This window comes from Pleurodeles waltl, chromosome 2_1, assembly GCF_031143425.1.
Source record: "Pleurodeles waltl isolate 20211129_DDA chromosome 2_1, aPleWal1.hap1.20221129, whole genome shotgun sequence".
NCBI lineage: Eukaryota > Metazoa > Chordata > Amphibia > Caudata > Salamandridae > Pleurodeles > Pleurodeles waltl.
In genome coordinates this window covers 258,061,737-258,205,915 of record NC_090438.1, presented here as the reverse complement: position 1 = coordinate 258,205,915, position 144,179 = coordinate 258,061,737, and positions in this window count along the sequence as shown.

Genomic DNA, 144,179 nt, shown 5'->3' with positions numbered 1-144,179 from the left:
GCCTTTTCGTCTTGAATATTTGTATTGTCCACTGGCAGTTCAAACCCATCCACATGCCAGTGACTGTAGTTCGGGCATTGCCCATGGGGGCTGAGGTCATTTGTTGCTTGTGAGTTTGATATACCCGCCTATAATCGATTAGAGGCCTTGGGGGCAGATTTTCTAAATGTACTGTGTAGCCTTAATCATACATGGATGTTTGACAGTGAGAGAACGGGGCATGGGGTTCTCGGAATGTCAAATCAGTTACAGATATGGGGGGCCCACAGATTGGAGCTTATATCATCACAGAGGTGGATCTTAGTATAATTTTGTCTGACTCTCCCTGATGATCAAATACATATAGGGGACAATGTTGCAAGTCAGCTAGTGCTACATGTTAGAAAGGGGACACAGGCCAAGGCACTTCTTACTGGGGACTCAGAAAAGCCATTGGACAAAGGGAGATACACAGAATGAAGTGATTATCTCAGCATTCCAAACACCTTTGATGACTGCATGAGGAAAGGGGACACTATTGCCAGCCACCCCCACTTTAGCCTCCTGAAATGTAGCAGGCATAAATACCAAAAGACATTACCATGACTGGCTGATTTATTTAAGATAATTTACCATAATATATATGCAGGAGACATGTGATGTAGAGGGTTCCTTTTTCACAGAAGGGTTCAAAACTTATTCTAACCCTGCCTTGCCTTCACGAAGGCGACACCCAAGGGGAGGATTGCTGATTTTGGTTTCCCTTTTCCTGAACTGTAAAATCAGGGACCTGGTAACAAGCTATGCTAAGACGCAGGCAATTAGCTTACCTATGGTTGGTAACTTTTTGTTCAATTTTTATAATGCTACCACTGGCCCCACATTCTGTGGTACTCTTTCTACCCCTATGTTTACTAGTCAGGGACAATGCTCCACAATAGATTACATAGTTGTTTCAGTCTTCTTGCAGAACTTTTTACACCTTTTTCAGATAAATGCCTCTGGCTTTAGTGACCAAACTGCATTACTATTAACATTGCTGAACTGCCCACATGGGCCCCAGCTCGGGATAGGTCTCTCCATAAAGGTGGTGTAGCAACTGACCAGAGTAGAAGATTAAGGTGGTCGAAGGTAATCCCTGAGGACATTTTAAGATCTCTTGCAGTGACCAAATGTGGAGAATTTGAAACTTGTCTGGAGGGTTTCTGTGCTGATATTGTCTTTCTAAATGCATACTCATTGATTGGGAAGAAAATTAAGTTAAAATTATCGCTTTCTCCTAAATCAATAATGAATAGTAATCCATAAGGACTGCTCGAGGGCTAATGCTAAAGCTAATGTATGCCCGCCCTTAAAAGACAGCTGCTTAATCGCTAGTATACGAATTGCATTTAAGAAGGTGCTGGATACGAGAAAGAGGGGACTCAAAGAGGAAGCTTAGGAAGAATTGATTGAGGCTACTTCTAGGGATGACTAGTAAATTCTGGGAGGTGGTTAACTGCCCATTATTTAATGATAATGGGACCCATACTATTGCATTGCATATCCTCCATGAGAAATCGATAGAGTAGTTTGAGGGCATTTATAATGCCGCACTCTGTGAGGGTCAATATGAGTCTATCTCATTAGCCACTCACCAATGGAATCTAATTTTCACTGTTGAGGAGGTTCTATAGCCATAGGGCAAATGACTACCCATAACTGTCCTGGTCCTGATGGAATTCTTGTAAATCTACTTAAGGTGACACCAGAACTGCGGGCACCAAACTTAACCCACATGTTTAACCTGGCAATACGAACAGTCCTCCCACATTCATGGTCTCAGTTGATTATCATCTCTGTATATAAAAAGAGTTCAAGAGATTTACTGATTTGCTGCAGACCTAGCTCTTTAATAGGCTCCTGTAGTCAAGGTGATGGGGAAGGTCATCCTGGAGAGGGCCATGTCCTGGGCAATGGATGGTTCCATTCTTTCAGGCCTCCGATTTGGGTTCTGCCTGAGCCTCGGCACGTGTGACCAGTGTTTAAATATTTTCCTGTTAATTAACAAGTACACTGTGGTGAGGCCCGGGTCTCTGTTCATTGCATTTATGGACTTGTCCTCTGCCTTTGGAAGGGTGAACAGGTCCAACCTCTGGCCTAGTGTATTGGACTTGGGAATGGACATAGAGATTGTAGCTTTCCTTAGTGAGGTGCACAGGGATATGACAACAGTTGTATAGTATATTCTGGATAGGTCCTTTGCTAGTGCCTTCTATTTAAAAAGCAGAGTAATGCAGGGATGTACATTGGTTTGATATTTGTTCACTTTGAATGTGAACAACCTGGGTGCTAGGTTATTAGATAAGCAGGTGGATTGTCAGTGAGTAGGTAGTCATCAGACACTGCACTGTTATAAGCATACAAAACTGTTTTGTTTGTGGGAACTGTTCTGGGCCTCCAAACACTGCTTGATGGTTTTGATACCTACATTAATAGCTTTGATCTGTCAATTAACCACAGTAAATCCCAAGTGATGGTTTTGGGCCCAAGGGGAACTGAGTCTAGATTCTTTCAGGTCCAGGACCACAAGTTCTCTCAGGTTCAGACTTACACATATTTACGCTTGGAATTTGAGAATCACTCTTCTTGGAGTCCGCTGAGGAAATCTAAAAGGCTGTCCTTGTCTTGCTCTATAGGGGCCGTTGTTTTCTCTAGAATTGGTAGCAAACCATTGGGCGCTTTGACCAAGCTACATTTAAGCTAAGTCGGTCTCTCTAGCCACATATGTCAGTGATGTTTGGGGCTATATAGACACCTCAGACCTCCAGGTCTACACACTCCTTATTTTGGTTCCAGCATTTACTCCTGCATGTATGGTTCATAAAGAGCTGGGATTGCACTATCTCTTGGACCTCATTGCATTGTGCCGCCTGATCAGGTGGCTCTCTATCTGGGTGCACCCTGAGAGTCATTTTATCAGGGAGATAATCGTGGATAGTATGTAGTTCCATGCGTGGAGGTCAATTAAATGGTTATTGTACATTAGGGATACTTTTGCTAAATTTGTAAGAATATCTCTGTTTGACTCACCAGGGAATATGGTGAATGCAGATATTCCTTGTATGCAGAAGAATTTCTTGTTATGGTGGGAGGCAATGAGAGAGGGTCATGAACTCGAGAAACCTTTAGTGCTTACCCTCATGCATATTTTAAAAGGGTCTGTTATTGAACCCTATCCACTTAATATACAGATGGCCACCATCGATTTCCCATTACCAGATTCTGATTCAAGAGAACAAGAAAGGGAGCACCCTGCCTCACACTCCAGCATGCAGTCAGTCCCAGTGCATCATGGTAAATGCAGTACAAGTTTGTTTTATATCCATAAAGTAAACTGCAGTTTTTCACCTTAGTCGGTGCAGCGAGTGCTGTAAATCTCTGGACATGTTTTTCTGGGTTCAGCTCTTCATCCGTAGAGAGCAGCTTTGTCTGTGGGGTTGCTGGAAATGCTGCCAAAAGTCCTCTCAGGTTTATGACCCACTCAATGACATGCAGATACTCAACCAGAGCTCATCAGCTTGTTGGCTCCATGGAGCCTTCTCAAACAGGAAAACCAGAAAGAGAGCACCCTGCCTCACACTCCAGTATGCATTGAGCCCCAATGCATCATGTTAAATGCAGTACAAGTTTGTTTGATATCCATAAAGTAAACTGTAGTTTTTCACCTTAGTAAGTGCAGCAAGTGTTGTAAATCTCTGGACACGTGTTTCTGGGTTCAGCCCTTCATCAGCAGCAAGCAGCTTTTTCTGTGGGGTTGCTGGAAATGCTGCCAAAAGTCCTATCAGGTTTATGTACCACTCACTGGCTCGCAGGCGCTCAACCAGAGCCCGTCAGCTTGTTGGCTCAAGGGAGCCTCCTTAAACAGGAAAACCAGGAGGGAAGCACCCTGCTAGATTCTGGTTCAACCAAATACAACAGTTGTTGGCCTTACCAAGGCACAATAAGGGGAACAGTCAGTACATGTGATTATTTCTCCGCCCAGGATCTTGTCCATTTTATGTTTTTCTGTGGCTTCTATGATGCCCCTGTAAGACTTTTTTGCTACCCTTATTGAAATACCTGAAATTTACCCAGATCTAGACTGTTCTTGGGTATCTGCAGCTACTCCCTGATGGCAAAGTAACATGCTCTCACTTGTTTCTTGACATCATGTTTGAAGTTGAAAAATATGTTTGATGAGGACAATGGATGAGAATTCTTTGACCGTGGGCCAGGCTCTTAAACAAATCATTGTAGTTGGCTCTGGAGCTGGAGGTTCAACATAGTACAATGGTTCAGTGGTATGAGATTGCTTCTTTTACTGCTTATTATTCTTTTATTGTAGAGTCTGTTTGCCCAAAGTGAGGCTAGACTGACTTTGTATGCCATGCACTGTATTGTTGTTTTGTATTCTCTTTTTCATTTATTTACTATATGTTATGTCAGGTTAGTTGACAAGACCAATCAGACGGCAATTACATTCAGTCCTGCAGGACTAGTTCAGAGGGGCCACATGATTTTCACAAATATGTTGCTGGCACAATTTCAGGACACAGGGACTCAGCCGGATGTCCTCAATTTAAATACAAAAAATCTACATGCTGACAGGGTAGGAGGGACTCTGATCCTCTGGCCCTTATGAGTAGGTTCCCCACCCCAGGGCCAAAAGAACAAAAATTCATGCCACAGGTCCTGTAGTCCAAGCTTTTTTAACATTTATATGTTCCCATTGGCTAAGATTATTGAACAGCATGGGTTTACAGTAATCACCTATGTGGAGGACACTCAGCTGATCATTAGCCTCTCTCAAGAAGCGGCAATTACGGCCACTTCATTCAGATCAGATCATGGCCGTCATTATGAACACAGAGGTAACAACCGCTGTGTTCATGCTGGTGGTCAAAACACTGACCCAGTGTCCCCGGATCCTCGCCGGTCACATAAAGAACCTTCCTGTGGGCCGGCGGGTTGAAAAATAAAATACGCCCGCCGGCCCACAGGAAGGCCTGGCCGAGACATTGTCGGCGGCTCCACATGGAGCCGCCGCCAATGCCTCTGTGCGGCGGGTGCAGCTGCACCCATCGTGCAGATCACTGCCCGAAAATCGGGCAGTGATCTGCGCGATGGGGCACTGCACTGGGGCCCCAGCACTGCCCGTGCCAAGTGCATGGGCAGTGCAGGGGCCCCCAGGGGTGCCCCAGTGCACCCCTTCCGCCAGCCTTTCCGTGGCGGGGAAACCCACCAGGGAAAGGCTGGAGGCTGAGGAAACATTATCTGAGGGGTAGTACTGCTGCCCTGTCAGAAATTTTTTTTGCCCGCCGCCAGGCTGCCTGACGGAGGAAGCCTTGCGGTGAGTGAGGGCTGCCAATGGCCACCCTCACCGGGTTCATTATGTGGCGGTTTGGCCCACCATACTGGCAGGCATTTTCACCCGCCAACGCCGGCATGGCGGGCCAAACCGCCAAGTTCATAATGACCACCCATGTCTGGAGGAGGTTGCCAGATGAATGGAGCTTAATTGTTTAAAACTAAATGCAGGGAAGACTAAGGTGTTATTCCTGGGCTATCAACCTAATATATGGTCAGCCTCTTGGTGGCTCTTGGTGGCCAGATACTCTTGGTCCCTTACCCAACCCTAAACCCAAACTTAAAAACCTGGTTATTTGATTTGATCAGAAGCTGTCCTTTGACAGCTAAATTGCAACATTGGCAGGGAAGTGTTGTTGAATCCTTAAGATCTGGAAAAAGATCCTGGACCTGATCCTAGAGACAGCAAGGAAAGCAGTGGTACAGGTCCTAATTATTTCAAGGCTGGTAACACCCCCCACTAGGCCCCTCAACTTACCTGCAGAGCAACTCAGAGAACGATCCTTCTTCTCTGGAGTGGCAGACGGATCTGGTATGAGAAACAGAAAATTGACCATCAGGAGGGGTGCAGGTGGAACCACAAACCAACAACACTGAAGAAGGACTTCTCTCATTCTGTTCAGGAGCAGAGATACTGTTGAAAGATGCTTTAGAGAATAGGGATCCAGCACGCAACAGGAAAACACCAAGGTGAGAACAGTAAGAAGAGAGGAGAGCCAAAAGGATCAAAGCTGAATGGAATCTGGTGGAATTACTGAGAGTGAAGAGGGTGAACCGGGAGCCCAGACAAGCTACGCTGACAGGTCTGAAGAGACTCCAGAGCATGGTCTGAGGCTTGGTGGATGCCACCGGAGAATGTGACTTGCCGGCCACAACTTAGGAGAGTTGTGGCGTTGGAGTGAGTGATTCGGGAGGAAGGAGTTGAGACTGTGGAGATGAGAGGCAGGCAGGCATTAAAAGTATATTGAAGAGAGTGTTCTTTATTTTATCACACTGTAATTTTTGGGTTATACTTCCTGGTAGACAGCTGGGGTCACTTGTGCTTATGCCTAGGATCACCGTGTTTGTGTCTTCATTTTAAAACTCATGAATATTGCAGTAACAGCATCACCTTTCTTTGAATGCACTAGCTGTAGATCTTATATTCCACACAGCGAACCTTTTTCCATAGCAAAAGCTTACCTGGAAAGAAAGACCTCTTTTAGTGCTCCTAACTGATGTAGTCCTCATTGACCTTCTTCTCTCACTCATTGCTAAGAAAACCTCTTCTCGCCAGATTTTTCACACAGGTGATGGTGAAGGTTGAACAAACTCAATATTGCTGATTGAATACTTACTGCACTTTCTTTCCTTGAGGGTGCAGGCCATGATTCCCTCTTGGAAAAGCCTGAAAGAGGAAAAGACAAATCCTACATCAAAAAGAATTATGCTTATCGGCCACTCAGGAAAAAAGACATGCAACATCAGTCCATTCGATTTTCATACTGTGAACCCAAATAAATCCTCATAATTAGTAAAGCAACCCAACATCCACGTTCATATATCTGCCCATCCCTCCTACATGGGACTACTGCTTCGTGTTGTATCTGAGAGTGTCCTAGGTGCAGATAATGTGAATTCAACATTTGCAGAACGCGGCAGCTCATCTACTACTTAATATTCCTAACTGCCCCACCATGGGATCTTCTCTAGCCAAGCTACACTGGTTTCTGGTGAAGCGGATGATCTCTTTCAAGGCTCTGTGCTGCAAGGCCTTGGCAAACAGTTGTCCTTGGTATTTACAGCCTTTTATTCAACCCTTTGGAGTCTCAGATCTTCTGGACCTAGTAGTGTTTGTGTCCCTAAAGTCAGAAGCGTGTGCTTTGGTGGCAGATTTTTTTGTTTTCTGGCTTCAAAGCTTTGGAATTCACTGCCGCTCTCTGTTTGACAGGCTCCTTTGGAGCTGATTTATAGGTAAAAATTTAAAACTTGGTTGTTCAGACACAACTGACTGGTATTTCCTGCAAGTATGTAGCATTTGAGACCTGGGTCTGCAGAGATGGGGCATTTCATTTGAAGTGGCTATGCACTGTACATGTTCCATTATTATTAATATCATTATTATTATTATTAAATCAAAATACAGGTGTGCATGCAAAACAAACCCAAACCAGGCTTACCTACAATCGTCTGGTGTGGTTCCTTTACTCAGGGGTTCTTGTGTGTGGCTCAGGGTACTCTCTATCCTAAAGAGAAATACAGGAGACAGTAGGAAGTAGAGAATACAAGAAAAAAAGCCATGAGGTACTTCAAGAGCTCAAAAAAGAAGAGAAAGCTGCCTTACAGGCAAATGACATGGACAGCATGTCACAACAGAGGTCATAGACATGCTTCTGTATGTATCCAGATACTGAGGTTTATACCAGGCTCAAAAGCCCATTATGAGCAGAATCATAATGGTCACCAAATGTGAGCAATTGAATTGCTCATAACAGTGTTAGTCATTCAGGGGCTGATAATGAGTTTGAACAGGGAGGTTGATGCCATGGTGGCTACCTCCCTGCTGGCCATAAAGAGTTTCCTGCTAGGTCAGCAGGTGGAAACCTGAGTTTCTGTCCGCTGCCCTAGTGGGAATGAGCGTACAGCATTGTCTCCGGCTCATAATTGAGCCAGCAGCAATGCTGTAAAGCGCAGGGTACACCAGAATCCTCTCAATTTTCACTGTCTGCAAAGCCAAGTGCTTGGGCAGTGCAGTGACCCCCTTGGGGCCCCCTGCATCTGTTCTCTGCCAGCATTTTCATGGCCGTGCTACTATCATGAAGCCAGAGGTGGAGAAGGGGGTCGAAATACCCAGGGCAGCGCTGCTTGCAACACTACTGTGGTGGATTAGGACAGTTGCAACAGCCAGACAGCCAAGATCTCTGATCCTGGTGGAGTTGGCATTTCCCTGGTGGCCCAACCACCAGGGTTGTAATGTGGCAGATGGTTTGACTGCCATTTGCGAGTCTTGCAGTCTAGTGACCCCCAGACTCATAATGAGGGCCTCAGTGTACCATACATGTATCCCAAATTACATTGGAGATAACATCTTAGGGAAATGGTATTTCAAACAAATTATATCAAGCTAAAAGCAGAGCCCCACACCTGGAGCTCGAAACACAAAAAACAAAAGTCATGTCACTTAAATAATAGGACAGGGTATGATGGCAGAAACATGCTGACCTTCTTCGGTGACACAATTCGGTAGGTTTAAACTACACCTACAGTGTCCTTTGTTTTTATCCTAACCCAGGGATGCATGAATAAAGGTGGACCCATTCCCTGTAGCCAGTTTTCAACCACCACAACACTTGTAGCATGCTCTGCTTACCTCACCACCCTTCAGCTCATTGTAGGGTTTCAACCATATCTCTGAAAACATCCATTGAGCTCCTCCTTTTTACTAAAGAAGTTGTAGCCTGCAAGGTGACTAGATATAATGGTGCAAGGAGGTTCCCAGTGATAAAGCATGCCACCTTTGGTGGGTGAGGGAAATCATCCTTAAAAAGTAAATTCCATCCCAGCTAGGTTACTCTTGTTCCTTGTATTTGTTTTCTTCTTCTTCTTGAAGACCCAGGTGTTTGTGTGTTATAGTATCTAAATTGGGTAGCTAACACTTGCTTGGTCTATAAATTTCCATTGGCCCTCCTTTGTTGTGCCTTCCATGACCCTAACACCTGGTGCAAGGTGCTAGAAGCTTGGGCTCGACCAACAAAGTAAATGTAAATGGTCAGGGAAGTATGGCTTGGAGCCGATTGAAGATGGCCACCTCTGTGAGAGCTCAGTGATGGAGGCGGGAGAAGAGGAGACCAGGCCATTTCTCTGCGTTTTTTTTCTTCAAAAGAAAACAAGTAAAGTTTGAGGGAATGGTTGAGGACCAGAGTGACCTCCCCTAAAACTGATAGGCAAGTCTCTAATGCCATTTTTTCTTTGAACAATGGAAGTTGCCTGAGATTTCAATTGCAGCCGCCATTTTGTTTTTTCCTCTTTTTCTCCTCACACTTATTTTTGACGATTTTATTATATATTTGATCAAATGCCAGGGAGATTTCTACATGGTTTTATCAGTTCTCAAGTTTTTTGGCATATTTTCTTCCTATTTGCATTGTGACTCTTCAATATTAATTATTTTTTTACTTTTACCTTTTCCTGAGGTAACAACATCTTGGATGTTCATCTAATTCTTCTCACATCCTCCAAAATTTAATTATTTGCTTATGGGGAGATCTAAGAATCTTCATTTGACTAATTGTCAAGGACAAACTAATAAAAGCTATTTATTTATTCAATTCCTCCTGATCAAATATGGATAACATGAGTGAATCCAGCCAGGATAATGTTTCTTTTGCACCTATAGCACCTTCCTCTACATCATCTGTGATTAATAAATTGTCATCCAAACTGCTGTTAACATCATCTGCATCAGCTAATAAAAGAGCTAAAAAAAGATCCTCCATCTCCTATTAAAGCAATTGATAGCATCTCTACGGAATTACTTCTTGAAAAAATTAGAGCTCTTAAGCCATACATGGAAGACACCAAGAAACAACTACAACCTCTGGATGATAAATGGTCGCGTGTGGAAAATAGAGTTTCTCATATCGAACAGAAGGTGGAGGTGATGGAGGATTCATGTGCGGCTTTTACATTTTAACATTCTAAAGTGGCTGTGCTGAAAAAAACATGCTGAAGACGTAGAAAATCAAAATAGAAGAAGTAATCTTCGCATTTATGGTCTCCCTGCGGGTATTGAAGGTTCAGATCCAATGTCTTTCTTCCAATCGCTTTTGCCCAAATTCCTAGATCTGCCCATGACTCCATGTTTAAATTTACAAAAAGCACAAAGGCTTGGACACCATTCTCATATTACTTCTGCTTCTAAGAAACCAAGATGAATATTTCTATAGTTTTTGGAAAGTCTGGATCTGCTAAAGGTTCTCAAAGCAGTGAAGGCTAAAGGTCGTATCATATGGTCAGATTCCAATCTCTTTTTTTGTGCAAGATTATGCTAAATCAACAGTGGACAAATGGAAAACATTCTTAGACATGCATCCAGCGCTTAAAGCTCTTAATGCTCATTATGGTCTTTTTCACCCCCGTTTGTTCAAGGTGACTTGCAACAATGGACCCCCAAGATATGAAGATCCAGCTTTGCTTCAGAAGTTTATTGATTCCTGCAGGAGTGAAAAAATGGATATTTCCAAAATAGCTGAGTCTTAACTAATGTACTATTCTTTGAAATATAGTTGTGCATCTTTTGATTCTTCTGCTATTGAATTGAACCTCATTTTTAAAGGAACTGGTTGTTACTTATCTTCCTCATTTTCTTCTCCTTGTTTTCTTTGATAGATTATGCCTTTTCAACGTACATGTGTCTATGCTCGCATTTTGTGAATCCCGGCCTTCCTCCCCTTTCGTGTTTGCAGTTATGGAGTTGAGGTTGTGTCATCTTCCTTTTGTGGTTTCACCAAACTCACTTTGTTTTGTCTTGTAGTTATGTTCTTGTTACTTTTTATGTTTATTTGTATTTTTGTTTTCTCTATATATAAAGGTCTTTTTTCTCTTTTTCTTTCACTACTTTTCTCTCTGATCCTTTTTTCTTACTGTTTCCTGCTCATATGCATTCTCTCTCTGTTATATACTTTGTGATAGTTTTGTGTGTTCAGATTTTTAAATTACATGGTTGGTTTATATTTTGTGCTTGCTGGTTACATTATCTAATTTTTCATTCTAAATGACAACTAGATTTATTTTCTGGAATGTTAAAGATTTGGGATCTCCTATAAAGTGTCAAAGAGCCTTAACACATGTGTTGAAGTTAAAAGCTGATGTTGCCTTATTACAAGAAACTCCTATTTCTGATAATGAAGCGTCTAAGCTTAAAAGACAAAGGGTGGGACATGTTTTTTCCTCTCCTTGTACTGGGGAAAAAATGGTGTGATTATCTTATGTCATAAGTCTTTAGATACCTCAGTTAGATCCCAAGCCCAATAAGTTGATGCTATGGGCAGATGGCTTATTGTTTAGATGTTTATTAACAAAGTTCAGTTAACTATATTTAATGTTTATGCACCCACTCAACCAGATAAATTATTTTGGAAGAATATCCTCACAAAGCTAAGGAATATTTCTGATGAGTATTTCATTTTTGGAGGAGACTGTAATATGATTATACATCCTTTCATTGATCGTAACTCTAATGCTAAATTTATACCATCCACCATCTTTTCACTATTTACAGATAAGATTAACCAAAGAGTCTTAATGGATGCTTGGAGATTGTGTCACCCTACATCACAGGAGTACTCTTTTTTCTCTCCTATACATTCCTCTCAATCGAGGATTGATTACTTGTTTGTCTCATAATATTTGGTATAACATGTGTCAGATTCGGAAATTGGATTTATATGAATTTCTGGCGATGCTTATGTAAGTATGGTCCTTGATCTTCCACCACATGTTCAAGCAAATAAAAGATGAAGATTTAATCATTCTTTAGTCCTTGATACTAATTTCTCTCAACTTCTTGAAAAATTTGCAATACAATTCTTTTTAGATAATGATACTCCTCTGTTATCAAATGGGATGCTTTCAAAGCTGCTTCTAGAGACTTTATTATTTATTTTGCTGCCAATAAAAAGAAATTTGCTAATAAACATTTACTACATCCTTTGACTTGCATTAAACGATTACAAAATATGTATTACTCTTCCAAGTCTACAAAGTATCTTAATGAGTTATTTCAGGCTAATTTTGCCTTTAATAAGAATTCCACAAACATTCTTACCGTCTTAAGTGTAGTGCTAAATATTATGGAGGATAGAATAAGTCAGGAAAACGTTTAGCTAAAACTTAAACTTAAAAAAGATAAAGTAAAGATAGAATCTATTTACAATGCCTCTAATTATTTGTTACATGAAAATGACAACATTTTAAATGGATTTGAAAATTTTTACACACAATTATATACTCCTGAATCACAACCTTCGCAGGAATGCATTTCCCAATGTTTATCTCCTATTAATCCACCAACACTCTCACAATCTGAATTCTCTGCACTAGATACATAAATTTCCTTTCAGGAGATTATCAATGTAATGAAACTTATTAAAAAAGGTAAAGTCCCAGGACAGGATGGTTTCACTATAGAATTCTATTTGCACTTCTCTAAATTATTAGCCCCAAGATTATATCAATTTTTTTCATATTTCATCACATCTAATTTGACTGCAGGCTCTTTTCAACAGGCTTTAATTTGCCTTATTCCAAAAAATAACAAGGATCCAAAATTCTATAAGAATTATAGACCAATTTCCCTGGTTAATTTAGATTATACATTTTTTTCTAAAATTTTGGCTCCTCGGGTTGGAACCACTTTTACACAAATTGATTGGTCAGTAGCAATTGGGATGTATTAAGGGACACCTACTATCGGACAATATAAGATTGTTTTTTTAATATTCTATGTAAATCAGCTATGTATAAATAGTCTCTCTCAGCAATTGCTCTAGATGCTGAGAATGCTTTGATCGACTCAATTGGAGCTTAATTTTTTCAAATCTTTAGTGGTTTGGAATTTGGAAATAATTTTATAAAACTAGTATCATTATATTATATTTTTCCCCTGAAGCATCCATTTTGTAAAATGTTTTCATTTCCCCTTCTTTTTCACTGTATAGAGGAGTTCATCAGGGATGTCCACTATCGCTACTTTTATTCAATATTGTTTTAGAACCCTTTCTCCTAAAACTTAGAGCTAATCCAAATTTGTATGGGTTTCAGTTTGGGGGAAGTCAAGTAAAATATTCAGCTTATGCTGATGACATTTTACTTTTTATATCAAAACCACAATTTTCACTTCCAGCTTTTTTGTTGGAAGTTGAAAAGTATGCTTATATATCAGGTTATAAATTAGATAAAATTGAATGTGAAAAATTTCCTTTGAATCACATTTGTTTTTCTGAAGATTTTAAATTATCCAATTTCCGTTGGAATAATAATGAAATTAAATATCTAGGTATTTGGTTTAAGCCTACGTTTAAGGACACCATCTCTTGCAATGTTTCACAACTCTTTTCTAATCCTAATTCAATCATACCTAAATAGAATCCCCTTTTTTGTATCCTGGTGGGGTAGGTTAGATTCTCTTAAGAAGTTGCTAATCCCTATGATCCTTTTTTACTTGTCAAATATCCCAATCATTATCCTGTGTCATTATTTTAAGAAGATGAACTCCATTTTATCTAAATTTATATGGAATAATAACACATCCTGAATGTCTCTTCAAAAATTAATGAGACCCAAGTTTCTGGGAGGCGTTAATTTTCTAGATTTTCGTTCTTATCACATGGCTTCTTCCCTTTATCAAGCTTCTTTTTTGCTAAATGAAAACGATTCTATGGTCCGGCCACTATGGGTTGAGGTTGAGAAATATTTTTTGCTCCTTTCTCTGATCCAGAAGTTTTATCTTTTACACATAAACTAGCCTCCATGTCTTTACCCATTTAAAAGAACCTTGCAGAATCTTACAACTCATTGATAATTCACATAATGATAATAAAGATCACTTTCTCAATTCATCAATTTGGTACAAAAAATATGTTAAATTGAATATTAGAACAATTTTTTGGAAATCTTGGCATATAAAAGGTTTTAGATGGGTGCACCAACTCTTTGAATATGGTTTTCCTATTTCTTTTGAACAAGCACAACATCTTTTTTCTTTTCTGATTTCTTTTGCCAAGAAATATCATATTTTAATAAATATTGTAAATGTTTCTTTCATTCATCTAATGTTCACCTTTCTCCAATTATAGATGATCTCCTGTTAGAAACCCCATCAGCTTCTCGCATTTATCACCTAATTACTGCCTCTCCTGTGGAAAGATCTAAATCTACAAGTGGGAAAGAGATTTAGAATCATCCTTTTCTATTTCTTTATGGAATAAAATTTGGATTAAAATATGGAAATCCTCCAGAGCAGCTAATGGAGTTCAAACTTTGTTCTTTAAATACAATAGATTATTAATGACATCAGTTTCTTTGCAGAGAATGAATCCTAATTTTTGGCCCTCTTGTTGTCTCTGTACTGCGCCAACTCAGATCTTAAGTATTTCAGTTTTGGTTAAGAGTATGGCACCAGATAAATATTATATTTAATACTAGGATTACTTTAAGTTTTTCAAATATAATTTTAGGAAGTCTTGTGGAAGAATGGCCTCAATATCAAAATAACATTATTTTAATTTTGGGCTTACTAATAACTGTTGCTTTTCAACAAATTACTAAATCTTGGAAGGATTCTTCAAAGTTATCTTCTCAAGCTTGGCGGTATGGTGTATATTATAATTATAGACTTGATAGAGCTTATGTTTCCCCAATATCCCTTGCCATTAAAAGAGATATATTATGGATTCCCATTACAAACTACTTGAACTTTTTGGCTTACACTTCATGCAATCACTTTCTTGAATTGAGGAAGTCTCTTAACCTCAATGAATTGTCTTTTGATACAGTCTTATTTGCTATCATTTTTCTTTTTAATTTCACATATATGTATAATGGTTATATAGTTGTCATATTTTCCATCATTACACAAGCTGTTTTCTTCTCTTGAGAGAGGATTTTTTATTGTAACTGAGCTGTTACTATTTTATCCATTCAAACTTCAACACAGCTGTAGTATTTCTGTGAGGCAGAAGCCTGACTCAATGGTTAAAAACAGTCTATCATAGAAAATTGCCTTTTTTAAATTGTACTTTTCCACTCTTCCATCCATTCCTGGAGCTCCTTCATTCCCTGTTCTACGCATTATTAGAGTTTTGTGCAAGGATCAAAAAGACGGGCCTGAGAGAAGATAAAATATTTAAAAGTACTTAGATATTTTCCTCAAAAAATATACTACTGTTGGCTATTCCCATAGAACACAAATCCAGGCCATTAATATGAACATACTGTCTTCTAAATGTGGGCTTTCAAAGATGTGCTTTATATGTTACACCCACTAGCACTAAATATGTAATACAACATGCATAGATCATTGAATACCTTCCAGTGTGAAAAACTCTCACATTCATTAAATAATGTCATTGGTTTGCAATGATTTAATTTGAGATGTCATCAGTGATGTCATCAATGATATAATTTAACATGTCATGAATTATGTAATGCATGAGGTCATAATCAGTTCATGGCCCGGGTGGAGGTTCTAGTTAGCTCAGTGAACTTTAACTTTTAAATTTAATATTTTCTGTTTTGAAAGGTTGGCTGTTGTGTTATTTGAACTTTTGGAACAGGGCTTACGTGCACACGAAGTGCTGAGGTGGAGCCTAGGAACCAGCCACAAGCTGCAAATCGCAAGTCAAGACCTTTCTTCTCTCTGTCCTTTTACCTTTTGCCACAGTTGCTGAAGCCACACTAGTGGCGTGCGGATTATTACAGCCCATCAATTTATGACTCCTTACCCTCCGTATAGCCCAGAGTCATAGTCGGGCTGGAGCCTGCTTTTGAACCACTGTCAGTGACATTGGAGTGCTGTTTTACTTTGTGGCCTACTACTCACTCGTGGTTGTTGCAGCCCGTGGTCCACTGCCTGTATGCCTGCTTCCTGGAGTGGAGTACAGGGTGCTTGGAAGCAACTGATCAAGGCAGGGAGTGCCAGTGCAGAGCAGAGGATGTAGAAAGTTTCCAGAGGAGTGGGGGAGGTGAGCTGCCCTACCTCTGCCTCCCTCCGAGAGTAAAGTTGCAAAATTCTGAGGCAGCTCAGAGGTGGTTGCCCGAGGTTTCTCGGAGGAGGAGGAGAAGATTTAAGGGGGAAAATCAGGCTTGGGCGTGGAGATCATAGAAGATACAGAGGACCCCTCTGTGAGAGCAGGATTTTCTTAATATAAATGTTTAGTCTTTACGTAATTATACTTACAGAATAATGTGTGAATTCATTTGATTATAATATTGTGTTTACAAAAATTAAGATCAACTAAATGGCCACCATCATATGTAAGGCCTATATTTTGTTTCCCATGCTAACCTAAGCTGATGAAACTATTTTGTCTTTTCAAAAGAGTGTGTTTCTTCGCTAAAATAAATGTCACAATTAAACTTGTTTTTAGTGGCCTCTGCGGGACTGAAGTAAAAGCAGATGCAAGGTCACTGTGTAAAGCTAGTTGTATAAAATGTTTTAGTGTGTTCTGTTACCTGATTGTATTTCCTCAGTGTAACTGATACCATTCATTATATTTGTATATTTGTCTGTAGTTATTTTTCTAACTCATGTGTTTTTCCCTCGAGTAAATGGTATGACAAATTTTTTTACCATATTTTGTAATCACTTTCCTATGACATCGTATTCCATTGGCCTGAAACAAAGGGTCCATAAATGAAGCCGGAGAAGAGAATGTGCAAGATACAATTGTATTTGTTTTGATTTCGTCAATGAAATAACAGCAAATAGAAGAGCTTAGAGCTAACATTTTATATAATTTTGATATCTGTTACTGTTCTGATTGGTCATAACGTTCTACTTTATCCAATCATTTTCATTTAACAAGTTTAATTTAATGTTCAGTCACTGTGGTCATTATATCAATTCCTTATTCTGATGTTCTCGTACTTGTATCCTGATTTCCAGAGACTTACTTATGATCTGTCACTTTGACATTTAATGCTTTGCCAGACAGTCTATTGACATTCTGGTACATTATCAGTTTATGTCTGTTCAATGCTGAATATATGCTTACATGGTTTAGTGTATCTTATAGTCCAAATTCCAAACCATCTCTCCTACCCTTTATTACTGATGCTGCCTGTTCCTATCTTGATGCTGATGTCTGATGTTGCTGTCCCCCTGACGAAGTAGACATTGTTGCTGATTACCATAGTGATTGGGTAAATGTATTTGCTGTGAATTGGTATTTGTCTTTTGTTTTTTCAGGAACCAACTGCAAATGTTTATTTACTGCTGCTTATTTTTGAGGTGTTACTCTCATGCTCATGAACAGTCATTGATACTTTTGTCTTATAGTTATCAGATGTATTCAATTTCTTTTGCTCAGATTCTATTGCTATGGTTTTGTGTAATAACCATTGAGATAATCTGTCATTTTGCATTGATTAAACCTAGATATATCCGTCGTTTGAATCAGCCTTTATTGTTTCTCTACATGTATAATTTGAGTTTGAGAATTATTTTCATGACCTTAGCGTTGTTAATATAGGAAAATAAATCATTAACTTCTTAATAAACTGTTGTGGTTAATGATGTTGAATTAATTATGATATGTTTATGTGAATGTCTATGACGTAATTCAGATGACGTTTTCGGTAAAGCAGATTCGGTTCAGCTCATCGACCTACTGTGGAAGTCCCCTACCTAGTCCCTTGTGACTAAAATATAGCTAGGGTTTCTCCGCATCTACAGTTTTGGTAGCAGAGTTCGGTTAGTATCTCTTTCAATTACATCACTGCTTGCATCATAGGTAGCAAAAATTAATTGGTGTGTTTTGATTATTATTTTTGAAAGTGTTGTTCAACTGTGATAAAATGAATTGCTAAATGCCCAAAGTGACTTTCCCCGGTTCTTGGAAACTGCATAGGTTAATAGGCTATGTCCTCAGTGTATTGTGGTTAGATTAAAGAAGTAGAATATGCGCTTCCATAGCTTTAGCTAATTTGCAGATTATTGAGTTGTTTGTGAATTTTGAGGGGAGTTTGCATACTCCAGAAGAAAATAATGTTAAAGAGAGAGTTTGCTTACTCTGAAGTATGTGAGTAGGGAAGTTGGTGAACTTCACATGTGTGTGGCGCTTGGTGCTTTGAAAAATTGTCCACATGATTGTTAATGAGACAGACGTGACAGGATAGGTCTAAGACTCTGGAGTATGTTGAAAAGTGTAATGAAACACTTAGGGGCTCATTATGAACCCGGCGGGTCAGACCGCCATGCCAGTGGCGGCAGAAAAGACCGCCACCGGCATGGTGGTCTGAACTGCCATGTAATAAACACAGGGCGGCCCGCCTGTTGCAGCCCTCTGCCACCACCAGGCTACCGCCGACAGGCAGCCTGACAATGGCGGATTACATTATCCAACAGGGCAGCACTGCCGGATAATAAAACCCTGTTTCCCCCAGCCTTTCCCTGGTGGGGAAAGGCTGGCAGAAGGGGTGCTCCAGGGCCCCTCTGGGGGCCCCTGCACTGCCCATGCACTTGGCATGGGCAGTGCAGGGGCCCCAGTGCAGTTCCCCATCACGCAGGTCACTGCCCGATTTACAGGCAGTGATCTGCGCGGCCGGTGCTGCTGCACCCACCACACTGAGGCATTGACGACGGCTCAATGTCCCGACCCTGCATTCTGCTGGGCCGGCGGGCGTAAACAATGTTTCCGCCCACCGGCCCAGCAGTATGTTCATAATGCGGTCGGCGGGATCTCAAGGGGGCTGGTGGTCTATGGAAAGACCACCAGCATGAACACGGCGGTGTTTACCGCCTTGTTCATAATGACCTCCTTAGTTTTTGTTGTAATTTGTCTATTTAGTAGATCAATTGGGCGTGGTTGGTAAGTCGAGTTTGCTAGTTAAATTGAGTGTTTGGAATTTTCGACTGAGATTTGGCGAGTTCTAAGTGCACCAGGATAGTATCCATTGATCAGTTGTGAGTGAAATTTGCATGTCGAATTTTGCTTGCTAATCTGGGGAACTGAGAAAAGAGAATAGCTGCAAGAGGAAAAGCCAACAGTGAAATTTAAAAGGTTCCTGAAGTGAATGTGTCACCCTACCTATAGTAAATAGACAAATTTGTTTTTTTGGGTTTTGAAGAAGTGCTTGCAATAGATTTTTGCATTACGTTTGAGTGTTTCTGAGTTTAGGAGGACAAGCTGCACGACTTTGTCAGCCTCTGTGTGTAAGTGTGACAACCGTTTTTGTGCCGCACAGGGATAAGTTGGTTAGTGAGAAGGGTGACGCACGGATTGGTGGACAAATCTGAAGTGCAATTGGACGAAAAGGGAGATGAAAAGGATTGTGGGATTATAGTCACTTACTGATTCTTGATTTTTTAAATAAAATTTGTGAAAAATTAAGTTTTTCATAGCTTTTAAAAGTGTTCTTAGAAGAGATGAGTATTTTCCAGCTAGAGAAGGAGAAATTTGTCTGCCAGAAGGTACTCCGGCAAATATCGTGATTGAGGAGAAAGCCACAGGAGCATGTCTTTGGTTAAAACATTGGATTAAGATCACAAAGAAGGAAGGTTGATTAGCTTTTCCTGAAAATGGTACATTTAATTTAAGGATTTTGGATAATTTGAGACAGAAGATGCATGGTCTAAGACCTCCACCAAGACCAGCTCAGTTCGAAGCCTTAGTGATCTGGAAGCTAGTAGCTAGACAGCAGCAATCATTGAAATCTGAGAGAATAATGGAGAAGGGCAGAGAAGTCACTAACGGAAGCTAGATGGGACAGTGAGCAGAGACAGTGGGGACACGTTACCTTAGAAGGTGTTAAATTGTTTCCGGCAATGTCAAAAGACAATGAGAAAAAGACAAATAAGATTTCAAAGAAGTCTAAAAATAGTTCTTCAGCAGTCAAAGAGCAGACATCAAAAGAGCCTAGAAGGGTTTTGTTTAATGATGATGAATCAGACGATGATGTGTTTATTACACGCATATGGCTCAAGAAGGATCAAGTACCACTTGTATAAAACCAACTGGACTTATACCAATTGTAGTGACACAGAGTTCAGTACAGAGAGACCACAACACAACTGAGAGTTCCGTACAGGTTAATCCTAACGTGAACCATAGTACAGGACAGAGTTCAGGGCATACTAGTCCTTTAGTGCAAATACCAATGCAAAGTAGCTTTAATTAGTCAACAGATAATAGACAGCTACCAGAGATTAATGTTCCTGCATTTTTTTTCCAGATGCACCCATTGCGAATACAACTACTAATTTAGTAGTATCTTTGGGTCAGAATCCACAGGAGCTGAGATTGATTAAGAAAGAGCCTACTCTGATATTATTAGCACAAATGCAGAATACAGGAATAATGCATTCTCATAATAATATAGAAACCAGGAACCCAGATGCAATTTCAGTACCAATTACATTTGGTCCACTTATGCCTTTATGTGCTCAGGGCAAAAAGAGTGCAGTGAATCACGGAGTTCAAAGTCAGAATGGAAACATTGTATTTATGTTGCCTATAAGACAGACTCTAAATAGGTCAAGATCTTTAATAGACTTGACTCCTGTTAGAAATTCTGAAATAACTGGATCATGCAGTGGCCAGGAGATAAGATTATGGACTCCTCAATGTTTGAGCCCAATGCAGCAGCAGCCACCCAGTGTTCAGCCTGATAATATTTTATTAAAGGGTCTGACTGCAGAATAATTAACAAAATGGTTAGAAGATTTGAGTGTTTCAAAAGTCCCAGAGAATCAAAATAAAGGAAATGAAGTTTTAAACAAAACAAGATTGTCAATGGAAGCAGGTGAGCTTCTTAAAGGGGCAATGGGAGTAAGCAGACTTGAATTATATACTGAAGCCCAGTTGAGATATTTGTGTCCATTAGTTACAGAGGGGGCAGCTGAAGTGCATCAGCAATTACAAGAATTAGCAGATAAATACAAAATAGATCTTACAAAAACAAAGAACCTGAAGAGAAGTTATAGATTACATTTTGAGATTGAAGATTTTGAACACATGAAGTCTGCAGGGATGAAAACACATCTTAGAGAATTATTTGAAAGAGTGCAAATCTGGAGAGCATTACAAAAAATAGGAAGGCAGTTGGGTCAAGAAAAGAGAAAAGCTGAGGAAAGGTTCAGATGTTTCACCTGTAGATGTAACGCAAACTAAAGAACCAGTAAACATTTTGCCAATGAGAGAGATTCCAGGAGGGAGTTTTGTACATGTCCCTTGGAGCAGAAGTGGCATTTTGTCATTTACAAATGACTACCCCAGGTTGAGGGAGAAACCAGTGGAATGGTGTCAGCAGACAGATAGGTTTGTGAAACTTGTGAAATGCCTATGGGAGTATTTGAATACTCTTTTAGAGATAGTTGTTCCAGCAGATCTCTAGGTCGAATGCAAGAGGAGTGTAGATTGGCCTACAGGTGAACCGCAAAGACATCAGAAAAAAGGTGCACCATCTCCTGGAGTAATTAAATATTACTATAAGGTATTTGAGCTCCTGAAAACAAGAATTTCACAGAAAAACATTGATTGGCAGCGCATAGATAGAACAGCTCAGGAAGGGAAATAATTAATTCATCAACTATGAAAAGTTGTTAAAAGTGTTTAAACATTACAGTGGTAACAGAAAGAATTGAGCCGAAAGGCATGATTCATTTTGTGTTCAGGTTTGTTGAAGAATTGAGACCAGAGATTAGCCAGATGATTAAGAGTACTTGATTTGTTGGCAAGCAAAACCGATGGATGAGGTGTTGCAGTATGTGAAATACTGTAGTGATGAGATTGAATTGAAACAAAGAAAGTTGAAAGAGAAAGCAATGGTAATGCAGATTAAGGCTGCACAGACAGGGATTCAAGGAAATATTCAGAAGCCGCAGGGAAATGGTATGTTTCAGAATCAAGGCAGAGGTAGAGGTCGTGGTGGAATGACACTTCCAGTTGTTAATCGAAATGTGGATTTGAATTTTGTGATGATGCAAGGAGAGAAGCAGGTAAAAAGAATGTTACCTTGTCATGTTTGTGGAGCAATTGTACATTGGAAATGGCAGTGCCCAATGCTTAATCAGGGAGGGAGGTGTTGTTCAACAAATGTTGTCAATGATTTTCAGAGTATGAGAGGACCAAGAATGAGAGGTCAAATTCAAAATTTCGAGAATGATGTAAATCCGATGCAGGGTTTCCAACCCTTAGAAACAATGCAGCATGTGCAAAATGTAGAACCACAGGTACAACAGGTACAAATGCCTTAAGTACAGCAGATACAGCCACAAGTGCAGGTGGTGCCTGCACAACGAATTCAAATGCCTAGACAATTGCAAATACCACAGAGCCCTATCGATCAGCAACAGGTGATGCCTTCTCAGGTGGCCACAAGTCAGAAATGAAACCAGAGTGACAATGCAGTATGTCAATTTCCTTCACATAGTGAGAATGAAATAAATAATGTATGGCTGTCGGATAGTTCAGTTGAGGAGGAGTATGTGATGGCTGCATCATTAGAAGTGGATCAGAAAGGTCCTTATGTTAAAGGAAAGGTAGATGGTCACAAAGTTTTTTTTCTGGTTGATACTGGAGCTACACGCTCAGCAGTGAGATCTGCAGATGTTCCAGATTTGCCCTTGTCAGCAAATACAGTTCAGATTGTGGGAGTTGCAAATAAACATTTGACAAATCGTATTACAGAACCAGTTATGGTTAAGATTGGCAATTTTAAAGGTTTGCATAAGTTTGTGGTTTGTGACTCAAGTCCAGTGTCTCTCCTGGGAAGAGATCTATTGTGCCAAACGAGATGTTCAATTAATTGCACAGATGAGATTCAGACAAACAGTGATGACGAAGATCCGACACTTACCGTCAGCAATGAGTTGGTTTCTGAGGAATTTCCTTGGATTAGTTTCAATTAGTTTCAATGAGCCAGAGATTGAAGAAGCACCTTTAATTAGTTTATTTCCAGTTTTTGAAGTAAGAGATCTTCCGGTTGATTTACAGAACACTGTTAGATCTAAAGTTTGGGATCTTTCAGGAAAGGATATTGGATTGGTCAAAGGACTAGAAGCAGTCAGAGTAGCAGTGAAGCCTAATGTGGTTTTCCCTCAGACTCCACAATATCCAATGACAATCGAAGCAATCAAGGATGAAAGACCTTTGATAGAGCAGTTTGTGGAGAAAGGAATTTTGAAGGAGGTGCTGAGTAGCCCATGTAATTCACCAATAATGGGTTTGCGGAAACCATGTGGGAAAATTCATCTTGTACAGGATCTGAGAAAAATAAATGACATTGTGATCAAGGGCCAGGTGTACCAAAGGATTTTACCCATTCTGTGTCTATGGGAAAAAGCTTTCGCACATATGGCCCCAAGTGTTGTCCAGTTGTGCTATATCCAGCTGTGATTATGTTTCAGATCCCATGTGATAATGAATGGTTTACTATGTTAGACCTATGTCAAGCATTTTTCTCTGTGCCTCTTCGTGAGGATAGCAGATATCTCTCTTTTTTAGATTTGTGAGCAAAGTCTACTGTTGGTGTAGAATTCCACAGGGGTTTTCAGAGTCACCATCTATTTTCAACGAGATCTTGAAAAAGAATCTAGAATCACTGGAAATGCCTTACCAATGGATATTGGTGCAATACATTGATGATCTACTGATCTCATTAAAGACAATGAACATAAAGTGTCCCCTACTAAACTGCAGTATTGTCAGAGAGAGATGAAATATTTGGGTCATCTGATTGAGAAAGGAACTAGAAGAATTTCAAGAGAGAAAGTTGCAACAATTTCGTAGATGAAAGTACCAAGTATACAAAAGGATGTGACAATGTTTTGGGAATGGTTGGTTGTTGTCACCAGTGGATTCCAAATTTTTCAGTTCTTTCAAAGCCCATACAGAGATTGACTCATAAAGAAGTTTCCGATCCTATATTATTGGATGCAACTTGTATGAAAGCGTTCTCTGAAGTAAAAGAGAGTTTGTGTCTAGCTCCAGCTTTAGGTATGCCTGACTACACAAAGAGTTTCCTTTTGTTTTGTCATGAACGTAATACATGTTCTTTGTCTGTTTTGACTTGGACACATGGTGGTGTCAATTGTCCAGTAGCATATTTTTCAGCTACTTTGGATCCAGTCGCAGCAGCTTTACCAGGATGCTTTCAGTCTGTTGCAGTAGTAGAGCAGAGTTTTGCTTAAAATGAAAGCATTGTAATGCGTTACCCTCTTACTGTGATGGTTCCCCATTCAATAGAAATCTTACTCACTCGTTCAAAAACTCAGTATCTGACCAGTCCTAGACTGACCAGATATGAGAACGCAATCTTAGGGTCTCCAAATGTAATAATGGAGAGATGTACAGTGTTTAGCCCAGCAACTTTACTTCCAATTGAAAATGTTGTTGCAGACAAATTGGATTATACAGAACATGATTGTTTGGAAATTGCAGAGTTATGCATAGAAGCCACAGCAGATATTACAGACACCTGCCTGGAAGACAATGATCAAATTATTTTTGTTGATGGTTCCTGCTTGAGAGATAATGTGGGCACTTTGAGAGCAGGATATGCAGTATGTACTATCACTGGCATACTGGAAGCTTCATGCCTTCGGTAGTGTTTTCTGCACAAGTAGCAGAATTGGTAGCTCTTACTAGAGCATGCCATATTTTGAGTCAGATGAAAGTGACAATCTACACAGATAATCAATATTGATTCGGCATTGTGCATGATTTTGGCCAAATATGGTCACAGAGGGGTTTCTTAACTTCTTTGGGTTCACCAGTAAGAAATGGTGAGAAAATTTGTGAGATGTTACAAGCTGTTCAAACACCTGAGAAAATTGCTGTGGTGAAATACATTGCACATCAGAGTTCACAAGAATACGTGTCATTGGGAAATGCATATGCAGATCAAGTTACAAACGTTTGTGTCTTGAATCGCATAGCCTTCAAAGGAAACAGGGAATTTTTACCTGAAAATGATGAAGTGTATATGCATTTTACCAAGCATATTATTGATACTTTGGTGGAGCTAAAGGCTCTTTAAGATAACGTTTCTAAAGAAGAATGTAGGAATTGGATCAAGCTTAAATGTGTCCAGAGGGATGATGACATTTGGGTGACAGGAGAAGGGAAGGAAGTTCTGACAAATAGTCTACTGACTCAGATGCCCAGATAGTATCGTGGACAGGCACACATAGGGAGAGGTGCAATGGTTCGGTGTTTTAAACAACACTGGTTTGATCCAAAGTTTAGACAGGTTGCTGAAGCAGTTTGCCATAGATGCATTATTTGTCAACAGATGAATGTTGGCAAAGTGACAGTGGTCAATATGGGACATATTGGCATGACTGTGGGACCATTTAGCAGATTGCAAATGGATTTCATTGAGTTGCCTGCATGTGTGCATTTTCAGTCACTGGATCGAGGCTTACCCTAGAAGGAGAAATGATAGTCTCACAGTAGCAAAAGTACTGCTTAGAGAGTTAATTCCACGTTTTGGTTTTCCGGTCTCTTTGGAGTCAGATAGAGGAAGCCACTTCAACAATGAAGTGATTAAGTTGTTAGGTTCGGCTTTAAACATTGAGCAGAAACTTCATTGTAGTTATTGCCCAAAAGCTTCAGGACTCGTAGAGCAGATGAATGGAACTCTGAAGTCCAGATTGGCGAAAATGTGTGCATCCACGAACTTGAAATAGCCAGATGCTTTGCCGTTGGAGATTGAGAAGTACCCATGACAAGAAAACAGGATTGTCGCTCCATGAAATCATCATGGGTAGAGCTGTAAGACCAACAGCAGTACCTACTGCAAAGGTTTAGCTGATGTGGTCTGATCTTTTACTCATCAGGTGGAAGCAACCACACCTCAACAGTCTCAAGGCCAAGGACACAACCTGACGACTGGTGAATGGGTCGTCATTCATAAGCACGTGAGGAAGTTGTGCTTGGAGCCAAAGTGGAAAGGACCCTACCAGGTGATATTAATCACAACTACAGCTGTGAAGTGTGCAGGACGTGCGAGCTGGACCCATGCAAGCCATACTTGGAAAGTGGACAATCCAACAGAGCAAGAAAAAGAGCTGTTGAGATTACCTGCATCTAAACGTATTCAAGGTCAAGAGAGAGAAAGAGCAGAACTGGAGACCGTACCTGGAAACGTTCAAATCAACCTACTCACTCCTGTATCAGACGAAGTGGAGAGTATCCTGGATGAGGAGGGTGAATCATCCTCAAATTAAGTAGTAAAAGAACTGGTTCAAGTAGAACAAGACAGAGTACAAGTCCTCGGAAGCAGGTGGTCTGACAAACCAGACTGAATAAATGACTGACCCCAATGGAAAGGGAGTTGATACAGATCCAAGCCAAAAGGGTTTGACTCTTCCTGAACCAGTTGCAGGATCGTCAAAGAAGAGCTCGAGTTCAATCCTGCAAAGAGTATTAACTAGAACTTTGAAAGGTGGCAACTGGCCAGAGAAAAGCTCAGAAACAGGGAAGATAAGCATGGTTCCACCAATTCAGAAAGAAAACGAGTTAAACAAAGGAGAAGATCTCAATGAAGAAGAAGCTGGTAGTAGTCAAAAAGTGAAAAGAAAGAGAGTTGCCAATCGAAGATACTCTGGTCCCAAATGGGATTATGTAACTACAAGTGAATGACAAGGAGAATTATTGAATTTTTATTTTGACAGAGGCATTCTGAGTTTATATTTTGGTACGTGAAGAGAAAAGAAAAAGAATGATGAACATTTGTTGTGAAGCTTAATTTTGAAAACTAAATGAAAAGACTTTGATGAGTCATACCTAAAGAGACTTTGATAACCTAACTTGACAAGCTGCTAAACTGATTTGACAATTTTACCAAACTTTGACAAAGAATCCTGATAGTGTGAATGAACTTTTGAAGAGAAAAAGAAATAGGAGGGATTGAAGTTTGAAGAGATTGAAAATTGAAGATTTTTGAAATTTTTGTCTTTTGTTTTTGTTTTTTTGTTTTTGAATTTTGCTGCATAGCCATACGTTTTGTTTACTTCTACTTTTGATTCTCTACAGACCAAGGGAAACTTTAGTATTCAACACACTAAGAATGGTTGCTGTAAATGTATAGGTATTGGTTTGGCAATTGTTTGTGCAATTGTATGTTTGTTATTGATTGTGAGTGTGATTGTCTTTGAGACAAATGTAGCCAACCATACTACAGAAATACTTACAACTGTTAGTCATTCAGAGTCAACTACTGCTTTTTCAGCAATAGATAGGTCTAAAATAGATGAGAAATATGTACAGGAAGAGATAGAACTTTTGTCTAATGTCTTCTATCGCTTATTGCATGAGTATGTTGATGTAATGGATGCGAAAAATTGTTATGTTTGTACGCAGACTCCAGCCTCTGTTGAGGAGGAAATTGCTTATCGTACTCAACCGTTCACTTATGCTATAAGTAGTCTTTTACTAACAAGATTCTATAATCAGGAATATATTCTGTTTTTTAATTCCAATTATGATGAAGTATTTTCCTATGTACTTATAGTTAGATATTTAAGTAGAGTAGCAAAGGATAATGACATAGTTTTAGTAAGAGGTTTCTTTAAAACTACATCAACTTTTAAAACATTTTTTTCTCATCAGGATAACCTTACCTGTTTACTTATACCTGTAGAAAAGAAGTTTCTTGATAACACAGAAGACAGGAGAAGAGCAATCAAAGCTAAGATAGATAAGGGAGTACTTCACCATGGTATTGATCATACTTCCACTGACATCACTAAACAAGGGAAGCTGACACTAGATGCATTACATGTAGGAAAGCTTTGTATATATAGACCGCAAAGTTACTTTGACAGAATATATGGCAGTGCCTGGGGTATACTATATTTGTGGAAAGAATGCTTATTACCGTCTTCCTAGAGGATGGTCTGGCAAATGTTATTTGGGACTAGTCTTTATGCAAATGTACCAGCTGGAAGACTTAAGTAAGTTTCCTAAATTTACTGAAATATAACTGAGACACAAGCGAGAATCCGTTTCTAGCATTGTGGGAGACATATTTGGAGCAATAATTCCTTCAGTGGGAGTTGTTCTAAATTCAATAAAAATACAGAAGTTGTCTACAGTTGTGGATAACATGTCATTGGATTATTCAGGAGCTATTCTCCTCTTAGATACTGAAATGCTTGCTATAAGAGCTGTGACTCTTCATAACAGCCTTGTGTTAGACATTCTTTTAGCAAAAGAAGGCAGACTTTGCTAATTACTTGGTACACGACACTGTTGTTGTTAGACTTGGCATCCTTGGTACACGACACTGTTGTTGTTAGACTTGGCATACTTGGTGTGGTCTCCCCTAACTTTTTGCCTCTGTTTCCCAGGTTATTGATGTATGCTGAACTCTGTTTTTGCTGTTTTTGTCAGTCTGGGCACTTTGCCACTGCTATCCAGTGCTAAAGTACAAGTGCTCCTATGTCAAATGTATGTGTAAGTGGCTTTCCATGATTGGCATATTTACTGGTAAGTCCCTAGTACAGTGCCCCAGAGGTGCCCAGTGCCTGTAAATCAAATGCTACTAATGGGCCTGCAGCACTGGTTGTGCCACCCACATTAGTAGCTCTGTAAACATTGCTCAGACCTGCCCCTGCAGTATCTGTGTGTGCAGTTTTAAAACTGCCATTTCAACTTGGCAAGTGTACCCACTTGCCAGGCCTAAACCTTCCCTTTTTATACATGTAAAGCACCGCTAAGGTAGGCCCTAGGTAGCCCCATGGGCAGCGTGCAGTGTATGTTAAAGGTGGGACATGTACGTATGTTTTTTACATGTCCTGACAGTGAAATACTATCAAATTTGTTTTTCACTGTTGGAAGGCCTATCTCTCTCATAGGTTAACATGTGAGCTGCCTTTAAATATGATTAAAGCATAGATTCCTGTTGGGAGCACATGTGGAGTTTGGGGTCTCTGAACTCACAATTTGAAAAAATATATCTTTTAGTGAAGTTGGTTTTGAGATTGTCTGTTTGAAAATGCAACTTTTAGAAAGTAGGCATTTTCTTGTTTAAACTATTTAGCGACTCTGCCTGTTTATGGATTCCCTGCCTGGGTTAGTTTGACAGTTGGGCTGATTGCACCTCTCTCTAGACAGTGACAGAAAGGAGCTTGGGTGTAGCCTGCATATCCTGATGAGCCATCTGTGCAAGGAGGGAGGGGAGGACTGGTCACTTACACCTGAAAGGGCTGTGCCTGCCCTCACGCAATGCAGTCTCTGACCCTCTGGTGTGTGTCTGGGGCCTGGCCTGGGCAAGGCAGAGTCTTACAAACAAGAGAGTAGGCCTACTTCAAAGGCAAAAAAGGGTAGAAGAAGAGCCCCCAAAACCCCTGAAAATTAGATCACTTCTGGAATCAAGAGGAACCTTTACCAAGGAGAAGAGCTGAAGAGTTGAGGAGACTGTGCTTTGCGGAGCGATCCTACAGTTGCTGCTTCTGCCTGTGCAAGGGGACAAAGACTGGACTTTGTGGTATATTCCTGCTTGAGAAGACTCTCCAAAGGCTTGGACTGAGCTTGCCCCCTGTTCTGAAGTCTCAGGGCCGTCAAAGACTTCCCCCACCAGCACCTGGAATCCCTGCTTGGACTTCTGCCCTGACATATGGTTCCCTATCCAGTCCCTGGGCTCTTGAAAGGAGAAGCTGGTGAAAATCCAATAAAACTGACTTTGAAAACTCCAGACCGCTGCCGAATCCCGTGATGCCACCTGCACCGACTCCGTGGTCCTTGCTGGAGTGCGACGACCCTCACAGGCCTAACACTGCTGCAGCCTCACCGAAGTCCGCGACTCCGTGGAAGTCACCACACCACGTCGTGACCGCCGTATATCGACTCTGCCCGAAATGCGCAGATTCAACGTTTTGCACCGACGCCGCCTCACCTCCACCGCTCTGCAGCAAGGCCATGACGCCTCCTTGTGACACCTCAGCTCCTTCACCCCGCAGCACCAGAACCGCTGCCACCGCAGATCCCACGACGCCGCGATCCCCGACTTTGCGCACCAGCTTGCTTTCACAGTTTACTAAGGTACTGTTCTTGGGGGTCTGCGTGACTCCATGCCTAGCACCGTTGGTGACGGATTGTTGGGAACGACTCCGTCATGATGCCATGTTAACACCTCATCGAAGCATTTTGTGTTTCTAAGCACTATTTTTAAGTTTAAACTTTAAAAATTCATAACTTGACTTGTGTATGTCAGATTTCTGTCGTGTTGGTCTTGTTTTGTTTAGATAAATAGTGGCTATATTTCTGAACCTGTGTTGAGTCATTTTGTGGTGTTTTTACTATATTTCTGTGTGTGTTGGTACAAATACTTTACACTTTGTCTCTGAAGTTAAGCCTACCTTCTCGTGCCAAGCTACCAAGGGTGTGAGCGGGTGTTAACTGAGTGTGATTCTCCTTTACCTTGTCTAGAGTGAGGGTCCTTGCTTGGACAGGGGGTAACCTGACTGCCAGCCAAAGACCCCATTCCTAACAGTTGTTCATACAATCCGGACAATAGTAAATTAGTTAGGGGTTTGATTAACAATTTAACAAAAGATAAAACAGAACTAAAATAATTAACTGAAACTACTATTTGGAAGAAAGCTGGCAAGGGAATTGCTTCAGTAGGGAATTGGCTTGGCAACGTCGGAGAAGGTATTATATTAAAATTAGTCGAATGGATTTTGATTATTGTGTTTTGTTTAATTGGAATTTGGGGAATATATAAAATATTTCAAGCGAATAAAAGAAGAAGATTTGAAAAGAAAGAGGGGAGATTAGATGTGCAAATGGAAAGATTTTATGGGAAAAATTCAAGAAGAAAGAAAATGTATAAAAAGGTGAAGGAATCAAGATTCTGAATTATGAAATGAAGTCAATTTATTTTGGGTTTTTGTGTGCTGAGATATATAGTCATCAGAGGCGGGATTGTGAGAGCAGGATTTTCTTAATATAAATATTTAGGCCCTCATTTCAACCTCAGAGGTTCCGCCGGGCTGAAGACCGCCAGTGTAGACGGTCTTCCGCCAACTATATTATGACTGCTGGCAACCCTCCGCACTTTTTTGGTCGGAGAGCTGCCAGCAGCCATACTGGCGGTCAGCGGTGAAGTAGAGGCTGCTCCACCGTCACTGCCACGTCATCAGAGCACCGCCCACTGTAATACGACCCAGTATTCGGCGTGGAGGTATTCTGGTGACGGGGTGCTGGCGGCTGTGCAGCCCACGTGGATCCCTTTCTCTTCCGGAGGATCACCGGAGCAGGTAAGGTGATCGTCCGTTAGCGGAGGGGGTTGAGTGGGTGTTGTGTGTGTGCATGGGGGTGTGCGCGTGAGTGTGTAGAGGGGTTGTGTGAGTGCGTTTATGCATGCGGGGGGTGTAATGTGTGTATGGGAAATATAACGTGTATGTATGTGTGCATGTGTGCATGTATGTGCACGTGTATGTGTGTGAGTGTGCGTGTATGGGGGTGTGGGGGTTTGTGTGTGGGTTTCCAATAGGGGTGGGGGGCAGGGGTGGGGGTGGGGAGGGGGTCTTACCACCTTTGGGGGATGTTAGGGGGGTCGTGGTTGTTGGGGGAGGACTCAGGGGAGACCCCAATCAGTGCCAGGAAATAAATTCCCTGGCACTGATGGTACATACCGCCATGGATTTTGTGGCGGTAGAATATTTGTCTGCAGTTATGTTTCTAACTCGTATGTTTTTCACTCGAGGAAATGGTACAACAAGAATTGTTAACATATTTTGTAATCACTTTCCTGTGACATCGTATTCCATTGGCCTGAAACAAAGGATCCACAGATGAAGCCGGAGAAGAGGATGTGCAAGATACAATTGTATTTGTTTTTATTTTGTTAATGAAATAACAGCAATTTGAAGCGCTTAGAGCTACATTTTTATATAATTTTGATATCTGTTAATGTTTTGATTGGTCATAACTTTCTCACCTCATACTTTAGCCAATAATTTTAATTTACCAGGTTTAATTTAATGTTCAGTCACTGTGGTCATTTTATCATTTCCTTATTCTAATGTTGTACTTGTACCCTGAGTTGCAGAGTTTACTTATGATCTGTCACTTTGACATTTTATGCTTTGCCAGACAGTCTATGGACATTCTGGTACTTTATCAGTTTCTGTCTGTTCAATACTGAACATATGCTTAGATGGTTTAGTGTATCTTGTAGTCCAAATTCTAAACCATCTCCCCTACCATTTATTCATGATTCTACCTCTTCCTGTCCTGATGCTGGTCTCTGATGTTGCTGTCCCCCTGATGAAGTAGACATTGTTTCTGATTATCGTAATGATTGGGTAAATGTATGAGCTGTGAATTGTTAATTGTCTTTTGTTTTTCAGGTACCAACTGCTAATGTTTGTTTACTGCTGCTTATTTTTGATTGTGCCATAGTTAGATGTTTTCCAAATTGATGTTACTAAATATTTGACATGAAGTTCAACATGTTGATGTTAATTAGTGATTAGTAAGGTGTTACTCTCATGCTCAGGAACAGTCATTGATACTTTTGTCTCATTGTTATCAGATGTATTCAATTTCTCTTGCTCAGATCCTATTCCTATGGTTTTGTGTAGTAATCATTGAGATAATCTGTCTGTTTGTATTGATTAAACTTAGATATATCTGTCGTTTGAATCAGCCTTCATTGTTTCTCTACATGTACGATTTGAGTTTGAGAATTATTTTTGTGACCTTAGCATTGTTAGTACAGTGAAATAAAACATTAACTTCTTAATAAAATGGTGTGGTTATTGATGTTGAATTGATTATCATACGTTTATGTGAATGTCTATGACGTAATTCAGATGACGTTTTCTTTAAAGCAGATTTGGTTCGGTTCATCGACCTAGTGTGTAAAATCCACTATCTAGTCCCTTGTGACTAAAATTTAGCTAAAGTTTCTCTGCGTCAACACCTTACCTCCATCACAAATTGCTTTTTTCTTCTTCACTCTGTTCACTACGCACCACATATGTTAAAGGCCAGCTGAATGCCAAGTGGAGTGAGTTGCAGGCCCAGAGGTCACAGAGGCCCATGGAAGTGTCCGGGGTGCATGTGCTGCGACCTTCTGAAGCATTTCTCACTTTTTTATCACACACCCTTGTTCTCTCCTGTTGGATGTGGTATGCTAGGTGTGCTCTTTAGTTCTGACCTGCTGCAGTGGTGCCCTCAATCTCATGCTGCAGAGGCAGGTTGAGTTGGTTTGTGTTGGGATGCTGCAGCATTATGATTGGGAGGGGTGAGGGCTAATTGGTATATGGGTGGTGTGGTGCACATGTAGACAGGGGAGTTGAGAAGAGGTTGAGGCTGAGTTTGCTAGTGGGTGTTGTCTGGCATCCCAGGTGAGGCTTGTGGGTAACAATTCGGGCCCAAAGGCAGCTGAGTGAAGTTGGGTGAAGTTTGCAGCTATTCGGCTTTTCTACAACTGCACCAGGAATGGTGCTGGCATTAGAGACAAGTATTGTAGTTTGCATAGGCATGTATAAATCTTTTCATTAATACCTGCATAGTAGCTTTTTTGACTCTTCTATTTTAATACTCCCTACTTACCAATTTGCTCATACACCCACCTTGGTTGTCTTCTTGCTGCTTGTGGAATTAAAACTTGTAGGCAAGGCATTCTTTAGGTGATAGCACTGATAGCCTTGATAAAATGAAATTAAGGAGACTATATTCGGATTCTTTGATTATTACAGGTAATTCTTCTAATATCCTTTTAAAGTTAAGAAAAGCCATCTACTGAAAGAAATCTCAGTTGCCTGACATAGGGATAAAAACTCAAAAAGGTGAAATCACAGGTCACTTAAGTTGATTTGGTGGTTAATGGTGGGCTAAAAGATTCTAGGTGGTAAGTCTTGTGGACCTAGGGTGCTCTCCCTTCCCTCAAGGGCAATACATTGAGCAATTAAGACCAAATAGAACTAGGACAATGTGTATTCCCTAGTATTCACTTAAATATTTGTTCCAGGGGAGCAATCAGGATGATCAAGGGGGCCAAGAAAGAGAGAAACCACTACCCATTTTTCCTTTTTTTAATAAAGGAGCAACACTTTTGGGTGGTGCCCTTTCACCTCATGCTCGATCTTCTGTTTTCCTTTCTAAAGTGCCCCCGAATGGGGACCCCCCGGGGGTGGGAGCCATTGTAGGTGTTTCCAGGGAAAAAGCCCTAGGGAGAGAAAGAAAAAGAAATGCTGTATCATAAAATGCATGTCAAACATATTAAGGTTTGCAAGCTTTCTGGTAGACTCCGCATCTTTTGATCAGTTAACAGACATTGAAATATTGAATAATATGTCTCTGGACCAGACAACAAAAACTGAAATATTGAAGAATGTTCCTTTATGTTCAAGTCTGGAGTCTGATTGTACAGAATTCTCTATCCCTCTCCATCCTACTAACTCATCAGAGGTGTGAGGTCCTAATGCTTCCGGCCAGGAAAAGGGGCCTGCTCCAACTAATGGGGCAATGAGTGACTCATAAGACCTATGATGGCACGTATGAGGTCTGTCAAAAGGGTAGGTCCTATGGGTTCCCAAGTGGAGGGGTGGAATTTAGAGATCCCATCACTAGTCTCCCCATCTGGGGTAATGCCTAGTCAGCATTATTTAAATTATGTTAGAACTTTTAATGGGGAGGCTCAACCATTTTTCCACCATCACTGCCCCCTTAGTTTGGGCCTAGGACAAAGTCTGGTAATCATATAAAGGGTTCTGAAACTGGGTTTATTCCAAATGTATTGGAGTTTGCCACTCTGTTTGGCTGCAAATTTGGTCCTTTCAAAAAACAATTTATTTTACATCTATAACTGGAAGTTGAGGCCATAAGATTGGTAACAAGTAAAGACGTTAATAATGTCAATATAAACTCCTCTGCTCATTTTCCACTTACAAGGGTAACGTTTAGCTTCAGGATTGTCATAATGGTGATCTTAGACAATGTGGATTATTTTCGGAAAAGAGTAATTAATGTCCTTACAGTCACAGTCTATTACTGTCTTTAACTGTAATAGTCCAATGATAGACTCACATAATGCCTTACTGGTTGGGAAACGGAGGAAGGGGTCTGTTAGTCTAAGGGACATCACCATATCTGTAGTAGAAGGTTTGGGGAGGAGAGTTATAAGCAATGTGGGAAAGGAGGTTCAAGTACCTGGGAACGGTGAATGAAGGTGGGTTATCTAGTTGGAGTTGGGTGGCTGGCACAATGAATGGGGCTAAAAACACTGTAAAGCTTCCACTGTGGAGGATTACACTCCAGGTAAATTAGTCTCCTGGAACATTGCACGCCTAGGTCAATACAATTTGAAATGTAATTTTGTAGCACATTTTAAGTCCTTAATTATTTCCCTGCAGGAAACCTAGGCCTGTTCTGATTTTAAGTATGATAATTATTTTGTTTATTCTTATGAGGCAAAACCTTCTGTGGAATGCCATGCCACTGGATGAATAGCTATCTTACTTTGCAATTATATCAATTGGAACCCAAAGGTATTTGATCATCCTTCAAATCTTTGCCTTTGCTTTGATTAATTGGAATTGTGGGTTATCATCCATTTTGCTTGTAAAAATATATGTTCCTTTTGGAAAATCTCAAGATATCCTTGATGAGTCTATGCTTCCATTCATTTGTAGGATTAGTCTCCTGAAGGAATGTCCTTTGGTTATTATTGTAGGGGACTTTAATGCTAAAGTATCAAATGCTGATTTGTATGATTATTAATAGCACCAAAATGTGGGAGGCATGGTGTATTTCTGAGTCAGTTTTACCTAAACAATTTAGATCAGATAGGCTTGCCCTATAGTTTTTGGATTTTTTAGTAAAGTTTGAGATTTAATGATGCAATCTTCTTAAACGGCAGGTTCCTCCAAGATTCCTGTGCTTTTTATACTATTCACTCCCCTCGTGGTCAATCTTTAATTGATTATATGGTGGTGTACCATCAAATGTTTAGAGCCTGTTCGCAACTGGAGATTTTGGGGACTGATTTAAGTAACCATAGCATTCTTTCAGCGTTCCTTGATTTAGAGCTTAACACCTTAGCTGCTGGACTTCCCCCCCTCCCAGTGCTGAGCCCTTTTTGGCTATTTAGGTTAGTTCTTGCTCTCATGGTTAGGACTCCATAACTTTTTTTCCACATAAAGTATTGATGCCAAATTTCTGTACTTTTTTCAACATCCTTGGGATTCCAAAAGTACCCAGCTTTTCTAGGTTTCCCTTGAGGGGACTGCAAAAATATGCAAAATATAGCAAACTTTTGACTTTCTTTTGGAAAAATAGGGATAAAATGCTGTAGGTAAAAGTGCCTGTTTTTTTCCATAAGAGTGTCATCCACAAGCGGTTTGCTGTACTAAAGTCACCATCTTCCCACCTTTCAGGAACATGCTGAGCTGAATCTAAAAACCTAATTTTGTACCACAATGTTGGTATTTTTCTAAGAAGTAGCCTATTTTCCCTATATTTTGTGCTCTCAATGTACTTCCAGTTTCTAGTGAAAACTAGCTTGAAACCCATGGGTGATCCAGAAAGGTTATACATTTCTAAAAAGTAGACACAATTCTGCATTCAGCAAGGTGTCATATGTTATAGATCCAACAATGTTTTGCCAAGGAAAAGAACTGTTGAAACAAAGAAATGTAGAAAATGTGTATATAAAAACAGGCATTTGTGACAACATTTCTTTCTGTAACGTTTTGTTGCGATCGTCAATTGACATTAGTAGTATGGCATTAGTTGTGTTAGACAGTTCTGGTTGCAAGGATATATAGGGATTGTAGGTTCTCCAAGAACCCAAGGTACCAAGATCCAACAACTGAGATACACCTTAAAATGTTTTTTTATTGAGTACAGAGTATCGACTAATTCTCAATGCAAAATAGGGAGAGCAAAAAAAGGGTAGCAATGAAACTTATGTATTTCTGAAATGGGCTCAAGATATAGAGTTTAGGAGCAGTAGGTATTTCTACATCTCTGAATTTGTGGGCACCCTTACTAACGTATGATTTGGGGCATGTTTTTTAAAATGTCATCTTCATTATTCACTGACGTACATTTGAAAGGCACAAATGAAGTGAAAACCAATGGGTAATAGCAAATATTCTGCTATTCGATGCTCCCACAAATATCATCATAAAAATGGTACCTCACTTATGTGGATTAGCCTAGTGCCTGCAACAGGAAACAGCCTAAAACACAACACAGATGCAGTGCACTTTTCACCGGAAACTGTCCCTATTTTTCTAATGTGAGTAGCTCGAGATTTTGGGCCCTAGCTCAGATGACACCTGGAGAAACCTAACCAACCTGTACATTTTTTTAAACTAGACACCTAGGGGTATGCAAGGTGGGCTGACTTGCATGGTTTTTTACCTCGTGTCTTTACTCCCTTGCAAACCTCAAACTTTGACTAAAGAGACACATTTTCCTCACATTTCTGTGATGGGGAATTCTGGAATCTGTGGAGAGCCACCAACTTTTTTCCTCCTGACATTTCCCCAGGTCTCCTGTTAAAAATAGTACCTTACTTGTGTGGATAGGCTAAGTGTTTGTGATAGAGGACACAGCACAAATTTCAACTGAAAACTGAACCTCTTTTCCAAAGTGGGTAGCTCGAGATTTTGGACCTTAGCTCAGCGGGGACCTAGGGAAACCTAGCCAACCTGTACATTCTTAAAAACTAGAGACTTCGGGGTATGCAGGGTGAGCTGATTTGCATGGCTTTCACCAGGTTTTCTAACCCAGAATCCCTTGCACACCTCAAACATTGACTAAAAAACACATTTTCCTCATATTTCTGTGACGGAAAGTTCTGGACTCTGAGGGGGAACCACAAACTTCCTTCCACACTGCATTCCCCCAGGTCTCCCAATGCTACCTCACTTATGTGCGTAGGCCAAGTGCCTGTGACAGGAAATGGCCCAAAACGCAACATGGACACAACACATTTTTGCACCAAACACTGACCATTTGTTCCAAAATGGGTAACTTGAGATTTAGGGAAACGTAAACAACCTGTTCATTGTTGTTAGCTAGACACCTAGGGATATGCAGGATGTCCTAACCTGCTTGGCTTTCACCACATATTCTAGCCTAGAATCCCTGGCAAACCTCAAAGTTTGACTAAAAGAACACATTTTCCTCATATTTCTGTGATGGAAAGCTCTGGAATATGTGGGGAGTCCCAAACTTCCTTCCACCCAGAGTTTCCCCAGGCCTCCCGATACAAATGATCCCTCACTTGTGTGGGTAGGCCAAGTATCTGCCACAGGAAATGGCCCAAAATTCAACATGGACACAGCACATATTTCCACTGAAAACTGAACCTTTTTTCCAAAGCGGTAGCTCTCTATTATGGACCTTAGTTCTGCTGGCACCTATGGAAACCTACCCAGTCTGTACATTTTTTTTAAACTAAACAGCTAAGGGCATGCAGGGTGGGCTGACTTGTTTTGCTTTCACCATGTTTATTTACTCAGAATCCCTTGGAAACCTCAAACTTTGACAAAAAAAACTATTTTCCCTGAGATTTCAGTGATGGAAAGCTCTGGAATCTGTGGGGAGCCACAAACTTCCTTCCACTTGGCATTCCCCCAGGTCTCCCAATAAAAATGATACCTCAGTTGTGTGGGCAGGCCAAGTGTGTGAAACAAGGAAGGGCCCAAAACATGTGGCGATAATGATTACTAAAGTGGGTGTACTAATTAGTCCTGGGATCGGGAACCTTTTAGGAAAACCTATCAATCCCAGACATTTATGGAAAGTAGACCTAAAAGGAAGTTCAGGGCGGTATCGCCTGTGTGAATTCCCCAAAGTTTTTTCACTCAGAATACCCTGTAAAGTGTAATGTTGAACAAGTCACTATTTTTCCTTGCATTTCTATGACGTAAACTACATGTAAATGCAGGTATCAACAAACTTCTTTCCACCTAGCGTTTCCCAACTTGTCCCGATAAAAACACTTCCCTACTGGTGTGCCTGGGCCTAGTGTCCTTGACAGGAATGAATCCCACACGGATCAATGCTAGTCCTTGCATGAGGACTACTGTTGACCCTGGGGTGATCCATTCCCGACGTGGGTACTAGGCACATACACACAAGTGGGGTCGTTTTTTCATCAGGACAAGTGGGGAAATACTGGGTGGTAGGAATTGTGTGGAACCCTGCGCTTCCTGTAGTTTACGTGACAAATGCAAGGAAAAATGCTGTTTTTAATCAATCTTTCACCTTTGCAGGATATTCTTGGTAAGAAAACTTTAGGGAATTCACACAAACCACACCTCCGTGGAATAACAGGGTGTCTAGTTTTCAGAAATGCCTGGGTATGGTAGGTTTCTCTATATAATCACCCAGCCCTGGAACAGAAATGCAGGTTCCGCTTTACAAGACCAGGTTGTTTTGTGATAGGTAACTTTGATGTATCCACAATACCTTTTGGGCAATTCCCTGATGTGGCCAATTGCCCACCCACACAAGTGAGGCACTGATTTTTCTCGGGAGACATGGGGAATGCTGGGTGGTATACATTTGTGGCTGCCTGCAATTTGAAGGACTTTTCCTCAAGGGAATGCTAGACAAATGTGTTTTTTAGCAAAGTTTGTGCTTTGCAGAGGATTGTGGGTGAAAAAAAACTGGTGTGAGCGACACAAGTCATGCACCCCTGGACTCCTGTGGTACTAATATGTTAAAGCCAATCCACCACTCACTCTGGTTGGTTTTAGCACCTCCAGAAATTCTGGCTTCAAAGCATAAACACCAAAACTAAGCCTTCTGAAGGTGAGCCATACCAGCACCAACCGATTTATGGTCCAGTCACATACCATTCACGGATAACATACACTTTCATACTATTGGCCAAGGGCCCAATCCAACCGGTCATTGCACTCACATCAACTTACCGCCACCAGACAAGGGCCTATCACATTCATACGCCACAGGAAAGAATACGTTTGCTTACATTTTACCACCTGTTAATTAACCGCCTCATTTCTCCGGAACATTACTGACTGTATGCATAGTGAAACTGTAGTAATGGCTCTCATGACAGCCATGTGAAGCTCAGGAAGACATGTCTTTAATGTGCCTTTAGAACACTCACTGTGATAAATCCAACTCCTTCCAGTTTGAGGATGCAAGATGGGGGTATCTGAAGATGCCTTGCAAGGCCTATTCCTCAAACTGAGTGAACATATCTATCTTTTAAAATAAGGTAGATATGCCGAGGAAATTTCACTAAGTTCCCTAAAGACAATTTCATAAACTATGAAGAAGGATAGTTTTTGGCACACAGGGTAGTCCATGAGAACGCAGCATATGTCCCATCCACCGTTATGTTCAGTGCTGTGACTGTAATGCACTTATCATACAGCAAACCGAACATCTACTAAGTTCTGCCAAAGGATGAACGTGGCAAGCCGGTCAAACATTGACCCATTCATGTCATAGTAATTCAGTGCAAGCACATCACCAATGTGTTTGAATCCATAGGTGTAGATGATGTTTTCATGGCGTGCATAGCTTTACTACCTTTACTACCTGCCTTCTGCCTATGCAATATCCCTGGGAATGCATACCTACTGTAAGCTTTTCTTACCCGTTCATGTCTCTCTCCTCATCAAAGTTCTGAATGATCCTGTATAATTGCTAAGTAAACCTATACTAATGCCTTCCGTCCCTAGCTACTTGAAGCTCAAGAAAACATCTCTTTCATGCACCATTAGTGCACTCACTGTGCTAAATCCAACTCCTTCCAGTTTGTGGCTGCAAGTTGGTGGTATACGAGTATGCCTTGTGAAGGCCCATTCCCCAAACTGAGAAAGCAAATCTACTGTTGAAATTAATACAGACATGCTGGTGAATACTCCATAAGATCTTTAAAGTAAAAAGGCAAATAAATATTCTGCGGGACTCATTCACCGACACTTCTGCTTTTGCTTTGAATGCAAAGGTACAAATTGAGTTTGCACACTTTCAAAGCAAGTAGAAATGTTGGTGAATGTGTCAAACAGGACATTTGTTTGATTTATTACACTTCCTCTGGTTCTCCTTGGCAATCGGGCTTGTCCTTGTGTAGCATATTTAAGTTCCCTAACAAGCACTTTAAAATTCAGTAACATCCTTAACATTTTGCCACACTGGGTACTCTGTGACTATGTGCCAAATGTTCTGTCCATTAGTATGTGCAGCGTGGGGACTATAATACATGTTAACTGTCAAACAGAACACCTACCATGTTTTGACAGTGTATAAAAGTGTCAGGCAGGCCATAAGGAAGTCCATGATTTCCTAAAATAGATGAACTGAAAATTCTGTGGCTGCTTGCCTAACAAAGTAGTGGCGCATGGACTTAAGTATTCAAACACAGCCATTGAAAGGTTCACCCAATGGCAGCTCCACCTCAGTCAATTTCCCAGAAGTTTGCTTTAGTATCATGCAACATTAAGCAAGTAGGAAAACACAGGCATGACTGTGATGGGCACTGGGGACAGTAAACATGACTCTCCTGCCTCTTTCCCTGCTTCGAGCACACTTTACAACAACAACGTGGTCAATCTTTTTTGGGTGTTTTAGGTATGCCATCACAAAGTGTTGCTCCTGAAGCCTAGCCACATCCTCCAGAACATGTGAAGTGGAGGCTGCTGCTTCTGTAGCAGCAGTGAGGCTTTCAATCACAGACAACTGAAAGTCAAGTAAATAAATTAGTCTTCCTGTGGTTGTCTGAAGATAAACATCATATGCATTGTATGTTGCCATTTGGATCAGGTGGGCAAACAGTTTATTTTATCAAGTGTGAGGTTTATGACTTGCATTGTATGGTTGAAGAACCTAGTCATTCTTGCCCATTCAGCCCATGTATATATTGTAATCAAGTATACAAGTAGGCTTAAGATATAACCATTGTGAAGAAGTAGCTGGACAAGCTCTCATACAGTCTTTCCAGTGATCCCTAACGTGGGAACAAAAAAGCAAAAAGAACTCTGTGAACCCTGCCCAGGCCTACTCACCACAACTGTGCAAAAGTGCCCTTCATTTCTACATAGACCCTCTCGCACACACATTTAATTTGTTTTAAAGCTAAGGTAATGACTGGGTTTATTAATCCACTCAGCTATTCACATAAAATACAGATCTGTTCTTTGCATCAGACATATGAACCATCTCTGCTACTTTTATGGCATCAAAACTGCCACTAGACAAACGTTCAATCTGTTTCTCTAGCAAGAACATAATCATAAGAGTTATCTTGACATTTTTATTCCTGCCTGAAAGCTATATATGCCTGAAAGATATATACATAGATATATAGATATAGAAATATAGATATAGCTATCTCTTATAGAGGTATCTCTCTCTCACTCTCTCTATGCATATATATATATATATATATATATATATATATATATATATATATATATATACATAGAGAGAGAGAGAGAAAGAGATCTCTATATATACATGTATCTACATCACTTTTTTAATATATGCGTGGTTTCCCTGAGGGCCGATCGTGGCCCCAGGAAAACCACACGTGTAAAATAAAGTGATATATATATATATATATACACATTATCAGCAGCCACAGGAGTAACTGAAAGACACACACTTAGGTGCCATGTGTGCATCAAAGAAAGTAAAGAAAGTTTATTGCAAAAAGCTTTTAGACTAAACAGTCTTGTTTGCTTGAGTGAACAAGACTGTTAAGTTGAAACGCATCTTGCAATAAACTTTCTTTGATACACACAGTACGCCTGAGTGTGTGTCTTTCAGTTACTCCTGTGGCTGCTGCTATTGGTTACTTATGGTTTTCTCCACTGTACGACACACCACCCTTCTTTATGCGCAGGTTTGGAGCTGTTGGTTTAACACATATATATATATATATATATATATATATATATATATATATATATATTTACATATATATATACAGAGAGATTTCTCTCTCTCTCTCTCTCTCTTTATATATATATATATATATATATATATATATATATACCACTTTTTTATGCATGTGTGGTTTTCCCAGGGGTCCACACATGTATAAAAAAAATGTTATGTCAAGACCGGAGGCTCTATTATGCATTTTTTTCTTACTTTATTTTAAATAGCAGCAGTCAAGAACTACAGCTCCCAGATGGACTAGCATCAGGCTAGCCAATGGGAGTTAAAAGAAGTCAAACGTAGGACCAATAAGGGAACACCATGAACCATAGAGTCTACCCTTGACTGCAAGCAGCCCTCTTTTCTTGATGCTCGAAGTCAAGATAAGTACTCTTTATTTAAGTTGGTAGTTTAATACTGCTCCGTTTTGCAGCATTTCGTGCTTTTCTTGTCCCCCCACCCTCCCTTCCAGGTCGCCTCGCGCGCGCTTACCGTTTGGTAACCGCCGCGCGTTTCGAATTCTGGCCGCGTTCTCTTCTGTCAGCGCGCTTCCCTTTTATCACGCGTCTGACTTCGTGAGATACATTCTTCTTCAGCCGACGTCCCGGCTTCTCAACTTGCTTCCATTTATTATCGCGTCTACCCGGTGGGAGGTCCGCTCTCTTCACGGGCGACTCCCTTCCTTCCTTAAAGGCTCCTTTTCAGCTCGGCGCGTGGTTTCCACTGCGGTCCGAACACGAAATTGGAGGGCACGGCTCTCTGTTGTTCCTCTTCCTGCTTCTGCTCCGCCCTCAGGGAGCGTTTTTGCACCGGAGACACTACTCTTTATTTCTTTAACCCTTACCATCCCAGGATTTTTTTGTTAAAGAGTTCAGCTTTTTTCTCTGTGGGTTTTAGCACACTGTTACACATTTATTGATTTTAAAAGTGCTTTTCTTTCTTCAATGGATTCTGATAATTCCCCAGTCATGCCAGATATTAACGAGGATGAGGAAGTTTTCACACAGGATTTAAATATATTCATCCAATCCTCAGTGAAACATGCCTTACAGGCATCCATGGAGAAAATGTCTAAAAACATAGAAAACACAGTAAAGTCCATGGTGTCCAATTCTCTGGCCCATTCTGCGGGGGAAGGCAAAAAACATAAGCAGGCTTCGGTCAAACCTGCTAAAGGCGCTCAATTGGACAGTGAGGCTGCCTCACACCAGACTGAGGACTTGATTCCTCTCAGGCCTCCTGTGAAGGAGGGGAATATTGCAAAGAAGTTTTCTTCTTCGCAGTTAAAACGCAAATTTAAATCAGAACATATTGAGGTGCCAAAAAAGATTGTTGTTTAAAAAAAATTGTACACTGATGATGAGGATATGGACGAATTGTCCCAGTCTGACAATCCTGATTACACTTTTCCTCCATCCTCGCTCCCTCTAAATGCCCTAAACTTTCTCTGAGTAATTCTTTGCCCAACATAGTCGATTCAGAGGGCGTTCCTATGTTTGATCCCTCTCTGATACAACATCCTAACTCTACAGAATGGCTTCCCTCTGACCACATAGGAGATTACATTTCATCCCGACTGCGTCTCTCTCTGGATAAACAAACACGGGGAAATTGAAATCAGAATGCCCTAGGCCCTCCTTGGATTCCAACATAACCGCCACTCCTACTATCGATCAGTCCCTCATTACTTTTTTTGCAAAATTTGGCAAGGACCCTCGCAAGGGGGTCGACAAACCCTGGACGACTTGCCAGGACAAACTCCTGGACGTGGTGGGTCCCCTGGCTCACATTTTTAATTTAGCGGAAGCAGCTAGACTGGAGGATACTCCAATTGATCCGTCGGACCTCTCTCTTTGGACCCAAAGAGCTTTCTGCCTTTTAGGTAACGCCAATTCAGCGATTATCCATGAGAGACGCAAGGGTCTTCTGCTAAAAATGGATCCCAAACTGGCTAACATGGCCACTTTGGATCCCGGTATCCAGGCAGACGGCAAGTTATTTGGGGACACTTTATCAAAGATCTCAGCCGCTATGTATCTACCTTTTCATCTTTAGACAAGGCCCAACAATCCATAAAAAAGGTGTTTAATCAGCGTGTTTTTGCACAGGCCGGTAGAGGCAGGAGCCGCTTTACCGGCCGTGCGTACCGAAACCAGGGCGCAAGAGACTCCTTTAATTCCTACAATTATTACACACAGGAGTTTAAGCCACAGTTCTATCCGCAACGATGAAGAGGCTTCCGTAACCATGGACAACGCTACGTCAAACCAGCCAATACACAAGGTAAGCCTAATTTCTGGCCTTCCCGTAGGCGGCCGGTTACGTTATTTCCTACCAAAATGGAGGTCAATTTCTTCAGACCCGTGGGTTTTAAGCACAGTGCAAGGTTATTACATTGAACTCTTCTCCCCTCCTTTTCAGTCCCATCTTCCCCCTCCTCCAAGATTCTCTCTTGCAATGTCCTCTCATTTCTTCAGAGATTCAATTGCTCTTGGACAAAAACGCGATCCAGCCTTGCCTTCCCGATTCCTCCGGTTTCATCAGTTCCCTCTTCCTCGTTCACAAAAAGAACAAAAAACTCAGACCGGTTATCAATCTCAAATCTTTCAATCAATATGTGGTGTATCGGCACTTCAAGATGGAAACCATTCTCCATCTCAGGGATATTCTTCTTCAATATGACTGGATGGTCAGATTAGATCTCCAGGACGCTTATCTCACCATACCTATTCATCCTGCTCACAGGAAATTCTTGCAGTTCCAATGGAGGTCAAAAACTTATCAGTTTTCCTCTCTTCCTTTTGGCCTTTCTTCGGCACCTTGGTGTTTCACAAAACTGTTGAAACCTGTCGTTGCGTATCACAGATCCCTAGGTAACAGACTTATAATTTATCTCAACGACATCCTTATTTTGCATCAGAATGCGTCTACCCTTCTCTCTCACCTCCAAACAACGACTTCTCTCTTCACCGACCTAGGTTTCCTTATAAACCAAGAAAAATCGATGGTCGTACCTTCCCAACAAATAGAATTTCTTGGGTTCCAAATAGATTCGGTCTCAGCCACCCTTCTCCTTCCTCCTGCCAAGGTTTCCGCAATCAGAAGAGAACTTTCTCTCACGCTTCAAAAAGATCAAATCTCTCTCAGGTCTTTAGCGAGGGTCGTTGGTCTTCTCTCCTCTTCAATTCAGGCCATTTTTCCAGGGCCCGCTCCACTACAGCGCTCTACAACAACTGAAAATTCTTCATCTTCGCAGAGGTTTGGCATTTTCCGACCTCGTTTCGATAGACGACGAATCTCAAATGGAAATTCTGTGGTGGATATCCCATTTAGAGGCCTGGAACGGCAGGTCCATCTTCCCCTCTGTGCCCGATCTTGAGTTAGAATCAGATGCAAGTCTCATGGGCTGGGGTGCCCGTTGTGGTTCGATCTCGACTGGCGGTATATGGTCCATAGGGGAGTCAAAATTGCACATAAACTGTTTAGAGCTTCTTGCAGGCTCCTTTGCAATCAAAAGTTTTACAAAAAACAGGGCCCGGTGCTCCATCCTTCTCCGCATGGACAACATATCCGCTGTACGATACATCAACCATCTGGGGGGCACCAGATCCAGACCCCTTGCTCTTCTAGCCAAGAGCCTTTGGGAATTTTGTCTGTCCCACAAATTCTCCCTTCTGGCCGAATACCTCCCAGGCGCTTTGAATTTCACAGCAGATTGGCATTCCCGTCATCTCAAGGATACAAGCGATTGGAAACTGCATCCGTCAGTTTTCCAACAGCTCGTGGACAAATGGGGTCCCTTTCACATCGATCTCTTTGCGTCACGACTCAATTCGCAACTTCCACTTTTCTTCAGCTGGCGCCCCGATCCCTTGGCCACCGCTGCGGACGCTTTCCTCCAAGATTGCTCTCAATCTCTCAATTACGCCTTCCCTCCTTTCATCTTAATCAACAGGGTGCTCGCCCAGGTCAGATGTCAAAAGGTATTTCTGGTCCTTGTAGGCCCCTTCTGGCAATCTCAGGTCTGGTTTCCCCCTCTACTCGAACTAACTATGGACTTCCCCTTTCTCCTCCCGGTGTTCCCCTCTCTCCACCTAGACTCATTCGGATCTCCCCACAATCTAGTCCTCAACGGTTCATTAACCCTTTCAGCTTGGAAGATATCCGGTTGCCCCAACATATCTTCCCTATTTCGGCAGAGGCTTCAGAACTCATTTGCAATGCCTGGGCTCCTGGCACAAGACGAGCCTACAGATCAGCATGGGCTCTTTGGTCAGGCTGGTGTGTGGGAAAATGTTCCAATCCCTTTTCAGCGGATCTAAATCTAATTATTAATTTTTTAGCCGCGCAAGCTAGTGCAGGTAAGTCTTATCGAACTATAAACCTCTATAGATCTGCCATTTCTATGCACCACTGTTATTTCGACGGTAGACCAGTAGGGGAACATCCTTTAATCTGTTGACTCTTAAAGGGAGTCAAATTGTCCAAACCTCCGTCCTACAAGTATTCCCAGCTTACCAACTTCCTTGAAGACAACAACCTTCTCGACCCCTCTCAGTCCGGATTCCGAGCCAACCACAGCACAGAAACCGCCCTCATCTCAGTCACAGACGACATCAGAACCCTGATGGACAACGGAGAAACAGTCGCCCTCATCCTCCTCGACCTCTCGGCTGCCTTCGACACCGTCTGCCACCGCACCCTAATATCCCGCCTCCGCTCCACCGGGATCCAAGGACAGGCCCTAGACTGGATCACCTCCTTCCTTTCCAACCACTCCCAAATAGTCTACCTCCCACCTTTCCACTCAAACCCCACCAAGATCATCTGCGGCGTCCCACAGGGCTCCTCGCTCAGCCCGACTCTCTTCAATGTCTACATGAGCCCCCTCGCCGACATCGTACGCAAACACAGCATCATCATCACCTCCTACGCCGACGACACCCAGCTGATACTTTCCCTCACCAAGGACCCCACCAGCGCCAAGACCAACCTGCAAGACGGAATGAAAGACGTCGCAGACTGGATGAAACTAAGCCGTCTGAAACTGAACTCAGACAAAACGGAAGTCCTCATCCTCGGAAACACCCCGACCTCCTGGGACGACTCCTGGTGGCCCACGGCCCTTGGCACCGCACCGACCCCCTCAGACCACGCAGGCAACCTCGTTTCATCCTGGACCCACTTCTCACCATGACCAAACAAGTCAACGCCGTATCATCCTCCTGCTTCCTCACCCTCCGCATGCTCCGGAAGATCTTCCGTTGGATCCCCGCCGACACCAGAAAGACCGTGACCCACACCCTCGTCACGAGCCGCCTGGACTACGGCAAAACCCTATACGCAGGAACCACTGCTAAACTCCAGAAACGTCTGCAACGAATTCAAAACGCCTCCGCCCGCCTCATCCTCAACATACCCCGCAACAGCCACATCTCCGCACACCTGAGACACCTGCACTGGCTTCCCGTCAGCAAAAGGATCACCTTCCGACTCCTCACCCACGCACACAAAGCCCTCCACAACAAGGGACCCGAATACCTCAACCGCCGCCTCAGCTTCTACGCTCCCACCCGTCTTCTCCGCTCCACCAGCCTCGCTCTCGCCGCCGTCCCTCGAATCCGCCGCTCCACAGTGGGTGGGAGGTCCTTCTCCTACCTGGCGGCCAAGACTTGGAACACCCTCCCCACCATCCTCAGGACCACCCAGGACCACTCCGCATTCCGGAGACTACTCAAGACCTGGCTTTTCGAGCAGCAGTAACCCCTTCCCCCTAGCGCCTTGAGACCCGCACGGGTGAGTAGCGCGCTTTATAAATGTTTATGATTTGATTTGATTTGATACTTGGGATGTTTCTTTAGTGTTGAATTTGTTCCTTAATTGGTCAGACAATTCAGTCCTTTCTCTAAAAATGCTTTCTGCCAAACTCACTATGTTGTTGTGCTTGATTTCCATAAAACGAGTTTCCGATGTTAAGTCTCTGGACGTGTCTTCCCGCCAGTTTTTACCTACAGGTGTGCTATTTCATATTTCCAAACGTACTAAAACCAATCTTCATTCTGTTTTCTAACCTTTTTTCCCTGACAAACCAAAACTCTGTGTGGGTCTTTGTTTAAAGGAGTATGAAAAAAGAACCTATAACCTGGGAATGTCCTCGTCCAATCAATTGTTATCGTCCTTCCGTAAGCCCCAAAAACCAGTTTCTTCAGCCGTCTTGACCCGTTAGGTTAAATGGGTTATGTCCCTTGCGGGTATTGATGTTTCCACTTTCGGAGCCCATTACACTAGGGGAGCCATGGCTTCCAAGGCCTTCTCACTTGGTTCCAGTTTGGAGGACATTCTCAGGTCGGCCGATTGGTCTAACAATACTGTTTTTAGGACTTTTTACTGTAAACCTGTTAGAACTGCAACTTCTTTGGTTATTGACATGCTTTAAACTTGTATAATAGAGCCTCCGGTCTTGACATAAAATGTAGATTTTCCTAGTAATTTATAACGGAAAGTCTTAATTTTATTAAAGACACGGAGGCGAATATTATCCCACCGCTGTTTTTCTACTAACATGTATTTTTCTTTCCCTCCCAGTGACTCCTGCATTACCTCCGTCATCGGAATAGTTCCAGCTACTCCAATTCCACTCTTGTCAGAACAGGACTTCAGGATTCATCTATCCGGGATCGTCACGACCCTCATATTACTCCGTCATTTTCTGCGTTGGTTGCCTGCGTTCAGGACTTCTTCTCCGTATCTCTCGCCTTGGCAATTTTAGGACTTATTTACCCTTTGTTTCATGACTCTGTTTATATGCTCGCTCAAGAAAAGAGGGCTGCTTGCAGTCAAGGGTAGACTCTATGGTTCATGGTGTTCCCTTATTGGTCCTACGTTTGACTTCTTTGAACTCCCATTGGCTAGCCTGTTTCTAGTCCATCTGGGAGCTGTAGTTCTTGACTGCTGCTATTTAAAATAAAGTAAGAAAAGAATGCATAATATTTGCCTCTGTGTATTTAATAAAATTAAGACTTTCCATCATAAATTACTAGGACAATCTACATTATGCCCCCATAGGGGGTCATCCGTGTCAGGAGGGCTGATCCCATCATTTTAAGTTAAACATTTTTTTTTTTTTTTTTGATTTTTTTTCACACCCGGGGGGGGGGGGGGGCAATCGCCCACCTAGGGGAAAACCATTCTTTATATTAAAAAAACAATACCCACACGGGAGGGGGCAGCCACACTTACGCAGGGGTCGAGCCCCTCCAAACAAGATCCCTGGTTCCTAGGCCATAGATGACAGCTGCGCTGTGATCCACGGCCAGGAAACTGTGCCAGGTAGGAGTTGATGGAAAGGGGAGGATGTGCCTGTTCCATCGATGCCTCCCTGGCATCTGGGGAAGACGTTTGGCCTTTTTTCCCCATAGGCGTGTGGAGAGGACTCTCACCTTCTTCTCTGATGGGGACAACCTTGACCTCAGCGTGACTCACGGCACGCTGACATCACAAATGGGCAGGAGGGGGCGGGGGAGATGTTGAAGCTATTCTGCATCTCCCCAGGTTTTTTTTTTTTTTTAAAGGAGTTTTCAAAGGCCTCCCTGTTGACGGCCAGTGGTCGTGACTTGTACCAGTGAGGGTGTGCATGTGACAGCCTTGGCCGTCACACGCACTAAAAGGGTCCTTGGCTTCTGGAATTCTGGGAAAGATACTGTTGTTTCGATTCAATTTAATGGGAGCACTTTTTGTCCCAGAATAACATAAAGAATTTGGGCTACAGTAAAAAACATCACAAGTCTTGGCCCTCCTGGTCATTCTTTAGAGAAGCCTGTTTCCTGGTTTGAAAAGCAGTTTACATTCTTTCAGATTTTTGGGAGTAAAGATAGAGGTGAAAGTTTGAAATCTCCTTTTAAAACTCTTGGGCTGTATAAAAGATGAATCAGGAAATAAACTCCCTTGTTAGAAAGCAATTTAAATCATCTTCAATCATGACACAGAGGGGTACTAACCGCCGTATGCGTAAAAAACAAGATTATGGGTGGTAGAACAAAGAAAATGGGAGAATAGGAAATGGTTTAGATTGAGGGAAGCTGCCATTTCTTATAACTCACAAAATATTAGGCCTTAATTGCAGAATATTGTGATTCTAGAGTTACAGCTAAGGCTATCCTAATATGGGGCAATGAGTGGACATGGGATATTTTGTAATTATATGCCTGTAATCCAAGTAGCAGTGGCCAGCTTGTGTCTAGTGTCAATGTAGATTTTATGGAATTATATAGTCCAGCATCCGGCAAGGAGTTTGTGGGATTTATTTAGGGTGCACGGCTAAGGGCCCCATTGAACTTCCAATATCACTTATTAAACAAGAGACATCTTTTTGGGTTGCCTTTTTATGTCCACTACTCCAGCATTGTTACCTGTCTGGTGATATTACACTTCATCGTGGAAGGAAAGTATTATTGTACCTTTATATAAAAAATACTGAATGCCTCTCCTGCCATTTATAGACAAATTGCCCTCCTGGACGCATCTGGCATACTGTTTGCCAAAGGTATATTACTAAATCTCCAGGGTTGGGTGTTTGGTGATAATATTATTCCTGCTGAGCAGGCTGTTTTTTACAAAAACTGTGGTACTCGCAATAATATTACTGCCCTTCAAATCTTAATTGAAAAGTACTCTTGGGTGAGGGACATGATCATATTCTCTGCTTCTATTTATTTCTCCATGGAGGTCGATTGGGAATGACTGAGGGACGCTGTGGAAAGAATTGTCTTCACTATGGTTTCCTGCTCATCTTTTGAGGCTAATAATTGCCGTGCATTTTTCTACATGGACTCAGGTCCTGTTAGGAAAAAAACAAGGTTTGTCAAGTAGAGTGATGATGCATATTTCACTTTATACTCACGAGTTGCCCTGGAGAGTTGATCAGATAAAGGGGGATCCACCTAAATTAGGCCTAATGAATACTGGTTGCCTTCTTTATGATAATGATGTTACTTTATTGGATTTAACCCCAGTAGGTCTTCAAAGGCATCTTCATTTGTTGGAGCAATATGTGGAAGAGCACGTTTCAAAAATAAACACATCTAAAAGTAAACTTACGGTTTTCAAATGACGGATTGTGGAATTAGGCAGAAAATGAATTGGTTCCTGGGGAATGCTAAGTTGGTACTGCTTCAGTTTTACTCCTATCTTGGTAGAATCTTTTAAAGTAAATGCCTAAATTAAGATCATGTAAATCTTTGCAAAAATAAGGTGATGTCTCAAGCCTCTGCTATACATAGGTTATATAAGAGATGTGAGCAAAGGCACTTTGCACATGATCTTTCGGTTTATAAGATAAAAATACCGCCTACAGTGAGTTACACCTGTGAATTGATGGATAAGCAGCACCTGTCTTTTTTTGTGAGGAAGTAGAGGGGCACATAAGATGTCAAATTTGTAATTTGAACTCTTGGACTTCTCCACCTGCTCTTCAGCTTGAATTCAGGTTATCTTCTACATTTGTGCTTGCTATGGCAGCTGTCCTGAGATGGGAAACAGTTTGTTGGGCAAGGAAATGAGTTCTATCTGAGCTGCTTTCAAGCTCAGAATTGTTTATAGTTTGAAAGGAAGAAGTGCACTTTTATATTATTATATAAAATATCTGGAAATATTTGAGATTACTCAGAGTGGGAATTCTCCTCTCCCAAAACCTCTCTTAAACATTTTGATTAAAAAAAACTTTGCATACACTGAGTAGGAAAAGGAATATTTTGCACTGTTCACAGAATGCAGGAAATTAGATTATAATTGAAAGTAGCAATCATCTGTGAAAAACCCCAACCCTAACTCTTATGGAATCTTCCAAATGAAGTAAGGAGAATTTTTCTTCTATTAAGATTAAATTTACTCCCATTACGAATTTTCACAGGAATTTGGGATGGCATATCGAAGGACGAGAGGTTTTGTAATCTTTGCCTGACTCATGTTCGAGCCATAAATAATTTGATCTTCATATGTCCATCGCTTCATTTTGCAAGGCACCACTTTTTGAGAACAATCCTTTTTGAAAAACAATATAGCTTCGGCAGTTGAGGCTCATCAATGTTTGTTTACCCCTCCATCGAAAATGGCCTTCACAAAGATTTAAACAATTTAAACTGTTTTTTTAAATGTGTTTTAGGTTTTGTATACATATGTGTAACTAGTTTTGGTACCTTATTTCAATTGCAGAGGACTGTAAATGTTATTGTGCAATTATTAATACACTATATACTATGTGTGAAAGTGGGATGGTCAATAAATACAATAGTATTTCTGCACTTTATTACTTGAGTGGACAGAACCACTTTTTTCATTCTTGCAGTTATTTGTATCATTTGCATTGTACTTGCTCACTTGCATTCTTTAATACACTGTGTTTTAATACAGTATTATTTTTGTATTGTTTTTGAGCATTGAACATAGTCAACTGAATTGCATGCTTTGCGTATTTGCACTCTTTAGTCTTTTGCACTTTATAATGGTGTACTGTACTTAGTATTGATATTGTGCATTTGCATTTACTGTGATGGAATTTTTGCACTAGATCTGTTATTCTATTTCATTTATTTTATTATGGAAGCTATATGTATTTTACTTTTGACTTTTTTTTGTGAATATTTTATGTTGTTGTGTTGAAGTTAAGGATGCATTGTTGTATTTTTATGTGGATCTCTGTTGAGTTCCAAAACATAATCAATAAAAAAGAAAAAACACCTAAGTATTACGTCACTTCAACTGTTGTTTTTTTCTGTGATTTCTTAGTTTTAACGTAATCAAAAATGTTATTACCATACCTAAATATAGTATCACTTTAAACTTGTCAATGAATTTTGAGGTTTTTTTTTCACATAGGATAAGATCTCAATACCATACCTAATTACGACTTCACTTTAACTTTTCTTTTTTATTGCGGTATCATTGTTATCATATTCACCCAACTCTCCGACTGAGCATAGCTTTTGATATTGCGCAGTGGTGAGCCATCTTAAGGGCTTGTCCTCTAGCCAGGCCATGCATCAAACCCCCTGCAGGCAGTCAACCTCCCGCTGTGCATGGCCTTGGACCGTATGGGGTGTTGGATTGGCCTTAGAGCATGACTTGTAGCAAGGGCCTGCCTCCAAGCCCCCACAGGCACCTAATCCCATTCTATGCATGACCATTGACTGTGCACAGCTTATGGCTGGCCGCAGTGCCTGGCCTATGGACAGGCCCGCTTCCAACCCCTGTGGGCATCCAATACCCCACTGCGCACAGCCTTCCCCTACATGCCAATCTGCCAATACACCCTCACCATAAAAGTGTATTTAAAAAAAAAACTATTTCTGGTACTTGAAGCTTGCAGGGTCCGGCATACAACTCACCTCAATAACCTCAGTACAAATTTTTATTTTATTTTACGGCCCCTTGGGTGGGTAATCTCTGGGTCCCTCCATGAGTACAAGGAGGTCATTCATCAATGACATCATCAATGATGTTACCTAGCATGTCATGTAACTGAATAACTATAATTTACTACATAAGTATGTGTGCAATGTTTTTAAGTGTAATGTCTTTATGAACATTCTTAACCACATTCTGCTTCATATATACAAAGAGGTTCACAAAAAACTGTAATTTGACCCATGTGGTTGGACTTCTGAACAGATTATTACCTTTTTAATTCAGTCATTTTATTTGGCTCACGCTCTGTGCACGTGTAACTGCACATTGCATACCGGCCCAAAATGATATTTCCAAATCACAAAAAAAGTGATTCAAGATTATTTCTGTAACTCTGCAAATGCATATTGTACACTTCATCACCCTAAAAAAAGCTTAGGCCTTGAGAATGAAAAGATTTAACATTTATTTTAATTTCCTTCTCCTATGAAAAAATGTCCTACTCATTCCCCTGGTTTCTACCTTCTTTTCTACAAGCATGTTATGTAAATTTTGTGTTATGTATGTGTTTCTAAAGGTGCTGCAGGTAGACTTAAAACTTTGGGAATGTCCTTCAAGACTATGCATTGTGATCTTTAAAAAAAGGGTGTGCTAGCGCGCCTGGTCCTTAGTAGGTAAACTTACAAGGGGACACGTATAGGCCGATGAACCTTTTGGATCGCATGGAGTATCCAAGCTATGTAGTAATCGATGAACATCAATTATCAATGTAATCAATCATCAACCACTAAGAGAATCATTAAGCATGAGACAATATATCAACATTTCATGAATATCCACAACTCAATTATACATTTTATCAATTTTATTTCCCTATTAGTTCCAATACTAAGTCATCAGGTTAGATCAAACTTTATTCAATCAGCTCAGAATAAGTTAATTAATGACTACCAATAACATAATCTAATCAGAACTTGAGAAAACATATGCTCGAATGCTTCAGCATAAGCCAACAAGGATGAATATAACTGCATTAATAGCAGAGTTCAGCAATCAGTCCGTCAATCATTCATCACTCATCAATCATTCGTCAACTTCTCCCAAAGAATCCTACCTAATCCAAATTAGCATTTAGCATGTGGGACTTCATGCGAAAACAAATTAGAACATGAATTTGGAAAACATCTAGCTAGTAGATAACCTATAAAAACATCGCAGTTGGTACCTAGAAAGGAAAGGCACAAAAGTTAATCAGTCACATTTTCATAGCTACTTTTCAACAAATTGGATCAGCAACAAAGTTAGTCTTCGTCATCAGGTCATCAATCGATCAGCAATGAATCAGGCTCTAAAGAGCATGAGCCTAATGACATAATCTCGAATCGAGTCTTCTGGCATCAGCATTCCACCCCTTGCATCTCTCGCATCTCCCGCATCTCCCCATCTGCCCTTGCATCTGAAGTTTTAGCCCCTTGTCATGACTTTTTATTAGAGTTTTTCAGTCCATCCCCCTAATTCCAAATTGGTCAGTCAATCGGCAGATATGACTCAAACCTATAATATTCATTTTACATATCTATGAGTTCTAATATTTCCCCATCCCGAATTAGTTGATTGGTTCGCTGTACGATGTCCTCATCATCTGGCTCATCTGGTATCGAAAATGTTGCATCTTCTTTTCCAGTCAGTGCTTCCATTGTTCGAGTCCTGGGAAAGTACATCTCATCTAATCTACACATAATTGTTTCAATTTGATTCCATCATCTCCTGTCCGTCGGTACATTGCAGAAAATTCTAGCTAAGCAAACTTTAACATCTGGTGGTTCAAGGTCAGTTTAGCCTCTCAACTTCTCTCCAGCATGCTTTAACAATTCAGCTTCTGCATGAGGCCTGGCAAAACTAGACCACAACTTCGGCTAAGTTAATTCTACAATACAATGCAAAACATAGGTTATACATCTTAATATGATATATTACTACATTATTATTATACATTTTCATTATTTCACACATTTTTTGTTTTTTTAGTACATGTACGTATAATTGGCTGACATACCCCGTGGGCACATTTTCAAACATGCACATTAATTTTTCTCTACTATTAATTTCTCTATGAACTTTTATAAACCATAACATATAAGCATTTATTAATAATTTCTAATTAGCATATCTGCGTCAACAGGCGTGGCACATCTCCGACCACTTTCCTCCCCAAACACTCCTACTTACACCCTCTCTAGCATTTTTTCCATGTATACGTTTCACAATACTTTTGTAAATTAGTCGTAAATTCTCCCTTCTATTTGCTTATAACTAATAGATACTCTAGTTCATCAAATGATGGAGTGAAGATTAATTGAGCTCCAAATCAACCAGAAAACTGATTATTTACAATTAAAAGAAACAATACGAACTAATTGTGAGTTCAGACAGTTTTTTGTCTGCTTATCTCTATATGTGTTTTATATTTTTCTTTATGAACCGACGAGCATGTCTATCTGTTGGGCTGTTTTCCGTCTATCCATCAATACATGTTAACTTCTATTTATAAAATACATGTGCAAGCAAATTCTTGCGCCTTGCTGCTTTTTAAATCCACTCTCACACATTTTTAATTTGACAAATTCATGAGCCTTCTCTGTATTTGCATAACAAGCCTGTGTCCGTACATGTCTAAAATTGGACAAGAGCCCGGTACTCGGCTCTCTGCTCTCTGGTACACAAAGTCCTCTTTGTGATTCTGGAGTGAAATGGCAGTCTCTTAGTCATGCTTGGAAACTGCATATTAAACGAACATATGCATAAGCCTTTTCCTAATGAATGCACTCCTTTGTATTTGCATCGTCCTCCATAAGGCTAGTTGTTAAGATAAAAACATCAATATTGAAAATGTAATTAACACATATGATAAATAAAGCATTAGCCTGTTGGTTGTTTTGATGTCAATGTAACTCCAGATGAACTCTAACACCAATTTAACAAGTGGTGACTTTGCTCTCAGTTTGGTGCAATGGCTGTTGTTGCAATTTTATCTGTCTTTGTGTTGAAAATGATTCCAGCATCACTAATTAGTTGCAAGTTTTAAAAATGCATTACAATTTCTAGAGAATCTGGGGCTTGCATTGTGTTAATTTCTGCGTTGTATTGCACCATAGTTGTACATTTTCATTAGGTTTCTACAATGTTAATGCCTCTCAGGTACTGTGTCTTGCACAAATCAAGCAAGGATTGAATTACTTATGTGCACTAAGTTGTATTTCAAAATGCAGTGCCTTGCACATTGAATTGGTAATGCATTTCTTTCAGCACATTCCAACCTATTTATATACTGGGACATGAAACTCTTCAATATTAATTAACGGCTGGTGAATCCAGTCCATGCAATTATTGGGAGAAAGTTCTATGGCTATGAAAGAACCACCTTATCATATTGTGAATTCACCCATCAGAAGACTGAAAATGGTGGTATTTCCATATTTCTCAAGTAGCACTTAATTTAATTTTAGCCCCATTGCTTTCAATGCGCCATTGTTGCATCTCCTAAGCAGCACGGTTTGCTCCTCCAGCTCATCTCCCCGTGAAATTGGTTTAATGAAGCAGAAAGGTATGAAGCATTAACAACACTGGAATCCATGCGCGAGGGCTTCATTTTTCAGCAGCACTCGCATCTCCAGTCTAATTTATAAAATCAGCTCACAAATGAATCTTATCGCGGCCATTGTATCAGTATAAATTGCCGCCCTTTCTATATCAGGTAGTTAGTCAAACTGTTAAAATGATAGCCATTAGTCAAGAGGAAAGATATAGGTTAAACTGAGGAAGGTTTCAGGGGCATTGAAACACTCAAATTAATTTAGCGAACAAACTGTTATTAATTCACCATAATGACACATAATTTGAATGTAGTTTACAATCATCCAAAGAGGAATTAGATACACAAAGTAGGGCAAATGGATAAGTTTGTTGGGGACAGAAAGGAGGGCCTCAATAAACAAACCACATGTGTGATTTACTAACTCCATATTGTTTCACAAACAGTTAATGATTCAGTCAGAAAGAGGATAATCCTTTTCAGTGCCTCCATACAGCCCTCAAACAACAACCAACATTTCTCTCTCTCCCGCACAGCTTTGGTCTTTTGTCTCGTTTGTGTGACTGTCATTTGAGTCTTTTTACACTGTGGTTCCTCCGTGTTGCATTCATTCTGGTAAGGTACCGCCAGTGAAAAGAGAACACACAAAGAGAAGGAAAAGACCCTCACAGGGGCCTAATTCTTATTCAAATGCTGTGCTCTGTGCAAGTGATATTGACTGCATGTTCAGAATTGTCCTCATTTGTACTGTATGTGTGATTAATAGTTGTATTATTCACTGAGTGCAGAAATTGACGGCCCTCGGGTCCGGGGTTAGAATAGGTTGTACGGGTAGCCACTGTGCCCTTATTAAAATAATACCACCCAGTTTTGTATTGGAAAAAGAAATGCAGGAAACTCTTTGCGAAATGCAAACTAATAGGCACAACATAGCAAGTCATGTTTGCAGTGCCTTGGAACCCATGCCTTCCGACAGTGCTGCAGCTGCATTTCTTTGCATTTATATTTACTTATATTTTACTTGTATTGCAATCAACACTTTCTAATAGGCATCACAGCAGTATAAAACAGGCATCTTGTATCCGTATTCGGGAATAAAGACAGCGGCTGGTGCCAATTTTTTTATTGTACCTGATGAGTCTATTTTAACATTGGATATATTGGGAGATAATTCTATGTGTTATGGGCCCTTGTAACGTTTCAAAATGCCCTCTTTTGAAGATGTTGCTAGTGACATTTTATTTCCCTTTTGAAAGAGAACCCGACTTGGTTAAAAGACGTCAGAAATATGTTCCGATTAAGCACCTTAGTAAGATGATTATAGATGTTGGAATGAGGCAAGCCTGATAAGCTTGTTTACCAACAGCTATAAATATTCCTGTGTTTGGATAAATGTAGATATGTCTTCAGTGACTGAGGAACTGGTAGCAGGAAAACAAATTTGCCTTCTTGCATTTTTTTCCAAACACTTTCCATCATTTACTCTGCACATGACCTTTGAGACCCAAATATTTAGTGACGTAGCCTTTAAGACTATACAGAATTTTACTAGTATGAGTTTTAACAATAGTGAAATCAGATATGTATACGAATATTGATGCAATTCTATGTGTACTGTTATTAAACAACCCAATTAAAGTGAAAACTAGAATTCTTTACGTTTTTCACGCAACAGTTGTTAGCAGTAAAACCAATGTCAAATTTCATCATGTTTAGTAAATATCACCACTTCAACACATCCATAATCACCAACCTTCTCAAAGTCTAAAGTCCTTCCCTGTCCATCCTTATAAAGAGTTTAAAACAAAATGTTGTTATTTCCCAGTGTTATTGACTTAGCAATATCTGTTCATAATCCTCTCAGAGGCACATTTACTACAAAGTCGAGCAGCACAGTGCAGCAACCAAAGCCACTGGGCTGCACTGGGATATGCGGTGAGAGAATTGCAGATCTGTGTCTACTAAGATATGTTGCTGCTGCTCTCCCCCCCTGTGCTGGCGCACAAACAGGCTGTCTAACATCACACACATGTCTTTGCACTATAGTGGTGGTTTGAGCATGCCACTTAGCATATGTCCAGTGCAAACTACTATGCCTATGCACAGATTAAAACTTTCCATATATTATGCGTGCTGTATACTCCAGCACATATGAAGTGATTGAAAAACTAGTAGAAATTGAAGATTTTTCCAACATAATGCCTGCCTTTGGAAGACATTATTTTTTGGTGTAACACTCGGCAACAAATCTTACTACGTGTGATTGTGGAGTGAAAAACGTGCGGTTGAGACTGTCCATTTACTACCAATGAGACGACATCCCTTGAGACAAAGTAACATAAAACAGTCCAAAGTTTTATTTTCATTAATTTAGGCATACTTTCCACGGCAGAAATGTTTTGCCCTGGAAAGTAAATATTTTAATAATACTTTGCTCCACTTTGCATCACTTTTTGCAACTATGCAGTTGCACAAAGTGTTGATAAATATGACCTTAAGGGCATTGCCACAGCTAACATATTCACCTTGGTCACAATATGGCATGCCTCTTGAAGCATTAAAACCGTTTCCTCTTTACGTACAATTATATCCAATTTCAATAAATGCAAGACACCCAAAACTGACAAATCATAAAAGCTTCATTTCCTTTCATGCAAATATACCCACTTGATAAAACAGCACATACATTTTAGCTGTTCAGTGAAGTAGGCACTTGAGCAAGCTAGTGGCCCCTTGGTGCCCATGACTGGCACCCCAAAAAGACCGAAAAAACAAACTAACGACATGGTGAAAAAGTCATACATAATCAACTCAAGCACATACTATAACACTTTTTTTTATTGAGGCCCTTGATGCAGGATCCATGGTAACCCTGATTAAAGAGCAATCAGGAGTTTGTGCCCTACATGGACCAACATATGGATTACAAGAAGCATGCAAAATTCAACCTTTTCCAGGCAAGTATTTCAAAGCAAAAGAACATTTCTGCTCAAAACCCCACAATATTCTGAGTTTTGCAATTTAACAAAGGAAGCATGCAGGAATACTGCATAACCTGCTTTGATGTGGGAAACTAAGAATGGGGAGGTAGTTGTACACCCAGGGAATACTGCACCCTTCTGTGGCATTAAGTAACTGATAGCGTACTACTAGGTCTCTCAGAATGAGTTTTCTCTAATCTGGTCTAGTCCCAATCAGATCACTTGTTGATCTGAGGCTTTGGGAAAAGACAGCAGTGTTCTTGAGCTGTCCCACCTATCATGTCTTTACTATGAAAATTATTTTCAAAGTGTGTTTCTGCAACATATAGTGAGATGGACAAAAAGTTCCTTAGTGGAAGTTTAAAAAGGATTGAAAGAATAATTCAGAATAAGTATTTCGTTTTTTTCATACCATGCTTAATTTTCAGAATTGCAGCTCCCAATGTGCAAAAGCACGAGCCACAGTTCAGCATTTGGGCAAAGCTCAGTCCCCTGTATTAATATCTAGTAACCTTTCAGTATTCGGTTGTCAGACCAGACATCCTTGTTGTGGTATTCTCTGACTTTCTTTTCTTGGCATTAGGACTCTGCACTTCCCCCCTGCTTACCCATGGTAAGGTGCTTGTGCTCTCTTCTTTAAACATGGTAAAATTTGTGAAACATAATTGGAACATTTGTTTAACTTATAAGTCCCTAGTAAACTGTACTCTTCGTACTCAAGGCCTGTAAATTAAATGCTACAAGTAGGCTGCAGGACCCATTGTGTCACATACTAACGTATCACTGAAAAACATATCTAAGGCCTGCCATTAAAATAAACTGTTTACTATGCCTATACAATCTTTTTCAATACTTATGTCACCCTAATGAAGGACCTAAAGGCTCAGAGGGTAGGGTACATCGCATTTAACAAGTATTACATGTGTACTTAACTTTTACATATCCCGACAGTGAAAAATGAATTAAGTATTTCTCTAGCTTTATAGCAATGTCTCTCATTGACTAACACTGGGTTACCTTATTATTATTATACTTAATACGTGATAACTTCTGTTTGGGACCAAATAGAGAAATTCTGCTCAGATTCATATGAATTGTAACTTAAAATCTTTAGTGGTAAGGTCAAATGTTTTGAAAATGCCAACTTCAGAAAGTTGCCATTTTTCTGCTCAAGCCAACTGTGCCTTTTTGCCAATGTCGTTGGTCACATGACTGTGAATGGCTCTCTCGTTGTAGGGTGTGTATTACTTCCAGACAGTGAGACAAAAGAGGCCTGGGTGTGGAGTGAAAAGATCTTCCTGACAGGATGGCTGGGGAAGAGTTGTTTCCTACCCTGATTACACTTCAAATGTCCCTAGTGTCAGATGTCAAGGAACCTGACACCCGGCCTGTCCTTGTTTTTGTCACCCTAGACAGTTTGGAGCCAAACCCAGCAAGGGGGAGAAACTGACTCAACCCAGTTTTGGTGGTAGGTCATGGAATTTCTGCACACAAATGGTAGCACCAGGTATAAAATTAGAACATTCAGAAAATCTCATCGAAAGACTCCTGGACCTGTGGAAGACTCAGAAGAAGGACCACGCTGCTATCTGAACAAAAAAGATTGGTCATGTTTGCCAATGAACCCAGGCTCTCCAAAGGTGACTTCAGGCGTCAGTTGGTTGATCTACCATTTGAACTACAGGGACACAAGCTTCCAGAGGCCTACCTGCAACTGCCAAGCTGGCCTGCACCAGCTAGACCTGCCTGAGCCCTGTTTTGTCCTCTGCTGGAGGGAATCCTGATTCCAAAGAAGTGCTACCCAGATCCAAGACCCTTGGCTGACATCAAGTCAAGTGGCTCACCCTGGTAAATATTGTGTTTATTATTTGATTGGGGCTATCAACCCTCTCAACTAATAAATCAGTGCCTTACAGCTGTTTATCACTAAGTCCATACAACTACTTTTAAGTATCAGAAATGTTGTTTTTTTGTTTTACCAAAATTCTGGCATGGTTAGCTCACTGAGCTGAGTGCTCATCAATGGAAAATGGGTGATCACTGGTCACAGGATCGAAGTCCTACAATACTGACTAATTCTTTCCACCTCCTCTAGTCAGTAACCTGTTATTTTCAGTACTTAGAAGTTTTGCAAGTGCAGTATGAATACCTTTGTGACAGGATAAGTTATTTCTGTTTTAACCCAGCTCTGCTTATTTAATGGGTGTTTTGTAGTACACCTCATATTTAGTGCCTGAAAGCTCAGATCTGTGCCACAAGGGTGTAGATTTGCATAATGTTGATAGCATTTAATAGCATTTCAAGTAACAATCTTATGGGAATTGAGTTGACTTACTGCACTAACGTCAATGATTCTTAACACAATAGAAGGGAGATAACTTACTCTCTGAACAAAACCCTCAATCAGCAGCCGAGTTTTCAACTTACTCAGTTGATATGCATTGATCTTCAGGGTAAAATGGGAGGAATTAAGGATTTTCAGTCTGGACTCTGACCGATCTTTCTCTGATTCTCATCCTCTTCAAGAATAGAATATTCAATTTAAAATGTGTGGCTGATCAGAGAGGGCACCCTTTCTGACAGCAGCAGCGTTTTCTATCCCCAAAACATAACCTTAACAGCTTAGGCTTATGAAGAGAGGCTTTAGCAACCGGTATATCCCAAGGCAGGCTGCTTACAAGGCTATTAAAATATTCCAACCACTGAGGGTAGAATGGTTTAAATTAAAAAGGAAGGAACGGAACGAAAAACAGTAGAATGTTGGAACAGAAGTGTCGTACCAGCCATTAGGAGCCCTACACCACTTCAACAGAGATCCCAACATTCCAACATTCTGCTGCATTTAAGGATGAAACATTTATACATAAATTGAATTTGTAGGGGCCTATGTGTAGTTCATTATTGAATATACTTACTCAGATCTAAAAGTAGATATATGTTACCACATTTCAGACTAATGTAAGCAAAACAATTGATGTAGAAAATGTGGATGCTGTTCACACTTATACATCCTGAAGAAACTAAAATGCTTACTTTTGTAACGTCATGAGAGAAGAAAAAATAGAATGCACCTCTATAATGAAATGTGATAGCAATTACCATAGGAGACAACATTGATATTTTGTGAACCTATCATTGAGCTAAAATCTATCAATTTAAAGGGGAGAAGCACCACAATTTGAATATGGTTGATGAGGAAAGCCCTGATCTAATTAAGGACTAATCATTTCTAGGTTGGTTTCTTTGCTTATGGTAGTTGTGATGGAGAAAAGAATGGTTGACTGTTTCAGACACTTATCAATGCAGCAGACCACTACAATTTTAAGATAGGTGTGTGCAATTCACGCAATTGCCTTTATGCAATTAAGTGACATTTTGGAGAAAATTGTGTGAAATTAATTGAAACGAAAATCTGGCATTTTGCACTACATTTTAGTGCTAAGTGTTTCCTTGCATCTAGTTTGAACATGAGGATGCACTCGTAAACAGCACAAAAAAAACCCAAAAAAACACAATTGTGGTAAACAAGAGCTGCTCGTGTTCTGTCTGTTTGCCTAATTCCGGTCCTCCCACAGTAGGATTTTGATCCTAGAACACCCAAATTCACCAAGTGGCGCAGTGGTGCCATTTCATGTAATACCCTTCAAACCCGTAAAGGAACTGCCAGAAATGATGTACGTTACATCAGCAAAATGCATCGCGGGATGTAGAGGTCAATGTGGAAAAATGTTTGCTTCTGGATATTAGTAAAGCGTTTTTCCACTTTGGAGTAATGGAAGATATTCACACAGAAGATAAGTGTAGATTTGGATGGTACACATATGATACTTTGGAGAAGAGAGTTGCAAATGAACGTTAACAGTGACTTTCAGGTATTAGATGGTGAGAATTTCGGACTTTATAGATTGCCGTTTTCACATTGCTAGTTTGATTTGTATTGGCGACTAGAGAAAATAATTAAGGCCTTAATAATGACTACATTTTTGTTTGAGTTGTTGAGCTTTAAGGGCTAGATGTATGAAGATTGTTAATACAGATAACCAAATAGCGATTTTTTTGTGAATCGTTATATGGTAACTGCGAATATCAATGTGCAAAAGTAATATCTAGATAATAAGCAACTCGTAGTGGGTCACAAATAGACCTAACTCATGAATATTAATGAGGTAGGTCACAATTTGTGACCAATTGAGATCTGCTGGGGTCACCAGACCACCATGCTTGTGATTGCTTTTAAATTAAGCAATCGTGTTTTTTTTTTTTTAAATGCATCCCATTTACCTTAAAGGAAAATGGGGTACATTTAAAAATAAAAAATGAAAACTTAAATTTTTATTTTTTAAGAATAGGCAGTGGTATTCAACCATTCTTAAAGGGGGAGAGGTCTCAAGAGGATCCCTTCCCATTTGCTAATGGGTTACCACCAACTTTTGAGTTGGCAATAAAGTGTGGATGTTTTGCGACTGCATTTTGGTTGCAAAACATTTGTACATACAAATGCAAATTGGTACTTGGAAGGGATGCCCCAAACACACCCCTTTCAAATACCGAGTCGCAAACTGAAATTGCGATTCGGTTACAGGTTACTGAATTGCAATTTAGGCTTTGTACATAAGAAAAAAAATGTTTGCTTTCTCGAATGGCCTAATTCTGTGAATTGGGCCATTTGTGAATGTAAAAATGTTTCAAATAGCCCTTAATTAGCTATGTGCCCCTTAATATTGAAAATACAATGATTAGTGGATATCATTTTGAAGAAACGATCTCTTCAATGTCTCCTGTCAGTTTCTTGTTATTGCTCTAAAATTGAAGTATGTGGTCAGGGAAACTGTCATATGTTGTGTTTTAAGTACGTTTTGGTGCAAAGAGGCCAAGTGCTGAATTCTTTCAGAAACAAATATATATATATGAGCATATTTAACATGTAAATCTTTGAATGTGTTCAAGTTTTATAAAAAAGGGCATGGCATAGGGACGCCACCAAATGGAAGTTCTAACTGATGGCTAGACCTAATGATAACGTCTTGAAAATAACAATAAGAATGTGTTGCACACCAGACTAATTGCTGGAGGTTAAAAAAGGTCTATCTGCAGTCATAAACAACACAATAGTAAAGTAGTTGGTTTGAACCAGAACTGTAGTTCAGCAACACAGTAAAATTATTAAATTGCTCAAAATGTTGAGAGATATTGCCAGTCAAAAATGTAAAAGATTTGCAGATTGTCCAGTGTCTGGCTGATCAACAAGAACTTGATGCCGGTGTTATTGGGGGATTTAAAAAGTAGATTCTCATTATCCAGATATTGAGAATCAAATCAGAAAGTGAGCTTAATATCTAAAAACAGAAAATAAAACAGCAAATGCCTCAAAATTAGAGAATGTATGAGGTAGTATAGAAGGTGATGGCAACAGAGCAGTAAGGAGAGGGGTGTGTAATGATGTTAAAGAGGTAAAGAAGGTTAAGGTAGAAGTAAATTAATGAAAAAGATAAAGTGGAAAAGAAGATGTCCACTGAGGTGATGGCTATAAGAGGACAGGAGACAAATCTTTCTGGAAGTGAAATTGTATTCAGGAAGTGTCCCCCCCAGGGAATTCTATAGAAGAATATTTGCCATCTGTGCAAGGAAGTTAATGGGATGTAGTGTAAACTACTCAGGAAAACACACTTCTGAACCACTGATTGTGTCCACCGGATGCCAGCAGGTGTAAGATGAGTCTATTAGTGACACAGGTGCAGCCCACTAGATGATGCAGTCTATGAGTCTTTGGATCTGCCCAAGAGTGGCAGGATGCAACCCACAGAAACGCTCAGATTCCCAAAAACCAGCACCATAGCATGGTTCTGTGTGGCATGCCCCGTCTATAGGGTCCATTTAGGAGTGACAGAGGTGCAATCAAATAGAAAATTCAGCTTCTCAAAATCACCAAATATATTATTAGTCTATGGGGTCCATACAGTAGTGATGGAGGTTTAACCCACAGTCAGAGGCTGCTTCTGTAAAAGCAACACTTATGTTATGAGTCTGTAGGCTGCAAGTAGGAGCAGAGGAGATGCGATTTACTGGATGGCATAGCCTTCCCAAACACCTACAAGTCAATTCTGAGTTAATGGGATCCAACTTAGTACAACAGACATGCAACTTAGTGAAAGAGACAGCTTTTGAAAATCATGGAGCATATAAGTTATCTATGAAGTTCACAAAGGAGCAACTGAATGTGCATCTTCTGAAAAAATACCAATTGTATTATGAGTTTATGGGTTATCCCATAGTGGCGGAGATAGAGCATGTAAGAATAACCAGCTTCCCAGACCCACCAAATGTAGTATAACTTCTTGAGACCACCAAGGATTGCGGAGGTGCAATGCAATGGAAGACAAAAAAATATATATATAAATGTGTGTGTCTTTCAGGGTTTCACTAGATAATATGGCAAATGTGCACCTAAGGGGAAGAAGTTGGTTTCCACAAACCCCAATTGTATTTTACATTTATGGGGTACATTGAAGGGCCACAGATATGTGACTTACTGGAATCTACCATTTACATTATGATACTATGGAATGCCCACACACCGGTGGATATGCAACCCATTGGAAGCTGCAGAATCTTAAAACACCCAAGTGTAGTAGGAGTCTATCAGGTCTACTCAGGAGTTGAAGAGTTGCAAGCTGCTGGAATCTGCAACTCCCCAAAATCACAAAGAGCAATATACGTATAGGGTTTATGAGCACTCTAACCAATAGAAAACACAGCTTTCTACAATCACCATGTGTGACAGAAGTCTATTAAATTCAACCTAGAAGTGGGGGTGGTGTGACCCACTTTAATACAAAACTTCTTTTAAATCAGCTTTTATATAAGGAGTCTATGGGGTACTCTCAGAAACAGGAGAGATGCAGTCCACCAGAAGAAGCAGCTTGTTAAACCCACTAAGTCTAACATGAAGAGTGAAAGAGATGTAACTCACTGGAAGGCATGGATTGATAAAGCACCAATTATTACAGGGCTCATCCAAGTAATCACCGGACCAGAATACCTCAACAAATGGCTCTCCTTCTATACCCCGATCCTGCATCTCCGCCGACCTCACCCTCGCAACCATCCAACGCGTCTGCAGAACTACAACTGGCAGTAGATCATTTTCGCACCTCGCCGGCAAAACATGGAACACTCTTCCCACCCACCTGCGCCAGACCAAAGACCTCCTTACCTTCAGGAAACTTCTCAAGACCTGGCTGTTTGAGCAGTAGCAGTACCTTACCCTTCCCGCCCTCCTCTGCGCCTTGAGACCCTCACGGGTGAGTAGTGTGCTTTACAAATTCCTGATTGATTGATTGTGTTATTGATTAAAACCTTCAGTCACTTTGAGTGATGTTCACAACCGATTTTTGTAATTAAACCTGACTTCTGCATTACTGGCAATACGTTCTGATTACTAGAAAAACGCTTTGCAATTTGGCCCTCTTCTCATACACAATGAACAGGATGAGTACCTATCCTAATATAACAAAAGGTACAATATTAATCAAGGTACTCTACATGATCAAACCAATCAGTGTTATAAATGGGTCCAATGATGACAAGAGTACTTGTTTTTGCCAAAATGCACTACAAATTGTTGAAAATGTATCAATCATATCACGTAGCAGGAGTCTGTCATCTTCCATTAAGTGAAACTGATACCTTGATGTGGCAAAGGACTGATCAAGGCTTTATAGTTCACTGAATGATTCAGCATGCAACTGAAACTCCAGACTTCGAAGATACTTGGTGTATAATTTACATGAGCGAGCAAGATACACGTTATTTGCATAAACATCAACAACATTCAAAAATCGAGAATTTCAAAATAAGAGCCCCTCTATTACAAGCACTCTGATTTAACTATTTTCATGATAGTGATTGAATGATTGATTACATAGAGCTTAGTGTGACTCGTTCTTTGGAACAACGATGGGACAGCTATAAATTAATTACAAACTAATTAGTGAAAACTCAAGTAAATATTAACTAATACAACATGATGAAGTATTCAATCCAAACATGCATGATGAAATATGAGTTGCTTCAAAATTAGACTAGACTTGTTCAGTGAGATAAAAGTAAAAGATAATCTTCTTGAAATTATGGATATTGGAAATATTTTTTGGCCTTCCTACGTACTATGCTGGTGAGCAATGTAATTATTGCCTGCATTAGTAGGAAAGTTTCCTGACCAATCGAAAAAGGAGTGCTGAAATGGCATGGCATTTTGGGATAGAGTGTTTCTATTGGAGCAGGACCAAGACTAATGTGCATAAGGTGGGTCTCTATGTAGAAGAGCACTGATTGAAAAACGATGGTCTGGAATTTGGCCCAGGGTGATCGCCAGTGGCTAAGACTAAGTCAAGTGTTTCTTCCAACACCTTATTGCTTTGTATTATATGTCCTAAGTGTGACAGGTATGCCCAGACATGGGTTGTGTGCTCACTATGCCGCAGAAGTCAAGTTATACCTAATGGATGAGACCTAAATTGATTGAAACAGGTCTGGAGTTAGTTGTGTTGTTATCTGGAGATGGTTGGCCTTGCAGTTCAGTCTGAACTGTTTCTATTGGACTAGGACTAGGACTAAGACTGATTTGCATATGGCTGGTCTTTGTCTAGAATGAAAAAGTGGGTGAAAACAATGGTCTGGAATGTGCCCCATAGTGGATGCCAGTGTCTGAAATTAGTTCAAGCATTCCTTCCATTACCTTCTTTTTGCAGGGGCTTGTTTTTGTAGTAGATTCCATAAATGTGACAGTTATGCTACAGGGTGCATGCTCACTGTGCCACAGGACTCAAGCTATACCTCACTGACACTAAGTAGTCAAAATCTGTCATGGGTTGCTTGTGTTACCATCTGGCGGAGACATGGTCTGGCAGCTCGAGCTGGACTGTTCCTATTGGAGCAAGTACAAAACTGATTTGCATGAGCTTGGTCTCTGTCGTGACTGGCACAGTGGACAAAAAACGATGGTCCAGAATGCAGCCCAGAGCACTGGCCAGTGGCAGATATTATCTCAAGCATTCCTTCTTTCGCCTTATTGTTTAAAAAAAAAAAATGTAGTGTCTTCAATCTGTTTCTAAAATCATACTATTGTGAACCAGCATTGATCTTTCTAAATAATCTAATGACTTCATCAAAGCTGGCGGTATATTTTCAGCTATACAAAAGAACCCTTAAATTATTTCTGGTCCAAATCTCAACTGGTAGCCAAATCTATATTATTTATTTTTGTGACCAACCTCTATAATACAATCATTTTCAAAAAGTGCAGGGGCATCAGTGGGGCTCCCTCTGTCTCACTCCCTCTCGAGTCCTGAACGTTTGGATAATGAAGCTTCATTGAGACGTGCTTCTCCAAAACAAAAAGGCTCACTTAGATAAGCAATACTTTTTTTTTAGGAAATCTGCATGTTGGGGCCACCCAATCTCAAAATATTGTATTTTTGTTAGAGGGGTGTTTTTCTTTACTGTCTTTACAGTCGGTTCCCAGTTCCTGCTCTGCTGCTGTACCTTCAGGGACAAATACCTAACAGTTCTACAATTAGTACGAGTAAATACAACCATAAATTGAGTAGTATTAACCAGGATAGGAGCAACAACTTTTATTTGCAAACTGAGATACGCCTTAGGTATTGTATATAGAAAATATGTTTTAACTCGCCATTGTGTTTTTATAATAAATATGGTACATCACATTGAGTATGAAAAGCTTGCATGCTTACGCTCATTTTCCTGAAACTTTTAGAAATCTATAGAGATATTTTTTGTGAATATTATTATACCTCGTTTCTGACATTTCCATTACCTGAGCAACAATTAGTCTCGCCATAATTAATTATGTTCTCCGAATGTACTTCATAAATACTTTTTTGGGTGTTTCGCATCACTCCAGTTCTACAGTGGTTATTATACCCAAAAGAGGAATGTTTGAGTTGTCTTTTTTGCTGGTGTTGCTAAAAGCACTGTCTAATAAATGTTTTCATCCAGGAGAAACTGTGCTACACAGATTGGCCGGCTTTGCTAGTGTGCTAAACCAAATTGCACTCCATGAGAATGAACACAGTGGGAGCACTGCGTTTCCTTAAGAATGGCAAGGAAAATATGGCAGCAATAGATTGCCTCCTCGCCTTCCTTGATATTTGCAAAAAATTGTCAAAGCCTTACGTTGAGAAGGACGCTAACCAGTGAAAGATTAATGATTGGCCTTATCGGGCAGCATCCATTCATTCCGTGGAATTTGGCGGTGAGAGACAGCTTCTGCAAGTGTCAGATGTGTCCATCAGAGACCAAGCACCATGGAGAACAGAAGGCGCCTCCACCCAATGCCCCTTTCACAAAGTCTCACTTGAAGACATTGTAATCCCTTGCAAATGCAGATAGGGAGGTCTGCTGCCCCTTGTAGGCATCTATCTCTGCATTCCCTGAATGTCACAGGATTCGTAGAAGGAATCCCTCTTCATCAGTACTGATGAGACATGATTTCCGTAGATTCTTGAGGCCAGTCTCTTTGTTCTGCACCCCATTGATGCATCAGCACACCATAAAGAACTGATCAGGATGCTGTGCAAGCACGTTGCTGCAGTGTGACAAAGCCAATATACCTATTTTCTTGTGTCACTATAATTTGCAGCAGATCTATTCCAAGTCATCTATCTATATCATATTTTTCACTATATTTCAATTTCCCAAAGTTTATTTATATGAGATCACGTGTCTAGCTACTATGAATGGAGTCTAATGGTCAATTGCTTTTCAAATAACCAAAACTATTTTTTTCTAACCTGTGACCCAGATCTCATGATAATGTATGTTCAGATTCAGTGGTTGACAATGCATGCAAGAGCCCAGGCTAAATTGTAAGTGGAAGACAATTTTTGTAGGATGCATGTCACTGTAACTCTGGCTCCTTATTTGAAAGGCCAGAAAAGGTACACACAATCTGCTGAGTCTGAAAACTACTCTCATATTTTGAACACAAAAATCTTTTTAGAAGTTTCCATTGCTAGATGCATTCCCGTGGCAGTACCTTGAACAAGGTATACAGGGACAGGACAGAACTGTGTGTCTGCATTCAGAGAATCTTTGCTTTGCTCTCTGCATCACTGACAGTAAATCAGAAGCTCTATGAGTCATTGCATGGGTTGCAAACATCACAGCCTGGGATCCCAGAGACACAGTTACCGTGCCATATTTGTTAGCTCTATTTTCTGTAGTACTTTCATTATCACCTGGAAACAGTAAAATTTTCTTGAAAACAGGCACACATTTTTGGTCTTCTCTTTGGCACAGTGTGTATTATAAGGGCCAAATTTGGATCTTGTAAGATTTTAAATCATTATATTTCTTGCAAGAAACTAAAAAGAATTACAATGGAATCCCATAAATTGGCGTTTGAAGATGTGGCAGCAGAAAAATGTTGAAGTCATGAGGGGCGAAGTAATTAAAAGCGGAGTCTGCCACAAAAGAATGGGAACAAGTACAAATGTGACAATAGATCTGTTCTGGCTTACATAATTGGTCACAAACAAACTACATCTTATTATTACTGTATTACAGTACCTGCTGCAGAGAGATTTATGTGCCCTGCAATTTTCAGGAGATAATACTAACAGCTAAATAGCTCTATTGGTTAATGCACTTGCTGGAGAGATTGTCTAGTCACAGTTTTGACTCATCATAAAGTAGCATGGGGGGTTAACATGCCTTCCTCAAAGCAAAATGTGTAGACCACAGATGTGTATTTTTGTATAGATAGCTCAGTGGGTTACTGCCTTTGTCACAGGGATTATTTTATTATTTTCAGTCCATAAGTTACAATATTTCCTGTAAAACACAGTGAGCTTTCAATCAATCAAAAAAATTATAAAGCGCGCTACTCACCTGTAAGGGTCCCAAGGTGCTAGGGGGTGGGGGGGAGAATTGGTCTGCCATTTTACTGTTTGAAAAGCCATGTCTTGAGGTGTTTTCTGAAAGACAGGAGGTCCTGGGTCTTGCGGAAGTTGGTGGGAAGGGAGTTCCAGGTTTTGGGGACGAGGTAGGAGAAAGACCTGCCTCCGGAGGTGGTGCGTTGGATGCGAGGAACTGTGGCGAGGGCAACGTCGTCAGAGCGGAGGTGGCGGGTGGGAATGTGAAAGTTCACTCTTTCGTTGAAGTAGGCTGGTCCAGTGTTGTGGAGGGATTTGTGTGCGTGGATGAGGACTTTGAAGATGACCCTTTTGTCGATAGAAACCCAGTGGAGGGATCTGAGGTGGGCTGAGATGTGTTCATGGCATGGGAGGTTCAGGATGAGGCGTGCATCTGCATTTTGGATTCTCTGGAGTTTCTGCTGAAGCTTGACTGTGGTGCCAGCGTAGAGGGAGTTTCCGTAGTCATGCCTGCTGCTGATGAGTGCATGGGTGACGGTCTTTCTGGTTTCTATGGGTATCCATTTGAAGGTTTTTCGCAGTATGTGGAGGGTGTTGAAGCAGGAGGAGGTGATCGAGTTGATTTGCTGAGTCATGGAGAGAGAAGAATCTAAGATGACGTCGAGGTTGCATCCGTGGGTGGCGGGTATTGGCGGTGGTCCTAGGGTGGTGGGCCACCAGGAGTCATCCCATATTTGTTTTGTTGGGGCTGAAGATGATGATTTCGGTTTTGTTGGAGTTTAGTTTGAGGTGGCTTGCTGTCATCCATTTGGCGGTGTCTAGGAGTCCGGCGTGGAGGTTGGTCCTGGCGGTGGTAGGGTTCCTGGTGAGGGAGATGATGAGCTGGGTGTCGTCTGCGTAGGATATGATGGTGATTCTGTGTGGGCGGAAGATGTTGGCGAGCGGGCCATGTAAATGTTGAACTTTGAACTGGCATCAAGAAGATGCATGCAAAAGGCGAGCCGTAGGTGTAAAAACAATTTTTTTCTCAATCTTTCACTTTCCATGATTGCTAAAATGATCCATTCGGGTTGTAATGATGTATTTTTACAGACAACCTCAACCACTCCATCAAGTTAGATATCCTGATTTTGTGTTTCCCCAGACAAAGCACTGTTAACATATATAAAGCATGCCAATATGGATGATAGGTGACTCCTATACATGGTAACACTCTTTGACTAATGTAACATTCCTGTAGATTTACACTAGTGTATGATTCTTGGTCTCTCTGTAATGTGCTTATGATGTAAAGTGCTCTCACATACTACATTGGGATGGGTAGCGCTATAAAAGAAATGTAATTTAAAACAATGGTAAAGTGCTTTTTTAATTGTTCCTCATACAAATACAGATATATCTGACCTTTTACAGAGCATGCATATCTCTTACATATAAGGATTGAACAAAAACAACAACCTACCTCCAAATCATAGTTGCTCCAAAGCCACTGTGATGTCATAACAAGCTGAGTGCCTTTACTTCTCTCCATTGCATTGGCATCTGGGTGTTGCGCTCCAGATACCGCCTAGCCAGGATGAGACTCCAACAAAAGGTGGGCTGATGGCCCTGTCAGTGGGGCTTTTGGGTTTGCACCTGCTGGAAGTGAAAATAGAAAACTTCCCTTGGCGAGCAGACAACCTGAATGTGCTTCTGAATGGATACCTGTGTCAGCAGATCACATTGGGTCAAATTCAGCATATTTTATTGGGCCTGTCCGGATCCCAGATGTAACTCAATAACAGTTGTCAGATCCAGAAAACAGCTGGATCTCCCTGATTTCCTGCACTGATCATATTCAAGTCAAAGAGTTTACAGAATGAGTACTGTAAATGTAGAAGATTCAAACTGTACATGTTGGCATTAATTCTGTTAAAAAAATGTGCATTCCAGCATAAAAATTAAATTATGATTTAAATATAATTCAATTATGATAATGGACTCCACCTAGCAATAGAAATTTCGGACAAAGGTTTGTTGTACAAAATATCCTTCACATTGTGTGTACCAGTACAATCTGATACAAAGTGAGACAGAGATTTTGAATTTCACTTTGCACAAAACAAATTTGCACATTTAACCGAACCCTTTCTATGTATATTTTAGATAACTGGTTACGACACTCTTGTAGGCAGCTACGCTGTCAAAGCCAACTTTAAAATGTAGGCCTAGATTTACAAAACTGTCACAGAATGCAGCGCAATACCTAAAGTTGCAGCGCTGCATTGTGTGACAGAGAGAGAGAGCAGGAAAATGTCGTATCCACTGAGATATGGCAGTTTCATCCTCTCTCACTAGCACTGGAGAACAATCGGGTAGCCGAGCGCTGTGCACACACCTATACACTATAGTGCAGAGCTGTCTGCGTGTGTCTAGCATTGGTTTTGTACTGAAATGCTACCCTTCCAGTGCAAAATACAATGCTTAGACTGAATCTACAACTATCACCGCTTAGATGTGTGATGTACAGTACAGCACACACGCAAAGGCGGCAAACTTAGGAGAAGTCAAATAATTTCTCCCTCTAAATGCCTGCTTTCAAGTGCCATTCATTTTTGGTGCAAAACCCTGTCTACTAATGTTAGTCGCTAGGTTTTGCACCAAAAACCATGGATGGTTGCATAAGAACGCCCATGTACCACCCATGAAATACTCCATTGACGCAGCGTAATACAAAGCCACACTTCGAGCTGGTTCGCATCACTTTTTCTTGCAAACCAAGGCAAGTACCAATTTGCATTGGTTTGTAAATCCTGGATTTTGGGTCGGCTCTACATTATAAAAGTAACATAAACTCAATGCTAAACCTTCATAAATCTGGCCCATAGTTTAAATGAATACCTCTACAATACACATATATGCTGGGAAGCAGAATTCAATAGAAAGGCCCCCATGGCTTTATGAGACAGGCACACTTGGGTGCTGGTAAAATTTTACAGCTTTTGTGATTTGCATACAGCACGCAAAACAAAGGTAAGGGATAAATATTAATCATTGTTTGGAAACATTATTTTTCGCACAATATTAGATTGACTACAGTGAAAAAGGATCCCTCAGCAAGCCCCCTTTCAATATCTTGCAGACCAGTGCTTAATATGAGCCCATGGTTGTCAGTGGGGGGGGACTGGAACTTATATTTGAGGACCGGCACTTATTCTTCTGGATTAGGCAACTACTGCAAGCAAAAGACACTAATGGGAAAGATGGAGGGAAGAAAGACGAAAAAGCGTCATAAAGGTAGAATGTAGAAAGTTTCAAGAGTGAAGTGAAGGGGCAGGGAGGGGATGTAAATGGATGAAAGAGGGCCATGATGGCTTTAGGATCACGCTGCCTCAGTATTCTGTTCTCACACATTTAATTGCAGCTGCGCATGTTTCAGATGAAAGCTTTGGGCACCGGCACTTCTTTATTCACAAATTAACCACTGTTGCAGACGCACTCTGACCAACATTTACAAAAGTTTTCCTGGGGCATTCTCACAATACAACTTGGCACACAAGGGAGCCATGTGCGCAGCCCTTCAGGGCTGGATTTAAGGCGGTGTGATCAGTGCTGCTGCACTAGGCACTGACCTGGACTGAGGGCACTGACCTCAGGGGCAGGCACTGTTTTAGTAATTAGTATGATTTAAAAGCACCTGCTGCAGAGTTCCTTGTATGTCCAGCTTTCAGGCAGTAATAGAAATGTCAACATAACTCTTGTGATTAATGTTCCTTGTAAAGCGCTTTCCTAGTTTTGTCTACTGGCAGTTTTGCCTCAGCATGAAGTAGCGCAGAGGGTTAATATGCCTGCTGCAAAGAACAGATCTGTATTTCATGTGTAGAGTTGTGTAGGTTAGTAAAGCCAGCTTTTACAAGTGCCTTAAAACAAATTGAATGTATGTAAGAGAGGGGCTATGGAGAGATGAGGGGCACTTCTTCTAGATGGTAGTGAGCGAATCCGAGGAGAAGGTCATGGAAGGGCACCCGAGTTAGGTGCCACAGAAGACTGTGGCACCGGGTGCCACCAGCGATAAAGCCGGCCTGCCCGCTTAATTCTATTGCATCGCACGAGCACCTCCCCAACCCTTAGTAAGTGTGGTCCTCTGACTGCTCTCGAGTTAGTAACAGATGTTCATATGAAAATTTATGTTTACCAAACACCAGCCTGATCAATGAAGAATTCGGAATGCCCTTTCCCTCTGGGGTGAAAAGGCAGACATGTGAAAGTGACACTCGGTAATGACTGTCACAACGTGTTGGATATTTTCCTCACTCAGAACTGATCATGCACCGACTCCCTAAAAGCAGCACAGGTTTAGATTTTTTTAATGTTATTTCGGGATTAGAATGTGTGAACCATGCCACATACTCATAGCAGTTTTCATTTGCGCCACTTTGTTTGAATTGCTGATAGACAGACGTACAACAGAAAGAGAGAGAAAGAACTGAGCTGCGGTCTCTTTACTCCGTGAACCGGCCACTCATCTACAGGAAGAATGACGAAGGTTTGGTGCGGGAATGTGGTATTCACACAAAGCAGACATTATGCTTGCACAAGTGCACAGTTTGTGCTTTTTGACATTGTATTTCCATTTGGTTCATTCGCAGCCTTCACACCGTATTATGTAGTTAGTAACAGAGAGTCATAAATTATGACACATTTTCTTGCTTTTTATTCCTAATTTAGGCATGTGTAAAGTTAGACATGCCTAAATTCTATTATTTTGCAATATTTTAAAATTTTTCATCTTCACTTTTTTCATGAAAAGGATTATTTTTCTTATAGTGATCCCTCTCCTAGCATCTTGTTATAACTAAATAAAAAAATGCATTTCACTCCCTTTCTCCACTGTTTACACCTAGTCCAACAAGATTAAGATCAAGCGTTCAGATACGTGCACATTTTTCGAACATCCCAGACTTTGATATTTGGCGGGATGTGCACTGTACGCTATTGGCCTCTGCCCTGTCACTTCTGCGTTTGCTCACCTTTTGAGTTCCATTTGAATTGTATTTGTGCCTGACATATACATGCAGTCCACATATGCGTACAATTATCTGTCTATATAGTATATTGTGCTTTTGGGCACTCCAGTGATGTTGCAGCTCTGAAATATGGCCAAACTGGTGGCAAGTGGCATCGTGGCAGCTGCACGCTTGACTTTTCTCAGTTCATGGGCAGTTATTTTGCGCCTTGGTTTTTCCACACGCTTCTTTGACCCTGTTGACTATTTTGAATGAAACGCTTGATTGTTCGATGATCACGCTTCAGAAGCTTTGCAATTTTAAGAGTGCTGCATCCCTCTGCAAGATATCTCACTATTTTTGACTTTTCTGAGCCTGTCAAGTCCTTCTTTTGACCCATTTTGCCAAAGGAAAGGAAGTTGCCTAATAATTATGCACACCTGATATAGGGTGTTGATGTCATTAGACCACACCCCTTGTCATTACAGAGATGCACATCACCTAATATGCTTAATTGGTAGTAGGCTTTCGAGCCTATACAGCTTGGAGTAAGACAACATGCATAAAGAGGATGATGTGGTCAAAATACTCATTTGCCTAATAATTCTGCACTCCCTGTATATGAACAGTTAGAAGTTGATACCTTAGCTGCATTATCAAAAAGGTGGATATTGATAGTAGCCCATATACTACTATTGTTTTGGGCTAGTTTGAAAGAAATAGTAATCATTTATTCATGATCGCCTGTCACAAGATATTATTTGCTCTATTGAGGGCACGTAGCATCTCTTTGATTGCAATCTCTCGTATGAAAATGAAGACAAGCGAATTGTCAGAACGAACTTGTTGTATGTGTTTTTGCAGAAGAAAATGTGTCACTCATCCCTAATAATAAACAAGCAAAGACTCTTTCACTCACATTTGCAGAAAAAATTATTTGATTGATAGTAAGCTATGAGAAAGAACACTGGCAAATGCCATGTTATAAGTAAAATCTTGAGAATGAAAGATTAGCCTAATTTTAAAATTATTAATTATTCCCAGCAATGAGCATTAGGTAACCAGTAGGGTTTTGGGATATCCTTTCTGTTATTTACTCTATTGTGACAGACTTTATCCATATTTTACTGTCCATACCTCAAAGTTAATTTTACATGTGCTTTTTCTTTCCTTCAATCTGTGCTAATGACATTAGGAGACTGACGGGGTGGGGGAGCTGAGGGAAGGAGGTCAAGGTTGGACAGGAAACGTTTCTTAGGAACACTGGGACGGGTAGATGGAGGGGGTTTGGGAGTGGAGGAAGAGGTAGTGGTCATAGGTGGTGTACGTTTGCTGACTTTGGGTGAAGGTTTATGGGCTGGAGGCTGTCGTGAGGTGGATGGCTGTTGGGTGGGTGTGTGGCTGCGTTTGTGTACCTTGGGAGGTGGCCTCACAGACACACTGGGCGAGGACACAGGGGATGTGTGAATGGTAGTGGGGGCGGTGAGTGCACGTGAGCGGGGTGTGGTGGTGGGTGTGCTGGTGATGGACGTAGTGAGTGAAGATGTAGTGCATGCAGCTGTGAGTGGAGATGAGACAGGGAGGGAGGAGGGAGACGATGAGGAGGGGGACACAGTGGAGGCAGTGGATGTTGGTATGTCTGCATGTGTCTGATGCTTGCGTGAGTGCATGTGGGATGTGTGGTGCTTATGTTTGCCTGAGCTTCCTTTGTGTGTTGAGGTGTGTGCATGCTGGTCTGATGGTGTGCTTGGGATAGGCTGAGGTACAGGGGTGTGAGTCTGGGTGGAGGAAGTTGGAGGGGGGAGGCTAGGGACTGGGACAATGGCTGCCATCAGTGCTGAGGCCAGAGTCTGAAAAGCTCGCTGAAGGGCTGCCTGACCAGAATGAATGCCCTCCAGGAATGCATTGGTTTGTTGCAACTGCCTCTCTATACCCTGGATGGCATTCAAAATGGTAGACTGCCCAACAGTGAGGGACCTGAGGAGGTCAATGGCCTCCTCACTGAGGGCAGCAGGGGTGACAGGGGCAGGGCCTGAGGTGCCTGGGGCGAAGGTGATGCCCACCCTCCTGGGTGAGCAGGCACGGGGCAAAGGTTGAGGGGCTGCTGGGAGGGCGGTGCTGGTAGGGGGGGTGGCGGCAGTACCTGTAGATGCGGGAGCACAGATGGGACCGCCACCGCAAGGGAGCTCCCATCAGAGGAGGAGTCCGTCTCGCTGGTGTCAGCTCCTGTCCCCGCCGTGGAGCTCCCCTCGCCCTCCGTCCCACTGGTGAATTTGGAGTATGTAGTCTCGCCCTCCAGGGCCATGTGGGATGCAGCTCCCTCCTGCTCTGGTGCCACTGCTCCTCCGCCTGATGATGCTAATGCACACAAGTACAGGGAGACCACAAAAAGGGGGGGGGAGACAGAAGAAAGACATGTTGAGTGCATGCAATACCGCTACCGTTGGCGGGCACGACAGACACAGAAGCCCCCTGCACTACGCCGCGCACTTGGGGTCCAATATTCAATCCCTGGGACATGGCTTACAAGGCTATGGCCGATTTCTGCACACATGGATGTCACAGGAGCCTGACTAGGTGTAGTTGGCACTGTACCCAGGTGGGGTGGGGTGCCACAGGGTCTGCTTGAAAAAGGGGACTTAACTAGCAAACTCGCCCTGGCCTAGGGGAACCCACAGCCCACCTCCCCCACCCAGACACCTAAACTGCGTGCTGAATCAGCAGAATGAGAGTGTACTCACCACCTTGTGACTGCTGTGATGCCCTCAAGCGCCCATCCAACTCCCGGTACGCCACCACCAGGATCCTGAACATCAGGGGGTCATGGTGCGACGGGCACCCCTCCCACGTTGGGAGGCCATCCCCAGCTGGGCCTCCGCCGTCTTCTTGCTCCAGCGGCGAATGTCCTCCTATCTTTTCCAGCAGTGGGTGCTCCGTCTGTGGTAGAACCCCAGGGTCCGGATGTCCTTGGTGATGGCACATTAAATATCCTTCTTCTGATGGGCGCTGACCTACAGGAATTGTACAGGGGAAAAAGAGAAGTTATTACCAACTTTACCGTCACAGTCATTGGCCCGCATCCCTACCCTTGCCATGTGGCACATGCACTCACCGTTATTTCATGCACACCTCATTCCCCCCCATCTTTCATCCACACCACTCCACACAGGCATTGCCCATACAGCATTCTCCCAGTGTACTTACCTGTTTGTGTGGAGGACTGTAGAGTAGCGTGTCCTGAGGGAGGACCCCATCCACGAGTTTCTCCAACTCCTCCGATGTGAAGGCAGGGGCCCTTTCCCCAGACGCACGAGCCATTGTCTCTTCCAGACTGAGGTCACAGCAGCACTTGCAGTGGAGGTCCTCTCCTGTCGAAGATCAGGTATCGAGTGATTGAACAGATAGAAAATGGCAGTCATGTCCGCGGCGGTGCGTACCGTCCGCGCCGGCTTACATCGTCATTGGCTCCTGGGACCCATAGGGTCCAATGTAAATCAATGCAGAATTGCGCCGCGGTCTTCGACCGCCTACCGCAACAGTGTACAACGCCAGCGCAGTTACCTCATATCCCATTGTCCCACTTTACAGGTCAGGCAGCCGCCATTTCAGGGGCCCACATGGCTTTATTTTTAACTGCGTCACACATACCTAAGCCTTGGCTCAACACTCATAAAGGCAAATTTCGGTTTATTAATAGTTTTCTGAAAAAGCTGTGTTTACGTACATCAGAGTTGGTTCTCTCTGTGCTCGCTGTTCTCCTCCATAGTCACCGTCCACTGGGGCATGTGAGGAGATGGCAGCATCCTCCGGTGTACAGACCGCTGGTGGACCTGTCGACAATGGAGGAAAGACATGTGATCATCACCTACAGGCTTGATCGTGCCACACTCCTGGAACTGTTTGCCCAGTTGGAGCCAGGCCTTATGTCAGCTATCCACCATCCCACAGGAATCCCCCTCAAGTGCAAGTGCTGTCAGTACTCCATTTCCTAGCAAGTGGGTCATTTCAAACAACAGTGGCCATAGCATCAGGGATGTCCCAGCCTATGTTTTCCAACGTGTTGTCCAGAGTGTTGTCTGCCCTGCTGAAACACATGCAGAGCTACATCGTTTTACCTCAGGTGGAGGATTTGCCTACAGTGAAAGGTGACTTCTATGCCCTGGGACATATCCCCAACATCATAGGTGCCATTGATGGGACACATGTGGCCTTGGTCCCCCACCTGCAGGAGTGAACAGGTGTACAGAAACCGGAAGAGTTACCATTCGATGAATGTGCGGATGGTGTGTTTGGCAGACCAGAACATCTCCCATGTTAATGCCAAAGTTCCTGGCTCAGTGCATGACGCTTACATCCTGTGGAATAGCAGCATCCCTTATGTGATGGGGAAACTCCAGAGGCACCGTGTGTGGCTATTAGGTGAGCACCTGGACCCAAATCAGTGGGAATAGTTGTCTGGGTCTGGGGATATCCCTAAGAGTTAGTGTGTGTCTAACAGTTGTCCCTCGCCATTTGCAGGTGACTCTAGTTACCCCAACCTGTCATGGCTACTGACCCCAGTAAGGAATCCCAGGACAAGGGCAGAGGAACGCTACAATGAGGCCCATGGGCGAACTAGGAGGATTATAGAGTGGATCAATGGCCTCCTGAAGGCCAGGTTCAGGTTCAGGTGCCTCCATAGGACATGTGGATCCCTATTCTACTCACCAAAGAAGGTGTGCCAGATCATCGTGGCCTGCTGTCTGCTTCACAACTTGGCTCTGCGACGACAGGTGCCTTTTCTGCAGGAGGATGGTCCAGATGGAGGTGTTGTGGCAGCTGTGGAGCCTTTGGACCGTGAAGACGAGGAAGCAGAAGAAGAGGACATCGACAACAGGAACTCAGTGATCCTGCAATACTTCCAGTGAGACACAGGTAAGAAGACAAACCTGCCTGCTACATGTACTTTAACACTACTACCTCTCTACTGTCTGTCCTTTTCACCCAGTGTATGGTCACTGAGTTGTCACTTTCCCTTACGATTTCACAGATGTGGGTCCCACTGTGTGACATCTGCTTTGGTTCCTCATGGACTAGAGCTGTGTGACATAGGTATGTTGGCATTACATTTGAAAGAGCATTTTGTCACTGTAATTGCTAATACACTATTTCGAAATCACAGACAGACTCCAGGTTGTTTTGTGCTTTAAGGGTGATTATTTAAGTGCTCAATATTGGAGGGGGTTGTAAAATGGTGAGGGGTGATGGTGGAGAAATGTCCATGGCAGAGTCCTGTCTATTAGTCTCACAGGTGCATTGTCCAAAGGGGCATAGGAAGTGGAGCTGGGGCAGTTTGAGGATGGACAGGGTGACAAAGTGGGACAAAAGGATGACAATCAGGGTGGTCTCATTTCTTGGCAGGGGTCTTGGCATCATTTTCTGTCTTTGTCCTGGATCTCAGGGACCATTTGCGGGGTGGTTCTCCATCTGCAGGGGGTGGGGTGCAGGTGTGGTGGTGCCTCCTGTCCACTAGCGCCGGCGGAGGTGGTGGGCAGTTCTTCGTACTGGCTAGTGTCAGGGGCCCCTTGTTGTGCCACAGTGTCCCTCCTGGTGCTGAGTACTTCCTTCAGCACCCCTACGATGGTGCCCAGGGTGTAATTGATGGATCTGAGTTCCTCCCTGAAGCCCAAATACTGTTCCTCCTACAGCTGCTGGGTCTCCTGAAACTTGGCCAGTACCGTTGCCATCGTCTCCTGGCAAAGATGGTACGCTCCCATGATGTTGGAGAGGGCCTCGTGGAGAGTGGGTTCCCTGGGCCTGTCCTCCCCCTGTCGCACAGCAGCCCTCCCAGTTCCCCTGGTTCCCTGGGCCTCTGTCCCCTGAACCGTGTGCCCACTGCCACTGCCCCCAGGTCCCTGTTGTTGTTGGGGTGGTGGGTTAGCCTGGGTTCCCTGTAGTGGTGGACACACTGCTTCTTGACGTGTCCTGGGGACAGAGGTATGGGCCCGCTGGGTGGGTGCTGTGCTGGTGTTTCCAGAGGGGGGAAGCTCTGTGGTGGCCTGTGACTGTGTCAGGGGAACCGACTGTCCTGAGGTCCCCGATGGGCCGGGCTGGTCATCTAGATCCAGTTGGACAGAGGTGCTGTCATCACTGTGGGCCTCTTCTGTTGGTGGTGTGGACATGTGTGGACCCTCCTGTCCGGTGACGTTGGGTAGGGGTCCTGCAGGGGTACAAAAGGATGGTTATTACATCTGTATGTGTCATGGTGTGCAATGGGTGGGTGACTGTGTAAACCCGGTGCTTGCATTCCTGTGTGGGTGCTTGTGTGATGGTGGTTTAGGGGGTTGTATGGGTATGTGCAGTGGGCATGCTTTGGTGATGGGTGTCCATGCTTTGTTGTTGCATGCAGGGCTTGGTGTTGGGATGGGTGGTTTGTGATGTTGGGACATATGTGAGGAGTTGGGGAGCTGGGGCTGAGGGTGGGGGTATGTGATAACATGCAGCCAGGGTGGGGGATGTAATAGTTAAGATTTGACTTACCAGATTCCATTCCTCCACCTACTCCTGCAAGGCCCTCAGGATGCAGAATCACCAAGACCTGCTCCTCCCATGTTGTTAGTTGTGGTTGAGGAGGTGGGGGTCCGCTGCCAGTCCGCTGAACCGCCTGGTGGTGTCTTGAGACCACGGAACGCACCTTCCCCCATAGGTCGTTCCACCTCTTCCTGATGTCCTCCCGATTTCTTGGGTGCTGTCCCACTGCGTTGACCCTGTCCACTATTCATCGCCATAGCTCCATCTCCCTTGCAATTGAGGTGTGCTGCACCTGTGATCGGAATAGCTGTGGCTCTACCCGGACGATTTCCTCCACCATGACCCTGAGCTCCTCCTCCGAGAACCTGGGGTGTCTTTGTCGTGCCATGGGGTGGAGTAGGTGATGTGTGGGGTGGATTGTGTGGTGATAAGTGTGCTGATATGTAGTGGTGTGTTGTGTGAGGTGCGTGGAAGTTGTGTGGGTGATGGTGTTGTATGCCTGTGGATGCTGTTGTTCTTGCTGGTGGTGTCTCTCTCTGGCCTTCTCTCTGAATTTTTTGTCGTGGGGGTTTGTGGGTGATATGGGTGTGTGTTTTATATTGTAATGGGTGTGTGGGAGTGGTGTGTGTATGTGTATCAGGTGTGTGTATTTCGATTTGTCCAATGTGGTAGTGTTTTGTAAATGTATGTGTATTTTGAGCGCGGCGGTGTGTACCGCCAATGGAATACCGCGGTTGAAAGACCGCAGCGTGGATTTGTGTTTCGTGAGAGTGTGGGCGTATTCCTGCTGGCGTGACGGTGGAGGTTTTGTTTTCGCCGGTTTATCACTGACCTTTGGTGTGTCTAAATTTTGGCAGATTCTGAGCTGTGGGTCATAATGACTGTGGCGGAATTCCGCGGCTGCGGCGGTGTGTTGACGGTCTTCTGCACGGCGGTAAGCGGCTTTTACCGCCAATGTTGTAATGACCCCCAAAGTGTCTTAAGTCTTTTTAAAGCAAACAAAGTCTCTTTCAAGCACAAAGTACCTAGTTCCCGTGAAAAATCTCTGCAAAGGGACCGCAGAGGAGGAGATTCGTGGAAACAAAGGGGTGTGCGTCGATTTCTCGGGCCTCACACGGCGATGCGTCCTTTAGTTTCCACGCAGGGATGGCTGTGCGTTGATATCCGGCGCTCAGTCATGCATCCTCTTCGTGTTGCAGGGTTTTCAGAGGCCCCGGGGTCTGTGCATGGAATCCATGGCTTGCGGAGCAAAGTCACAAGTGCTGCGTCGTTCCGGTGGGCATTGCTTGGAAGTTTCTTCCGCACAGCAGGCATTTCATTGATTTCCCCTCTGGAAGTTGGGCTGCGTTGTCCCAGTCTGCTGTGCTCGATCCGGTGGGCCGTGCATCGAAGTTCCGGTCGCAACGCAGGCACTGCGTCGATCTTCTCCATGCGAAGTCGCACTGCATCATTCCGGTTCAGCGTGCGGTTAATTTCTCACCGCGTGGCAGGCTGTGCGTCAGTTTTAGCAAGCTGTGCGTCAAATTTTCGCTGCACAAGGAGTCCAGTTGCAAGAGATAAGTCTTTTTGGTCCTGAGACTTCAGGGAACAGGTGGCAAGCTCTATCCAAGCCCTTGGAGAGCACTTCTTCACCACAGCCAGAGAGCAGCAAGGCAGCAGGGCAACAGCAAGGCAGCAGTCCTTCACAGAAAGCAGTCAGGTGAGTCCTTTGGGCAGCCAGGCAGTTCTTCTTGGCAGGATGTAGGTTCTGGTTCTAGTTATCTTCTCCAGAAAGTGTCTGAGTTGGAAGGGGCTGAGGCCCTGTTTATATACCCAAATGTGCCTTTGAAGTGGGGGAGACTTCAAAGAGTGGCTTAGAAGTGTACCAGGTCCCCTTTCAGTTCAATTCTGTCTGCCGGGGTCCCAGTAGGGGGTGTGGCAGTCCTTTGTGTGAGAGCAGGCTCTCCACCCTCCCAGCCCAGGAAGACCCATTCAAAATGCAGATGTATGCAAGTGATGCTGAGTATCCTGTGTTTTTGTGTGTGTCTGAGTGAATGCACAAGGAGCTGTCAACTAAACCCAGGCAGATGTGGATTGTAAGGCACAGAAATATTTAAGTGCAGAGAAATGCTCACTTTCAAAAAGTGGCATTTCTTAAATAGTAATATTAAATCCAACTTCACCAGTCAGCAGGATTTTATATCACCATTCTGGCCATACTAAATATGACCTTCCTACTCCTTTCAGATCAGCAGCTACCACTCAAACAATGTATGAGGGCAGCCCCAAGGTTAGCCTATGAAGGGAGCAGGCCTCACAGCAGTGAAAAAATGAATTTGGGAGTTTTACATTACCAGGACATGTAAACTACATAGGTACATGCCCTGCCTTTTGCCTACACAGCACCCTGCCCTATGGGTTACCTAGGGCCTACCCAAGGGGTGTGTTATATGTAGAAAATGGGGAGTTTTAGGCTTGGCAAGTACTTTTAAATGCCAAGTCAAATTGGCAGTGAAACTGCACACACAGGCCTTGCAATGGCAGGCCTGAGACACGGTTAAGGGGTTAATTTAGTGGGTGGCACAAACAGTGCTGCAGGCCCACTAGTAGCATTTAATCTACAGACCCTGGCCACATAATAGTGCACACTACTAGGGACTTATAAGTAAATAAAATAGTCCAATTGGGTATAATCCAATGTTACCATGTTTAAAGGGAGAGAGCATATGCACTTCAGCACTGGTTCAGCAGTGGTAAAGTGCAAAGAGTCTAAAAACCAGCAAATACAGTGTCCAAAAAGTGGAGGGAGGCAGGCAAAAAGTTTGGGGTGACCACCATAAGGCTGTCAGGTATAGCACATCTTTAATGATTCCTGTTAGAAATAGGGTCTTTGGTTGGCAGTCAGTTTACTCCCTGTCCAAGCAGGGACCCTCAGTCTAGTCAGGGTAAAGAGAATCACCTTCAGTTAACCCCCGCTCAGCCCCTGGTAGCTTGGCACGAGCAGGCAGGCTTAACTTCAGAAGCAAGGTGTAAAGTATTTGTACCAACACACACAGTAACTCAGTGAAAACACTACAAAATGACACAACACAGGTTTAGAAAAATAGGTAATATTGATCTAAACAAAACAAGACCAAAACAACAAAAATCCACCATACAAAAGCAAAGTTATGAACTTAAAAGGCAAAAGAGTCTTAAATCCTTTCGAAAACAGTTAGAACGTTGTTAGTGTAAAGAAGTACCTGGGTAGCATTAAAATAAAGCCGCACGCGCAAGCATGCGTTGAAAAAGGCCAGCAATGCATTGATCTCTCACTTTTGCAAGCAAGATTGTGCGTCGTTCCTCCTCCGGTTGGGTCGGCATGGTTAATTTCTTCTCTCCCGCAAGAGAGCGATGAGTCTATCAGAACAGGCACCTTGGGTCCAGACAGGCTTTGCGTTGATTTTCTGCACCCATTGATGTTGAATTGAAATCCGGTCGCACAGTGTCAAGAAACTGCACTGTGTGGGGGCTTGCGTCGTTAACATCAGCTGCTGTGGGTGTTGAGTGTCGTTTCACCAACCTCGTTGTATCGATCTCTCAGCCATGATGCAGGTGGAGCATTGATTTTAGCCGCGAGGCCAGCAGCACGTCGTTTTGAAGCAGCAAAGCGGGTGGTGCATCAAAGGTTTTCCCGCACGGCGGTCTTTGCGTGGATTTCTGTTCTTTTCCACCAGCTGCACATTTCAAGGGCCCAGAGATAGGTTAGGGCGCCACTTGGCAGGCAGGACTCTCAGCAGAAAGCCCAAGTGCTGGCAGAGAGAAGTCTTTGCTGTCCCTGAGACTTCAACAACAGGAGGCAAGCTCAGTTTCAAGCCCTTGGAGATTCCTCACCACTGGGAAGTCACGTCTTTGTCCTCTCTCAGGTAGAAGCAGGTACTGCAGGCCAACCCAGCAAAGCACAGTCGCAGACAAAGAGGCAGTACTCCTCCCCCAGCTTCTCCAGCTCTTTTCCTTGGCAGAGGTTCCTCTTGGTTTCAGAAGTAATCTCATTCAGGGGTTTTGGGTGCTTTTCCGATACTCCTTTCTGCCTTTGAAGTAGGCCTACTTCAAAGAGAAGTTGCTGTTGTTTTTAAGATCCTACCTTGCCCAGGCCAGGCCCCAGACACACACCAGGGGGTTGGAGACTGCATTGTGTGAGAGCAGGCAAAGCCCTTTCAGGTGTAAGTGACCACTCCTCCCCTCCCCTCAGCTAGATGGCCCATCAGGATATGCAGGCTACACCCCAGCTCCCTTTGTGTCACTATCTAGAGGAACGGTGCAAACAGCGCAACTATCAAACTGACCCAGACAGGGAATCCACAAACAAGCAGAGTCACAGAATGGTTTAAGCAAGAAAATACCTCCTTTCTAAAAGTGACATTTTCAAACACACAATCTAAAATCCAGCTTCACTAAAAGATGTACAATTGTGAGTTCAGAGACCCCAAGCTCCACATGTCTATCTGCTCCCAAGGGGAATCTGCACTTTAATATTTAAAGGCAGCCCTCATGTTAAACTATGAGAGAGAAAGGCCTTGCAACAGTGAAAAGCAAATTTGGCAGTATTTCAGTGTCAGGACATGTGAAACACATGTCCCATCTTTAACATACACTGCACCCTGCCCATGGGGCTACTTAGGGCCTACCTTAGGGGTGCCTTACATGTATAAAAAGGGAAGGTTTAGGTCTGTCAAGTGGGTACACTTGCCAAGTCTAATTGGTAGTTTAAAACTACACTCACAGACACTGCAGTAACAGTGGCAGTTCTGAGCCATGTTCACAGGGGTACTAATGTGGGTTCCATAAACAGTGCTGCAGGCCCACTAGTAGCATTTGATTTACAGGCCCTAAGCACTTTACTTTACTTTACTAGGGACTTACTGGTAAATCAAACATGCCAATCATGGATAAGCCAATGTACACATATAATTTATACAGGGAACACTTACACTTTAGCACTGGTCAGCAGTGGTAAAGTGTCCAGAGCAAACAAAACAGCACACAGAAATAACCTGGGAATTAGAGACAAATAGTTAGGGGAGACCATGCCAATGATGCCAAGTCTAACACATGTCCCTCCCAGCTGAAAGTGGGGAGCAACTGCCCAACCTCATGGGAGTTCTCATAAATAAGGTGGAAGAATCTGGACAGACCATCAGCAATGGCGTGGTCGGTGCCAGGGATGTGTTCCACCGTAAAGTTCATTCCCTGTAGGGAAATAATCCACAATTTGGTATTCTTACCCCTCATTTGCATTAACCATGTGAGGGACCTGTGGTCTGTCTGAACCCGGAAGTGAGTCCCAAACAAGTATGGTCTTAGCTTCTTCAGTGCCCAGACCACAGCAAAAGCTTCACGTTCAATTGCACTCCACCAACGCTCCCTGGGAAGTAACCTCCTGCTAATGAAGGCTACAGGTTGATCTAGGCCCTCTTCATTAAGCTGTGAGAGTACTGCTCCCATACCATGCTCTGAGGTGTCTGTTTGCGCAACAAATTCCTTGGAATAGTCAGGTGCCTTCAGCACAGGTGCTGTGTACATGGTAGCCTTCAGGGCATGAAATGCTGCCTGGAAAGACTCTGTCCAGATCACATTTCTGGGCAGCTTTTTGGAAGTTAACTCAGTCAAGGGAGAAACAATTGTGCCATACCCCTTGACAAACCTCCTATAGTATCCTGTGATACCTAAAAAGGCTCTCACCTCAGTCTGGGTCGTGGGGGGCTACCAAGCCAGAATGGTTTCAATCTTAGGCTGTAGGAGTGCCACCTAGCCACTTGCCACTTGGTGTCCGAAGTATACCACAGAATGATGCCCTATTTGGCACTTGCTTTCTTTAATAGTTCTGCAGGGCCTCCAACACTTTGCAGAGGTGCTGCAAGTGTTCCTTCCACGTGGAACTGAACACAGCTATGTCGTCCAGGTAGGCGGCACTGAAATCATCCAGGCTAGCCAACACCTGGTGACCAACCTCTGAAAGGTGGCAGGGCCATTCTTCATTCCAGAGGGCATCAGCCTAAACTGGTAGTGCCCATCTGGTGCGGAGAATGCTGATCTCTCCTTAGCCCCTTCAGTAAGGGCAATCTGCCAGTACCCAGAGGTAAGATCAAACATACTTAGGTAGTTGGCAGCTCCCAACCGGTCAATGAGCTCATTAGTTTGGAGGGCTGGGTGTGCATCAGTCTTAGAGACCGCATTGAGTCCCTGGTAATCCACACAGAACCGGAAATCTGGAGTGCCACCAGGAGCAGCAGGATTTGGGACCAAAAACACTGGGCTGGCCCAAGGTTTGCTGGAAAACTCAATAACCCCCCAAGGCTAACATTTTAGAGACATCCTCTTTAATGTTAGCTCTTACCCTGTCAGTCCCTCTGTAAACTTTGGTGGTCATTATGAACATGGTGGTAAATGCCGCCCCGCCGACGGTAACTACCTCCAGCATGCTGGCGGTCCCGACCGCCAAATAATGAAGCACATGAGAAACAAGTAGCGGTCCATCCACACACTGCCATCTTTGTAGTCCCGACGATGACAGAGGAGGCCTCCCACAGGCCGGCGGAAAGGACCTCCCCACCATTAAATAATGAAGCACAAGAACGTCGGCATTTCCGGGGCGGGAACCACCACCACGCAAAGCATGACGGATACAAACAAAATAAAAGGAAACACTCACTGGAGGAACACACAACACGCCGACGCAGACATGGAGAGAGAGTTGGAAGTAATGCTAGTGCTGCTCCTTGCCATATACCTCCACAACCGTGACCGCCGACGAAGATGATGATGGTAAGCACCGCAACCTAGTACACAAGGGAAGAAAGGGCACAATTACACACCCACCCCACCCACCCTGCAATGCACTCCCAACCCCTCCCACCATCCCACACCATACACACGAGGACAAGATGTACTTATCCAACACAAGGCAACAAAGACCTGCAGCAAAGTACACACATGTGCACAGCACAACCCCACAGTGAAACGATGAACAACGTCACAAAATTGTGCCAACAGCACTACTGGCCACTCAAAGTTTACTAGCAACAAAGAACAATACTGTCTGAATAAGGCCATTAGCCAGTCCATTTGCAAATGCTGAAGTCCCAATATAGGCCGAATTTTACTCCCACATGTGCACAGGGTACTTCACTGTAAAGGGGTATCAATGCGGCATCCAGGCACCTTAGGGAAGAGGGGTGGGGTGCCAGGGGTGGGAACCTACATCTGGAAGGGGGGCTTGGGCTTAGGTTTGGGAGGTGGAGGTGGTTTGGGCTTGCCCTTGGAAGGTGGGGGAGATGGATTGGACCGGGGGTGGCAGAAGGACCTGGAGCAACACAGGGCTTCTTCCTCCCTGGGGCAGACTTGGATGTGGAAGCAGTGGAATGGGCAAGATGTGCACATTTAGGAATGAGATGGGGTGGGCCAGTGGGTTTGAACAGGTCAATACAGGAGAGGAAAAGCTTCTTAGGGGCAGTTAGGGAGGATTTGGATGCAGGTCTGGGAGTGGAGGTTGAGGGAGTGCTTGTACCAGGTGTAGGTGTCCCGGACGTGGATGCAGGTGCCTGTAAACTATGCTGATGTATGGTGGATGTTTGTGGTGTGGATATCTGTGAATGTTTGAGTTTTTTGGGAGGAGGGGGGTGGACATAGTGGGACAAGACAGGCTGCCAGTGTAGATGTATGTTGTCTTGGTGTCTGCAGGTCTGGTGAGTGTGCTGCAAGTGTCTGTCAATGTAGTTGTGGTGAGTGCAAGTGTGGTGTCCAGGGTGCATGTCTGGATGTCACATGTTGTGGTGACTGCAGGAATGGGGGCAGCAGCAGTGACTGAGGGTGCAGTGCTTGTGGGTGTGCATGGTGAGGTGACAGACAGGGAGGAAGGGGAGGTTGACACACTGGGGGAGGTGGATGTTGTGTGTGCTTTGGTATGTTGGGTGTGTGCCTGCCTGTGATGGGAAGTGTGGTGCCTGTGTTTCCCTGTGTGCTTCTTGTGTGTTGATCTGTGTGCATGGCTGTCTGTATGTGTGCTTGGGATGGGTGAAGGGAGTGGGGTGCTGAAAGGGGTAGAGGTGCTCGAGGGGGGACGGAAAGACCAGGGACACTGGCTGCTGTCTAAGAGGAGGCCAGAGCCTGAAAATATCTCTGTAGGCCAGACATGGCACCATGAATGCCTTCCAGGTATGCACTGCATTGCTGCATCTGGGATGCTAGCCCCCGGATGGCATTCACAATGGTTGTCTGCCCTACAAAGATGGTCCTCAGGAGGTCAATAGTCTCCCCTGTGAGGACAGCAGGGCTGACTGGAAGGAGTCACCGACCCTCCTGGGTGACCGGGCACAGGCAACTTGGTGGGGAGCAACTGGGAGGGCGGAGATTGCATGGGGTGGCAGAAGATGACATAGAATGAGTGTGCCCAGTAGGGTCAGCCACCACCAAAGAGCTGCCATCGGAGGAGGTATCATTGTCACTACCGCCAGTGGTAGTTGCCACCCCGTGGTACTCCCCTCTCCCTCCAACCCACTGGTGCCCTTGGCGTCCACCGACTCTGCCTCCTTGGAACCGTGGGCTCCTGTATCCCCACTCGCCGGTGCCACTGCTCCCTTGCCAGATGATGCTGATGTACACAAAGGACACAAGAACACAGGGGTGGAGGGACAAAACATGGGAGAACTTTGTAAATACCTGAATAAATGAACATCCCTGGCTTACACACACTCCCATCCAGGTCACACACCTACACGCAGCACCTACAACATTAGTTATGACTGTGCCCTTGACTAGTGGCCATTACCCCTGAATACATCACATTACCCACAGGAAACACAGACCTGATAAACTGTATGGAGTACACCCATGGGAGACCATGCCCAGCCAATGCACTTACTAGTCAATGAGCCCACAAAGCATCCCAGATCACAGAAAGGGGACCCAAGGGCCTATTGGGACTGCCCAAACATGCCCTCACACCATCCCTGGGTCATTGAGGGGACAGGATTGCAGGAACACACCTGTCCAAGTGGCTGCCACTAGACAGCATACATTCCACAGCACCCAAACATATCCATCAAAGCGATTTTACAACAGTGTTGCTACTCACCCCCTTGTGGCAGCTGTGCTGCCTTCAAGTACCCATACAAATCCGGATAGGCCACCACCAGAATGCAGGCCATTATTGGGGTCAGGGTCCGACAAGCACCCCTTCCTCGTTGGGAGGCCTTCCCCAGCTGAGACTCTCCGGTCTTCCTGGCCCAGCGCTGCAGGTCCTCCCACCGCTTCATGGAGTGGGTGCTCCACCAATTGTAGACCCCCAGGGTCCATACTTCCTTGGCGATAGCTTGCCATAGTCCTCTCTTCTGATGGGCGCTGACCTGCATGGGACACACAAAGCAGATTTTAGTATGTGTGCTCCAAATACAGATGACATGTCATTCCCTATGGAACGGCCATTCTTGAAAGCCATGTTGTCAACTCACATACAATACATGCCATACAGTCTACAGCTGGGCAGTCACAAATCGAACCCACATGCATACAGGCATCCGGCACAATCACACACATCCAAGGATGATAGATGCCAACTCACCTGCTCCTCTGGTCGCCCATACAACTTGGCATACAGTCTTAGGATCCTGTCCACCAGCTTCTCCAGCTCCTCCTTAGTGAAGGCCGGTGCAGGTTCCCCTGTGACCCATACCATCTCAGGGACCAGAGTCAGGACACAGCAGCACACACAGTGGAGTACTGCCCTGCACGGGAATCAGGAGTCAAGTGTCAAGGGTCTGACGACATGGCGTGCGTTCCGCGGCGGTGTGCTCCGTCACCGCCGGGGCGATCATGATAGGCCCAGGTTACCCATTGACAACCATGTAATCCAATGATTTTCTGCACGGCGTTGAACACCACCTTCTGCTGTGACGACTACTGCCAGCGGAATGATGTCACTTCCACTCCCTCATACCTGGATGGCAGGAGCCTGCCATCTTGCTACCACCACGTCACCATAGCCGGGCCAGGGGCCTCATCCAGGCCCTCCTAATCCCCAACCTTAGTCGCTTACTGACATGGGTTTCTGATCCTCACATGCACCCATCTTTGAAAATGTGTCCACACTGGGGTGCCATTACAACAGAGTTGACTCTGCACACATATGCCTGACGGTGTACTTAATACTTAGCGTTCATGTGTGTAACCTACGTGTCGCACATTAATTGATACAGTAACGTCATGTGTTGCAGGTGTGTGTGTGCCCTTAATATGTGTTCTTTCCACCCTCATAGGTACAGACCCATGTGGCCAGGGAGGGCCCCATCTGTGTACAGACCTCTGGTTGATTTGGAAACTATGGAGGAACGTCATATCATTGTCACCTACAGACTTAATCGTGCTACAATCCATGACTTCTGTACTTTACTGGATCCTGCAATGAAACCAGCTAATCGGAATCAGCATGCATCCCTAATGAGGTGCAAGTGCTATCTGTACTCCATTTTTTGGCTACGGGCTCTTTCCAGGTGACAGTAGGTATGGGTGCAGGGGTCTCACAGCCAATGTTTAGCCTCATCCTGTCAAAATTCCTGGATGAATTCGTCCCGCACCTGCAGACATTTGTCCAGTTCCCCCAAAGGGCTGAACTTACAGCCATCAAATCTTGATTTATTATGCCTTTGCCAACATCCCACATGTAATAGGTGCCATTGATGGCACCCACATAGCTCTCACACCCCCAAGAGAGTATGAACAGGTGTACAGGAATCAGAAGAACTACCACTCCATGAATATACAATTGGTGTGGACTGCTGACCAGTACATATCACATGTAAATGCCAGGTTCCCAGGCTCAGTACATGATTCCTTTGTCCTGAGAAACAACAGTGTACCACACTTGATGGAAAAACTACAAAGGGACAAAGGATGGCTCATAGGTGAATGTGTATGACAATGGTTCTGTACATAGGTGACAGCCAGCCAATATGCATGTGGTCAGTTCATTATGGTCCTGTTTCACCCACTTTTGCAGGTGATTCTGGCTACTCCAACTTGCAATGGCTCCTGACACTTGTGAGGAATCCCAGGCAGACGCAGAGAGAAATTATAATAAGGCCCATGGACGTACTAGGAGGGTGATTGAGCGCACAATAGGTCTTCTGAAGGCTAGATTTTGTTGCCTCCTTCTCTCTGGGGGATCCCTGTGCTATGTCCCTGACAAGGTGTGTAAGATAGTGGTGGCCTGCTGCAGGCTGCGCAACCTGGCTGTGTGGAAATCTATCCCCCTTCTAGAAGAGGAGGGTGCTGTCCAACCAGCCCATCAACCTCAGAGAGGGTATGAGAGTAATGGTGAGGAAGAAGAGGGGGAAGATCTTAACTCCAGGACCCAGCTGATCCGCCTATACTTCCAGTAACACTAAGATACTGTTCATTGATGCTGTTGTCTTCACTGCATAGTTTCGGTCTGACTCATGTAATTGGTAATGTGTCTATAGTCATTGACACTGTTAACTAACGACTGAATTGGCATGTGCCAGGGGACCCAATATTGTGTAGAGTGTGACTTACTTCAGACAATACAGTGCGTGGGATCCCCTCCTGCAATAAAGGTATGAATATGAAATTGATTGGCTAATGCAAACACACTCACAATTGATATCTCAAAATGACAAGGGACATACAATTTAAGTGCATAGTTGTTTTTATTAAGTGACACAAATTATGTATTTCGTTGAACAGTGATAGGGAGTGGGCTCATGGTGCATATCCATACTCAGGTGCATATGCTCAGCTGTTGGCAGCACTGGGTTTTGTTCCATGTGTCCATTGGTAGATGGTGTGTTGGTAGTGGCAAGTCAACAAGGGAGGACAGTGGCACACAAGGGAGACAGTTCAGGGGAGAGTCACTTCTTAGCGGTGGCCTTGGTCTTGGCTGGTGTTCCAGTAGCATGTCTGGGTCTGAGGGCACATTTGAGTGACTGAAGCTGGGATGCAGGGCTAGGGGTGCTGGTCTCCGGTGTGTCCTCTGGCAGTGCCACCAGTCCAGTAGCTGTTGCAGCTGTAGATGGCAGGGCAGTGTCCTCGTTTGTGGTCGGGGCTTGCAGGTGGATGGAAGTCTCAGGCTGGGTAGTGTAGTGGTGCTGCATCATCCCTGCAATGGTAGCTATGGTGGCATTGAGCTGTTTCCATCGCTTCCTGGCCTCTTGGTGGTGTGCTATCTGCAGTGTCCGATTGTGCTCCAAGGTGGCCAGGATCTGGCCCATCCTGTCCTGGGTATGGTGGTATGCTCCCAGGACCTCAGAAGTCACCTCCTGGGCTGCAGCATACATCCATTGGCTTCCCCCCTGGGCCACTGATGCCCTCCCACTGGCCCTTGCCCCCTGTGCCTGTGTCCCCTGCACAGGTCTGGCAGTCCCACTTGCACTGTGGCCTTTATCATCCTACCTCTGTACATGTGGGCCGACCGTCTGTGACCGGGAGACACTGATGTGGGGTTGTTTGGCCAGAGCTGATGTTGGTGGCTGGGTGGTAGGGCTGTCAGTGGTGTCCTGGGTGGGGCTGCTGGTGGGTGACAGTCCAGGACTGTGTGACGGGCCAGGGTATTCCTCACTTTCTGTACATCCCTTTCCAGTCTCCTGAGTAGGGCCTCTGTCTCCGTTGAGGCGCTGGCACTCCTTGGCCTTTCTGTCCAGGTGGCATGGGTGGTGGTGCCTGTTGGGGGGAATGGACATTTATGTGTCATGTACTATTTTGGAAATTGATGGACAGCTCTGCCCTATTTTGTACTTTTATTCCCCTGTCGTAGCATGCAGGGTCCTTTCGTGTACTTATCTTTGCATTTTGTGTCGGGGCGGAGGTGCATTTTGGGTGCTGTAGTGCCACTGGGTATCCATGCAGGGGTAGGTGACTGTGCACAGGGGACAGGGTAGGGGCCTGTTTGTGGGATTGTGGGCATGCAGGGTAATTGGATGTGGGTGTTGTGCACTGGGTGGGGATGGGGTCCAGGTGATAGAGAGAGGGGTGGGGTGTTGTATGCATTATAGGTGTGGTTACTGTTAAGGTATTTTAGTTGACTTACCCGAGTCCAGTCCTCCAGTGAGTCCAGTGATCCCCTCCGGGTGCAGGATAGCCAGTACCTTCTCCTCCCACTCGGTGTAGTCGGGGGTGTAGGTGGGGGTCCTTCACTAGTCTTTTGTATGACGATGTTGTGCCTGGATGCCATAGACCTCCCCTTCCCGCGCAGGTTGTTCCATCTCTTCCGGATGTCCTCCCTTGTGCGTGGATGGTTTTCCACTGCGTTGACCTTGTTGACAATCATCTCCTATAGCTCCATCTTCATGGTGATGGGTGTCTGCTGCACCTGTGCCCTGAATAGTTGTGGCTTGACCCTGAGTATTTCGTCCACCATGGTCCTTAGTTCCCTCTCTGTGAAAAGGGGGTCCTTAGGTGGTGTCATTGTGTGTGTTGTGGGTGGTGTATTATGGGTGTATTGGTGACGGTGCTGTTGTGTGGTTATGTGTGTGTGGCTTGTGAGGGTGTTTGGGGTTTGTGTGTGTTTTGGTGGTGTATTTGTGCATGTGACTTTTGTTATGTTGTGTTCTATTTATGCGTGTTGTGTTGTCAATATCTGTTGTGCTATTGGCGATGTAAAGGATTGTGGGGTGTGTATGTGATTTGTTTTATAGTGTTGTGGATGTGTGTCAGGTGTGTGGGTTTCTAAGTTGCCAATGTGTGCATTTGTTGTTGTTTGGTCCCTCTGCAGGCCGTGGTGGTCCGTACTGCCAATGTTCGTTCGGCATCCACTATCTGCCACGCTGATTTGTGCATCATTATTTGGTGGGTGGAGGATTTGTCTGCATGACACTGGTAGGGTGTGGTGTACTGCCTTTCCGCCGTTGCATGCCCTGGCGGTGGGTGGAGGTTGCAGGATTTTTTGAGGTTTGATTTTTTTGGCATCATAATTCAGTGGTGTTTAGTGTTCCGCCACTGGCGGTCTTCTGTTCACCGTTGCCACGGCGGTCGGCAGTGATTGCCACAATTTTCATAATGAGGGCCTTTGTGTTAAAACAGGAGGACTGTCCCCAGTTTACACATCGTGTGTACACAAGTGTGTGACCCCTGGGATCCGGGAGAACAGTGAGGCGTACTGACCCAACACCTGGAGACAGTCTCTCTCCTGCTCTGGGGTCAGGGAGGAGGGGAGGATCACTCCCTCCACAGACCCATCTTTTTATTCAGCAGACAGGAGGTCAGTGAGAGGCTCACAATCTTCCTCCACCCCATCATCTGTTGCTAGGAGCATGGACAATTCAGTCCGCTCAAAGTGTGGCTTGAGCCGGTTCACATGCAGGACCATTAAAGGGTTCTTGGGAGTCTGCAAGTCCACCAGGTAGCTCCACCACCTCAAATGGCCCAGTCCACTTGTCCTGGAGTGCCCTAGGCTCCACTGGCACCATCACTCACAATTTCTGACCAGTTTGAAACTCACTCAGAGTGGCATTCTGGTCATATAAATATTTCATATCTTCCTGGCTTGCTTCCAGGTTCTCCTGTGCGAGAGTCCTGAAGCGGGCAGTCTGGTTTCTCAGAGCCAGCATATAACTGAATTCATCCCTGGGGGGTTTACTAGGAACTTTCTCCAAAGCCTCCTTTACCAGACTCAAAGGTCCCCTCACGGGGTGACCATATAATAGCTCAAAAGGACTAAAGCCAAGCCCTTTTTGAGGCACCTCCCTGTAAGCGAACAGAAGGCATGGCAAGAGGAGGTTCCACTTCCGCCTCAAGGGCTCTGACAAGCCCATTATCATGCCCTTCAAGGTGTGGTTGAATCTCTCAACCAGACCATTGCTTTGGGGGTGGTAAGGTGTGGTGAACTTGTACGTTACCCCTCACACCTTCTACAAAGACTTCATATCAGACACCACCTCCTTGGGGAACCCCATGCGAGTAAAAACCCCGTCAATGCATGGCCCACCACAGGGGCAGTGATCAATGAGTGATCAATCTCAAAGGAATGGCTTCAGGGTACCGAGTGGCATGGTCCACCAAGACCAGGATTAAACTGATGGCCATGGCTGTCTTGGGATCCAGATGCCCCACAATGTCAATACCAACCCTCTCAAAGTGGGTACTAACCACAGGGAAAGGTTGGAGGGGAGATTTACATTTACCCCCACTCTTGCCACTTGCCTGACAAGTTGGGCAAGACCTACAATGAGCATCAGAGTGCCTGCTCATTTGGGGCTAATAGCAGTGGGTGACAAGCCATGCAAAGGTCTTGTCCTGCCCCAAATGACCAGCTAAAGGCACGTCATGAGCCAGACCCAGTAGGAAGGCTCTGAAGCACTGGGGTACCACCAGCACACAGGCTGACCCAGGCTCAGGAACAATAGGCTCATTATATAGGAGGCCATCCTTCCAGTAAATCAAATGTGATCCAGGCTCCTTGCCAGATGCCTGGCCCACAGCCTGCTGCTGCAAACCCTCGAGAGTAGGGCATGACTTCTGTGCCTCACAGAATGCTTCCCTGGAGGGCCTCACTTCCTGCTGTCACTGTGACAATTTAGGGACATCACCTAGTTCAGCCACCTGTTCCCTTGTAGGCTCCAGGGTCTCCCCCTCAGGTTCAGCCTCCTCCTGGACCATGAGAACTTCTGGGGCCAGTTTACCACGCCCCTTGCCCTTCCTCCTTCTGGCAGACACCTGGGCCACTCTTTCAGGTTCCAGGGTCTCCTGATCACCCTGACGGGCTGCCATAGACCGGGTAGACACACAGGGCTCCCAGGTAGACCCAACATGTCTAAGTCTGACCTGTGTTCCTCCTCCTGCCAAAGGTAATCCTCCAGGTCATTGCAAGCAAACAATCTACAGGCAGGGCTGGACTCACAGCTACCTTCAAGGAACCTGAGACCACCCCCATTCAAAAGGAAGCTGCACCACTCTGCACAGGTGCTCTGAGTTGTCCACTGGTACAAGTGGATCTATCTGCTCTTCAGACATCAGTGACTCCTCATTGTAGTCACATTGGCTCCTGTGTCTTTCAGAGCCTCCACCCTCTGTCCATTGATGGTTACCCACCACCTGTACTTCTTTGTGTTATCAGGCATGAGGGTCCTCTGGACCATCTCACTGTCCCCTAGTGAGACAAGGGTCATCTCAGCTGGCTTCCACCCACCTGGAACAAACTTCTACCCAAACGCTACACTGGCCAAACCCTGTGACTTAGCACTAGTGGGTGTCGGTGTGCACTTGGGACATTTGGGGTCCCCCCTCATATCACCCTCCTGATAACATGCAAAGCACTTGCGAGACCCCTTCTCTGCAGGTTTCCCTGTAGAGACCCATGATTTCTTTTCTACTGGGGGCCGGGATTCTTTACCCTGGGAACTAGGTTCAGGCCCTTTAGAGAACTCCTCCTGTTTACCCTTAACCTCCCCCACTTCTTCTGATGGGGACCCTGCCCACCTTTGGCATGGTCTCCCCATACCTCTTTTGGACCCTGGTGCTCTCCCAACGGCCCAACTCCTGTGCAAGCTTCCTGGGGTCACTCAGCTTGCTGTCAATTAGGTGCTGGCACAGCTCTGGAAAACATCAACTGTACAAGTGCTCCCAAGCAATAAAGTTGCCTGCAAAAAGAATCAACACATTCCATCCATGTTTGGGATTCCTTCTTCCTATAGGACCTAAACTTGTCCTTATACTGATCAGGGGTGAGACCATTCCTAGTGATCAGGACGTCCTGCATGATAGGGTAAGTGAGCCCCTGGGGATCCCCTAAGGATGTTAGAGTATCCCTTCCCTCTACCTCAAAGTACTTCCACAGACCCGCCCCCCAATGAGCTTCAGGGACCACATTTGTATGGAGAGCAGACTCATATCCCTTAAGCCACAACAGTATGTCATCCTCCCTCTTGTAATCCTTCACAAGGTCCTTAGGAATGTGCATCCTCCTCTCAGACTGCACTGTATTATTGCTGCCATCATCCCTACTAGACTTGCTCCTCTGATCCAGCTCCCTCAAGCCGAGCTCATGAGCCAACAGTAACCTTTTCTCTTCCATGGCCATCCTCATTTTGTCCAACGCCAACTGGTGAGCCCTCTCTGTCTGTTTCTCCTGCAACACTTTAGGAGTCAGACGCTTGGATGACACACTGGACATAACAGGCCCACCCACTACACCATTGTGGATGGATTGCTCTTCCTCCTCCTCCTCTGTGTGCCCTTAGCCTCCTTGGCTGTTACCCATTCCCTCAGTGCCTTTTTCAGCTCCTCCTTCCTGGTGGAGCTCTTAATGGGTCAAGCAAGGTTTTTGCAGAACTGCCTCAACTGGGCAACTGTATAGCTTTCCAGTGTCCCTAAATCAAAGTCAGCTCCAGCTGATACATCTCTAGATTGAGACATGATGAAGATTTAAAAGTGCAAAGTTCCAAAGGCAGAAAAACAAGTTCCCAAATGGAGTTCAAAATTCAGTCAAGGATCACCACAAAATGGAAGTAGGGAAAAATCTAAAAAAGAGAAAAAAGCAAAAATTACAAAGACAATTTATATGTGGTCACATAATGGTCTGCACTGAAAACAGTAGTGTAAATTTAAATACTGTATGTCATGTACAAATACAAGTCCACTCCCAACCACTCATCACCAACGTTAGAAATGACGTCTTTGGTTGGCGGTCAGGTTAATCCCTGTCCAAGCAAGGACCCTCACTCTAGTCAGGGTAAAGGAGAATCAACCTCAGTGAACACCCACTCATCCCCTTGGTAGCTTGACACGAGTGGGCAGGCTTAACTTCAGAATCAAGGTGTAAAGTATTTGTACCAACACACAGTAACTCAGTGAAAACACTACAAAATGACATAACACAGGTTTAGAAACATAGATAATATTTATCTAAACGAAACAAGACCAAAATGACAAAAATCCAACATACACAAGTAAAGTTATGAATTTAAAAGCAAAAGAGTCCTAAATCCTTTCAAAAACAGTAAGAACATTATTAGCGCACAAAACTACCTGGGTAGCGTCAACATAAAGCCACACGGGTGAACGTACATCGAAAAAGGCAAGCGATGCGTTGATTTCTCAATCACAAGCAATAGCGTGTGTCGTTCCTCCTCCGGTTGGGTCAGCGTGTGACGTTTCTTCTCTCCCACAAGAGAGCGATGTGTTGATCCAGATGGGCACCTCAAGTCTTAGCAGGCTTTGTGTTGATTTTCCGCACCCAGCGATGTTGCGTCAAAATTCGGTCGCACGGTGTCAAGAAACCACGCTGCATGGGGGCTTGTGTCATTAAGAGCAGCTGCTGCGGGTGTTGTGCATCGTTTCTCCAGCTACGTTGTATCAATTTCCCAGCTGTGATGCAGATGGAGCGTCGATTTTAGTGCGAGGTCGGCTGCGCATCATTTTTCAGCCACAAAGCTGGTGGTGTGCCGAATGTTTCCCTGCACTGCGATCTTGGCATGAATTTCTGTCCTTTTCCACCAGCTCCACCTTTCAAGGGCCCAGAGAAAGGTTAGGGTACCACTTGGCAGGCAGGACTCTCAGCAGATAGCCCAAGTGCTGGCAGAGAGAAGTCTTTCCTGTCCCTGAGACTTCAATGACAGGAGGCAAGCTCAGTTTCAATCACTTGGAGATTCTTCGCCAGTAGGAAGTCACACAAACTCAGTCTTTGTCCTCTCTCAGGTAGAAGCAGCTACTGCAGGCCAACCCAGCAAAGCACAGTCACAGGCACGGGGGCAGTACTCCTCCTCCAGCTTCTCCAGCTCTTTTCCTAGGCAGAGGTTCCTCTTGATTCCAGAAGTGATCTAATTTTCAGAGGGTTTAGGGTGCTCTTTTTATACTCCTTTCTGCCTTTGAAGTAGGTCTATTTTAAGGAGAAGTCTCTGTTGTTTTCAAGATCCTGCCTTCCCCATGCCAGGCCCCAGACACATACCAGGTGGTTAGAGACCGAATTGTGTGAGGACAGGCATAGCCCTTTCAGGTGTAAGTGACCACTCCTCCCCTCCCCTCAGCCCAGATGGCCCATCAGGATATACAGGCTACACCCCAGCTCCCTTTGGGTTACTGGCTAGAGGAGAGGTGCAAACAGCGCAACTGTCAAACTGACCCAGACAGGGAGTCCACAAGTAATCAGAATGGATTAAGAAAGAAAATGCTCACTTTCAAAAAGTGGCATTTTCAAATACACAATCTAAAAATCAACTTCAATAAAAGATGTATTTTTAAATTGTGAGTTCAGAGACCCCAAACTCTACATGTCTATCTTCTACCAAGGGGACTCTGCGCTTTAATAATATTTAAAGGCAGCCCTCATGTTAACATATGAGAGAGATAGTCCTTGCAACAATGAAAACCGAATTTGGCAGCATTTCACTGTCAAGACATGTAAAACATCTTAGAAATGGGGTTCCTGGTTGGCTAGGGTATGCACCTAAGCCAGGCAGAACCCACCTACTCTAGTCAGGGCAAGGGTGTTTCAGGTCCAAGATAACCCCTGCTCACCCCTTGGTAGATTGGCACGAGCAGTCAGGCCTAACCCAGAGGCAATATGTAAAGCGTTTGCACAACACACACAACACATATGACACAATATGTGCACCACAAAGTAAACACAACATGGAGCTATTTAAAAATAAACTGTATTGCACCAAAGATAATTAGACCAAACATTACATATCAGTAATATCCTGCTACCTTAGCAGTTGTCAGAACGTTACACAAGTTACTAATACTATGCAAGAATAAGCAGTTGTCACATTAGAACACGTAAGTACTCAGGATTCTGCAACATAAGCAGTAGTCAGGAATCATAATAACGAAAAATATGTACTTGTCATGAACACATCATAAATATCGGTAAAAGGAACATGAGAGGACTTATGACAAGTCATAAAAACATATATCAACATGTCATGCCCATAAAAGGAACATCAGCACCTATATGTGACATCATCAAAACAGGTTAGTATAACAATTCCAGCCAGTCCAGTATAGGCAAATTAGAATTATGTTATACTTGTGAAAAAGTACCTGTTTTAGGGTGGAAACGGCACTTCCAGTGCCAAGGAGATCACTATGGGGGTCCCCAGCACTCTTAGGTGTGAAGCGGGGGCCACGTGTTGATTCTGGGGGGTGGGGGGCAGTATGCCCCCCCTTCAGTGATGAGTGTTGGGGCCTCTCCTGGGGCCCGTGCCTGAACCAGGTGCCGACACGTTCTGTGGGCACCCAAGGTTCGCGACTGACCCTCTTGCTGGGGGTGGGCACTGAACAAAACGATCCACAAAGTTTGCTGGGGTGTCCGCGCCCCTAAAGCAGTGGCCGGGGGGAAAGGATCTCCCTTTCCGTCCCCGTGCTGCAAGGTTGGAGGCAGCCGCCCTCGTCCTTGGTGCGGCTGCCTGAGTAAAGAGGGGAGCAGGGCCCCCAATGAAGCTTCCATCCTGCTCCGAGGCGGCCGCACCCGACACGGTGCGCAAGCCACTCTTCTGACCTTCCAGGGCCACTGCGGTGTGCAGGCACCAAGCCAGGTGCCTGCTTGTCCCCCGGGAGTGCTTCTTAGGGCGTGCTTCACCCCGGAGGCACGGTTGGAGCACGCTCGCTCCTTTTTTTACTCTATTGGTGCCCTGGGACAGTTGTTGGAGCATGACACGCTCGTAGCCCAGAAACACCTGGGCTGTGGCGGTGATCTTTGGGCCCTGATGAGCGCTTCTCAGCATGGGACAGTTCTCTTAGAGCCCAGGTCACAGCGGTGACTACAGTAGCAGGGGAGCGCTTTTTTAAAGCGCTAGGAATGTTTTCTTAGCCCGGGCAATGGGGGTGAATTTGGCAGCACGAGAGCACTTTTCAAAGCGCGGGGTACTTTTATTAGCCCGGGCCATGGCGGTGAATTGGTCTTCACAGCAATGAGCTTGGGAAGCACCAGGCGCTATAGGGAGGCACAGGCATGCACCCTCCAGGTGCGATATGCAAAGATGAAGCACTCCTCATGCTGGAAAGTTAACAGGGGTCAAGCGCCACAGCACCCTGCTCCTGGAGACAAGAAAGGGGGGGAAGCACAGGGCTAGCAGGCGCAACAACAGGTCAGCACAAGGGGTGCAGGTGATGGCAGTTCCTCCTAGTAACCAGGCAGGTCACAGGTCAGCACAGCTGCAGCAGTTCAAGGTGGTCATGGTGAGTCCATTCAGCAGCATCCTGTGTCCAGTTTCAAGTAAGTCTCTGGAGTCCCAAGAATGTCTAAATTGTGGGGAAAATTCCCCTGTACTTATACTCAGTTTACAGTGTGTTTTTCAACAGGAGGGGAGAGGAGATTCCAGCCAGTTACAACTGGTCCTGGGAGTGCCCCCTCTCTCCTGCAGCACAGGCTCTAAACCTCAGTGGGGGGTAAACTACCCTATTGTGTGAGGCCAGGGAACATCCTTTGCAAATGCAGGTGTGCCCCTTCTCTTTGCCTAGGAAGACTATTCAGTATGTAGTTGCACCTCTGTGACACCTCTACCCTCCCTGTGTACAGGCTGCCCGAAAAGTATGTACAAAGCCCAACTGTCACTCTGCCCAAACGTGGATTGAAGTCAAGCTGCAAAACACCAAAGTCATAAGCACAGAGAAATGCTCACTTTCTAGAAGTGACATTTCTGTAATAGTAATAAAATTCACCTACACCAGTAAGCAGCATTTGCTACCACCATTACAACCATACCAAACATGCCTACGCTACCCCTCATAAATCAGACAATACCCCTTACACATAAGGGCATTTCTAATGCAATCCTATTAGAAGGCAGCACTCACAACAGTGTGTCACCAAGTTAGGCTGTTTGTCACTACCAGGACAAGCCACATTACTAGGCACATGCCCTGCCTTCTACAGACATGGCACCCTGCCCATAGGGCTAGCTAGGCCGTACCTTAGGGGTGACTTACATGTAGTAAAAGGGGAGTTCTGGGCCTGGCAAGTAAATTTAGATGCCAGGTCCCTGTGGCAGAAAGCTGCGCACACAGGACCTGTGCAAGCAGGCCTGAGACAGGTTTGAAAGGCTACGTCAGTGGGTTGTGTAAGCAGCGCTGCAGACCCACTAGTAGCATTTAATTTACATGCCCTGGGTATAGGGATACCACTTTACAAGGGAACTTGTAGGTAAAATAAATATGCCAATTAGGTATAAGCCAATCATACCAAGTTTACAAGGGAGTGCACATGCACTTTAGCACTGATTAGCAGTGAAGAAGTGCTCAGAGTGATTACGTCAGCCAACAAGGGTCAGAAAAATAAGGAGGAAAAAGACACAAGGTCTGGGGAATGAGCCTATAAAAGGACCAGGTCCAACACCCACCTTTAACATACAGTGCACCCTGCCAATGGGGCTACCTAGGGTCTACCTTAGGGGTGCCTTACATGTATAAAAAGGGAAGTTTACGCCTGGCAAGTGGGAACACTTGTCAAGTCGAATTGGTAGTTTAAAACTACACTCACAGACACTGCAGTGGCAGGCCTGAGCCATGTTTACAGGGCTACTAATGTGGGTGACACAATCAGTGCTGCAGGCCCGCTAGTAGCATTTGATGTTCAGGCGCTGGGCACCTCTAGTGCACTTTACTAAGGACTTACTAGTAAATCAAACATGCCCATCACGGATAAGCCAGTGTACACATATAATTTATACAGGGACCACTTACACTTACCACTGGTCAGCAGTCGTAAAGTGTCCAGAGCAAACAAAACAGCAAAACAGAGTCCAGCACACAAACGACCTGGGAAGTGGATGCAAAAATTTAGGGGAGACCATGCCAATGATGGCAAGTCTAACAATTCCTATGATGAGACACTCTTAGAAGTGAAAGCCATTTGCTATGATTGCATGTAAAGTTCTGAGATGTTCAAAGCATCAGTATTCCACAGCATGCAAAGAGCATGTTGTACCAATTACATAAGGTGTCAATGTAAAGCCACCGAGAGTCAAATTATTTCTTTCAAATATAATCAGCAGATGAATATGCAACCCCATGATTTCTAGCAGCTGGTCTTGGCAGTGCCTGAGAGCCTTATTGAGGACATTTCTAAAGATTAAAGCAGAGTAAAAAAGAAAGGAGACAACATTTTGTTGTTATGTTATTTTATTTACCTTTTAAAGGACACCTATACCCGTAAGGACTCATGTCACTGCAACCAACAGTAAATTGAGCTACTCAACGCCAATATGACTGTAGAGGGGTACAGAATACAACTTAGTGTGATCAGATAGCTGTTATTTTTCACAAAAGAGCCTTTATCTTGAATTGTCGGAAGAGAGTGAGGCAGTAACATCTACAATATTGTGTCAAACACTACCAAAGATGTACTCACAGAGCAATATTTTTTAGCTGATGGATTTTTTGCAGAAAAATGTCAGATGATCTAAAAACAAATGGCAATGAGGTGTAGTGCAAAAATGTATCTTGAAGGAAAATAGGACCACTTGAAAATGTGGAGTATGCTGCAATTAGAAAACTGTGGAGTCTACTCTCTGTCTCTCTGCAGCACGTTCGGGCCAGCTGTTTGTCTGTCTTGCAAACCTATCCCCAGACTGGTTGGTAACATGGAGGATGACTGGCATAGAAATGTGCAAACTACTGTGAATAATTTAACAGGATAAGGTGACTAAGCAGATGAAGACTTGTGCTGTCTCTGAAGTGCCACATTTTACCTCACATGGTAATCCATCCTTCCTCTCCTGAGTATTAGTGGTTTTATTCAGCAAAACATGCTTATTACTAGAATTACAGATGTGAATGTTCCTAATTGTAGCACCATTACCATAGTTTGTTGACTGAAGCCTGCATACTCCTGATGAGAGTCAAGGGAGTGGAGGGACACTTCAACACTCTGAGGTGAGGGAGCACTTCAATACTCTCAGGTGAGAATCTTTTTAAAACAGTGATAATAACTGCTTCAGAATAGAGCCTCTACAAAACTCCCACCCCACAAGATTTGGAAATTGTCACAACTAGATCCTCTTGTATTCCAGTTTATTCCACTGTGAGTATTCTAAGCATACATAACTCAGTAGCTTAGGAAACCAGTTTTCAGAGAGACACCTGGACTGATTCTAACTGTTGTCAGTTTATAGGGAAAATGGTTGCATTAAAGTACACAACACCATCTACCAATCAGCAAGCATATGCTCTGTGTAAGGTACTGGAACGCTATAGTATTCATGAGACCTGCAAAGATGTGTGCCAATGAAACTGCCAGTGACACTGTTATTGATGTGGTATTTACTCATTGCCACATACTTCTAAACTTGGTTCTATTCATTTAACACCGAGACAAAAAGACACAGAAGTCAATATTGTCTATCTCAGACGAATAAGATAACATGGACTATCCCCCGATACAGCCTCATAGATCTTTTACCTACTGATTTAGCAGAGTAATTCAACACCCGCCACACACACCTGAGTGGAGCACCTTTCTTAGCGTTTGCACTATAAATCTTCTTTTAGAAAGAATAATACAAGATGATCACAATGTGAAACTTAAACTTTTATAAGGAAAATTCATAAATGACATAAGCAAGGCTTGATGCCTGACAACGCCGGTCCTTTACTATAAGTGTGATTCTAATGCCAAAATTAAAGGTGAAAAGGGTAAGATGCTTTCAGGTCAAACAAACCGAAATCTGTGATTCCACCTCAGGCAACCCTAATTCCTCACCTTAACCCATCACTCCACCCCTCTGGAATATTCACTCCACCCCTCTGGTATATTCATTTACCAGAGTCATACAACAGGAACATTGAAGTTATCTGAATCGACCATTAAACTAAAAGACTCTAACATCATTACAAATTCATGCTCATGTCTGAACAAATGATCCCGCTTAATGTAAGATGATATCACAACTTAATAAATGCTTCTATGTTAATATGAGTCCACCACCTGAAACATGCTGCCATCCTTCTCTCCATAAACACCTTGAACTGGTGCTTGTTAGTAGTTATCAGTTAGCCACCAATCTATCATATCTCAGTGAAAATATGGAAAGAGAGCTAATAACAAATCTCTAAAAAGTACAGTATCCTTTCAGTCTATGTTATGAGATGAAAGTATTTTGGGTCTGATTTAGATCTTGGCAGATGAGTTACTCTATGACAAACAGGAGGGTTATATTAAATCCACTGTATTTCAATTTCCATGGGATATAATGGAATCGCAATACAGCAGAAGGGATTTCTGTCACATTTGTGACAAAGTAACTCCATCCTCTAAAATATGAATCAAGCCCTTTGTCTACACCCAGTATGTGAAGAATCTGCTGATGCTTTACACTATGCACCTTTCACTTAAAAATCAAGCCTGTTGAAAGTTAAGTTGGTTGTCATTAAGGAATAAATGGAAACACATGAACCTTTGCTGTTGCCACTCAAATAGATTGTGTGTGTCTTGAATACGGTTGTAATTCAGACTCTTCAATTTAGACTCAGTTGAAGTCCAGTGAGAGATATATATATATATGTATATATATATATATATATAATAGCAGTCACCTCTGTGTAGGTATCATAGGAAGAGAAGTTTTTGTTTTGCTAAAAACTTTGGTCCAATTTGATGAATCTTCATGCAAGTTTAAAAAAAAATAAAAAAACATTTGTCTACCTTAGTTCCTTCCTGGAAAGTCTTGGGATGCTCTATCAAGTAGGGGTAGAGAAAAAGGAGGGGGGGGGGGGACTTTAGACGGCACTACAGCCAAAACAGCTGAACGGAATTATGCCAAATTTGGCAGAAAGCAAGAAAGTGTGATTTTTATGATTTGGTGTAAATCCATTCAGGTTTTTGGGAATAATTAAGGGTGAAATATTACAGATGCATTCATGAGTCCCACAGGACCAGGCAGGCTCTTTTTATTGTATTTAATTTTGATCCTGCACGACTGATATAAGTCATGCAGAAATGAGCTCTCTGAGTGGCGGGCTGCAACATTAGATGAAATGTTATGGCCGATGTTAAAGGACTAGGGGCCAGATGTAGGTACAAAAAAAATAGTGACTCGCAATTTGCGAGTATGTACGACTCGCAAATTGCGTGTCGCTAATAGGAATCCAGGTACAATGTCCGTGTACAATTTGCGACTCGCACCCGGAGTCGCAACGCAGATAGCGAGTCCGCTGTCTGCGAGGTCGCTGTTTGTGACAGCGCAAAAAACGAACTCGCAATTTGCGAGTGGGTGTCGCAAATTGCGAGTACCATGTAAATTGATTGCAGGTGCTGCAGAACACTCCAGAAACCACTCCAGAACACTCTGGAAACACTTCCTGGCACATGATGATGACATCACAGCCAGGAAGTTTACTAATACACCTGGGAGGAGGGAGGACCACACCCATTTTAAACTGCTGCACAGCCAACAGGAGGAACAGCAGCTACAATGGCTGAAACACCAAGAAAAAGAAAACTCAAATTTTCTGAGAAGGAGCTGGAGGTGCTGACAGAAGAATGCTGTCAGCACTATGATGATCTCTTTGGAAAGGCAGCCCTCAATGTGCCAGAAGCAACCAAAAAACAACTCTGGCTGGAGATCCAAGAAAAAGTGAACTCCCTGGGGGTGAGCCACAGGAGTGTGGAAGAGATCAAAAAACGGTGGTATGACCTCTGCTCCCGGACCAAGGAGAGGGTGGCAGAAAGGCTCCGGGAGATGAGAGGCACAGGAGGGGGACCATCATCCGTACCACCACTAACACCCCTGGAAGAAAGGGTGGAGGAGACCCTGGAGCAGGAGGCAGTGACAGGAATAGGAGATCTGGACACCTCTGAGCCCACTACATCAACCGGTGAGTACCATGTGATATGCCTGTACCCCCATCAATGCCATACCCCCACCCACCATGTACACAGGGGCATGCACAACCAAGATAGCTCCATTACAGGGTAGCAAACACCAGAATGATGCATTATGGGAAATGTAGTCAAGTAGGCAGTTCATAGGCAAATGTTTATTAGGAAGTGTGCAACAGATAGTAGACACTGACAGTCTGTTCCCCATGTCCCACAGGTCTCCCACAAGACACCACCACAAGCCACAGCAGCCAGCCCCATGAGGACAGCACAGGAGCTGCCACTACTCCCACCTGCACGACCAACACCATCCCTGTGATGTCAACACCTGCTGCAACAGTGGTTCAGGAGGCTGCGCCAGCAACAGGCAGGAGTGCCACAGTAGAGCACACAGGGCATCCACCGCTGCGCAGGCGACGCAGGTTCAGGAGAGCAGGGCTGCAGGCTGAGTCCGGCCGTCCATCTACCACCAACACCGAGGCACAGCTGCTCCGTGGTCAGCGCCTGCAGAACAATATGTTAGGGCGTATTAGTGGGGTGCTGCACCGCTTTGTGAGGAGCAATGAGGCCAGCATCGAGCAGCTCCATTCCCAATTGGACGTGATTGGCACAAACACTGGGGACCTAGCCCTGTCCATGAGGGAACTGGTGGCAGGACTACTGTCACAGGGCGAGGGTGGGCGGCGCAGGGACCGTCAGCTGCTACAGAGGCTTGACAGGATGGCCACATCAATTGGCAGACTGGCAGTTAACACCACTGGCCTGTCGAGAAGGACAGTTGGCCTCCAAGTAGAAATGGGCCACTTTGCAGGGGATGTGGCTAGAGGCCTGGGCTGGATCACACATGTGATCGATTTAATGGAGGCACGGCATCTGTCAAGGGACACAGGGGACACACCCCAGGACAGCGAAGAGGGCTCTACAGTGAGCAGTGTCTCTGCCACTGACACTAGGGTGCTCCGGAGTGGGAGTACCAGGCAGAGCACTGCAGAACAACCTGGGACCAGCCAGGCTGGCAGAGGCCGCCGTAGGACATAGACTGGACCCTGCCCCTGATGTAGGGGCACATGACACAAATGTGCCCCATGCATGGTTTGCTTTTGATGTTCATGAACAGTTAGTAATTGTAAATAGTTGAATTTCTGCACATATTAAATAGTTTTTTTTGTTCCTCTTAGCAAATGGAGTGTTTGGTCAATAGGTGAGTATGGTTGAAGTTGACACGTACCTTCCAAAGTATTGGGTTGCGATGTGTTCCCGTCTCAGTCTGCCTTGATTTGCTATACTCCGATCCCCATGATGGCGATGTGGTTGCTCCTGCTCATCATCCTCTGTATCAGGGTCTGCAGGGGTGAGAGGTAGCCCATGTCGGGTGGCAATATTGTGCAGGATGGCGCATGCGCCAACAATTTTGAATGCTGTAATGGGGGTATACTGGAGGGCACCTCCACTGCGGTGGAGGCATCTGAACCTTGCTTTCAGCAATCCGAAGGTGCGTTCTATTATGTTCCTGGTCCTCTTATGTGCACTGTTGTATCGCCTCTCGGAATCATTGCTGGGTGTTAAGTACGGAGTCAAAATCCATGGCCGTAGAGCATATGCACTGTCACCTGTTGGGCATAAACATTGCACTGTTAGAAAGTCCTGGTTGGTGTGCACAGTCACCTGTGTGTATGTCTACGAGGTGTATGCAGCTCTACCTAGGAGGTATCCGTCTCCAAACTCCCCACGTTCCAGGCGTTGGTGTATCCCACTGTGCCTAAAAATGTAGGAGTCATTGGTACTGCCTGGAAATTTCGCTACAATGTCGGTGATGACATAGTGGGCGTCACAAACAACCTGAATATTGAGTGAGTGGGTACACTTTCTGTTGCGGAACAGATGTTCCAGGTTTGCAGGGGGGCATATTTGAATATGTGTCCCATCTACACACCCTATGACATGGGGAAAGTTGGCAATCCGGTAAAATTGCAGCTTGGTGCGGTTAATTTCTGCCTCATTCCTGGGTAGGTATATGAAGTGAGGCCAAGAGGTGCATTGAGCATAGCACTTGCACATGCGTAGGGATGGCGCAGCCGCGCAGCGTCTGGCGTTCTAGCTGTGGTTTTAGTAATTCAATTAATTCTAGTATGGCTGCGCTGCAAAGGCGGTAATTGTCGTATATCTCTTCCTCAGTTTGCTGGAAGAGTGTCTGCCTTGTTCTGTAAATCTTCTCCTGTCTCTGGCTCCTCCTCCTCCTCTGCTGGGCTGCGTGGATTCTCCTCCTCACTGCTATCAGGTATATCTCCGCCATCTTGAGTAACCCAGATGCCTTCTGGGTCTCCTTTTATACTTTGGTAATGGTTACCACCTGCTCTGAGTTGGTAGTAAATGGGACATGCAAACTGGGCTTTTTGCGACTAGTCGCAATTTGCGAGTTGCAATTGCATATGGTTTGCGACTCGCAAATTGCGACTTCCTATTTGCGGGTCGCAAAATGGGGTTGTAATCTTTGCGAGTCGCTAACGGCTCGCATCGCTTTTTGCGAGTCGGAAATGGGATTTTTGCATCCCAGTTCCGATTTTGCACAGTCGCAAATAGCGATTCGGGCCATTTGCGACTCGCAAAACTTTGCTACATCTGGCCCATGGTTTATCAGTCTGTGTGTCAGGGAAAATATTTACAAAATGCCATATAAGAGGGCAGGGGTACCCTGGCACTTTTTGGGGTGCCAGAGGGAATCTTCCTAATCCAAAATGTATAAAAAAGTACGTTTAGGGGGTTTCAACACGAGGAACTCTTGATGGACTCCTGAGGGATTTAAAGGGACCAGGAACATTAATTAAAAAAAATAATATGGGGTGCATGTTCATGGAGGGGTGGCCATCTGTGGGAGTTTGGGTGCAGGGCCTAGCCACAGCCCAGGCTCCATGCCTAACCCCATGCCACACACAGCCATGCAAGGGGTTTGGTGCAGGGCCTTACCATAGGTATGCCCCCTATGCTCTGGTCATAATCTGTCCCTAAACTATAACTGGTGAATTTCATTGATATTTTGAGTTTAAAATTTAACGTTTTAAATTCTATCTATCTATCTATCTATCTATCTATCTATCTATCTATCTATCTATCTATCTATCTATCTATCTATATTCACTGAGAAAACCAAAGGTTAAAGTGACATCATAGTTAGGAATTGTAGTTATATCTTACTTTAAATTACAAAAAGCTTTCACTGAAAAAACTAACGGTTAAAGTAATGTGTTAAATAGGTGACAATGACAGTTTAAACAGCTCAAACATACTGTTTGAAATTAACAAAACCACTGACATTCACTAGTTATAGTTATCTCAAGTAACTAAAATTCTCCCTAATGTAACTGTACCTTGTGCCCCCATGCCCAATATTGTCATCAATTATGTAATTTCAGATGTTGTGTTAATGTGGTGTCATAGTGAGGTAATATGGGAGGTAATTAGAAGTGCATGGTGAGGGCACAGCGATGAACAGCGATGAACATTAACCTTAGAAATCCACTGAGAAAAAACAAAGTGTAAAGAGATGTTATAGTTAGGTGATTCTGGCAGTTAAACCATATTGTTTTAAACTAACAAAACTACTGAATTTCACCAGCTATAGTTATCTTGAGTAACTGTAACTCATGCCCTAAAGTAACTGTAACTATCACCTATGCAATGGAACACCCACATATTACAGCACTGAAGGCATGTTCAATGGTTGCTTTGATAACATCCCTAATTACATCTGAAATTACATCTATAATAACAACATTGGGAATGTTGGGGACCCAAGGTACATAAGAAAAATTGCAATATTCCCCTAGCTGAAATAATGTTATCCTCTCAAGGGACCTTACTGGAGGTGACTTCAAAATACCATGATCATTTGTTTGTCACCTTTTTTTGATTCTCAGGTCCTACAACCCTCAGCACTGACCTATCATTTTGGATGTAAATTGACTGTATATACACATTCAATACAAGGATGGTGTAAAGGCATGTAGATATTTCCTTAACAGAAGGTCGTTAAATGTTTGTGACCATACAAATATGCAGAAACAGACAATCATATTTGTGTTACACAATAAAAATATATTTGACAATGTCTGCTTCAGACAGAAATTGGGCTTCTATGGGCACCGGCCTCTTTTCTCCTGCTATGCAAATTTGTACATGGGCTGGTGGGCAGAGAAAATGGCCTGGGCAGAGCAAAATGAACATTACATGAATAATGTGTTACTCTGGATTTGTTACAATGATGAATTATTATGGATCTGGGATGGAGAGAAACAATGGCAGATGAGTTAATCAAATTACTTATCAATACTGAATTGAATCTAACATGTACCAGTTACATCACTGAAGAATGCATTGATTTTTTTGATTTACATGTGGAAGTAGAGGGACACAGGCTAATGAAATAGCCTATACCAAAAGGAGATGACTGGAAACAGCCTCCTGCATATGAGAAGTCTTTATCCACTAAGCTGAAGAATAGCATACCTTTGGGGGACCTCATCAGGGCTAAATGCAATTGCACAACACAGAATGTTTTCCAGCTAGAGCAGAAAAAAATGGAACAAAGCTTTACAAAGGTATGCTATCCTTAAGGTGATTCGATATTTGTAACAACAATGGTGACTGAAGTATTTCCATGTAAAAATATTTTTATGGTGTCTCTGGCCAGGTTTGCCATATGTTTTGGAGGGTGGTGAAGCACTAAGTGACTAAGGGCCTTATTACGAACCTGGTGCTCACTAGACCGCCAGGTTCACTGATGGAGGTCGGACTGCTGCCAATGCGGTGGTCCGAGTGGCATATTACAACCCTGGCAGTCGGGCGGCCAGCTCTGCCAAGATCAAGGATCCCAGTGGTCTGGTGGTGGTCTGGTGGTGGTTGGTGGTCCTAATCTTCCAGGGCAACGCTGCAAGGAGCGCTGTCCTGTGAATTATGACCTTGTTCTCCGCCAGCCACTGCTAATTACCCCATAAATTACAGCACACATGACATCTTTGAGAACATCATTGACAATATAAATGTAATATTTGTAATATTTGCAGTCAAATTGTTGAAGAAGAACCTGTGTATGGTGGGGGTGCGAGTTGTAGTTACCATAGTACGCGAGTTATAGTTACTTAAAAAACAGTCTAACTATAACTGCTGAATTTCGTAAGAGTGAATTCATAACCTAACTTTGGTTTTTTTATTGAATAAATATATATACATATATGTCCTGGCGCTCTGCAGTACGTAGTTATAGTTAGGACCATGTTTCCACAGAAAAAGCTGTTTTTTACTTGCCTATACCTTTGGCGTCGTTTGACAAATCTTCACGAAAGTTTCCTAAAAAAAGGGTGCAGGTGATTCTTGTTGTGCATGGAAAGTTTTGTGGTGATCTGTCAAGTGGGGGCTGAGAAAATGGGGGGGTTAAAAAACATGTGTTTCCCATGTTAATTCTGAAAGGAGTTTTGAACACGACTATAGCCCAAACTGCTGGGCAGAATTGCACCAGATATGACAGGGAGCTAGATTTTGTTGCACAGATTGTGCTTTTGGCTATTTTAGTGTAAGTAAATCCAAATTTGTATATCTGTGGCGGTGATTGCTTTGCAAATAATAACAAGCTAGTGCAGAGATCTGCAGAGCTCTGATTTGCTGCCAACACTTCAACCAGGAAGTGTAGGCAGCCATCTTAGGACTCGGCTTCAGCTGAGTCCCAGAAAAAAAGATTTAAAAAGGAAAGGGGCCAGGGTAGGGAAACATCAACCCCTTAGCTCTGGTGCCACTAGGGCTAAAAAACACTTTAAAAAAAACATGTTGCAGCGAATTCATGACATCACCAATGTGTGGCAGAAATGAAAAACAAAACAAGCATGGGCTCCCGCGCTTGTTTTAATGAAGCCCCTGGGTGGGCCAGGTCCCGGGGGCATTTTAAAATGAAGGCAGGGGTGCACGGGCTCCCCTTTAAGAGCATTGTTATGCCCCAGGGAACACCACCTCCCCAGGGCTTATTCATTTTATAACATGTGTGGGCCCACTGGGCCCACCCGTGCCCTGGGGACCGCCAACTCCTCAGGACTAAAAACATTGTGTGTGCAGGGGCACCGTATGGCCACCTGCAGCCCCGGGGACTGCCACCTCATTGGGGCTAAAGACATTGGCCCTCATTACAACCGTGGCGGAAAATCCTGCTTACCGCCGTGCTGACGGCCGCCAACACACTGTGAACGCAGCGGTATTCCGCTACGGGTATTATGACCCACACAGAGAAATCCGCCACAATACAGACACCCACACAAGTCCGCCAGACCAAAGGTCAGTGAAAAACTGGTGACAGCAAAACCCACACCAACAGGAATACGCCCACAGTATCACAACCCACGAGTCAACGCGGCTGTCTTTCAACTGCGGTAAACCGTTGATGGTACACACCGCTGCACTCAAAATACACACACACTTACAAAGCACAACCACATTGGACAATTCAAAATACACACACCTGACACACATACACACACCACACCCACACACCCAATCCAATATAAAACACACACCCACATTACCCACAACCCCTTACAGTGAAAAAATGTGAACCAGCAGAGGGAGAGAAAAGCAAAGACAACACCATCATCCAGAGGCACAGAAAACCATCACACATACACCATCCACGCACCTCCAGCACACACCCCAACACATCACCCCACACATCACCTCACACATCACTCACACCACATCATGGCTCCTCAAAGACACCCCAGGTTTTCTGAGCAGGAGCTCAGGGTCATGGTGGAGGAAATCATTTGGGTAGAGCCACAGATATTCGGATCACAGGTGCCGCAGACCTCCATTGCAAGGAACATGGAGCTATGGCGGAGAATCGCCGACCGGGTCAACGCAGTGGGACAGCATCCCAGAACCAGAGATGACATCAGGAAGAGGTGGAATGACCTACGGGGGAAGGTACGTTCTGTGGTTTCAAGACACCAGATTGCTGTACAGAGGACTGACGGTGGACCCCCACCTCCTCCCCCACAACAAACAACATGGGAGGAGCAAGTCTTGGTGAACATGCATCCTGAGGGCCTCACAGGAGTAGCAGAAGGACTGAACTCTGGTAAGTCAAATCTTTACTACTTTATCCCCCACCCTACCTGCATGCCATCCTAAACTACTACCCCTACCCTCACCCCATCACTCCAACACCTCACATATACCCCACTATCACAACCCACCCATCCTAATACCAAGCCCTGCATGCAACAACAATGCATGGACACCCATCACAGACCTCCATGGACACCCACCACTACAGCATGCCCAGTAGAGAGACTCACCCAACCCACATAATCACCAATCACACAAGGCCAAGGTGACAGAGCAAGCACATTAATACAGGGGAACACATCCATTGCACAAGATGGCACACACAGATACAATAAAAATGCATTTACATCCCAACAGGACACCTACCCAACATCACCAGACAGGAGGTGCCAGCCATATCCAGTCCCCCCACAGAAGAGTCCCACAGTGATGACAGCAGCTCTGCACGCCTGGATCACGATGACCAGCCTGGCCCATCTGGGACCTCTGGACAGTCGGTTTCCCTGCCACAGTCCCAAACCACCACAGAACCTCCCCCCTCAGGAAACACCAGCACAGCACCCACCCAGCCAGCGGGCCCATGCCACTGTCCCCAGGACACGTTAAACAGGAGTGTGTCCACCACTACAGGGACCCCAGGCAAACCCACTAACCCAGGACGACCAGGGACCTGGGCTCAGTGGCAGTGGGCACACGCTTCAGGGGACAGAGGCACAGGACAACAGGGAAGCTGGGAGGACTGCTCTGCGACAGGGGGAGCACAGGCCCAGGGAACCCACTCTCCACGAGGCGCTCTCCAACATCATGGGAGCATACCACCATTCCTAGGAGACCATGGGCACGGTGTTGGCCAAGTTTCAGGAGACCCAGTGGCTGCAGGAGGAACACTACATGGGGATCAGGGATGACCTCAACAAAATCGACGCCATCCTGGTCACCATAGCAGGGGTGCTAGCTGACATGGGCAAGACCATGAGGGAGGCAGTGGCACAACAAAGGGCCCCTGACACTAGCCAAAATGAGGAACAGCCTTCCACCTCCGCCGTCGCTAGTGGACAGGAGGCACCGCCACAGGAACAACAGGCCACCAGCACCCGACCCCGTGCAGAAGGAGAACCACCCCGCAAGCGGTCCCTGCGATCCAGGCAAAAGACAGAGAACATTGCCAAGACCCCTGCCAGGAAATAAGACTCTCCTGATTGTCACCCTTCTGTCCCACTGTGTCACCCTGTCCAACTTGAACTGCCATTACTCCCCTTCCAATGCCCCATTGGAAAATGCACCTGTGATACCAAGAGACTGGACTGGGCTATGGACCTTCCTCCTCCATCACCCCAGCGCCTTGCACATACCCCTATATGCATTAGCCCCTAAATAAACACCCTTTAATCACAAACCAATCTGGAGTCAGTCTGATCTTTCACAAATGAATTATAACAACATTAGCAACAAATAGCAATGTATATGTTCATTTACTCATACCAATGTATGACAGTTGTTGGCCAGCAGTACATATAGCAGAAGGCAGAATGTGGTACCCAGATCTGCAAAAAGTAAATCCAAAGGGAACAGTCAGTGTCCATAGACAGAGGTAAAGAGGCTGACGTGTACAATGTCCTAGAGTATTCTGAAATGTGAGGAGGAGTTACAGTCTCTTACCTGTGTGTCACTGGAAGTACTGCATGATGATGTTCGTTCTGTTGTCAATATCTTCTTCATCTGCCTCCTCTTCCTCACTGTCCATAGGCTCCACCGCTGCCAAAAGACCATCACCAGGCTCATCCTCCTGCAGAAAAGGCACCTGGCGTCTCAATGCCAGGTTTTGCAATATGCAGCAAGCCACGATTATCTGGCACACCTTCTTCGGTGAGTAGTATAGGGAGCCACCTGTTAGATGGAAGCACGGGAATCTGGCCTTCAGGAGGCCGAACGTCCTCTCAATAATACGCCTAGTTCAGCTATGTGCCTCATTGTAGCGGTCCTCTGCCCTTGTTCTGGCATTCCTCACTGGGGTCAGTAGCCATGAGAGCTTAGGGTAACCAGAGTCACCTGCAAATTTCGAGGGATACCTGTTAGACACAGACTAACCCTTAGGGACTACCCCATACCCAGACACCTACTCATACTGTGTGGGGACCTTGGGCTCACCTATTAGCCACACCCAGTGCCTCTGGAGTTGACCCATCACATAAGGGATACTGCTATTCCGCAAGATATAGGCATCATGCACAGAGCCAGGATATTTTTCCTTCACATGAGAGATGTACTGGTCCGCCAAACACACCATTTGCACATTCATCGAATATTAGCTTTTTCTATTTCTGTACACTTGTTCATTTCTGCGGGGGGGACAAATGCCACATGTGTACCATCAATGGCACCAGTAATGTTGGGGATATGTCCCAGGGCATAGAAGTCAGCTTTCAGTGTGGGCAAATCCTCCACCTGGGGGAACACGATGTAGCTGTGCATGTGTTTCAGCAGGGCAGACAAAACTCTGGTCAACACGTTAGAAAACATGGGTTGAGACATCCCAGATGCCATGACCACTGTAGTTTGAAAGGAGCCACTTGGCAGGATATGGAGCACTGACAGGACCTGCACTAGAGGGGGGATACCTGTGGGCTGGCGGATAGATGACATCAGGTTTGGCTCCAATTGGGCACACAGTTCTTGGATTGTGGCACGATCAAGTCTGTATGTGATTATGATGTGTCTGTCTTCCATTGTCACCAGGTCCACCAGGGGTCTGTACACCGGAGGGTGCCGCCATCTCATCATCTCCCCCAGAGATTGTAGCCTATGGAGGAGAACGGTAAGCAGAGAGTCATTTACCACACAGGTGGCACAACTGTGTCTGCAGTAATGTTAGTAAATCCAAGTGTGAAATAGTTAGTCCGTATATGTGCCAATATGTGCTGTGATGCAGTTAAGTGCCATGTCATATGCACCCCCGAAATGGCGGCTGCCTGACTTGTGAGGAGGGACAAGGGGAAATGAGGTAACTGCGCTGGTGTTGTGCAGCGTCGCGGTAGGCTGTCAAAGACCGCCGCGCAACTCAGCATTGGTTATCATTGGGCCCTATGGGTTCCAGGAGCCAATGGCCATGTACGCTGGTGGTGATGGTGTGCACCGCTGCGGACGTGACCGCCATTTTCTATTTGTTCACTCACTTGAAGACAACAACCTTCTCGACCCTTCACAATCCGGATTCCGAACCAACCACAGCACTGAAACCGCCCTCATCTCAGTCACAGACGACATCAGAACCCTGATGGACAACGGTGAAACATTCGCCCTCATCCTCCTCGACCTCTCGGCTGCCTTCGACACCATCTGTCACCGCACCCTAATAACCCGCCTCCGCTCCACTGAGATCCAAGGCCAGGCCCTGGACTGGATCGCCTCCTTCCTCTCCAACCACTCTCAAAGAGTCTACCTCCCACCTTTTCGCTCAGACCCCACCGAGATCATCTGCGGCGTCCCTCAAGGCTCCTCGCTCAGCCCGACACTCTTCAATGTCTACATGAGCCCCCTCGCCGACATCGTACGCAAGCACAACATCATCATCACCTCCTACGCCGACAACACTCAACTTATATTTTCCCTCACCAAGGACCCCCCAGCGCTAAGACCAACCTACAAGATGGCATGAAGGACGTCGCAGATTGGATGAGGCTCAGCCGTCTAAAACTGAACTCTGACAAAATGGAAGTCCTCATCCTCGGCAACACCCCGACCGCATGGGACGACTCCTGGTGGCCCACGGCCCTTGGCACCGCACCGACCCCCTCAGACCACGCCCGCAACCTCGGCTTCATCTTGGACCCTCCTCTCACCATGACCAAACAAGTCAACGCTGTGTCCTCCTCCTGCTTCCTCACCCTCCGCATGCTCTGCAAGATCTTCCGCTGGATCCCCACCGACACCAGGAAAACCGTGACCCACGCCCTAGTCACCAGCCGCCTGGACTACGGCAACACCCTTTATGCTGGGACCACCGCAAAACTCCAAAAACGTCAGCAACGTATTCAAAACGCCTCTGCCCGCCTCATCCTCGATGTACCCCGCAACAGCCACATCTCCGCACACCTGAGACACCTGCATTGGCTCCCAGTCAGCAAAAGGATCACCTTCCGACTTCTCACCCACGCACACAAAGCGCTCCACGACAAGGGACCTGAATACCTCAACCGACGCCTCAGCTTCTACGCCCCCACCCATCTCCTCCGTTCCACCGGCCTCGCGCTCGTTGCCGTCCCTCGCATCCGCCGCTCCACGGCGGGTGGGAGGTCTTTCTCCTACCTGGCAGCCAAGACCTGGAACAACCTCCCCACCAGCCTCAGGACCACCCAGGACCACTCCACATTCCGGAGACTCCTCAAGACCTGGCTTTTCGAGCAGCAGTAACCCCCCCTCCCCCTAGCGCCTTGAGACCCGCACAGGTGAGTAGCGCGCTTTATAAATGTTAATGATTTGATTTGATTTGACTTGATACCTGACCATCAACAGGAGAGGACCTACACTGCAAGTGCTGCTGTGATCTGAGTCTGGAAGTGACAATGGCTCATGTGTCTGGGGAAAGGGCCCCTGCCTTCACCGTGGAGGAGTTGGACAAACTGGTGGATGGGGTCCTCCCCCAGTACACGCTACGGTCCTCCAGACAAACAGGTGAGTACACTGTGAGCATGATGTGTGGGCAATGCCTGTTTGGAGTGGTGTGGATGGAAGCCACCTGTTGGGGGGGCTAAAGGCTGCATGTGAGGATGGTCAGTGTATGTGCGTCAGGGCAATGGTGGGAACTGGTGGGCAATGAGTATGACGGTCCAGACGGATGAGTTATTTCCTTTCCTCCTGTACTTTTCCTCCAGGTCAGCACCCAAGGTATGTGGCGTGCCATCGCCAAGGAAGTGAGGACCCTGGGGGGTTTTCATAGATGGAGCACCCACTGCTGCAAGAGATGGGAGGACCTGCGCCGCTGGAGCAAGAAAATGGCAGAGGCCCAGCTGGGGATGGCCTCCCAAGGTGGAAGGGGTGCCTGTCGCACCATGACCCCCCTGATGTTCCACATCCTGGCGGTGACCTATCTGGAGTTTTGATGGGCGCTTGAGGGCATCAAAGCAGCCACAAGGGGGTTAATACAGTGTCATAAAGCTGACTCTGCGCGGTTTAGGAGGGATCTGGGTGGTGGGTGTGGGCTGTGGGTGCCCCTAGGCCAGGGCGGTCATGTCATGGTAGCTCCCTTGTTTGCAGGCTCAGAAACACCCATACCCCAATGGTACAATTGGACAGCTACTAGTGTGCAGTGTCCTGTGGGTGTCAGGTGTGCATATGTTGGTGTTAGGCATTGTACCCCATGGAGTGGTGACTACCATAGTGACTGGTTGGGCAAGGCCTAGTGCACAGGGCAACTCTGTGTGTGTTGTGTCCACCAACGGTAGTGGTGTTGCTGGCATTAATCATGTGTGTCCTCTGTCTCTTCCCCCCCTTCTTGTTTTGTCACCCTGTCCGTGTGTGCATTAGCATCATCTGGCGGAGAAGCAGAGGCACCGGCGACAGAGGGTCGCATCCCACATGGCCCAGGAGGGTGAATCCACGGAGGGTGAAGCACCAGTGGGACAGAGGGTGAGGGGAGCTCCACGATGGGGAGAGGAGTGGATACCAGCAACAGCGACTCCTCCTCTGATGGAAGCTCCCTGGTGTTGGCGGACACCTCTGTGCCCACCCCAACAAAAGGTACAGCCACCACCCCCCCTACCAGCACCGCCCTCCCAGCAGCCCCTCAGTGTATTTCCCGTGCCCGATCACCCAGGAGGGTGGGCATCTCCTTTGCCCCAGGCACCTCAGGCTCTGCCCCAGTCAGCTCTGCTGCCCTCAGTGAGGAGGCCATTGACCTCCTGAGATCCCTCACTGGTGGGCAGTCAACCATTCTGAATGCCATCCAGGGTGTCCAGAGGCATTTGCGGCAAACAAATGCATACCTGAAGGGCATTCATTCTGGCGTGGCAGCCCAACAGAGAGCATTTCAGGCTCTGGCCTCAGCACTGATGGTAGCCATTGTCCCTGTGTCCAGTCTCCCCCATCCAACTTTCACTACCCAGACCCAATCCCCTGTACCTCAGCCTATCCCAAGCACACCATCAGACCAGCATGCACACACATCAACAGGCAAAAGTGGCTCAGGAAAAAATAAGCACCACACATCCCACAGGCATTCACACAAGCACCATACCCATGCACACATACCAACATCCACTTCCTCCACTGTGTCCCCCTCCTCCACGTCCTCCATCTCCCTCTCAGTCTCGTTTCCACTCACATCCGCATGCACTACATCATCAGCCACTGCCTCCATCACCAGCACGCCCACCACAACACACCGCTCACGTGCAACTACCACCCCCACTACCATTCACACGTACCCCGTGTCCTCTCCCAGTATGTCTGTGAGCCCTCCTCCCAAAGTACACAAACGCAGGCACACACCCAATCAACAGCCATCCACCTCACAACAGCCTCCAGCCCATGCACCTTTACCCAAACTCAGCAGACGTACACCTCCTACAACCACTACCTCTTCCTCCACTCCCACACCCCCTCCATCTGCCCGTCCCAGTGTGTCTAAAAAACTTTTCCTAGCTAACTTCAACATCTTCACTACACCTCCCCTGTCCATCCCCTAGGGCCAGGATATTTAGATCCCAGCCAAGCACCTCAGCCACCACATCTGCGTCTGCTGCGATCCGTGCAAGTCGGGGTGGATCAAAGGGGGCACCTGTCAGAGCTGCCAGTGTGCCACCTACAGATGTGAAGGACCACCTGCAAAGGTCAAAAAGGGGCCGGCTTCCAGCAGGGAAAAGTTGCACCAACCACCCAGCAAGGCCTCGCCCAAACACATAGATGACAGTGCCAAGGTCCCAGCAGCGACTGCCAAGGTGGTTGAAGGGCCACAAGACAAGGTCAAGTCACCTCAGATCATGATGCCTCCTGGTGAGGGGCTGGTGACCACCATTTTGTCAGGGATGCCTGCGACCTGTACCACAGTCACCACCGCCGCAACTACTGCCATCTGCACCGCCACGTGCACCGCCGCCTGCACCGCTGCTGCCACATCAGTCTGCAGCATCATCCCCAAGGATCAGCCATTCGAGGCTGCTGGAGATGGTATGGTGTCTCCCTCCACCACAACAGACACTTGCACCACGGGCAGCACCAGCAGCATCTCCTCCGCAGCCACCGCCACCTGCACCACCATTTGCACCGCCACGTGCCCAGCCGGTACGACTCTGTCGGACGTCAGCAGCATCACCAGTGGGCAGCCGTCTGAGGCTGCAGGTGATGTCCTGGACCCCGGAAACGCCACTTAAGGCACCACCTCCAGCGCTGGCACAACCAGCAGTTGGCAGCCTAAGTCACCACAGGATGGAGTGTGGTTCTGCTTCCATGGAGTATAATGCTACCTGTTCCAGGTACATCGCGTGGCTCAAACACCCAGGTGAGAGGATGTTAACTGCCACACCTCAGGTGCAGCATCACTGGGCATAAAGCCCCCTCCAGAACCAATGGAGAGATACATCCACTCACCCAATCCTTGGCAGGATGAAGCACTCTGGGCACAAAGCCCCTCCAGAACCAGTGGAACATGTCACCCACTTGAGAGACTGTGGCTTTGCACTCCCCAGGAGCAAGCAGTGGGCAAACCACCCACTTGAGAGACTGTGGCTTTGCACTCCCCAGGAGCAAGCAGTGGGCAACCCACCCACTTGAGAGACTGTGGCTTTGCACTCCCCAGGACCAAGCAGTGGGCAGACCACCCACTAGAGAGACTGTGGCTTTGCGCTGCCCAGGACCACGCAGTGGGTAGACCACCCACTTGAGAGACTGTGGCCTTGCACTCCCCAGGACCAAGAAGTGGGCAAACCACCCACTATAGAGACTGTGGCTTTGCACTCCCCAGGACCAAGCAGTGGGCAACCCACCCACTTGAGAAACTTGAGAGACTGTGGCTTTGCACTTCCCAGGACCAAGCAGTGGGCAACCCACCCACTTCAGAGACTGTGGCTTTGGACTCCCCAGGAACAAGCAGTGGGCACACCACCCACTTCAGAGACTGTGGCTTTGCACTCCCCATAACCAAGCAGTGAACAACATACCCACTTGAGAGGCTTGAGAGACTGTGGCTTTGCACTCCCCAGGACCAAGCAGTGGGCAACCCACCCACTGGAAAGACTTGAGAGACTGTGGCTTTGCACTCTCCAGGAGCAAGCAGTGGGCAACCCACCCACTTGAAAGACTTGAGAGACTGTGGCTTTGCACTCTCCAGGAGCAAGCAGTGGGCAACCCACCCACTTGAGAGGCTTGAGAGACTGTGGCTTTGCACTTCCCAGGACCAAACAGTGGGCAACCCACCCACTTCAGAGACTGTGGCTTTGCACTCCCCAGGAGCAAGCAGTGGGCAAACCACCCACTTGAGAGACTGTGACTTGGCACTCCACAGGAGCAAGCAGTGGGCAAACCACCCACTTGAGAGACTGTGGCTTTGCACTCCCCAGGACCAAGCAGTGGGCAACCCATCCACTTGAGAGACGCGAGAGACTGTGGCTTTGCACTCCCCAGGACCAAGCAGTGGGCATCCCACCCACTAGAGAGACTTGAGAGACTGTGTCTTTGCACTTCCCAGGACCAAGCAGTGGGCAACCCCCCCACTTCAGAGACTGTGGCTTTGCACTCCCCAGGAGCAAGCAGTGGGCAAACCACCCACTTCAGAGACTGTGGGTTTGCACTTCCCAGGAACAAGCAGTGGGCACACCACCCACTTCAGAGACTGTGGCCTTGCACTCCCCAGGACCAAGTAGTGGGCAACCCACCCACTTGAGAGGCTTGAGAGACTGTGGCTTTGCACTCCCCAGGAACAAGCAGTGGGCAACCCACCCACTTCAGAGACTTGAGAGACTGTGGCTTTGCACTCCCCAGGACCAAGCAGTGGGCAACCCACCCACTTGAGAGACTTGAGAGACTGGCTTTGCACTTCCCAGGACCAAGCAGTGGACAACCCACCCACTTCAGAGACTGTGGCTTTGCACTCCCCAGGAGCAAGCAGTGGGCAAACCACCCACTTCAGAGATTGTGGCTTTGCACTCCCCAGGAGCAAGCAGTGGGCAAACCACCCACTTGAGAGACGGTAGCTTTGCACTTCCCAGGACCAAGCAGTGGGAAACCCACCCACTTGAGAGACTTGAGAGACTGTGGCTTTGCACTCGCCAGGGACAAGCAGTGGGCATGGAACCCCCTCGAGGAGCAGTGGCGTCGTACCATCTTCCGGCTGAGGTGCCCCCCTCCCCTTCCCCCTGAGGTGCCTGTGTTTTTTTGACCTGATGCCCCTGCAGTGTTTTCTCCGTTTTGAGGAAGGTGTAATGTGTGGGCTTCGCCCATGCTTTTTGGGACAACTGTTCCACAGACATTTACAAGAGACAGTGTACGGCCTTGTGTACATAATGTAAATATTTGTATATACTGATTATTTGCTTTTCTCTTGATATATCTGAATGTTCTAATATAACACTGGTTAGACTCATTTCCTTTTGTCCTTGCGTTCTTCCAGGGGTTGACGGGGTGTATCTGTATTGTTGTTGGATGTGTTTGTGTGTATGGTGTTGCGGGTGAGGGTGGGGGTGTTGCATGCCGCGTGTGTGTGTCACTCTCTTTTCCCTCCTCCCCTCCCCTGTGTGCTAGGTGCAGTACTCACCGTCGTCACCGCCGCTGCCTTCTTTCTACTTCATGGTGTATTAGTAGATACACCAACATGGGGAGGATCTGCAATTCGGGCTCCATAGCGTCCTGGTTCTTCGTTGAGTATCGAGAGGTGAGTGGTTCCCCTTCGTTGTTCAGTTTCCGCCGTGCTTTTGATGGCATTGGTACCGCCCCGGAAAAGCTGGCAGATTGGTGCCTTGTAATACGGTCGGCAGTAAATTGTCTTCAGCCTGTTTGTTGGCAGTGAACGCTGCGGTGTTTGTTGCTACCACCGTGGCGGTCGGAGAGTTAAAGTTGCTGTCTATGTTGCCGGTTTCCGCCGTGGTCGGGATCCCATTTTTTTTACCGCTGGCCTGTTGGCGGTGTTACCGCCGCTTTAACACCGACCGCCAGGGTTGTAATGAGGGCCATTGTGTATGCAGGGCAGACGTGCAGCCCCTCCAGCCCTGGGGACGACCACTTCCCCAGGGCTAATCAAATTAAGAGTGTGGGGGACCAGTTCCAGAGATCACCACCTCTCCAGGGCCAAACAAAAAATGTTGTTTTATTGTGACCACCACCTCCCGGGGCCAAACTTCAAATGAAATGTGGGAGGGCCCCCTGCAGCCTAGGGGACCACCACCACCCTAGAGTCAAACATAGTGTTAAATGCGGGGCAGCCACCTGGCCCCCTACAGCCCCAGGGACTGTCACCTCACTAGGGCCAAGCATAGAATGAAATCCAGGTGAAGCACCCCCCCACACCCCACCCCCACAGTCAAGGGGACCACCACCTCATTGGGGCTAAATGTAAAGGAGAGAGGGGGTCCGTTATGGACCTTGGACCCCAGTGACCACCATCCCTCTGGGGCAAATAACATTTTTGGAGAAAGGTCATGTGGCCCCCCCTCATGGAGCCATTAATGACCCTGGCGACCTCCACCCCCTCAGGAATAGCTCCTGCTGTGTCCCTGGGTGCCCACCCCAAAGACATTGCTGTTTGCTCTGGCTTGGCAGGTGCTTTGACAGGTCCCACCAAGTCAGAGCAAACACTCTGGTTTGAGCAAGTGAGAGCTGTCAAACAGCTCTCACTTGCTGGAATCAAGCATTTCCTCTGTTTCCCTGCCTGCAAAGATGCACTCACCAATGCAAGAATCTGATTACCTGTCTGCAACCTGACAGGAAAGTTGCCCTGCCATTTTGTTTTATCGAGAAATGGTCCCTGGGGCTGGACTGTGGGCTGCGATGGACATAAAAGGGTCGGGCTAGAGGTGCCCTGACTCCACAGGTTTGATACAAATGTGGTGAAATAGGAAATAATGGGCTGAAAATGCATAGAAGCTATATTTTTGATGTTTTCCAAGATCTGCGGATCCAGCCACATAGGCTCAGCGCAGCCCCTGCTGTAAATCTGTGGATGGATCTACTGATCTCGATATACACACACTCACACCCATTTTCACACCCAGAGACACACTCTCACATCTATTCACACACCCAGAGGCACCCTGACACACTCAATCTCACAGTGAGGCACACCCTCTGACACCAAGACACACCCTCTCACACCCACTCTCACACACAAACACTCCCACACTCTCTCTCACCCAGAGACACACTCACACCCACTCTCACACCCTGAGAATCCCTCTCACACTCACTCTCACACCCAGACAGATACTCTCACACCAAGAGTCACACTCTCATACCCATGCTCACCTCCAGAGACAGATTCTCACATCCACTCTCTCACCCAGAGACACCATCTTACACTCACTCTAACACCCAGACACACCGTCTGACACCCACTCTCACACTCAGAGAACCAGTTTCACACTCGCTCTCACACCCTGACACACCCTCTCACACCTACTCACACCCAGACTAACACTCTCACACTCACTCTCTCACACTCTTACACTCACTCTCACTCCAAGTGAGATACTCGCCCAGGCACTCTAATACTCAGTTACACACTCACACATGCACTCTCACACCCACACAGACACTCACATATTCTTGCTTGGCCTCAAAGTGACAGGGAAGGTTGCAGCCACCATTTTGTTGTATCAGGAAAGAGTCCTAGGGCTAAAATGTTGCCAGCAATGCATATGAAGGGGTCAGGGTAAATTTTCCTTAATCACAGGGGCTTGCTATAAGTGTGGTGCAAATATTATTAATGGGTATAAAATTTAAGAAATTTGCTTTGTCTTAGTGAAACAAAGATGGACCAGCAGATCGGAATGTGATTTTAAATAAATATGAATATAAAAATAAATAAATATGTCTATGGTAAAAAGATTGACTTCGAAAGAAGCCTTTGTGTTTATGATGTGTAGGTGATAACTACACATGAAACAGAATGCAGTCTTTCAACTTCTGCAGGAGCACCCGGTTGCCTTTGTCAGTTAGGTGAACTCCATTATTTCTATACATACCATCCATATCAAACCTTAAATTAGTGTGGTATATGTAGCCCATGCTATGATCTCCGAGAAATGCAGAAACAGTTTTCTGTATTTGTCTTTGCGTAGACAGAATTCACCTGACCACTTTCACTTCTGCCTTTGGCAAATGTTAGAAAAAGCAAATGCAGTGTGTGGAAAAAGTGCCATTAATTTTCCAAAGATATCTTTCATTAGGATTTCCAGTCCTACTTCAGTAACTGCAAATAAAGTCAAAGACTGATACATCCAAGAAACAGTATTGTAGTCAGTGACATACCCATGTACACACCAGTGAACACACTGACACACCTAATAATTTACAGTATGTCATTGAATACTATTTTCTGTAGAACTAAATGTATTCTTTGTTTGATTTGCAGATATCGACTTGTATTTAAAAAAGAAGAATCAGAATCCTGATAGGAGAAAAAGATGAAGGAAACAGAAAAAAATAATACTACCTAATTCAGACTGAGAATAAAAAAACAGATGAGGTGGAGAATGTGAACATGAAAATAAGAACAGTTGATAAGAGCACTAAAGAGTTTTTGAAAAATGTATGTAAAAAATTGCAAAATGAAAGAAACTTGTCCATTGAAAACAGGAGTTTGAAGTCAACTAATAAACAGCAACAAGTCCATGCCTTTTAAAGTAGGGAATGTAATAATGAAAGAGAGACTTTGACTTGGAGAAACAGTTTAAGGAGATAAGAGTAAAAAAGTTTCAAACTAAAATAATGCAAAATATGCTAAAGAAGATGAAGCAGCATAAGAGTAGAAGTGCTTTACTTAAGCAAAAGGAACATATTGAGACTCTAGGGGTTATTACAACTTTGGAGGAGGTGTTAATCCGTCCCAAAAGTGACGGTAAAGTGACGATATACCACCAGCCGTATTACGAGTCCATTATATCCTATGGAAGTCATAATACGGCTGGTGGTATATCCGTCACTTTACCGTCACTTTTGGGACGGATTAACACCTCCTCCAAAGTTGTAATAACCCCCTATATGTGAGAAAGCATTTGTTGTGAATAGGAAACCTTTAATCCTAATATTGAACAGAAGGAAGACACTAGACAAAACAGTATTTGCATAAGAAAAAGAACATTAAGAAAAATGTTTATAAATAAAAGTAATTTTAAAAAAATGTTTAAAGGTAAATGGAAACAGACATCAACTACAGAGCAATTTTAAACAAGAGAGCTACTTACAAGAAAACACATTAGTGAATGCAGTCAACACAACAGGTCACTGCTATGAGGTAAAAGATGGAAGTCTAATGAAGTCTAAAAAGAAGAGATAGTTCCGAGGAATATAGAAAAAGTGATAACTTATGAGGTACAAGGAAGGCGTAGACAGGCACCCGTGTACAAAAGGAATTATATCAGTATTTGCAGTGGTCATCACGAATTGATAGAGAAATTTAGCACTTTTCTAAGAGAATGTTTGTACAGAAGTCTAAAACAGACAAATGTAATGCTATAAGGATTAGATCCAATATAAAATTAGACAATACACTAATTTACAAGGACATTCACTGGCATGTCTATCAAACAAAGTGTATAAAAGCACTTCTCATCACTTTAGAATTTTAGTTATAAATTATTCAAAACTGTGACTTTACTACATTAAAACTCCTACTCTATGTTTATCAAAAATTAATGGAGCTTTCATACATGCTACTGTTGCAGAGGTGGAAAACCTGTGTGAAGATCTTTAGTTTGGTTTCTTTGGCCCTGAAGAAGAGTTTAGGGAAAAGGAGGAGGTGGTGAATGGAGGTGTAGAGCAAAAGGATACAGAGATTACTATTGAAACACCTGCATGAGAGATAGCAAAGCTTACCACAGTATCTTCAGAGAAACCAGACTGTGTTTGCATTTGTTGTTGCCAAACTCACTACAAAAGCCAAAATTGTAAAGTAGTTGAATTTTTTAAAACTGAGAAAGAAAACAGAGATATGTGGCAGGAATTTGGTGCATATTTATTTGTAGAGGAAATGCTTTGATTTAGCAACAAAGGAAACAATATGTAAGTCTTGTTACGATAAATTAGAGGATAATAAAATGTCAGCTAGACAAATACATAACAGATTAGAATTAGTATTGATCCCAGAAGAACTTCAACAATTAAATGTTTATGAATCACTTCTCATACAAACTATACATCCATTTTAAGCAATAGTTTGAATGGAACTGAAGACAGGAAAACTACCACCAATAGAGCAACAGAAAGGACTTAAAGAAAGAGTTGTCTATATACCTTTAGATTTTAAACAAAATGTTGAGACTGTAGGTGTTGAAAGAGATATTGGTGAATCACTCATCTTTCTAGTAAATGGTGTGCCCACCAAAAATAAAATAATCTGGCAAGGGTTAGTAGATGTAAGAAAAGTCAAAAAAGTCACATTATACTTGCAAGGAAATAATGATTTTTACAAAATTTTTGATATTACTGGAGATGTAAGTTGTATTGATGATTAAGCATTACAATCAACTGGACTGATTGAAAAAGTGGCTAAACAGAAATCAGAAGAAATATATGAGCTCTACAGTATCCATCCGCTTCATTCTAAAGAAGCTTTTGACAATGTCAATGATCTCTTTCAAATGAACAACCTAAAGGAACTCCAATGCGTGTTTGGGAAAAAGGTTTAGAAGTTTGCTGTTTTCCATACCTATTTCACACTGGAGTATGTGGCTGATACAATGACCGTCCTGTACAAATATCAGCAGCTGACTGCAGGTCAACAAGACTATATTCAGAGGACCCTAAGTTTCTCTATTGTGTTCCCTCTATATTCCATATATTATTTGAGAGTGACCTGTTAGGACTTTCGTATGCTGTACTCCATATTCACAAGACACAAGTTAATTTGCAAAATATCCCTGCAAGGGTTTTTGTTGACAAAGTACAGAGTAATGACGAAAACCTGAAATACAACTTAATTAAATTGATGGTATATCAACGTGGTACCAGCGAAACTTACCTGTATTGTCTCCATCGAGAACCTAAATGTATGCTGCGAATATTACCTCCACCTACTTGGTTTGTCACACTTAGGTGCACAAGGTATAAATGGGATGATTTACTTGAGTTTATAAGAAAAGCAAACTCTAGCATTGTGGATGTTATTTTGAAGACAACAGGAGAACTTTGCTCTTTGGATCATGCTAATGTTTGAAGGTATTTTAATCACAAGATTCAAGCAATGCTGGGTTTCATGTGCAATAAAACAAATCCTCTACTTGGTGAAGTTCTTTTGGTGTAAAGAGTACAAGACATGAGGTACTCCTCATATTCACATGCTCTTTTGGATAAAAGATGCACAGACATTTGAAACTGATGACTCTGTACAAAAGACATTGATGACAAAGGCCTAAAACAGCAAGTTCTACAGTTTAAAATACATAGATGTAGCAAGTATTGTCGTCAAAGATACAGATGTAAAGGACAATTCTATTCAAGGTGTTGTTTTGGATTTCCAAGACCTATCATTTCCAAAGGAAGAGTGAACAGCTTTGTATCTGCAGTCAGATATACACTGACATGAAAATCCCCAAACATATGCATAATTTAAGAAGAGAAGAGCCCTCCAAGTATATTAATGATTGTAATCCTGTCATTCTGCAATTAAGGAATGCAACTATGATATATCCAGACAACTCCATTGCTGTTGCTTACTATGTCACTTCATAAATTACAAAATAAGACAAGATAGAGAAGAAGGAAATGTGGGAGGAGATTTCTACAGAACAATCTCTACCAAGATATTTTACAGCTTCAACTTGAAAATGCTTTTGCATAGGGAGATAAGTTCCTATGAGTGCTGTGACAGGTTGAGTTCAGCTAGCTTGGATGTGAAGTCTAGGGGCATTGTTTGAGTAAGTCTATGCCTTGCCAAAACACAAAACAACATCTTGAAGTCTTTGCCAGAACCAGAGAGTTTAGCTGTAGTAAAAACAAATATGTATATGTTGGATACTTGCTATCCAAGAAGAAGTCCACAGCTAGAAAACATGTGACTTGTTGAGATTCTGTAACTCTATAGGTACAGAACCAATGTGACAGAAAATGAGGATGAGGGGAAATATGCTGCACTTGGTTGCAATGGTTGTTTGGTTCAACATGCAAAAAGTAGTTTAATAAACCACAGAAAACATAGTTGTCAAATGTCTGAGAAAAGAGAGTTTTTCTACTTAGCACTTCTGCAAGTTTTTAAGTCTTGGCTTTCTGAAATGGACTTACTTAGACAATATGACTACTATGAAGATTATTTCAATGCTGTTAAAGACAGCTATCAGTGTTCAGTCTTTCCCAACTACCTGAAAATATTAAAAGGTGAAATTGAACAGGAGGAAGCAATTGCTACTGAGATAGCAGGGGACACTTCACAAAGCAGCCAAAGTTCCAGAGCACTAAGTCAAGTTTGTCTTTGACAGCCAATAATTGAAAATTAAACTTCTATAAGCATGAATGAGACTGGAATGCAACAAGCAAGAGAAGAAAATGTTGATTTGGAACACTTAGTTGGACAACTGAATGTTGTGTAAAACTAAATGTAAGGACTTGAAAGAAAAAAGAGAGCATGGATTTCCCCATAAAAAGAATCAGTGTAAATGTTCAACATTTAATCCACTTCTACTATATGTCAGCAGCAAAACTGGCACTGGGAAGTACTTTCTAATCCAGGTTCTCACCACTTTCCTACAGAGGACTACAGACTCCATTTTGTTGTATGTATTAACAGCACCTACTGAATTAGATGCACACAACATTAAAGGAATTACTTTGCATCAACTATTTATGCTACCAGTAGAACACAATAATAAACTGTAGTACCAAAAGTTATCTTCTGAAGTTTGTCAGAAAGTTTTAAAGAAATTGAAACTTTAAGACATTGATGAGGAGAGCATAGTCTCAAACTTAATGCTTGCCTTTGTCCACATGAGAATGCAACCGATAGTAAAGACAGAGAATGATGTCTATTTTGGAGGAAAGCATGTAATTGTTTTTGGTGATTTGTTACAACTTATCCCCGTGAAAGGACAGCCTGTGCTCAAGACACTTCTAAATGAAGAAACTCAAAATTCTTTGGGAAGAATTTGAAATGTAAATATTTGGTTACATTTCTATAAAAAGAACTAGTTACAAATATGCGTTAAGCATCTGTTATAGAATACACATATGTTCTGAAGGATATTTGAGTAGGAGTTCTCTCAAAAGAAGTACAACGTTGCTTGGAAACTTGACTTACAAAGAACATATTTCCTACACAACATTCTGCAGCACAGTTAATATTTAAATGTATTCAACAACAAAAATCCATTGTGCGTCTAATGCCTACTAGTCAAGAATATTCCTCTTTCAATGAACAATTACTACAACTGCAGAAAGAAGATATTTTGGATCTGACAGCAATTGATAAACTGCAACTTAATGGAGTGACAGTACTGTTAACTGAAAAACTACAATCAAAATTGGATTCTATGGAGAAGTCTGTTTCCAAAACGTCAGAATTACAAAAGGGGTTATGTGTTTGCAAAAAATGTAGGATAATTTTTCAGCATAATTTAAATGTTGTGGAGGGGTAAGCTAATGGTATAATCATTGATTTCATTTTTCTTCCCATCAGGAATGATGTTGAATACCTAGCAATTAATTTAGATCAACCTGAAGGTGTAAAACATATAGCAAAGTTGGTTGCACATTTCTTGCTTGTAAATGACTTGACGGTTCATAGGAAGCAGTTCCCAGTGTCTGTAGCATATGGTTTAACAATCCATAAATCTCAAGGTTTAGTTGTGGATACAGCATTCATTAACATTGGTAGTACCGTCTTCAAGGAAGGTATGTCAATTGTAGCATTGTCACGGGTTAGAACTTTATTCAGTTTTTATCTCATAGAGTATGATGACAGTAAAGGAAATGCTGATTCAAGTTGTGTGAAAGAGTACAACAGTTTGAGAAATGTGTATGCTCCTCGTTTAGTACAATATCTGATTTCCCAAAAGCCTAGAATCTTAGCAAAATGAGAGGTTTCAAAGGATCAGAGTGATATTCCTGAGAAAAAGTGCAAGTAAAGAAAAGTATGTTTTGGAGAAAAAAATTCTAAAAATGCTGGTGAGATTGTTGGATACCAGTTGTCAAACCCCTCTGGAGTCAACGGACTGCTATGCCAATGTAGTTCTCAATGCACTATTCTCTTTACCCCATCTGGTTCATGCAACTGAACAGATAAAAAGGTATAAGATTGTGCTCTGCACTCTACCTTCTTAAAACACTTGCACAGTGATAGAACAAAAAAAAACTATGCATCTTGTGTTAGAGGTCTTGCTGATCTGTGCATTGGATCTGTACATTTCACATAAAACACTAAAGAAGAAGCACAAGAGTTCTTGAGGGTATTATTTGGTATCTTAGAAGAAGAGATGGTATATATTGATACCAAAGACCTATTTGGACTTACTCATGCGAAAAAACATAAATAGATTCATAACAATGTATCTACTTAGCTTTATCAGACAGTAAAACTGTCAATTGTTACAAATTGTTTAAAGATGTATCACAGAAAAATACCTGCACAAAATGTCAGTCAGAACTTTTATCAACTTTGACTATTAGAAGAACTAGCAAATTGATCATCCTAATGCTAGAGTGATGCACAGCAGATGGAACTAAATCGGAAACAAATTATAAATATTAAAGCTTGACAAATCTCTATTTCTGGTAAAAACATATAGCTGCATAACAATTATTTTTCATGAAGGACTAAGTATTGTATCTGGACACTACACCATCCACTTAAAAAATACACTGAACGGGCGTACTGTAATGACAGCAACCTTATATTCAAGCAGAGATTACCTCATAAACTACCAAATTCCTATCTTCTGTTTCTTGAACCAAAATTCTAAGTAATATTACTACTGAAGAAATAAAATGATACACTTCTGTGACTTCTATTACAATGAGTTAAGAGATCATACTGGCTACCAAGGATGATGTCTACATAAGGGGTTCCAAATACTGAAATGCACTTACTCCTAGAACAAAACAACAGAGATACTATTAAATTAGAAAGAGAGATCATAAGCAAAAAACCATGATGAACAACTGTTTTATAGAGAAACAAATACTACTGAGGATGTTCAAGGTAAACATAGTTTGGATATTAAATTTTCTTGAAAAAAGTTAAACTGGATGGACAGAAAATCATAAGAAGAGTGTCACAATCAAACAGATATTGCAAGAACAGATGTGAAATTATAAACAGAATTAGAATTAGAACACTGACTTACTCTACTTCTGGTTAATGGATTACCAGTTTCTACGACATCATGCAGCCTACCAAGGAGGATGTCTTGATAAGGCTTTTAATATACTGCTATCCTTCATACATATAAATTGTATCATAACACTCCTAATATCAAAAAAATATTTACCTTAAGCATATATCTGTTACATAAGTTAATGAGTATAGGTAAAACAGTTAGCTAATTATTTGCTGTGAGTGCCATACATACTAATGTTAACGTAGAATATAGTGCTATGCACTTATGGAGTTTTTTCTACAGTCTATATGATTGTTTTCCCCCACTGTTCAGTGATGGTTCTCTATACAACACTTCATTTATGATGTAAAAGTATGGAGGCTGAGAACAGTTAAAAATGGAAAATAAAATGCTTACGTTACATGTATAATTGCTTTTCAATTATATACCTTTGTTGTGTTTTATTATTAACAAAAACTTTTTTATTACATATTGTGAAGCATTAATGATGAAATTTATAATATTAAACTTTAACTTCCATTTTTTTTTTTTACACAAATTAATGGGCCCATTTATTGCAGTGATATAGACAACTAATTATGTCTTTCTCCATTCATAGACCATTCATAACTGTACTGAATCAGACATAGGTAATTATTACAGCTATACACTAATACACAGCAATTAAAACACTGATATATCCACATGTATATTTGTAAATGCACTAACTGACCCAGGCACATTCTCATGCATACACTGACACACTGAGCCATACACTTATGCAGGCACTGACGTACCCATACACACATTCATGCATACACTGAGGCATCCACCCATACGCTGACACATACACTGACATACCAAGGCACATACCAATGAAGATTCTGACACACTAAGCCAATTATTAATCCATTCAATGATACACTCGACACACCTATGCATAAACTGACATACCCAGGCTCACATTGATGGAGACACTGACATATCCAGTAACACACCAGTGTAGACACTTATACACCCAGCCATGCACCGATGCAGGCATTGACACAACCAGGCACACCCTCATACATGCACTGATACACCCAGGCATACAACCATGCAGACACTGACACACCCGCCCAATCAATAATACATTCAATAGAACATCCAGGCACACACTGATGCATGCACTGACACATCGAGGCACATAGTAATGCAGAAACACTGAACCACACAGCACAATAAAGCAGAGATCGAGTCATCTCTTTGATTGATCAAATGCTGGTTCTAAGAAGAACCTTTTATTAAAATTTTCAAGAGAACTTTTTTTTTTTGCTATTTCGTTATGTACAAAAACAAAACAACCAAAAATATACTGGATTGGACAATTTGCAACTTTTCCTGTACAGTGGTTTAGCCCAGTGGTTCCCAACATTTTGACCTCTGTGGACCCCCAGTGAATCTTTATTGAAATCAGGGGACCCCTCACTGAGTTATTACTGAAAGTGGGGGACCTAATCTCTTAATATTATTTAATTTTCTCAGCAGTCCCGGATCCCCTGAAGAGGCTTTGCGGACCACAAAGGTTCCCCGGACTACAGTTTGGGAACCATTGGTTTAGCCCATTAGGAACGACAAGAAATAAGACATAAAAACACTAACAACTGTGTTTTTAATTGCATCAAAAAGTTCATTGATACTAGAAACATGTAGTGCCACTAACTTGTGATACATTGCACAATGTGTCACCATGGCTCCAAACTCTGGACAGCTGTTTGGCATGGTCACTTCAGGAGCAGATGGTGTTCCTCCTGTGAATGAGGCTCCTGCAGCATCCTGTGATTTTCCCGCTTTGTCCCTCAGCATACGGTGGTACACACGCTCATGAGCATTTTTTATATATTTCCACATACTGGAAGTACCATTGCTGTATTTTTTGGAAGTACTGCGTGAGAGCTGTTTTCCACAGAGGTTACACTGGATGAACCTCACAGACACCTTTTTCCCCTCTGAAGGGACTGTGAAGTATTCTATACTTCATTTTATTTTCTTATTGCATATGGGTGTCCCTCCTTCTCCTCATCTTGGATCACCTGAGGGTCTTCAGGTTGAGGTGCAGCACTCCCTTCTCAAGCAGAAACACAGAACAACAGGAATAAAATACTTCTCCAACAAGATATGGGAGATAAATAACTGATGTTGGTTGTGGTTTCAATCACAAATGGGTGTGGTAAATAGTTACTTAATGAAAAGGTAGATTTTCTTTCTCTCATCGAGCAAATCCGCAGATCTGTGGCCTGGATCTGCGGAACTGGCAATATCATAAAAATAAAGAAATTGTTTAAAATTTAAATATACAACATTACTTATATCCTACAAGATATGTTCACCCTGATACCAATGTTAAAAAGAGATGCCCTATATAGTGAAAATACTTTTTTGAAAATTCAATGAACCTGTGAATCCGGTTCTGTGGATTCATTCCAATCACATGATCGCAACAAGAAATCATAGAGTGTAGCCCATCTATGTTTTCGGTACAGTGGAGGAGCCAGTGATCCACAAAAGATTTAAAAAGAAAAACAATACACTTGCTAACATATTTTTGTGCACACATATTTCTCATTGTTTTTAACAGTTTTTTGTCTCCTTTCTCCTTTATTTTCTCCATTTGTCACACGATTCACCTTTCTTTTCACCCAACATTTTGTGTACCTACTCAATACTTTCCTATTAATTTAGTAACTTCCGATTTGCTTTTTCTTCCATAGTTTGTATTTCCTCTCCTTGCTTACCCTTCATTTTTACTGCTTTTACATTTGATTTCCTTTTATTTTCTAGTCCCTTCTCAATACCTTTTCCTTGCACTCACTGCTTACTACTTGCTTCTATTTACTAATTTTTCACAACCTACTCTCATAATGTGTACATTGAAACATACAGAGGGGTTGAGCAAAGGACCCTGTGGCCAACCCCTTCATTGTATTTAAACAAGCATAGAAATACACTAAAAAAACATAAAATACAGGGAGGCTATAATAAGGAAATTGAATTAAAAAAAAGAACTTAGAAATTCAATGCAAAAACAAAGGTTACAATGATGTTATAGTTAGGCTGACATTTCAAACGTACAAACCATAGAAATTCAGCAGTTATAGTTACATCACCTAAGTATAACGTATGCCTCGCAATGCACTGCTTATATCATTACATATTACATCATTCATGATGTGGTCGGTGACATCTCAATGTCAATCCTTTATTATGTTGATCCAGGATGTTCAAAGAGGGGACCCATTAAAGTCTATTGAGGCATTTTATGTGTTAGCTGGGTGAACACCGGTAAGCATAGGATTCCTGTGTGTGTATGTCATATGCAATCTGTTCAGCACATGGTCGAAGGTTCTCTCCATTAGCATGGAAGTAAACAATAGACATTTGGCCATAGATCTACTGTGTTGAATTACTTCAAGTCCGCTAACAGTGCAGGATACTGACAAAATGACTGGATGATGCTATCAGTGATGTTATGAATTATGTCACTTGAGACGTCATCAGTGTTGTCATCAGTGATGTAATTTCAAATGTAATGAGTGATGTTATATATGAGGTCATAAGCAGTGCTTGGTGTGGTGGCATGTTATAGTTGGCTTAGCAACTTGTCAATTTCAGTGGTTGTCTATTACCATACCTAATTTTAACATCATCATAAGCTTTGTTTTTTTCAGTGAATTTCTGGGTTTTTGTGATCATATTCAGCCAACTCTCCTGCTGAGCATGGATGTCAGTCATGCTCAGCAGGAGGTTGGTCAATCCCCAGCTGCATACCGCTGAAGGCTGTGTGCAGCAGAGGGTTGCTACAGGGCTTGCCAAGTGCAGTAGATTGGGCCCTTCGGCTTTCCAGAGGCCAGGCCCTGCATCCAAGCCACTGGTTGTCTACCTGCCTGGGTTGAACACAGGACTTGGCATTGATGATCAAGAACCGGACAGGTCAAAACACCTGTGTGTGTGTTTCAGTGACCAAACTGCATAAAAACACAAATTTTTTCCAGAACCACTTCGACATGAATTCTGAGAAATGTAATCCATATAAAAAAAGCATTACAATCAATGTCCTTTTCATGTAACCACACAAATTACAATCTAAATTATTTAGGGTAGATTCACATGTAACTTCTTCTGTTCAATGCATGACTTTTCTTACATTTTTCAATTGTCATTTCTTCGACTACTAAACAATTTGATTTTGAATTTATTGTTTTCATATTATAGTCATGTTATTATGCGACTTATTGCGATCCATGTAGTGCAACCGCCAGACCGCTAATACAGCCATCGGGAGGCTGCCGCCAAGCCAGCAGCCTCCCCCATGCCATATTATGACTTTGCCACTTGGCTGACCGGCACAGACAGTACGGCCGCATTGCCATTGTGGGTGTGCTGACATAGGGGCCCCAGAAATGCTCATTGCATTGTGATGGGCAGTGTAAGTGCCCCTCTGGAGCACTGTTCCTGCCTCTCCACCAGCCTTTTTGTGGCAGTGACCCTGCCATAAAAAGCCTGGCAGAAAGACAAGTCGTGATCAGCACAATGGTGCTGACATCGGCACCACTGTGCTTGACCATGACTTGTTCTGTGGTCAACCTGTCGGGGTCCATGATCATGGTGGTGGCAGCGGTCTCCTGGTGGTCCGACCACGAGGATCATAATCTGGCAGTCGGACCACCAAGATGTGGGTGTCAGACTGCCACCATGAAAACTGAAGTCTTAGGACAGCCATATTCATAATTAGGCCCTCTGTCTTTGCATCCTTAGGGGCCCAATCCTATTGACGTATAATTCCATTATTTTTCCTACCAGTATGATGTCAGCATTCCAATTAACCCCTTCGCTGCCAGGCCTTTTCCCCTCCAGTGCCAAGCCTTTTTTTGGCTATTTAGGGCAGTTTGCGCTTAGGCCCTCATAACTTTTTGTTCACATAAGCTACCCACGCTAAATTTGCATCCTTTTTTTCCAACATCCTAGGGATTCTAGCGGTACCCAGACTTTGTGGGTTCCCCTGAAGGAGACCAAGAAATTAGCCAAAATACAGAGAAAATGTTTTTTTTTTTTTTTAAATGGGAAAAAAGGGCTGCAGAAGGCGGCTCATGGTTTTTTCCCTGAAAATGGTATCAACAAAGGGTTTGCAGTGGCAAGATCACCATCTTCCCAGCTTTCAGGAACAGGCAGACTTGAATTAGAAAACGCCATTTATCAATACAATTTTGACATTTTACTGGGACATACCCCATTTTTACTATTTTTTGTGCTTTCAGCCTCCTTCCAGTTAGTGACCAAAATGGGTGAGAAACCAATGCTGGATCTCAGGAAGCTAGACATTTCTGAAAGGTAGATAAAATTCTGAATTCAAGAAAACCTTTGTATTTCCAAATTGGCCACAAGATAAGGTGTTGAGAAGCAGTGGTTATTTGCACATCTCTGAATTCCACGGTGCCCATACTAGCATGTGAATTACAGGGCATTTCTCAAATAGATGTCTTTTTTACACACTGTCTTACATTTGGAAGGAGAAAATGTAGAGAAAGACAAGGGGCAATAACACTTGTTTTGCTATTCTGTGTTCCCCCACGTCTCCCGATAAAAATGGTACCTCACTTGCGTGGATAGGCCTTGCACCCGCGACAGGAAATGCCCCAAACACAACGTGGACACATAACATTTTCGCAAATCAAACAGAGGTGTTTTTTACAAACTACCTACCTCTAGATTTTGGCCTCTAGCTCAGCCGGCACCTGGGGAAACCTAGCAAACCAGCACATTTTTGAAAACTAGACACCGAGGGGAATCCAAGATGGGGTGACTTGTGGGGCTCTGACCACGTTCTCTTACCCAGAATCCTTTGCAAACCTCAAAATTTGGCCCAAAAAACACTTTTTCCTCTCATTTCGGTGACAGAAAGTTCTGGAATCTGAGAGGAGCCAAAAATGTCCTTCCAACCAGCGTTTCCCCAAGTCTCCAGATAAAAACGGTACCTCACTTGTGTGGGTAGGCCTAGCGCCCACGAAAGGAAATGGACCAAAACACAACGTTGACACATCACATTTTTCCACAGAAAACAGAGGTGTTTTTTACAAACTGCCTACCTGTGGATGTTAGCCTCTAGCTCAGCCGGCACCTGGGCAAACCTAGCAAACCAGTGCATTTTTGAAAACTAGACACCTAGGTGAATCCAAGATGGGGTAACTTGTGGGGCTCTGACCCGGTTCTGTTACCCAGAATCCTTTGCAAACCTCAAACTTTGGCCACAAAAACACTTTTTCCTCCCATTTCGGTGACAGAAAGTTCTGGAATCTGAGAGGAGCCACAAATTTCCTTCCACCCAGCGTTCCCACACGGCTGCCGATAAAAAATGTACCTCACTTGTGTGGGTAGGCCTAGTGCCCACGAAAGGAAATGGCCCAAAACACAACGTGGACACATCACATTTTTTCACAGAAAACAGAGGTGTTTTTTACAAAGTGCCTACCTGTGGATTTTGG